This window comes from Cervus elaphus, chromosome 23 (assembly GCF_910594005.1).
Source record: "Cervus elaphus chromosome 23, mCerEla1.1, whole genome shotgun sequence".
Classification (NCBI taxonomy): domain Eukaryota; kingdom Metazoa; phylum Chordata; class Mammalia; order Artiodactyla; family Cervidae; genus Cervus; species Cervus elaphus.
Window position 1 is genome coordinate 51,273,541 of NC_057837.1, and position 136,098 is coordinate 51,409,638.

Here is a 136,098-nt window from a genome sequence, read left to right on the forward strand (position 1 = left end):
CCTCTTTCTCAGGGGTCTGCACAAGTAGTTCCCCTTTTCTGGGACAAATCCCCTCGCCCAGAGAAGGCTGGCTTGGTGCCAGCTGCCTGCTCAGTGGAGGGGCCTTCTGGGCTACACTTCCTGAGTAGAAGCCCAGCATCCCCCAATATCATCCCTCCCACCTATTGTGCCCTTGCAGCAGGCTCAAGACCAAGATTGAAGACAAAGGAGCTTAAGAAACTTAGGGTCGGGGGGGGGACAAGTTAGAGACAGGGTAAGTGTCCTTTAGACTCAGCCTAGGACTCTCAAGTCCCTTCTTCCTGCTCTGGCAAGAAACAGCCTGTTTTCCCATCTGCAGAATGGAGTAAATAATCATGGCAAGGTAGAACTTTAACAAAAAGTGGGAATGACACTTGACATGTTGTGTGAGCACTGTGTGTCTTATAAGTGTCTTAGTTGTACATTTGCAAAGGAGCCCCTACCATCATAGCTCATATTTGGGTTGGTGTGGGGGAGAGTAGTTTGCTGTGGTATTCCAAGGGGATTTCCTGACACATCCAGGTTTCTGGTTCTCCCAGATCGGCCCTTTCCCACTCTTTTACCTTGACCTTGGCACTTCCTAAGTGGTGGAACCTTTGCTGAGTGCTGGGGATAATGAAAGTCATTTCCCTAATAGAGCAGGGAGGCTTCTGGGAAGCATTAATATTTGAAATTGAATTTGAAATTGAGAAATAACAGATTGGGGAGAGCATTCCTGAGCGTAATATTGCAGATGCAAGGACAAGGAAATGTGAACAGCAACTATGGGGGATTTAATTCAGCAAGAGGTGAGGAATGAGGCAGGAGAGGGTCTAGGTCCTAAAGGGCTATGAGACTTTTAAGATTCTGAAGACAATGGTGAGCCACTGACAGTTGTAGGGAACAGACTTGATGACATCATTCTTGCCTTCTTGGTGCAGAATTTAGGAACGGAGGGCTAGTTTAGGAAGGTAGACCCCAGAAGTGCTTAAGAAGCCAGATGAGGGAAACAGGGAGGCTGAATCCAAAATCTTGGCAAGACTTGGGAAGAGGGTATGAGGCCACCTCCCCAGGAGTCTTCCAGCCCCAATCCGGTGACTTGCCTCTGCTGTATTCCACCATTAGGGTCTGCCATAGTCTTATTAAGGGCTCAACAGGATACAATGCTACTTACTCAACTTGCTCAGTGCTTTATTGAACCAAGACCCTTCCAGATGACTCAGCAGAGCCTTCAAGAAGCCCTGCCCATTTCCCAAGATTCAGAATCCAGAGGTGGCTGGCCTTAGTTTAGCTGCTTCCATGACATTTCCTTTTGAATATCTCCAAATCTTAAAGTGTAAAGATATTGTCCACACAGACAGGCACATGTATACTCCTGCTGCAGGCAGTCACGCTCACTGAAATGCTTTCAGTTCAGTGGTTTGTGGACAAGGCATTGTGGGTCTATGGCCATCCATGCATCCACCATCCATCCACACGTCCATTCGTCCAACTGTCCGTCCGTGACGAGACAGTAGCAAGTTCTGACATGGGTTCAGGCCCCAGGGTTCACAGCAGTGAGGGCTAGGTTTCCAGTGGGCTCAGGATGCAGGCCTTAACCCTCACCCAGGGGCCTCCATGGATAATAACATCCCTTTCCGAGCCACAGAAGCCAGGCCCAAGTGGGTTATGAATGTTTGTATCTTTAACAACTGGACAGGGAAAACCTAAACCTTAGCCTGTAACTATCCTGAGATGGAAAAAAAGAGAGATCAAACATACAACTAACACTGAAACAGGAAGGAGGAAGAGCTCATGCCTGTGCTAGAGATGTTCACATGGAGAGACGGGAAGGAGAAAGGGGAGTGTAGCACACATACTTAGGAGTGTGTTAGCACCTGGGACACAGTGCTAATTCCGAGGGTAGCAGTGGCTCCTCCTAGGAGGCTGGAGCTTTCTCTCAGCCACATACATATAAACAAAGCTCTTAGAAAAAAAGAGGCTTTTCCGAATACAGGAAGACAAAGGGTTAACCTAAACAAGGAAGAAAAAAACACCAAAAAGGCTCCTGTTAGACACAAATACTTCCTTTGAGCTAGACTTAATCCAATTTCACTTAGTCAGCAGGCTGGGCTCTCCCGGGGTGAGGGTGGGGGTGTCACTAGGATTTGGAACATGACTGGAGTGAGACAGAGGATCAGGGCTGGTGCAGACAGACAGGACGCCCTCACTGTCTTTTCCCTGGACAGCAGACCCTCAGCCCCGGAGACCACAGGGCGGCTGATGGCCAGGCCGCACAAAGCAAGGAAGGCGGGTGGGACAGTTGCTGGCCCTTCACTGGTCCTGCAGGCGGCTGCAGAGCTCTCGCCGGCTCCGCTCGCCAGCCCAGCTGCGTGTCTTGAGGCGGAAGGTCTTCAGTTCATCCTTGAAGTCCTCATGGTTCATGGGCCGGTAGTCTTGAGGCTCACAGAAGGTCTAGGGCAGGATGGGATGGGGCAATCAACATGGGGTACTGGGCAACTTCAGGGAGGACCCCGTCCTCCCTTATCCGAGGGCTACTGCCTGGTCAACCCTTTTCCCTGTAGCCCAACCCTCCCAGGGAGGCTATGGCCACCCCCATCCGTGGTACCGGGTGCTGTGGGAAGAAGTCCTTGTAGCCGCCTTTGAGGATATACATCTCAGGATAGTAGAGGCTGGGGTAGTCATTGGAGGCTCTGTCTCGTTCCCTGATGAAACGGCACCTGGGACCAGTAGGGATTCGGGGGTGAGAGCAGGGTGTGCAGTGGGATGTATCAGGGGACCTGCTCCCTGCACCCACTCCTCTGGGAACCACAGAAGGCTTGAGTGCAGGAATGTCAGCCACAAGAACACTTTTAGTTCAGTCCGGCTAACTGGGTCCACAAGAGGTTGGGGAAACAGAAAAAAGCAAATCAAAGGGGCTCTGTGTCCTTTGAAGACAGTTACACAATCTCTGTCCGAGACATTTCTTCTGGGCCAGGAAAGTGGAGGCAGAAGGGAGACAAGTGAACCAAGTTCAAGAGGTAAGAGTCAGAAGGTCTGGACAAGGCTTGGTGAGGAGATGGAGAGAGGAAAGAACAATCGAACCCTGGAAGGGTCAGCATCACTGAGGACTGGGACAGGGCCTTTGGATTTTAAGGACACCATTGGAGAGGTAGAATTAGGTTTTGTGGGGATGGCAGCAATGGACAGAGGGAAGATGGGAGGCCTGATGGAAAGGATGAGAGGAGACAGGAGGACGGTGCCATGCACGGGGAAGCAGGGATAAGGTCTGCTCCAAGCTCCAAGGTGAGATAAGAGGCCCAGGTCAAGGAGGGACCAGGGCTGGGCTCGTGCCTCTTGGCCACTGGATGGTTCCAGCACCCGAAAGCCGAAACAGGGAAGGTGAGGAGCAGCACTCGCTGGCTGGGCGGAGCCGGGACTCACATGCGGGGGCCCCGCTCAGATGAAAATTCACAGTGGAAAATGAGGATGACTCTCTTATCCAGGTTGCAGGGTGTGATGGGGCTCTGCAGCAGGAAGGTCTCGGCATCCCGTTCCAGCGGCAGGTTCACAGCCGTCTGCCAGAGAAGCAGAGGTCAGGCCGCAGGTGTGCGCGGCGGACCCTGCCCTGTGCGGTCCCCATCTTTCAGATGAGTGACTCCACCTCTTGAAGGGCAGATCCTACCCCAGGAGAGGGCGCCTCCTCTGGGCAGAGGAAGGACAGAACTGGATGAGTCTTCAGGGCCTCTCCCGTCACCCTGACTCACCTTGATGTGCCCGCCTTCATACTCATAGGGGTATCTGCAGTCGACAATCACAAACTTCTCCACGATGTGGCTGAACTTGCCTGTCAGCAGAGCCACCACCTGCAGGAGGCCGCGGAGGTGGGTCCCAGCGGTTCAGGCTGGCAGGCAGGGGCTGACCCAGCGCTCGTAGCCTGACTCCAGGGGAGGTTAACAAGCAAACAGAAGTCCCAAAGGCACCGAAAAATAGCTCATCCCTGCATACCATTTCTGGTGAGATGTATTTGAGGTCTTGGTGTTTTCCATCCACAGTCTGTAGGAGGAAGGCCTGAAGGGAGGGGGAGAGAGACAGTGACATTGGCAAGAGCAGGAACCTGAGAAAAATGAATTTTTCCTCAAGTCTGAAAGCCAAACTTGCTTGACTTTCCCTTTTTTTAAAAAAATATTTATTTATTTGTTTTATTTGGCTGCATCTGGTCTTAGTTGCATGGAATCTTTGATCTTCACTGCTGCATGTGGGATTTTTTGCAGCACGTGAACTCTTAGTTGCACCATGTGGGATCTAGTTTCCTGACCAGGGATCCAACCTGGGTCCCCTGCATTGGCAGTGTGGAGTCTTAGCCACTGAACCACCAGGGAAGTATCTGCTTTGATTTTCAAATTAAGCTCTGGTTCCCAGAGCAACCAAGAAGTGCCTCTGGGGTCTGATCCCCAGAAAACAACCTTCCAAGGGGAAATGAAGGTGGGGAGCAGAGGATATGAACCCTTCATGCCTCCTGCCCCCATGCTTTGCCAAACAGGCCCCAGGAGGCTCCAAACAAGATGGAAATCTTCTCCAAGGTGGAGATACCATTGATGCCCTGGACAGGTTTGAGAGGAGATCAAAGAGAGCCAGAGAGAGGAGTCTGGGTGAGAATACAGGATAAGATGCAAAGGACAAAATGAGGGGCTTCTGGGAGAGTGGGAGTCACTGAAGTAGTTGCTGCATTCAGGGGCCACATGGTAAGGGACCAAGCCTCCTGAGGATCCCACTGCTGGTACCTTGGAGTAATCCCCGATCAGTTCTCGGTGGTCACTGTCCAGGATATTCTCAATCTCGTCATGACACAGAGACTTTGAGCGGAGAATGCGGGCTTTCTGTGAGGCAAGTGGCAGCCAGGGTCAGGGGTGAGGCTGTCCCCTCAGTGCCCCATCTGGTTAATATCTCCCTTCCTTGCACCCTGCCCCCCTCTACAAATCCAGCTGAGAAGGGCTTACAGGGTGGACTTGGAGGGTGGCAGCCCAGCCCGGGGGGAGGGTACTCACAGGTTCCTCAGCCTCCCGCAGCTCCTCCTCTGGAGGGGTCACGCTCCTTCTCCGCTTGTTCTGTACAGGCAGATCCCGGTCCTGCGGGCGCTCCAGCCTCTTGAGGATGGGCCGGATCACACCGCAGGGCATGGACGGAGAGCGGAAGAGCCGCTGGCACTTGCTGTACATGATGAGGTCCTGGCAGAGGCAGTAGGTCCGGGGTCAGCGTTCCTAGCCCCTGCTTTCCATCCCAGTCTCACTCAGAGGGTAGGGCCCCACCACTCCCAAGTTTTGAGGGGCCTCTCCAGGGGCTCACCTGTTCCTCCTCCTTTTCTGAGGTCTTGACCAGTGGGGCGCTAATGAGGCTCTCCATGCCTGGGGGAACTACATCATTCTCCTGAGGCCAGATCAGCAAGGGTATGGTCACACTCGCAGGCACAGGTCCAACCCCTAAGGCCCCGAGTCCTCCAGGGCAGTTTTCCCAGTTCTCCCAGCAAAACTCCAGGCCAACCGCCCTTGGTGACCCTGCTCACACCTCCACACAGGGCAGCCCCCAGGACCAGGAAACTGCAGGGCCCCACTCGCCGGAGGGACTTGCGTAGATATGAGAAGCATGGCGATGCAGGAAGACCAGTCTTCCCTTTGCCCTGCCCATCCACCCTCCACTGCAGCACCAGCCACTTCCTCTTCTCTGATTGGCCAGAGGTCAGGCTGTGACTCAGTTACCTCCAGTTCTTCTTCTGACATTGAAATGAGGTCATAGTCTTACTGTAGGAGCTCAGAGCTTACCTCTTTCAGGAGATCTCAGGAGGGGAGAGGCAGGGGCCCTGACAAGGCAAGGCTGTTTACCTTTAAGTCAGTCTCCAGGATATCCACGAATCCATCGTCTTCCTCAACAGCCCCTGTGGAGGGGGTCAGAGAAAAGTGGCATCGGGCCAGGGGGATCAGCTCCTCTACTTCCATCTTCCGCTCAGGGGTGAGACACTGCATGGGTGACGAACAGACAGAGGAGACTCAACATGGGGCCCTGAGACAAGTCTCCACCCTAACCTTCTGAGAAATAAGATTCCCACTGCCTCAGGGCTCAGGATCACCCCCAAGTTCCCCAGGCTGCCTTCACAGGCACCTGCCCTGCGTGCATGCCTGCCCTGCATGGGTCAGCTCTCCTGGTATACCATCAGGTCGGGAGCCGAGCTTGGCCTCTGGGCAAAGGCTTCTCTGCGGCTGGCCCACTCCCCAAGAGCACGGGAGTGGCTGGGATGTGTGGGTTTCCCCGGCATCTTGAAGACAAATCCATCCTGTGGGCAATACGGAGGGGGGTGCATGATCAAATGCCAAAAAACACTCCAGTGAGCCCCCCTCTCTCCCTGAAGTGCTTCGACTCTGGCCTTCTGGAAACGCACATTCTCTTTGTCCTCCCCAGAGCCGTGGGCAGCTTGGTCACACGCCTCACTCTTCCTCCAGGTGCCAGACGCTTGGGAGTTGGTGATGTTCCGTAGCACAGGACTGTGGCCCAGAAGCCTCCCCTAGAGAGCCAGGAGGGCAGTAGGTACAGAAGGCTGCATTCCTCAAGTGCCAGCCCAGGCCCTACCTCCTCCCATCCCAGCTCCAACTCCCCCAGCTCCCATAGCCAGACAAGGGACCCCCAACTGCTTCAAGTCCACCCTCTGAGAACCAATCCAGGTCCCTCCTGCCCCCTACAATCCTGGCCAGCAGGCCCAAGTCTCCCAGTGGGCCTCAGAGGACACTCACCGGCAAGGACTGGAAACGTCGGATGGCAAACTGCTCACTGCAGAAGGAAACAAGGACACCTCAGGGCTGGAGAGTCAGGCTGTGATGGAGAATATGCAGGGTGCCCTCCACCACAGAGCCCCGTACATCCTGGGGCCTCTACCACCCACACGGGGCAGGGGAGCCTGTGCAGTGAAGGCCAAAGCACTTACTTTCGAATAACTCGGCTGGCTGCCTGGATGGCCTGTTCAAACCTAGGACAGAGAAGGGTCCCATTCAACCTAGGTCTCCTCACAGCCCATTGCCTATCCCCAGCCTTTGGTCCTCAGTCCACAAGGCCCAGGGGAGCCTTGTGGCCAGGGGAAAGAGGAGGTAGGAAGAATGCAGCACCCATCAGGGCCCAGGTATAGGGGAAGAGGGAGATAAGAGGCAGCCTGGGATTTTAAAAGCTGCCCTAAATGGAAGAGGCCCGAAGAATGGCAGTGACAGAGACAGCTGGGGTAGGTCTCTGGGTAGCTGAGGAGTTACCAAGGCAACGGTCTCACCAGCCTGCCCACAGGCCTTCCACCTGTATGCAAATCACCTCAGCAGGGCCATATGGCTGCCAGGAAAGGCATTCATCCATCCCATGACAGGCCTTGTCCTGAAAATGGGGGTGTCTCCAGGGCCTGGATACCAGCAAGGCAGGGCTTCCCTCCCCTTGTGTGGGATAGTCCTGGCTCCTCCAGGACAGGGGCCTGGTTCAGTGTGCCCCTGGATCAGCCCTGGTCTGCCATGTCAGACCCCCTAGTGACAAATGTTCAAGGTCATAACCTCTCCTCCCTCCTGTGGAATTTTAGGACCCAGCCTCTGTCCCACACCCCTCCCCCCTCCTGCCTTAGAAGAGGCCAGCAGGCAAAGAATTCCAACAGATGTTCTTTCTGAGCCTAGCTATGTTACTAGGGACCACCTGCCAGGCAGGGCTTTTGTGTGTCTATGTGTACACACACACACACACACTTCTTTCTGTGTAACCGTTAAGGCAGGTGCAGTGTTGGTGGTGGGAAACTGAGGGCTAAAGTGTCAAGAGGATGGGCACCCTCCCTGCCCCATCCAGGTGGGGCAGGGTGGCTGTATGCAGCCAACCTGGCACCAGGATGACCAATTTAATTGGCTTGGTTTTCAGTCTGCACCTGGGCCCTAGGGGTAAAGCAGGGACAGCTCTGTGTTATCATCAAAACCCAACCTGCGGTCCCCACACCACCACCCAATGCTCTCCCCATTTCCTGTTTATGAACAAACCTGCAGCCCAGCCCAGTCTGATCAAAGGCAATGGGAGGAAAGAGAGCCACCGCCCTAAACCCAAATCCACAGTCCCTCAGCCCAGGCTGGGGATGCCTGCTGTTCCCAGGAAGGCCTGACAGCTGCTCTCCCTGCTGGGGCCTGAACAGCTGGATGGAACAGCTGTGCTCTGGAAGGTACTACTCATGCCCCACAACCAAGAAGCAGAGAACTGTGTTGAGCAGAGCCCCCCAACTTCTCCACTCTCCTTCACAAAGGGCCTGGTCCAAGGGTTGGCCAGCGGGTGAAATGTCACTGAAACCAGTGGTTAGTGATAGGAGGGCCAAGAGCCAAACCAGCTTGCAGGAACTGTTTTGTTTGGCCTAGAGTAAATTAAAACCTTTGAATTAGTTGGACCATATTTTAAAATTGTGATAATTCACAGGAAAAAAAAAAATGTGTATAGGCAGAAAGGGCACATACAGTCCTGTATTCCCGCAAGAGGCTCCCTGTGGCTACTGTTCCTTCCACCCTGGTCCTGAACCCATTCTAAGCTGCTCCCATGATAGTAGACCCTTCCCTGAGACAAGCAGAAATCCAGTACATGGGAAGGTCAATTAATGCCCCTATATGAGGGTTCAAAGAGGTCTGTCTGCTCTCCAAGCTCCCCTAGTGAGTTTAGGGTGGAACTAAGATTTTTAAGGGCAGGTTCCCCTCCTTGACCATGTGGTCCCTCTTCTCTACTCACGTCTGCTCTGCCATGTTGGGGTCCATAGGGCTGGGAGAGTCCATGCACAGACCTGAGAGACAGAGTGCCTTGGTTTGAAAGTGGTGGCATTTCCTGCACACTTTTCCCTACCATGTCCCAACCCTATTCAGAGAAGGGGGAAAAACCTGTTTTTATCTTAGGTCTTGATACAGGTCCATAGACCCCAAGGGCTGACACATTGCCAAGTTACACAGGGCTCTATCCCCTATTTACTATGGAATCACCTATTACTATGGAAACTATAAAGCCTAAAGTTTAGGCTTTAAACCAAAATTTGGCTAAGCATTTTTCTTGAACTGATTTAAAATAATTTGTTCTAGAAGAGATTACAGCTTTTAATGAAAGTTAAAGCTGAAGGCAAGTGAATGTTATAAAATGACAGACTTTCAGCCTAATTGCCTCCCAGGTTGGGCTGTGGTTTAGGACTTCTGCACCTAGTTTTAAATAGTAAGATCTCACCTCCCTGGGAAGACCCCACCCAGCACCCGCCTTGCTCAGCCAGTCTATGCTGGGTGTGGTATGCCCCACCAGAAGTGAGCAGGGGGAGGCTGCTGGGGTCCCATCAGGTTGTGGTGAGGATGTTAGTCTGATCAGGAGGGAAGTGGGGAGGCTCAGGCAGCCCCCCAAACTCCCCTGGCACCCCTGGGCCTCACCTGCATCAGAAGATTCAGAGGACTCAGACGACAGGGAGGATTCAGACGCCCGACGGGACAGGGATAGGCATGTGAGCAGGTTGCCTACCTGACTCTTTGGGGTCTCGCTGGGAAGGGAGCAGGGACCCAGGGAAGGAGAAAGGTAAATGTGGGGCTCAAGGGCTGGCTGGCCCATGTTCCCACCAACACCGCCAGCCCCCCCCAACCTCTGAAGGGCCCTGCCAGTCACTGCACTGTCCCAGGGAGGTAATGGCATCAAGGATCTACCCTCTCTTCTCAGGCCTTCTACAGAGGCCCTAAGTGTCTTCTCTTTGTTGATTGATTAAAGGTTCTCCTGGGTGCAGGGAATGTGAACCCAGGGCAAGAGCAAGGAGGTGGGTTGGACCATCCTGGGGAATGGTGGGGCAGCAGACAGCCCTAGAGGGCCATCCCCTAAATTCTTCAGGTCCCTGCCCACCCACAAGCCTTTCTGGAGGAATGGCCAAGCCTTTGGTCTTTATTGCTTCAAGGACAACCCAGCCTGGAGCTGCAGACTTGCTCAGGGAACAGGACCAGTGTTTAACCCCTTTACCCCAGGAAAGAACTGAGGATGGAGGGAACAGGACCACCCTCAAATTCCCCCTCCACGCTCAGGATCCCCTGCCTGGGGCAAAATGGTGGAGATTTGAGCCAAGATTAGGGAGGCAGCATGGTGGAGGTGGGGAAGAGGGTCTCCAGAGGCTTGTGGCAGCCAAGAACAAGTCACTTGGAGGGTGTGAGCAGCACAGCTTGGTCCTGAGCCCTGAAGCAGGCTGTGTCTGGGATGCCTCTCCGTTCGGCACCCATGCCGGGTTCCCGACAGGCCTGGGACCAAACCCTAGTGCGGGCCTCCCACCCCACTCCGAGCATCCCTGGGGCCCCCTACCTGCCGAGCCCAGCGAGGTGGTGCATAGTCTGGGTGAGGGTGGTGACCGGCGAGGAAGCGGCCGCGCGCTCCGGAGACCCCAGGAGGCCATGAGCCCCCAGCCGGAGGCCCGGGAGGTGGCCAGGACGCTGGGCGCCACCGCGCATGCCGGCCGGACTGAGAGCCGAGCCTGCCACGAGCTCCGGCTGGGGCAGCTCCATCGAGGTGGGGCGGGCGGGCCTGGCGTAGGGCGACCAACAGACGCCGGGCACAGCTGGCCTGGACGAGGTAGGGAGCCGGCCCGGGGTGGAGGGGAAGGGAGGGAGGAAGAGCAACGGGGCAGGAGCGAGAGAGGAGAGGGAAGTGGGGAGGGTGGGGAAGGGAGGAGGGATACGGGGACAGGCCACCAGCCCAGGAAGCCTCTAGCAGAGGCTGCCACCTCCACCTCCTTATATATTCGAAAAATAACAGCGGCCGCGCCGCCGGACGCCGCCAATGGGGGCGCAGTAAAGAAGAGAGGCGGGACAGAGGGCGGGGCCAGTGTGGTGGAAGGCGCGGAGGCTGGACCACCCCGGCCTATCCCAGTTCCAGGCTTAGGGTCGGGTGGAGAAATCGAGGAATTAACCCTCGCACTCCTTCCCAGCCAAGGTTTAAGGAGCCGGGCTTCTCAAATTCCGATTCTCAGTATGTGGTTTGGAGCTACCAACCCCCCACCCCTAGCGAATAAGGCCTCAGGAGATACAAGAACTTCTTAGAGTAGCCTCAGAGGGACCCCGCCCTTTAACATCACTTACAAGTACCGGCTGGCATCATGAGAGCCTCCATTCCAAGAATCTGCGGAATACAGTTGTGCAATGCGGTCTGTGTTCGCCGTTCCACTTTACCGACAGAGACGATGAGGCGTAGAGAAGTTCATTAACTCGTTCAAGGTCACATGATTGTGCAGATGGTGGAGTGGAGATTCACCCTAGGTACATCTACTCTCCCAGCTTCCCTGACCCCGCGACTGGCAGCTCCTGGGGCGGCCCCCAGAGTAATTCCCACGGGGAGCCCCCAGTGCTGGAGGTGGACCCGCGGTGGGGGCCGACACATAACTAGACAGTGTTTCCGGGGGTCCCCGGTTAGATGTGATCCCAAGCCGCCCAGTTTCTTCCGGCAGCTCCAGAGGAGGCTCTGATTGGTCTAGTCGTGAGTTTTGGCAGTGAGGACAAAGGAGGGTGTCAGCAGTCTCAGAACCCAGTTATGGAATGCCTATTGATGATTTGGCTAACTTGGTGCCAATGTTTAATTGGTGTTTCTTTGATCAGGGAGGCTGAATTTGTCACTAGTTTTAACTGAGCATCTTCTAATTATCTGATCACCTGCCAGTGAGCTTGCTGTCCTTGACTGTGGTGGGAAGGCTGCACTCAAAAGCTAGTGGGGAGTAAGCTGTTTTTGCACCCCATCTTCCCAGGGAAGAGGTGGCCTCCAGCTTATCAGGTCACAGCTCAAGAATGCTGGCACAGTAGCAGGGGGTGGGAGGGGGTGGCAGAAAGGAGGGCCTGGCATTGGGGACTGGGGCAGGCTAGGAGAAACATGGAAGAGGGAATGAGAAGACCCTAGTCCCATCTGAGAGGGATGAGGAGGGTGGGAATGTGACAAAAATAGATCATGAACCCCAGACAAATCTTCAGGACTCTTCCCCAGTTACTATAGTGAATGTGTTGCATATTCTTCCCGAGTTTAGTCTAAACAGTCCTAACCAATAGAAACAATATGGGAGACACATAGGTAATTTAAAATTTTCTAGTAGGCACATTTAAAAAAGTAACAAGAAACAGATGAAACTTTAATATTTTATTTAGCCTAATATATTGTTTTTAATTTCAGCTTGAGAACTTTTTAATATTTTTAGTTATTTATTTGGTTATGCAAGCTCTCAATTGGCGCACTTGGGATCTTGGATCTTTGCTGTGGCATGCAGGATCTTCAGCCATGGCATGTAGGATCCAGGTCCCCAACCAGGGACCAATACTATCACCCCTACACATTGGGAGTGTGGAGTCCCAGCCACAGGGACCACCAGTCAGTCAGTTCAGTCGCTCAGCCATGTCCAACTCTTTGTGACCCCATGGACTGCAGCACGCCAAGCTTCCCTGTCCATCACCATCTCCCAGATCTTGCTCAAACTCATGTCCATTGAGTCAGTGATGCCTTCCAACCATCTCATCCTCTGTCATCCCCTTCTCTGCCTGCCTTCCATCTTTCCCAGCATCAGGGTCTTTTCCAGTGAGTCAGTTCTCATGAGGTGGCCAAAGTATTGGAGCTTCCACTTCAGCATCAGTTTTTCCAATGAATATTCAGGATTGATTTCCTTTAGGATTGACTAGTTTGATCTCCTTGCAGTCCAAGGGACTCTCAAGAGTGTTCTCCAACACCACAGTTCAAAGTCATCAATTCTTCACACTCAGCTTTCCTTATGGTCCAACTCTCACATCCATACATGACTACTGGAAAAACCATAGCTTTGACTAGATGGACCTTTGTCCACAAAGTAATGTCTCTGCTTTTTAATAGGCTCTCAAGGTTTCTCATAGCTTTTCTTTCAAGGAGCAAGCGTCTTTTAATTTCGTGGCTGCAGTCACCATCTGCAGTGATTTTGGAGCCCAAGAAAATAAAGTCTGTCATTGTTTCCATTGTTACTCCATTTATTTGCCATGAAGTGATGGGACTGGATGCCATGATCTTTGTTTTTTGAATGTTGAATGTTAAGTCAGCTTTTTCACTCTCCTCTTTCATTTTCATCAAGAGGCTCTTGATTTGCTCTTCACTTTCTGCCATAAGGGTGATGTCATCTGCATATCTGAGGTTATTGATATTTTTCCTAGCAATCTGGATTACAGCTTGTGCTTCATCCAGCCTGGCATTTTGCATGACGTACTCTGCATATGTTATATAAGCAGGGTGACAATATACAGCCTTGACATACTCCTTTCCAGTTTGGAACCAGTCCATTGTTCCATGTCCAGTTCTAACTGTTGCTTCTTGACCTGCATACAGATTTCTTAGGAGGCAGGTCAGGTGGTCTGGTATTCCCATCTCTTTAAGAATTTTCCACAGTTTATTGTGATCCACACAGTCAAAGGCTTTGGCATAGTCAATAAAGCAGAAGTAGATGTTTTTCTGGAACTCTCTTGCTTTTTCTATGATCCAACAGAAGCTGGCAATTTGATCTTTGGTTCCTCTGTCTTTTCTAAATCCAGCTTGAACATCTGGAAGTTTTCAGTTCATGTACTATTGAAACCTCACTTGAATAATTTTGAGCATTACTTTGCTAGCGACCACCAGGGAAGTCCCTAATGTAATGGGTTTTTAAAGTTATCATATCAACATGTTATCAATATAAAAATTGTTAATGAAATGTTTTACATACTTTTTTTCTGATACTAAGCCTTCAAAGTCCAATGTGCATCTTACACACACAGCACATCTCAATTTGGAACTGCCATATTTCAAGTGCTCAGTAACCTCATGGGCTTAGTGGACAGTGTGTATCTATATATTCAACTGTATGACCATATTTTTATAAATCTACAAATAGTATATAAAACAGTGTTTTATACCTTGCTTTCTTTTATTTGAAGATATATTTACTCAATTTCCTAATGCTGTACATTTGTTAGCTTTTAAATGATGCAACAGATATGCACAGAATGAATTCCTAAAGAGAAACTGCTGGACAGAACAGACTTTATTGAAATCTTCTTTTCCTTTTCCTAAATCTCATTTGCTGAAGCTGACTGAGTTTTTGAAGAACAGGTAGCAGACCATTTGCTTCTCCCGTCTCCCAGTACCTCAAATAGGCCCGAGCCCGAGCTTGGTCTCTCTAACCCCAGTATCCTACCTCTAGAAATTTCTCTTAAGATGATATAAGTACATACAGATGTATGTTTATAATATTGAATAACAATGAAAAATGAAGAGCAAGCTGAGTGTCCTTCAATAGAGGCCTAGGGCAATGAGGGTGGTTCCCCTACACTGTGCAATACATGAAGCATCTAAAGAGAACAGGTATGGGGAGGGGAGGGATGTTTGGCACCTGGCAGGCCGTATAATCCTTGTTGTTCAGTCACTCAGCTATGTCTGACTCGGCGACCCCATGGACTGCTGCATGCTAGGCTTCCCTGTCCTTCACCATCTCACGGAACTCACTGGCATTCATGTCCATGGAGTCGGTGATGCCATCCAACCATCTCATCCTCTGTCATCCCCCTTCTCCTCCTGCCTTCAACCTTTCCCAGCATCAGGTTCTTTTCCAATATGTCAGCTCTTTGCATCAGGAAGCCAAAGTATTGGAGCTTCAGCTTCAGCATCAGCCCTTCCAATGAAAATTCAGGGTTGATTTCCTTTAGGATTGACTGGTTTGATCTCCTTGCAGTCCAAGGGACTCTCAAGAGTTGTCTCCAACACCACTGTTCCAAAGCATCAATTCCTCGGCACTCAGCTTTTTTATAGTCCAACTCTCACATCCATACATGACTACTGGAAAAACCATAGCCTTGACTAGATGGGCCTTTGCAAAATAATGTCTCTGCTTTTTAATATGCTGTCTAGGTTTGTCATAGCTTTTCTTCCAAGGAGCAAGCGTCTTTTAATTTCAAGGCTGCAGTCACCATCCACAGTGATTTTGGAGCCGAAGAAAATAAAGTCTGTCATTGTTTCCACTGTTACCCCATCCATTTGCCATGGAGTGGATGTGACTGGATGCCATATCTTTGTTTTTAGTTTTTTTGAATGTTGAGTGTCAAGCCAGCCTTTTCACTCTCCTCTTTCACCTTCATCAAGAGGCTCTTCAGTTCTTCTTTGCTTTCTGCCATAAGGGTGGTGTCATCTGCATAGCTGAGGTTATTGATATTTCTCCCAGCAATCTTGATTCCAGCCTGTGCTTCATCCAGCCCAGCATTTCACATGATGTACTCTCCGTATAAGTTAAATAAGCAGGGTGACAATATACAGCCGTGATGTACCCCTTTCTCAATTTGGAACCAGTCTGTTGTTCCATGTCCAGTCCTATTGTTTCTTGACCTGCATACAGGTTTCTTAGGAGGAAGGTAAGGTGGTTTGGTATTCCCATTTCTTTAAGAATTTTCCACTGATAATGGAATGATTACCCACTGGGCTTTTGGAAAATGGTCTCTTAAAGAAAGGGTTCCTAGACTAAAAGAATTTTGAATCTCACTGATGCACATATTGACATGAGAAAATATTTATACTATGGGCTGAAATATTATGCCAAGTGTGGTCCCATTAAAAACAATATGCACAGCTAAGTATCCTACAAGGGTATTCTCGGAGTGGTGGAATGAATGGTAATTAAATGGTTTATCCTAAAATTTTTCTGTATTTTAAAATATCTTCCAAAGAACAGGTATAATTTTTAGATTCATTAAAAGAACATGGTGGTACAGTGGATTAGAATCTTCCGGCCAACACAGGGAACACGGGTTCTGGTTCCCTGTCCCAGAAGATTCCACATGCCATGGAGCAACTAAGCCCACACAATACAACTACTGAGCCCCTGTGCCCCAGAGCCCACACTCGGCAACTACTGAAGCTCATGCTCTGCAACAAAAGAAGCCACCACAATTGGAAGCCCATGCACTGCAATGAAGAGTAGACACCACGTGCTGCAACTAGAGAAATCCCACAGGCAGCAACCAAAAATAAACAAATAAAATTTTAAAAAATCAAGAAGTACATAAAAAAGAAGTACTAGGATGTCTCTAGTGGTCCAGTGGTTAAGAATCTGCCTTCCAATGCAGGGGACCAGGGTTCAATCTCCGCTCAGGGAAAGAATATTCCACATGCAGGAACACAATTACTGAGCTCACAGGCCTCAACTCAGAAGTGCACGTGCCTCAGTGAAGACCCAGTGCAGCCAAAAAAGAACGGAAAAGAACATGATCTCCATCTGGCCATTCCTCAAATGATTAAACATGAAGTTACTATGAGAAAAGGAGAAAAGCAAAGCAGAAAAGGAAAGATATACCCATTTGAATGCAGAGTTCCAAAGAATAGCAAGGAGAGATAAGAAAGCCTTCCTCAGCGATCAGTGCAAAGAAATAGAGGAAAACAATAGAATGGGAAAGACTAGAGATCTCTTCAAAAAAATTAGAGACACCAAGGCAACATTTTATGCAAAATGGGCTCCATAAAGGACAGAAATGGTAGGGACCCAACAGAAGCAGAAGATATTAAGAAGAGGTGGCAAGAATACACAGAAGAACTGTACAAAAAAGATCTTCACGACCCAGATAATCACGATGGTGTGATCACTCATCTAGAGCCAGACATCCTGGAATGTGAAGTCAAGTGGGCCTTAGGAAGCATCACTACGAACAAGGCTAGTGGAGGTGATGGAATTCCAGTTGAGCTATTTCAAATCTTAAAAAAAAAAAAAAAATGATGCTGTTAAAGTTCTGTACTCAATACGCCAGCAAATTTGGAAAACTCAGCAGTGGCCACAGGACTGGAAAAGGTCAGTTTTCATTCCAATCCCAAAGAAAGGCAATCCCAAAGAATGCTCTAACTACCATACTATTGCACTCATCTCTCACGCTAAGTAAAGTAAAGTAAAATTCTCCAAGTCAGACTTCAGCAATATGTGAACTGTGAACTTCCAGATGCTCAAGCTTGTTTTAGAAAAAGGAGAGGAACCAGAGATCAAATTGCCAACATCCTATGGACCATCAAAAAAGCAAGAGAGTTCCAGAAAAACATCTACTTCTGCTTTATTGACTATGCCAAAGCCTTTGACTGTGTGGATCACAATGAACTGTGGAAAACTCTTTAAGAGATGGGAATACCAGACCATCTGACCTGCCTCTTTAGAAATCTGTATGCAGGTCAGGAAGCAACAGTTAGAACTGGACATGGAATAACAGACTGGTTCCAAATAGGAAAAGGAGTACGTCAAGGCTGTATATTGTCACCCTGCGTTTTTAACTTATATGCAGAGTACATCATCAGAAACACTGGGCTGGAAGAAGCACAAGCTGGAATCAAGATTGCTGGGAGAAATATCAATAACCTCAGATATGCAGATGACATCACCCTTATGGCAGAAAGTGAAGAAGAACTAAAGAGCCTCTTGATGAAAGTGAAAGAGGAGAGTGAAAAAGTTGGCTTAAAGCTCAACATTCAGAAAACTAAGATCATGGCATCTGGTTGCATCACTTCACGGCAAATAGATGGGGAAACAGTGGAAACAGTGGCTGACTTTATTTTTCTGGGCTCCAAAATCACTGCAGATGGTGACTGCAGCCATGAAATTAAAAGACACTTACTCCTTGGAAGGAAAGTTATGACCAACCTAGACAGCATATTGAAAAGCAGAGACGTTACTTTGCCAACAAAAGTCCGTCTGGTCAAGGCTATGGTTTTTCCAGTAGTCATGCATGGATGTGAGAGTTGGACTATAAAGAAAACTGAGTGCCGAAGAACTGATGCTTTTGAACTGTGGTATTGGAGAAGACTCGTGAGAGTCCCTTGGGCTGCAAGGAGATCCAACCAGTCCATCCTAAAGGAGATCAGTCCTGGGTGTTCATTGGTAAGACTGATGTTGAAGCTGAAACTCTAATACTTTGCCCACCTGATGCGAAGAACTGACTCATTTGAAAAGACCCTGATGCTGGGAAAGATTGAGGGCAGGAGGAGAAGGGGACGACAGAGTATGAGATGGTTGGATAGCATCACCGACTCAGTGGACATGGGTTTGGGTGAACTCCGGGAGTTGGTGATGGACAGGGAGGCCTGGCGTCCTGCGGTTCATGGAGTCACAAAGAATCAGACACAACTGAGCGACTGAACTGAACTACCATGAGATCCAGCAATACCACTCATAGACATATACCCAAGAGAAATGAAAACATATGTCCTTGCAAATAAGTGTTTATAGCAGTTATTTATGGTTGCCAAAAGCTAGAAACAACACAAATGCCCATCAAGCTGACATTTTGATAAGCAAAATGTCATAAATCTCTATAACAGAACATTATTCAGCCATAAAAAAATAATGAAGTCCTAATAGATGCTACATAATGGATGAATCTTGAAACATGAAACTAAGTGAAAGAAGCCAGTCATAAAAGACACATATTATATGATTCTATTCATATGAAATGTTCAGAACAGGGAAATCTATAGATGGAAAGTAAATGAGTGGTTGTTTAGGGCTGGGCAAAGGACAGGGGGTGGATAGGGAGATGATAGCTAAAGAATATGAGCTTCCTTTATAAAGTAACTAAAATGTGCCATCTTTCCTATTTTCCACCTTAGGGAAGTCCACAGTCCACCTTCCTTTCTTTTGGCCCAGGCTGTTCAAAGTTGCCCATCAGGCCTATACCCATTCCTCTTAGCTCATCACTATTCTTTGTGCCTCTCAGCAAACTTTTCATTTTCATTTTCAAGAGCCTGTAGTATTTGCTATTGAATAAAACTTAGAAAATTCAGCAAAGTAGAAAATAAAAAAAAAGCTCAACCACAGTAATTTCACCCAAACATCCATTGATTATAAGCCAGGATGGGTGAGGGGTAGGAGGACATAAGTGCATACGGAAGAACCCTCCAAAACGTCGACTTGGTTTTCTGAGGATTTGTGGGAAGGAGTGCTGGTGGCGCTCGTGGTAAAGAAACCACCTGCCAATGCAGGAGACATAAGAGATGCAGGTTCGATCCCTGGGTCGGGAAGATCCCTGCTATCCACTCCAGTATTCTTGCCTGGAGAATCCCACAGACAGAGGAACCTGGCGAGCTACAGTCCATGGGCTTGCAGAGTCAGACATGACTGAAACAACTGAGCTCGCACATACTCAGCCAGCTGTACCTACATTTACTTCTGCATAGGGACCACAAACCCATTATGGGCCAAGCACTGATCTGATTCTTATGAGAAAAAATCTCCCAAGTTGTCTTCTGGACCTTGTGATTAGAAGGATATTTTTTATGTCTTGAGATGGGAGGAGGGGGGCAGGGAGAGAAACCCTCTCTAAGTAAGACATAACATCCAGAAGCAATAAAGGAAAAAACTGACAGACCTGCCTATTTAAAAAGATTTTTAAAAATTCTCATATCTGAGATTCCTTATTTCTTGCTCAGTGGCTCAGTTGCGAGATTTCTTAGGCTAAGTTAAAGGACAGCAGCAGATTGGGAGAAAGTATTTTCAATACACTAAAAGATTTTATGTTCAGAGCCTATGAATTGCTCCCAAAAGTCAACAAAATGACAAATACAAGAGAAACAAAGGCAAAAGATATGACTAGAAAATTCTCAGGCCTCAGATGGTCAATACACATACGAAAAGAGAAATGCACACTAAAAGAACGGTGAGTTACACCTTTCTTAACTTCTAGAACAGGATACGAGACTGAATTTCCTCCTGCTGGTTTAGCTGTTCCTCCCAAATTTCTTGTTAGCTTTTCTTGAGCCCTTAACCTTGGAGAACCCAGGGCACTGTCTTTGGTCCTCCTTTCTGTTTTGTCCACACCCATTTCCTTGAAGCTCCAGATCCTCACCTGTCCCTCTGGGTCACAGCCTTCCTCTCTGCCTACTCCTCATGGTACTTAAAGATTTAAAAAAAAAAAACACTACAAGTCATTGCTTTAAGAACTTGTCATTTTTATGCATTTGGTGGAGAAAGAGGCTTCAGGGATTTGTATGTATGTATATATGTATGTATGCTTATGTACATACATGACATTATTTCTGTAGGTGCAAACACATACATTTATGGCTAAATGCATGGAACAGCACAGAAAGTGACCCCCTGAGATGTTATCAGTGTTTATATATGGATTGTTGGATTATCATCAAACAGATTTAAAACTATAGTGTTGCTTATAAAAATAACCTAAATGTGTAACAATAGGCTTCACTGATTAGTATTCAACCATAGCTGGGACAATATACAACCATTAAAAAGTTTGCAGTACTTTATCAGTAAGGCAAAATTCTCATCACTTGATGCCAGGTAAAGAAGCATTTAGAAAATTCAGCAGTGGCCACATGACTGAAAAAGATTACTTTTCATTCCAATCCCAAGAAAGGCAATGCCAAAGAATGTTCAAACTACCCCACAATTTCACTCATTTCACATGATAGCAAGGTAATGTTCAAAATCCTTTAAGCTAGGCTTCAACAGTATGTGAACCGACAACTTCCAGATGTACAAGTTGGATTTAGAAAAGGCAGAGGAACTAGAGATCAAATTGCTACCATCTGTTGGATCATAGAAAAAGCAAGAGAATTACAGAAAAACATCTACTTCTGCTTCATTGACTATGCTAAAACCTTTGACTGTGTGATCACAACAAATTGTGGAAAATTCTTAAAGAAGATGGGAATACCAGACCATCTTACCTGCTTCCTGAGAAACCTGTATGCAGGTCAAGTAGCAACAGTTAGAACTGGACATTGAACAATGGACTGGTTCAAAATTGGGAAAGGAGTACGTCAGGGCTGTATATTGTCACCCTGCTTATATAACCTATATGCGGAGTACATCATGAGAAATGCTGTGCTGGATGAAGCACAAGCTGGAATCAAGATTTCTGGGAGAAATATCAATAACCTCAGATATGCAGATGACACTACCCTTATGGCAGAAAGCGAAGAGGAACTAAAGAGGCTCTTGATGAAGGTATAAAAGGAGAGTAAAAAAGCTGGCTTAACACTCAACATTCAAAAAACAAAAATCATGCCATCACTTCATGGCAAATGGATGGGGTAACAATGGAACAGTGACAGACTTTATTTTCTTGGGCTCCAAAATCACTGCAGATGGTGACTGCAGCTGTGAAATTAAGACACTTGCTCCTTGGAAGGAAAGCTATGAAAAATATAAACAGTGTATTAAAAAGCAGAGACAAAGACTCTTTAAGGGTCTTAAAAAAGCAGAGACTTTGCTGACAAAGGTCTGTATAGTCAAAGCTATGGTTTTTTACAGTAGTCATGCACAGATGTGACAGTTGGACCGTAAAGAAGGGTGAGTGCAAAAGAACTGATGCTTTGGTATGGTGGTGTTGGAGAAGACTTTTGAGAGTCCCTTGGACTGCAAGGAGATCAAACCAGTGAATCCTAAAGGAAATCAACCTTGAATATTCATTGGAAGTTAAATGAATGATGCCAAATCTGAAGCTCCAAATCTTTGGCTACCTGATGCAAACAGCTGACTCATTGGAAAAGACCCTGATGCTGGGAAAGACTGAAGGCAGGAGCAGGGGAAGACAGAGGAGGAGGTTGGCTGGCATCACCGACTCGATGGACATAAGTTTGAGCAAACTTGGGGAGACAGTGAAGGACAGTGAAGCCTACTGTGCTGCAGTCCACGCGATCGCAAAGGGCTGAGCGACTCAATGACTGAACAACAAAAAAGCAACAGGAGATGCCAATATATGCCTATACCGTCTGATTCGTTTTATGCGATACATATTTAAAAAGAAAACTACATGCGCCTAGAGATAAGACTGGAAGAAAATGTATCCAACCGTGAGCCGTGCACCTCTCCAGGTGTTGGGATGAAAGGTGCTTTTTTAGTTTCCATTATTTTTCAGTTTCCGGGGGGGAAAAAAATCGGGATATTTCTATCTTAATAAAATCAAAAAGACAAAACACGGTTGTTATTCTTTGAAAGCAGCAAATCTCTGCCCACCCGGCGCAAAGGCCGGGCACACAGCCGCAGCCCTCACTGCTGCCAGAGGGTCACCAGACGCCACAGCGCTGGCCTTTCCGGCAGGCCAAAGCGCCCCCGCGCGGTCTGTCCCGGGCGGCGGGGAGAAGGGTGGGCGCGGAGGGCTGGAGGCGGTGCCGGGCGTCCCCGCGCTTCCCGCGAGATCCCGCTCCCCGCTCCGCCCTGCTCGCCGCGCTCCCGGCTCCCCACTCCCCGCTCCCCACTCCCCGCGCCGCGACACTTCCTGTCTTCAGCTCCCGCGCCGCCCGCCCGCGCCCGCGCCTGCCGCCTGCCGCCCACCGCCCGGCGCCGCGCCCGCCGGCGCCCCCGAAGGTGCCCCCGGCCCGGCCGGGTCGCCGCCCCGCCCGCCGCCCCGCGAGCCGCTTTGTCTCGGGCGGGGCGCGCGGGAGAGGCCGCCAGGTGCCCCCCGCCGCGGGCCCGGCCCCCCGCCCCGGGGTGGCGGCGGTGGCGCCGGGCCCCGGGGCGGGGGGCGCGCCGGGATGGGCCCCAAGCGGCGGCAGCTGACGTTCCGGGAGAAGTCGCGGATCATCCAGGAGGTGGAGGAGAACCCGGACCTGCGCAAGGGCGAGATCGCGCGGCGCTTCAACATCCCACCGTCCACGTTGAGCACCATCCTGAAGAACAAGCGCGCCATCCTGGCGTCGGAGCGCAAGTACGGTGTAGCCTCCACCTGTCGCAAGACCAACAAACTGTCCCCTTACGACAAGCTCGAGGGGCTGCTCATCGCCTGGTTCCAGCAAATCCGCGCCGCTGGCCTGCCGGTCAAGGGCATCATCCTCAAGGAGAAGGCGCTGCGTATAGCCGAGGAGCTGGGCATGGACGACTTCACTGCCTCCAATGGCTGGCTGGACCGCTTCCGCCGGCGCCACGGTGTAGTGTCCTGCAGCGGCGTGGCCCGCGCCAGGTCGCGCAGCTCTGCCCCCCGGCCCCCAGCGGCGCCCGCCAGCCCTCCCGCAGTGCCCTCGGAGGGCAGCGGTGGGGGTACCACGGGCTGGCGCGCTCGGGAGGAGCAGCCACCGTCGGTGGCCGAGGGCTACGCTTCCCAGGACGTGTTCAGCGCCACTGAGACCAGTCTGTGGTACGACTTCCTGCCCGACCAAGCGGCGGGGCTGTGTGGCAGTGATGGACGGGCACGCAGGGCCACCCAGCGCCTGAGTGTCCTGCTGTGTGCCAACGCCGATGGTAGTGAGAAGCTGCCCCCGCTTGTGGCTGGCAAGTCGGCTAAACCCCGTGCAGGCCAAGCTGGCCTGCCCTGTGACTATACCGCCAACTCTAAGGGTGGTGTTACCACCCAGGCTCTGGCCAAGTACCTGAAGGCCCTGGACACCCGCATGGCTGCAGAATCTCGCCGAGTCCTGCTGCTGGCTGGCCGCCTGGCTGCCCAGTCCCTGGATACCTCGGGCCTGCGGCATGTGCAGCTGGCCTTCTTCCCACCAGGCACGGTGCAGCCGCTGGAGCGTGGCGTGGTCCAACAGGTGAAGGGCCACTACCGCCAGGCCATGCTGCTGAAGGCCATGGCAGCGCTAGAGGGCCAGGATCGCTCAGGCCTGCAGCTAGGCCTCATGGAGGCCCTGCACTTCGTGGCTGCGGCTTGGCAGGCTGTGGAACCTTCCCACATAGCTGCCTGCTTTCGTGAGGCTGGCTTTGGGGGTGGCCCTAATGCCACCATCACTACTGCCCTCAAGAGTGAGGGAGAGGAAGAGGAGGAAGAGGAGGAGGAGGAGGAAGAAGAGGAAGAGGAGGGTGAAGGGGAGGAGGAGGAGGAGGAGGATGGTGAGGAAGAGGAGGAAGGGGGGGAAGGAGAGGAGCTCGGTGAGGAAGAGGAGGTAGAAGAGGAGGGTGATGTTGATGACAGTGATGAAGAGGAAGAGGAGGAGGAGGAAGAGAGCTCCTCTGAGGGCTTGGAGGCTGAGGACTGGGCCCAGGGTGTAGTGGAGGCTGGTGGCAGCTTCGGAGGTTATGGTGCCCAGGAGGAGGCCCAGTGCCCTACCCTCCATTTCTTGGAAGGTGAGGAGGACTCTGAGTCAGACAGTGAGGAAGAAGAGGAAGATGATGATGAGGAGGATGAAGATGATGAAGATGATGAGGAGGATGGTGATGAGGTGCCTGTACCCAGCTTCGGGGAAGCCATGGCTTACTTTGCTATGGTCAAGAGGTACCTCACCTCCTTCCCCATCGATGACCGTGTGCAAAGCCACATCCTCCACTTGGAACATGACCTGGTTCATGTGACCAGAAAGAACCATGCCAGGCAGGCAGGAGTTAGGGGTCTTGGACATCAAAGCTGAGCCAGTGAGCTCAGCCATGCCCCCAACCTGGATGTGGCAGCACCAGGGCAGAGGACTCTCTGGGCGACTGCTGTGGATGGAGGCAGAGTGGGGAATCCCACATCCTTTAGTGATATTCTCCTGGCCCTGTGACAGGCCCAGTCACCTCTCTAGGGCCTGGGGCTGGCATCAACCTCACTGCCTGCTTTTTGCCTCTTTTTCAGAATCCTCTTTCCTCCCCAGTTGCCCCTGGGCATGGGGGACTCGGTGGGGAGGATGGGGAGCTGTCCGGTGCTACCACACCGTGCCATCACTGGACTAGGCCACAGTAGCAGCCAGGGATGGACCCTGGAAGCTCCTGGCCAGAGAGTGCCTCTCCCCTCTGCCATCCACACCAGGTCTTTGGTGGGGGGGACCCCAAAGCCATTCTGGGAAGGGCTCCAGAGAAAAGTCCAGCCTAGGACCCCACAAGGCTGGCAGCCCCACATCCCTGTCCCCAGGCCACCTTGAGAAGCACAGTCTAACCACGGGCTCCTAGGCCTGCCTCAGCCTGCTTCCCCACTTCCCAACCCCTTCCTCTGGCCCAGCCCATGTTACTTTGGCCCTTGGTTTTCTTTCAGATTGGAGGTTCTCAAGAGGCCCTCCAGAGGAGTGATAATGGGCACTTCCCTTGTGGGCAGCTGCAGGCCCCATGCCTCTCCTCCCTCTCTGGCAGGGCCCTATCCTGGGCAGGGGGCCTGGGGCTGGGCCCAGAGTCCAGCCATCCAGCTGCTCCTTTCCTAGTCTGAATTCAATAAATCTGTCTGCCCCCCTTTTGTGGGAGTGGACATTTTAACAGCCAAGGGTGCATCCTTCATGGTCTGGGCTTGCGTCTGTCTTGGGGACACTTCTTTCCCGGTTCCTTTTGATCCCTGCTCTGGTGGGACAAATGTTGAGAGAGTGGCTACAGCCCAGGCCCTGACCAGGGTGAGGGGCAACATCTGTATTTAAATGTTGCCTAAAAAAAAAAAAAAAAAAAATGTTGCTAATCTGCCTGCCTCCTAAAGTGCAGGAGACTTAAGAGAGTCGGGTTCGATCCCTGGGTGGAGAAGATCCCCTGGAGGAGGCAATGGCACCCCACTCCAGTATTCTTATCAGGAGAATCCCATGGACAGAGGAGCCTGTCGTGCTACAGTCCATAGGGTCGCAAAGAGGCGGACATGACTGTCAGCACAGGCTTGGGGGAAGGAGGGATCTTCAGTGCACCAATGCCTGGGGGTGGGTTTGAGGAAGCTGGGCCTTGCAATGCTTAGGGGTTAGAAGCTTTGGGTCACTTGGCTAGGATAGGAGGGAGGGAGCCAACAGTCCCTGGAGGGCCAAATTAAGCTAGGTGCCCGGGAACTAGGCTTATCAAGGCCCATTAAAGAAGATCCTTGCAGGAGAGGGGCAGGAGGGCAGAAAGAAAAGAATGTTGGGGGCAGCTCCTGTGGTCCAGGTTGGAGTTGTAGGGGTATCCCTTGTATGGTGCCTTAAGTGGGGAGTCCTCTACGCCTTTCAGTGATTGGCATCTCCAGGCCTGGTGGCTATCCTTGGAAACAGTGGCAGGGTAGAGGTGGAATTGCTGGGGACACATTGCACCCCGAAGAGGTTGAGGATGTTAACCACTCCCTGTGTGATGCCCTCTAGAGGGCCCCCCCCCCCCCAATCCAAAGGTGAGACAGCCTGCTCTGCTGATCCTACCTGCCTTTTCTCTTCTCACCCCTCCCAGGCCCTTCCTCATTGAGGCCCTCAGGCCCCAGTGGTTCCAGTGAGGGGAGGGCCTGAGCTTGAGCAGGCTGGCAGCTCTGGGCCCCAAACCGGTTTTCCCACCTTGTCTGAGGCTGGCACATCACCCCTCTGTTTCCCTGCCCCCACCTCATTGCAGTTCCTCCTCTCTCCACCCTGGAATGTGGGGGCCAGGGGGGGCACTTATCCACATCATCTTTTTAAACAGGAAGGTGGAGGGGCTTTTCCACACTTTCCCTTCCACACCTCTGGCACTCAGGGATTCCTTCCAGGCCTTGAAGGCTTCAGAACTAAGAGCAAAAAGCACCTGGGATTCTCAGCCCCACCTTGGCCCCCGTCTAGTCCCCATCTGAGCTCTGGAGGATGAGACAAAGAAGCCCAGTCTACCCCCTTGCCTGCTCTGGAGTAAATGGGTGGGAGCAGTAGTCTTCTCCCTAGATGCCACTGGCCAATCCAAGTCCCTCGCCTCAAATACCAAGGCAAATGCTTCCATTTGTCTGCTGCCAACAAGAATGCCTCTTGCTCAAACTGAGATCATCTCTTTAATGATAACACCAGTCGACATGAATAGGGCTCTTGCTGTGTGCCAGCCTCTGCTAAACACTAGATGCTCACAAAGCTCCTGTGAGGGGACTTCCTTCCCTGGTGGTCCAGTGGCTAAGACTCTCTGCTCTCAGTGCAGGGGAGCCTGGGTGCGATCCCTGGTCAGGGAACTAGATCCTACAGGCTGCAACTAAGTTTCATGCTGCAACTAAAGATCCTGCTTGCCACAACGAAGATAGAAGATCCCCTGTGCTGCAACTGAGATCCCACACGTCCAAATAAATAAAATATTCTTTAAAAAAGAAACCCGTATGAGGTAGGTAAAACCATGAGAAAACATGTACAGAAAAGTGCCCAAAGCCAAATCACTAGTCTGTGGCAGAAGCAAGCTCTCTTCCCCAGGCTGATCTTGAAGTGTCCCTTTACTAAGACATTCTTAGCTCTGTTTTCCTAAAGGAACTGGTTACTGACTCAGTTTCTAAACTGTAGAATAGCTCTGGGAGATGAATGGTGTAGAAGTGTCTACAGGAGCTGAAGCTCTGGTACTTATAACTAACTCCTGTTCCCCCAGTCCCCAAATACAGATCTGTAAATATCTTTCCCATTCTCCCTATTACTCCTTTGGGACAAATAGATGAGAACCATATCCATTTCATGAAGAAGGAAATAGGGTTAAGGACTTAAATGACCTGCAAAGACACTGGTCTTGAGGTCTGGTGTTCTCCCTGGGAATCTGGGTTACATATTAAATGCCTCACCAGGATTCCACTGGGGATGGGGGTGGGGGGTAAGGGACAGTGGTGTGGAGATGGCTCTATGAGCACAGAGCTTTGAGGAGGGACCTGGCAAGGACTGTCACACAGCCTTCCACAGTCCAGATGTGAAGCAGCTGGTGACTAACAATGGACCCCCAGATAAAGCTGACAAACACTGGGCTGCTGCCTTCACTTGGGACTGATTGCTAAAGGACCCTGAAGGGGATCCTTGTTCTGAAGACACTGATGCAGGGGTTCTGGAGGCCTGGTTGTCTTCGGCAGTTCCCAGAGTGGGCCAGTGTCCGGTCAGCATTTGGCAGAGGTGGTTTCTTGGGAGGCGGGGAAGAGAAACAGCTTTTTCAAAGTGAGGCCTGAAGGGAGGCAGCGGGAGGGGGGAAAACTACAACTCCCAGAAGCCCCTGCTCCCCGGAGAGTCAGTTTCGGTTGCCATGGTTTCAGAAAACAATATGGCCGCTCCCAGCTGGGACGCGAGTCTGGGTTAGAGACGCAGCGGCGGATCTGGGTCGCAGCAGTGGCGAGAGAAGAGGTCTTGAGGGCTCGTGAGGTTGGCCCTGGACGCTATACAGCTGGAACAGGCTGACCTTTCCGAGGGCGCCAATGGCGGGCAGCGTGGATGAGGAAGCACTGCACCAACTGTATCTGTGGGTAGACAACATCCCTCTGTCCCGGCCCAAGCGAAATCTGTCCCGGGACTTCAGTGATGGAGGTGTGTGCTTCAACGTGTGTGAGTGTGTCCGTACGCACGCCTGGGTGTGTCCTGTATGTCTTTGTGTGTCAACGCCTTCTGTCCTGTATGTACGTGTGTACAGGGTCTATGGGAATACATGTCTCTTGGTGCTTGTGTGCTTGTGGCAGAGGAGTTAGGTGTGGGTTAGGGAGAGGGGTGTCCATCTCCTAAGATTTCAATTGCAGAAGTGTGCATCTGTGGGAATGTGAGCATGTGTGTGTCCATATTTATGTATACATGTTCTATCCTTTGTGTGGGGTGTATTGTGTGTGTATGTGTCTATGACTCCTTCCCTGAACTTTAATGACTAAGATGTGTATTTGTGCATCTGCCTGTGTGTGTGCACGCTTATTCCTGTATTCTATATGTCTTGTGGGAGTCTGAGCATGTGTTTGTTCATATGCAAGTTGATATGTTCTGTCCTATATGTAAAAACGGGCGTGTTGTGTGCGTATGTTTCTTTGTGATTGTTTAGGTGTCTGTGTGTTGAAGACGCTCTCCTGGGATTTTAATGACAGAAGTATGCATTTCTCTGTGTGTATATTGATGCATATGTGACACTTTGTGTTTCTGTGTATATGTGTATTGGTAACTGTCTCTTGGGACACTGTGATGGCCCTATGTGTCTGCGTGTGTTTCTACATCTCTGTATCATTGTGTGTTTGTGTGTATTTATGTCAATTCCTATATCTCTTAGATACTCATTCTGTAATAGGGGACTAGAGACCTTAGTTTTCAGATGCCCTGAGTTAATGGCAAAGGGATGAAGCTCCTCTGGAGAATTTGTCTCTGGCTGATCACTGTTCTTGCTCTCTTACCTCCCCTCCATATTATCCTTCCCCTATCCACATCTCTACCTCTTCTGTTGGCCCCACCACTCTGCCACCCCTGATTCTCCCACCCCACCCATTCATTCTCCCTCTTCCTTCTTCCTTACCCATCTCTACACCTTCCATGTCTGCTCCCACCTCCTCTCCCTCAGTCCTGGTAGCAGAGGTCATCAAGTTTTACTTCCCCAAGATGGTGGAGATGCACAATTATGTCCCTGCCAACTCTCTCCAGCAGAAACTGAGCAACTGGGGTCACCTGAACAGGTAACAGAATACCTGGGCACACTAGTGGGATTTCTAGCCCCTAGCCTGGGATCCGAGGAAGGGTTGCCCAGCCCCTCCACCTCCTATGGTCTCCACAGTCCAGGCTGGTGGCTGGGGTGGGAAGGACAATGCAGACAGAATCTATCTGGTAACAAAATCAAGGGACTCTTCTTTGGGGGAGGTGACAAGGATCCTCGAGACATACATGCTCTGGGCTCAGGTTGGGTGCCCTTCCATTCCCCCAGGGCTGTGCACAGAAGGGCTACCACTGCTGCATCTCCTTCCTTCCCCCCACCCCTCACTTCATCCACCCAGGAATCAATCCACCATCCCTATGTCTACCCCCAGGAAGGTGCTGAACAAACTGAACTTCTCTGTACCAGAAGACGTGATGCGCAAGATAGCACAGTGTGCCCCAGGTGTGGTGGAGCTGGTGCTCATTCCACTGAGGCAGCGCCTAGAGGAGCGTCAGAAACGTAGGAAGCAGGGCATCGGCTCCTTACAGGTGCCTGCTCACTCCAGCTTCTTGCACTGTTCTAGGGGAGTTTCCCAGGCAGCAGAAAGCTCTGCCTCAGTGACAAGTTGGGAGAAGGGTGTCTGGCTAAAGGGAGCCCACAGCGGGAGGGATGTCCTTGGGAGTGGGCGGCCCAAGGTCACTGCAGACTCTGGGCGGTTCTTTCAGGAGCTGGCTCCGCAGGATGGCACTGACTACATGGATGTGGGTAAGGTAGCCTTTACTTGCCTTCCCTTCCAGGAAGAGCTTTTCTCCTGTCCTTCCTTCCTGTGGGGGAAGGGGTGGGACTACGGGGAGGGGGAAGACAGGAAAATAGGACTCCTTCAGGGTTATTCCTATACTTGCCTTCTCTCAGGTTTGTCCCAGAAGGCCCGAGGGGAAGGTGCCCCAGACCCCCAGGGACGGGGGCAACTCAGGTAAGGAAGCTGGGAACTCCTGACCTTACCAAGCCTGATATTCTCTCTACCTGGGAGGTCAGGGTGAGGGTTGCATCTGGAAAGATAGGGAAGTCAGGGATGGAGGGATTTCAGGGACAGTGAGAGGGAGGGAAGGCTTGGTCGAGGGACACTGAAAGGGTGATGGTGGGGTCTGAGATCCAAGCCTCAGCTAAGCTGCATCTCACCCCAGGGAGGGCCGACTGCCTGTGCCCCAGCCTCCAGGGTACAGCCAGGCACTGCAGAGCGACCCAAGCTTCGTCCTCCAGATCGCTGAAAAGGAGCAGGAGCTGTTGGCCTCGCAGGAGACCGTGCAGGTGAAGGCGCACTGGGAGGGAGCAGGGGTGGGGGGGGGCCTGGGAAGATGGGCAGGGGGCAGCAGGCCACTGGACTTGACTTCTGTGTGGCTTGGCCTAGGTCTTGCAGATGAAGGTGAGACGCTTGGAGCACTTGCTCCAGCTCAAGAACGTGCGCATAGAAGACCTCTCCCGGAGGCTCCAGCAGGCAGAGCGCAAGCAGCGGTGAGCCTGGGAGACGCCCCCTTATCCGCCAGAGCCCAGACATCGCAACTGACGCACCCACCTCGAAGGGCAGACGAATGGGCGGGCGGAGCCAGCTGCTCCAGTGAGCCTCCTGGGACACAAGCGCCCCCTTGGGGTGTGAGTGAGCATGGGGGGCAGTGGGACAGGAACCCTCCAAGCGGAGCCCAGGAACTGAGCCACTCCTTCCGCTCCATCTGGGTCAGGAGAATGGACCGCTTTCCAGAACCCAGAAGCCACATGCAGAGACCTGGCGTGCACCCCAAAGCAGTGCTTGACACCAGGGACTCTGCCTTGGTGCTCCCGGTGCTGGGCCTTAGGGGGTGGTCCCCCAGCTTGGTCTGCACCCTTAGAACCGGGTCCCCACCCAGCTCTGGTGACAGCAGCGTCTCCATCCAGGCTAGTTCTCTGTACCATGGGTCAAAGGGGAGGCTGTCCGAGACAGCTGACGGGCTTCCTTGCCCCTCCTGGGCACTCACCTGGGACCCAGCTAAAGGCTGGAGAACACAGCAGCTGAAGAGGAAGGGGTGAGGTGTGAGCTCAGCCACAGACTGTGCCTTCCAATTGTCCTCCCCTCCCACAGTGTATGTTGAGAATATTTGGGGGATGTGGAGCTGAGTTGTTCCCATTAAAGTTATGGTGTCCTTCCTGTGCCTGCTTTCTCTTCTCTGAGGGAGGTGAGTTCCTGTCCTCCTTGTGTTATCCCCACCCCTTAAGTGAAAGAGCCTTGTGGGCCCAGGCTGGGTCTCAACTCTTGGGGAGCTGGACCCTGCAGTGGCCACTTCTTGGTAGGAGGATGGTTTTGTGCACTAGGACAGCCTGACTTCTAACTCTTAGAAGTTGAACTCTTAACTAAGTCAGGCCTTAGACTGACCCCCAAACTTACTCTCAGTGTCTTACAGCATTGCCCAAACCCAACCACAAGTCCAGGCTTCAGATTCTTCCCAAATGTAGCCACAGAGTCACCCTCAACCTTGCTTATGGATTCACCCCTAAACGTGTATGACTCCCGACCCTGCCCACAAACTGACCCCAAGTTCTATGGACCAAGACCAAGCTTGACTCCCAACCCTGACCGATACCCTGGCCTTGGTGTGACTTTAACTCTGATCATTACATTCCTAGCAACATTGAACATTTGAATATCCTGGGACCCCACAGTTCTATTCCTAGGCATATATTCAGCATCACTTCAGTTCATTTGCTCAGTCGTATCCGACTCTTTGCGACCCCATGGACTGTAGCACGCCAGGCCTCCCTGTCCATCCATAACTCCTGGAGCTTGCTCAAACTCATGTCCATCAAGTTGGTGATGCCATCCAACCATCTCATCCTCGTCATCCCCTTTTCCTCCTGCCTTCAATCTTTCCCAGCATCAGGGTCTTTTCCAGAGTCAGTCCTTCACACCAGGTGGCCAAAGTATTGGAGCTTCAGCTTCAGCATCAGTCCTCCCAATGAATATTCAGGGTTGATTTCATTTAGGATTAACTGGATTGATCTCCTTGCAGTCCAAGGGACTCTCAAGAGTTTTCTCCAACATATTCAGCATATCCAGGGGAAACTTAAGTTCCTGTGTTTTGTGACTTATGTACTGCGATGTTCATAGCAACACTCCTTGTAATAGCAGAACTGAAAAGAACTCCTATTTATTTTCTTATTACAAAGTTAGTGACTTGAACAGCACATATTTATTACCTCATATTTTCTGTGGGTGAAGAGTCTAGGCATGGCTTAGTTGGATCCTCTGGTTCAGGGCTTCTCACAAGGCTGTGGTCAAAGTGTTGGCCAGAGCTATGGTCTCATCTGAAAACTGGGGAAAGATTGACTTCTGAGTTCACTTGGTTGTCGACAGTTAAGTTCTTTGTGGGCTGATGGACTGAGGGTTTGTTTTTTGCTGGCTATTGACTGGTGGCTGCCCTCATTTCCTTGCCATGTGACCATCTCCAGTATGATAGCTTACTTCATCAAAGCCAGCAAGGGAGTTAATGGAGTCTGTTAGCAAGATGGAAGTTATAATCTTATCTAATGTAATTGCAGAAGTTACATCCATCACATTTGTGGTACTCCATTTATTAAAAGTCATTAGACAGGGACTTCCCTGGTGGTCCAGTGGTTAAGAATCCACCTTGCAATGTAGGGGACTCAATCTCAATCCCTGGTCAGGGAAAGAGCCCACAGGCTGTGGAGCAGCTAAGCCTTCGTGCCACAACTAGAAAGCCCGTACTCTGCAACAAAGATCCTATGGGCTGCAGCTAAGACCCAAGGCAGCAAAATAAATAAATAATTCATGAAGTCCAGCCCACTTTCAAGGGGAGAGGTACACACAGGTGTGAAAACCAAGAGGCAGGGATAACTGGGAGCTATTTTAAAAGCTCGTGACCATGCAGATGAAGGAACAATGAAAGGATAAAATCTAGAATAGTGTTACTTCTGAGAGAAAGCAGACTTATTCTATTGTTGATGGACATCAGGGTGGTTTCCAGTTGGGGGTTATGACAAATGATGCCGCCACGAAGGTTTGTATACATGTCTTTTGATGTGTCACTAAGAGTGGAATTGCTGGGTCACAGGGTTGGCATTTTATCAGCTCTATTAGATACTGCCAAGTAGTTTTCCAATGAGGTTATAACTGTTTAATTTTTATTAAAAAGAATGAAGTCCAGGGAATTCCCTGGCAGCCCAGTGGTTAGGACTCCAGGTTTTCACTGACAAGGGTGCAGCTTCAGCCCCTGCTTGGGGAAACCAAGATCCCGCAAGCTGGGCTGTACAGCCAAAAAAAAAGAAGAAAAAAGGAAAAAAAAATAAAAATAATGAAGTTCAGAAAACCATGTGTTTGAAGCTGGAGTGGATGCTTTACATATGCTCAATCTGTTCTCCTAACCTGGAGTTGCTCATAAATCCTCCCTTGCTGGCTCACCCTATTCTTGGTATACAGGCTGTTGGACTTTGAGGGGGGCATAGCTGGGTACCTTCTACCCTGACTTCCTCCTGGCATGAAGAGTCTCATTTCCTCCTGGAGGCTTTCTGGAACCATCTGCACTTGCACTGTGGCTTTGGGGCCTACCCTGGGAGCCTGTAATATCCCCAGGCAGGGAAAGCTCTGTATTGCAGGACCCCCAACTGGCTAGTTAGCCAGACTGCCCAGTGCCTGGGAGTGTGAGGAATGTTTGGCAGGGACAGGAGATCACAGTTCTTTTTGTCTTTTATCTCCCACCCTAAACTGTAAGTGCCTTTAACTCCAGAGCCTTGCACAGTAACTTGCTTGTCACATACACTTAGTAAATAGTTGTTGAAAGGAGCTGACAATTAAAAGTCCCAAGGGAAAGAAAAGAAAAGAAAAGAAATAATAGTCGTTAGTCTGTATGTCGAGTCCACAGCAGGGATGATTTTGAGAAGTTGACTGAAAAATATAACAGGAAGGCATTAACCTGGTCTTGAAAGGAGGGTAGTTTTGCCTATGAGAGAGCGGGAAGGCCATTCCAGGTGGGAAGGTAGTATAAGGAGGGGATCATAAATTCAGATGTCTACATAGACCCAGAGGTAAAATAAATGTCAGAAAATAGGGACTGGTGAGGACTATGGTAAATTGAGGTGTCAGCCTTTGGTGCCAGGCTAGAATTGAATCTACACTGTTCAATCAATAAGAGGAAGAACAAGCAGAGGAGGAAGAATTAGACTTTTTTTTCCAAGAGTTTAGTTTTCTTTAATTAATTAATTAATGTATGGCTGCACTGGGTCTTCCCTGCTGTGTGTAGGCTTTTAGTTGCCTTGAGCAGGGGCTACTAGTGGTGCAAGGGTTTCTCACTGCAGTGGCTTCTGTTGTTGCGGAGCAGCATGGGCTCTAGGTGTGGGGGCTTCAGTAGTTGCAGCACCCAGGCTCAGCTGCCTTGAGGCATGTGGAATCTTCCCAGACCAGGAGTCAAACTGTGTCCCCTGCATTGGCAGGTGGGTTCTTAACTACTGGACCACCAGGGAAGTCTGAATTAGAATTTTTTAAAGCCCATATGGACTAAACAAAATACATCTATAGCTTACTCTGGGCACATCGTCTGCCACCTTGAAGAATAGACATAGGACTGCAACTGAGGGGGAGACAAGTGGGGCACATGGACTGGTGGAGTTGGATAAAGACAAAGCATCTAGCAAGAGTGGGTGGGCTGAGATCAGAATGTGGAGATCTCCCGATGATCGGTCATCTCAAACACCAGAGTGTTCACGTTTCACCCAAAATGCTGCTAAGAAGTTTGAGGTTTTTCTGGACACTCCCAGAGCACAGAGCACTTTGGAGCAGGGTAGGATTCACTGGAAACGATAGCTCAGGAAGATCTGTCAACAGGGTGTTAACCAGAGACCAGAAGATAAGTTAGGGGTCACAGGGATCCAGCAGAGGGTAGGAGCCTTGGAGGCTCCCCAGACGCAGTGACCGCGGTCTTTCTGAAAAGAAGCTGGCCTTCAGCCGCCCATACCATCTCTCTCCTAGTTATGTTGTTAGAAGGGTTCATTCCCCGCGGGTACTTTAGGGACCCTGTTCCAGCCAGCGAAATGGGGAGGGGGGTGTTGTTTGTTCAAGGACCTGTAGGCGGAGCAATGGCTAGAACCCTTAAAGATCCGAGGGCTACGGTTTCGCTCCGAAGGCTCCGTGCATGTGCGCACCCTGGGACGCAGAGCCAGGCGCATCCTTCTGACACTGCGACTGCCTCCATAGAGACCGAGAGCAGAGGCTGTGGTCCCCGGAGGCGCCTGAAGAGGTTCTCCCAAACCCCACCCCGCGGGGCCTTCTTTGTTCTGGTGCATTTCAGGGCCAGCCGGACGCCAAGGATGTGTCTCAGATCCTCAAGGCAGGGAGATTTCCTCCGAGGCAGGGAGATGAGACGGAAGAGGAAGATGCAGAAACCAGAGATCGCAGAGCGAGAATGAGGGTTCTTCCCCTCCAGGACAGGACCTAGCGATACCCCTATCAACTGCCAGGCGGGCTTGGAAGCCTAGGGGAAAAGGCAACCTTCAGGTGCCCCACCTAGCTCTGAGCCCCACCTTACGGCCGCTGCAGGGGGCGGAACACGAGGGACGCCCCTTCCAAGTTGGGCGGAGACGGAAAGTGCAAACCCCAACGCTGAGAGTGGACGCGCGTTGAGTCCATTCAAAGTTGCTTCTTCTTTCTCTGGCTTCTGAGCGATTCCGGTCGTTGGTTATCGCGAACTCGAGGGCTAACTTCATCGCGAGAACTTCTCGGGCCCTGGGGCGTGGGCTCTCACAGCGCAGCCGCAGGGCCTCCTGACGCAGAGACGCATCGCCCGTTGGCGGTTCTCTGGCGCCCGTTTATTGGTCCGAAGCGCCCTCGCCCCACCTCCCCCGTCGACCAATGGGCGGGGGGAGGGGCGTGCCCTTGCGGCGGGCGGCGGCGGCGCGGGGCTCTCTCATGTTCGGTGTTGAGCCCCGGCTGCTGCCGCGGTCTCCAGAGCTGCCGCCTCAGCCACTGCAGCAGCTGCGGTCGTCCCTGACCGTCGCGGCCTCAGGGTGCTTCCCGCACGGTGAGACTGCTCTTCCTTCTGCCACCTCCCAGTTTCATCCCACTCACAGAGATCCCCTCCCAACCGAGCCACCGTTCTAGGTAGTCGGTGCCTGGGACCCCTCCGGCTGGGGCTGGAGCTGGAGGAAGGCTCCGCTGTCGGGGCCGGGCCAGGGAGGGCTCCTTGGCACCCGAGCTGGGGAGGTTTTAGGTCCCAGGGCCGCAGGTGACCGTTAGGTGGTAGAGTTGAAGTGTTTTCCGCGGGGCGCTGTCGAGGGCACGTGTGACACAGTGAGGGTGGGGGCCTATAGGGTCAGCGCCGTCAGCAACTCCCAGCCCCCTCCCCACCTTTGTCATCGCCTCGCTGCTGTCCTTGGACGAGTAGACTCTGAACCTCGCGTGGCTCGGCACCTTCAGGGAGGAGGACAGTGATGTTGGGGAGTATGGGCTCGCGAAACTACTGCGTCAGCAGAGGTGATGGTGGGACAGAGAGGATTATCTCTGAGGGACAGAGCCGCCGCCTCGCAGCCCAGGAGGGATGTGATTGGGGGTGGAGGGTGGGGCAACGTCCAGATGCATTTGTCTCCTTAGAAGATGAGGATAGGATGGGGATGGAGGGTAGAGAGGATACAGATTCATATACCCAGGCCCCTGATGTCTCTGGGAGCTTGGTGATTTACCACCCCGTTGTCACAGAGCAGGAGGCCTTCCTTTAGGTTCTGGACCAGTGTTTCTTTTAGTGAGCAGGGATCCTGGTGGACTGAGAAGGGAGACATTAAGTTGCTTTCCCTCTCGAATCATGGCTTTGGGAAGTGTGGGTAAGGCGTTTCTCTGCCCAGGAAGCTGAAGCAGGTCAGAGGCAGCTGTTGCCCCCTGGACCTGGCCTCCCCTGGGTGGGGCAGTCAGTCTGGAGGCTAGAGGTGTCTAAGCACCCTCAGGCTAGAGGGATTGTGGGGAGGAGATCCTGGGGAGAGGAAGGCAGCATTTCTTGGGGGAGACAAGAGGATGTGAGATGGTGGGGTCCTTTCCTCAGTTCAGCCCTGCTCCACCCATTTTTGAGAGAGAGACCACCCATACTTACCCTTGCAATTTTGGCCTGCTGGAGGAAGGAGGAAATGGAGTCACATCGAGACTGAGTTGCTGTAAAACTGCCACAACCACTCCTGACCTCCAGCCTTGCCTTTCCAGGCCTTGCTCTAGGTATGCAGGCCCTAGTGAGCTGGGGCTGCTCTCTCGTTGCAGAGCACAGGCTCTAGGCACATAGGCTTCAGTAGTTGTAGCACGAAGGCTCAGTAGTTACTGCTTTCGGGCTCTGTAGAGCGTGGGCTCAGTAGTTGTGCCTCACAGTTGTTCCTCAACAAGTGGGATCTTCTCTGACCAGGAATCAAACCTGTGTCTCCTACATGGGCAGGTGGATTCTTTACCTCTGAGCCACCAGGGAAGCCCCATGCTTGAGCTTTGAGGAACAGCTTCTGTGGGACTGAGTGCTTAAGCCAGGACTGAGCCCAGAATTGGGGTGGGGAAGGTAGGAGATTGTACAGTTCCTGGCTCAGAAAATACTTCAACAGGTTGAGAATGGGACTTGAAGAATGAATGAGAAGCAAGGCCCCAAGAAGCATGTCCCTAACCACAAAGCAGAGGACACGCTGGGGCTGGTCCTGTGATGGTTGGGACTTGGGGGCTGCAGAGAGGTGCTGGGAGCATGCAGCTGTGGGGTATAGGGTAAGAGGGTGGCAGGTCCTGGAGCTCTACTTTGCCATGGACAGACTGCCTTTGGCCTACTCTCCAGCCTTGGACGCCAAGTGTGGGACAGTTTGGAGCAGCAGCTAGCACCCTGTGTGCATAGCAGGAATCTAGGGGGCTGAGAACTCTGAGTTTCTGTGTAACTGTCTGTCTGCCCAGCTGCCATTTCCTTGTTTCTATTCCTTATGCCAGAGGCGCCAGTGAGCCTGGCTGAGCTCTACCCTGGGTAGGATAACCTTGAAGCAGCTAGTCTCTCTAAAGCTGAGAGGGACCTGAGCGGGGAGCTCTCTGTTTCCCATAGAGAAGGTTCTGCCAGTTTCCCTGAGAGAGTATCTGAGAGCTGAAGAAGTCCCCCAAGGCCCTTCTTTCAGCTTCCCAACCCTCCCCATCCCATGACTCTCCATGGTATCACCTCTGGCTGGTATCACCTCTGACAGCTCATTTAAAGAGTGGGTGTCTTTTTTTTTTTTTTTGCTGGAATGAGGGCATTTCCCAGGATACATATTCTTCACATTTTCTTTATAAGTCCTTCTGGTTGAGGGAGGTGGACAGTGAGTTCCCAACAGTCTGCTCTCTGGCAATCCCTGGAGAACTTGCTGGCCTGGGAGTCAGGGAAGGGGGAGGCAGGATGATGGAAGGGAGAGGGAGGCCCCTCAACCTTTGAGCTGTTTTCTGAGAAGGCTAGAGTCTCTGGGGCCTGCCCTAAGGGCCATTCCTGACTGCTCAGGATTGGCCTGAAGTGCTTCTTTGATGCTGAAATTACTGTTGCTTCAGAAAGCAGTCCTTTGGGGGATTTGTTCTGCAAAGGTGGGGGCAGAGTGGGGAGTGCTGTCACAGAGCTTCAGGCACCAGCTGCACCAGACCCACTGAGAAAGAGGCCGTTGCTTATTCCTGTGCTGCAGGTGAGGAAACTGAGGCACTGAGGCATGAAGTAACTGCCATGCAGCCTGAATTTAAACCAGGTCTTTGGGGTTCTGGAGCCCATGCTCTTTACCATGGCCCTGCTGCCTCTTGGGGGCTGAGCTGCTTGGGCCACAATCAAGATTTGGCTGGCACAAGAGGAGGCCTGGGGCTTCAAGGGTGCCTGGTGTTTCTCTTTGGACACAGCTGCTGCAGGAAGAGGCCTGATGCCCTCTTCTCCTGATTTAATGAAGAATTGTGTGTGGCACAGGGTCTGGCTCACAGGGGACAGTGACCAATGAGGCTTTCTGCTGGGAAAGGAGCGTTTCCAGCCTTTTTTGGGCCTTCTCGTTCTCTGTTCTCAGTGCCCAAGGGTTACAAGGCAATGCCTGAGTGCTTGCTCTATACTGAGCTCTGCGCAGTGCAAGAGACACAGGTCCTGCCCTCGCTGGTGGTGGCAGTGGGGAGGTAACAGCCAATTGTGGCCAGGCTAGAAGATGCCTTGTGGGAGGCACCACTCTGAGATGGGGGAAAGGGAATGCCTTCCAGCGCAGGGGTTGCTAAGAGAGCAGGGTGGGGAGCTCTTCTTCTGACAGCCTCTGGGCCCTGATGTGCTACGTCTGCCTAAAGGGCCCACTGAGGCCCATTCCTGGGCTCCGTTTAGTTTGGTCCTTCATTCATTTAACGAATATAAAACTAACACAGCTGCTCCCTGCCAGATGCTGGGCTGGGTGCTAGGAACACAGGGTTTGGCAAAAGCACAGTCGCTGCCCTTGCAAGGTGGCAGACAGAGATATTAAACGATCCTAGAAGTGAGAAAGGGAATTCTTTTTGAAGATTTTCAGGCCTATCCTGGAATGGGAGGGGGTGGGAATGGGTTGTGCTGCCATGAAAAGGGTCCCGAGACTGAGATGTGGATGGGAGAACAGAATTGTTCCAGGCAGATGGCTTGGGTGAAGGCAGGCAGGCAGGCAACAGGCAGTGGACAGGGGAGGAAGACAGGTACAGGACCGTGCATATAAAAGCCCCAGGAGCCTTTGCTCACCAGCCTCTGTTTCATCCAGGCTTCCCAGGAAGTGTCCTGGGAAGGATTGCCATTTCCTACTCCAGGGGATCTTCCCAACCCAGGAATCGAACCCACATTTCCTGAGTCTCCTGCATTGGCAGGTGGATTCTTTACTACTGCACCACCTGAGAAGCCACAAAATTATGATTGTTGTTGTGTAGTCACTGAGTCGTGTCCGACTCTTTTATGACTCCATGGACTGTAGCCCACCAGTTCCTCTGTCCATGAGATTTCCCAGGCAGGAATACTTAAGGGAGTTGCCATTTCCTTCTCCAGAGGATCTTCCTGATCCAGAGATTGAATCTCCACATCTCCCGTGTCTCCTGCATTGCAGGTGGATTCTCTACCGCCGAGCCACCTGGGAAGCCTGGGAAATGGGGTATCTTGTCATTTTTTCCCCTGGCTGTAGAGATGTGGCTGGAACAGCCTCCGCGCAAGGTAGGGGGAAGGCCTGGTCCCCTTGCTCTTGGCTTGTGTTTCACAGGCTCTGAGTCCACAGCTTCGGGGGTGGCTGGAGTGGGTAGGTAGGGCAGGCCACTCTCCAAGGGCCAGACTTTCTGGAGACAGCCTTAGGGGCTGCCCTTCTGGGACTGGCCGAGTGCGGGCCTGCGGCTATTTCTGCATTCCTGAGGCTCTAGGTTTGCCCTTCTCTGTACCTCCTGAGGCTTCCAATGGGGGTGCTTCTCATACCCAAGCTGTTAGCCCTGCCTTTGAGGTGGGGCTTGGGCCTGGGTGGGCTTTTGCATTGGGAAATGGGGAGGGAGGTCAGGCCTGCTCCCAGGGTAGCTCAGCACCCGAGAGGCCTTGAGGTCATGCCCTCCACAGGCCCAGCCCCAACTCTTTGAGGCCACTCCATGGTTTTTCTTCATTCCCTGGACCAGCAGAGGTCATTCAACATCACTCATCTCTAGTGTATGTCTCTGACAAATAAGGATACGTGCATGCATGCGTGCTCAGTCAGTTGTGTCCAACTCTGCAACCCTCTGGACTGTAGTCTGCCAGGCTCCTCTGTCCATGGGATTCTCCAGGCAAGAATACTGGAGTGGGTTGCCATTTCCTCCAGGGGAAATAAGGACATACTTCTCTACATGATCTAATTCCATTATCTCACCTAGCTGATCAACTCTTATTTCTTAATGTCATCTAAGATCCAGTCCTGTTTATTAACATTTTCCACTTATCTCCCAAATTCTTTTTTAGGTAGTTAGAAATCCCCCTCTACATATATTTTTCTTTTTGAAACTGACATGGTGGGAAAAACCAGGTCAGTTGTCCCATAGAGTATCCTGCCTTCTTAGTCTCTTTGTGTATTAATTTAGCACAGCAGTTGGCAAACTTTTACTGTGAAGGGCGAGATAGTAAATATTTTAGACTTTGCAGGCTATGTGGCCTCTGTGGCAACTACTAAGAGTAGTTTTAATGTGTGTGCTCAGTCATGTCCGACTCTTTGCAACCCTGTGGACTGTAGCCTGTCAGACTCCTCTGTCCATGGAGTTTTTTCCCAAGTAAAAATACTGGAGTCAGTTGCCATTTTCTCCTCCAGGAGATCTTCGTGAACCAGGGATTGCTTTAGTGCAAAAGCAATTTTAGGTGGCAGTCCAGTGGTTAGGACTTTCACTGCTAGGCTTTAATCCCTGGGTCAGGGAATTAAGATCCTGCAAGCCGTGAGGGCACAGCAAAACAAAGAAACAAATAAAAGCAATTGTAGACAACATGTAAACAAATGAGTACTTGGTTGTGTGCCAGTAAAACTTTACAAAAAAAACAGGAAACAGTGGCAGCCTGACAGGCTGTAGTTGGCCCATCTCCTATCTAAAGCAACTTCCCTCTTTTATTAAAATTAGGTCACTTGTCTTGCAGAATATCTGGCCTTCTGGGTTTGTCTCCTTGCTTTCTTGTGGAGTCATTTAATTGGTTCTGCTTGCAGGTTAGACATTTGGGGCAGAAGTGCCCCGTCAGCGGTGCTGTGACTTGGTGCTGCTTCACATCAGTAGGCACACTTGTGCCCGGTGTCCCATTCTGAGTGAGAGGAGGCTGACTAGTGCAAGACTGGCTGATGTCACTTTGCTCCATGGCAAACTTGTTCCCTTTAACCTGAGGTCATCTGTCAGTGGTACTTGTGCATCTGTGAGCATCCACGCCTTCCTGGTTTAGCATCCACTGATTAGTGTTGCTTCCAACATTTGTTTTTGGGGGGGGGGGGGTTTGCAGAATTATTTAGCATTCAGTCATTCCTTTGTTAAGAAAAAGCTATCCTTTAACCACCAGGGCAATTTGGCTTCAAGAAAGACCAAGAGACAGACTGAATTAATTCTCTTTAAGATTGCCAGTTTTCAGAGCAGAGAGTTAGGGTGTTGGTATTGTCGGTAGTGACAAATGAGGGTTTGGATTTGTTTTGCTTTCTTCTTTTTTTCATAATCACTGTGAATGCTCTGATTTTATATAGTTCCATCTGTTAACATCAATTGCATAATATTCTCTTTGATGGTGAGATGGTCCCAGCCCAGTGTTTCAGAGCTGTGCTGCTTACACAGGCTTCCTGGGGGTACCTCCCACTGTCTCTGCCCTGAGGCTGCCCTTGGGGAGCTGAACTGGAAGGCCTGCCAATCAAGGCAGAGTCTGAACTGTGAGTTCTGATGGGTGGCAACCCTATCATAGGTGCCTGTTCTGTATATGGCCCTGTTTGAGCACCAGGAGGAAAAGCTCTAAGAACATGTCTTACTCTATAGGCCCCCGTATTTCACCCCCTCGAAGCATACTGTTAATTCTGACCTGGATTGACTTGTGCAGCGAGAATACTGTGACCTCTGGATGTATGATGGTACAACCTGTGTGTCTGGGCTGGGCCAACTCCTGGATCACCAGCACCGGAACTGGCCCCTGGAAAGTGCCAGTGAAGTCCCCTTCTTTTGCTGGCCGCCTCTTCCCACCAGCCTCAGGTCTGCTGGGCACTAGAGTTCTGGGCTGGTGCTTTGACACCCAGAAACTGCAGCTCAGTACATGCTGGCCAGGCTGTGGGTCAGTAGTGTGTCAGGCAACGGTGAGGGCTCTTGGCAAATGTGGAGTGGGTGGAGGAGTAGGGGGCAAAAGCCCCCTCTGCTTAGGGGGTGCAGGTGCCACTTGGGCTACTGAGAGCCACAGGGGTTTGGGTCCTTCCTGAAGGGAAATCTCTGCTCTCCCGCCAGCCACAGGCCCATCAGTGGCCCTGACCCTTGCCCTCCTCTCCGCACCCCCCACTCATCAGGCTCCTGCTGGTGTCCCTGGAACATGGGAGGCTGCTGAGCGTGACCGGTGGTGTCCGGCAGGAGCTGAGTGTCTCACCCTGTGGCAGGGAGGGCGTCCATGGCTGCAGCCAACAAGGGTGAGTGCCTGCCTGGTCTGCTGGGGTTTGTAGAGTCTTCTAGTGCACCCTGGTGGAAAGGGGTATTGTTGCATGTGGGGTCTGCGTTGGCTGTGTGTGTGTGTGTGTGTGTGTGTGTGTGTGTGTGTCTGTCTGTCTGTCTGTCTGTCTGTCTGTCTGTCTGAATGTGAGGTATGAATTATATTACATCAGTAATTACACCAGTGTTTGTGCTGGGGACGCCCAAGCCCTAGCAGGGAACCTTGGTGTGCTGACCTGTGGAGGTGTGTGCCCTCATGGCCCCATGTTCCAGCCTCCCCGTTCCACTGTGGAGGTTGGGAGCACAAGGGGCTTGGTGTGAGCACTGAGGCTCTGAAGTGGGTAGGGCTACAGCAGGTTGTGGAGAGGAATTTGGGTTTCATTCAGAGTCCAGAAGCACTCATAGAAGGTTTTAGGTGAGGTAGGATATGAGGGTTAAATCTGAGAGACTCAGCAGGGAAACATGGAAATGCCAGGTTGACCCCTTGGGCCTCCATTGAGTCTTCATTGTGTGCAAAAACCCAGGCAAGGACTGGCCCAGGCCCCCACCAAGCTCCTAATAATCTGCCTGCCTTAATTCCCTGACTGCCTGGCCTTGGAAAACCTGACCCAGTGAGGGACAGCCGAGGGCCATGTGATGGGTTAAGCGGAGGAAGGAAAGGTGTCTCTGGGAGGGGGCCTGGAGCTCCCCTGGGTGGTTCTTACCTGCCAATAATCAGTAGTGAGGTTTAGAGGACGCTGCAGCCCCTTCTATGAGGGCTGAGTGTGGTTTTTGACCCTCTGTTTCTCCCACCCCCAGCCAGGTCCCATGGAGCCCAAGCCCCTTCCTGTCTCTGCCCTTCTCCCTCTCAAGGGGGTCAGCAGGAGGGACAAGCAGACCTAGAAGAGAAGGCCTGAGAGATGGGGAGCTTGGAAACGTGAAGGAGAGCACAGGGCAGGGTATCCTGAGCACCGGGGCTGAGTCCCGCACTGCCTGGGGTTTGGTCAGAGTCAGGACTCTCTTCCCTGTCAGCCCCATTCCCTCTAAGTGAAGAGTCATATTAGCTAATCCCTAAATCCCCCCATACCTTCTCTCAGGGTGTGCATTTTCTATGGGAGGACTAAGCAGGCAGGGGCAGATGGGAGTCTCAAACCTTATGATCTCCATTGTCCAGTAGGATATGGCCTAGCTCAGCAGTGGATGCTGACTGATATGAAGGGGCAGTCACGGGGCAGGGCAGCGACGCGGTGGAGTAGTTTCCTGGGGCTCAAGAAGGCAACAGCCCCTGGAGCCCACTCCCACTTTTTGTAGGCAACAAGTCCAGAGTCCGGAGTATCCGCTTCGCAACAAGCCATGATGCAGAAAGCTCCCAGAGTCATGTCCACTTTGATGAGAAGCTGCATGACTCTGTGGTCATGGTCACCCAGGAGAGCGACAGCAGCTTTCTGGTCAAGGTATGTGCATACCTCTCCCCCTTATAATCATCAGCCATATTCCCTCTACCTTCTCCCTGGCCCTGCCCAGATTCCTGGGCCTGTTCCATTTCCTCTAAGCTGGCTTCATCTTTGTCCTTCCCTGGGCCTTGGTTTCCCCATCTGTAAAATCGAAAGTGTGAGACTGTGACGAGATGAGTGCACTTAGGATGTTACTTGAATGGGAGTGGTGCTGCTGTTACCATCAGCATCTCCCCAGCCATTGCAATTGGAAGGCAGGTGTCCAAGCTTTGGTGTCACAGGCCTGGGTTCAGTTCTGGGCCTCCTATTTTGGCTCTGTGACCTTGGGCAGGTCAGCTCGGTTTTCCTTCTCTGAAGTAGAGACAATTGACACCCCAAAGAGCTGGAAATGGAAGGGTGTATGTATGTGAGGCTAATTATATTGATAACACGGTATGACTTTATTTACTCTGCTTTGCCAAACTTCTGGCTGATTTAAGCTCTTTGTGGTAGTATTTATCACCCCCATGATTTTCCCTTCTCCCTCTCTTCTAGTGTCCATACCTCCTACACCCTTGGCTCCTCCAACTGCTGGGACACTGTTAGATCCCACATCCATTTGGGAGGGGCAGGAGGAATTCTTTGGAGGGGATGGATTGGAGGGAAACAGGGAGTGAGGCCTTAAGGTTGGACAGTACACCAGGGCTCCTGTGTTGAGCCGTGGAAGGCATGGAGGTGAGCATGGTGGTTGGCATCTGATCTATTGAGACCACCCTGAGGAGGGGCCCAGAGTCATAGCCATTTCTGCCCAAGTCTAAAACCCTTGCTCTTTCTCCAAGAGCTGATAGTTTCCCCAAGGGAGCAAACAGAATGAACCCAAACTTTCAAAAATAGCTCCCTGCTTCCCATTGCAAAATCTATTCATGTCCATGGTAGAGAAAATTTGGAAGATAGAGAAAACTATAAAGAAATTTAAAAGTATCTACAATGATACTATCCAGAAATAACTATGGTTAATATTTTGATGTGTGTTATTCCAGTTTCCTTTCTAGCTTTCTTTCCAAAAATGAAAAGCTGGTATACTAGTGTACATACTGTTTTTTGCTTGCTTCTGTTGTGATCCATCTTCTGTTTGTTTCAGTAAATAATTTTCCATGAGATTTTACAACTGCCTGATATTCCACTATATCTGTCATCATTGATTTAGCTGGTTCCCTGTCCCTGGTGTTACAGTTGTTTCTATTTTGCACTGTTATAAATAGGGCAGTGATGGTTTTGTTTTGTTTTTTTACATCTGAGTATTTCCCCAGGGAAATACTGCAAGTGGTGCAGCTGGATCACAGGGTCACCATTGGCAGGTACAGCCAGAAAGCCCTCTTGAGAGGTGTGCCCTCTTTTAGCAGAGTGTGGGAGCCATAGGGACTGAGCTTTATCCTGCAGTGACATCATACTGATCCTATTGAAAGGCTAAATGCTCCCCCAAAGGACAGGGCCATCTATTTCCTGAAACTGAGCAGGAGAGCGTGTGCCCTGTGAGCTGTGGATAACAGCACACACATTGCCCCTTCTGGACTGGCAGTCCAGTCAGCCTGCCTGCCCGACAGCTACCCTGGCCTGTGACCTGTCACACAACTGAGTTTCTGAGGATGGCAAAGCTGTGTGTATGAACAACAGAAATTGCCCAGGCTGTGAATCAGGGCTGTTAGACACAGTGAGCCTTTGAATGGGCAGGCATCCATGTTCATGTGCCAGCAGGGCAGGCTGGATTCCAGGTTCCATGACTGGTGCCAGCCTTGTGGGCCAGCTCTGGGCTGACAAAGCTCATCTAGTGTCTGTTTTTATGATTCTGACCCACCCTCCATCTTGTGCTATCTATGTTGGCTGGTGGCCCCACCGTGAGTGACTAGAGGACCAGTGTCCCTGGGCACATGCTGATAGTGGTGGGGGCAAGTGGATAGCCTGTCGTGGGGTTTTGAGCCTTCCCTGTGGCCAGTGGCTGGTGCCTTGCTGTGTGGCAGGAGTAGCCAAGAGGTCCAGGGAGGACTATAGCTTGACCACGCTGTGGCCTTCAGCCAGTCATTTCCTGGCTTCTATTTTATCATCTACAAAATGGGCCACCAAGGAACTTCAGGGCCCATGAGACAGATATGGGCCAAGTGATGGGGTGGGGTCCTTGGAGAAAGGGCCTGGAGCTGCCAGGCCACGGGTGTGGACCAGCTAGAATGATGGAGGGAGTCAGAATCCCCTGGGATTGTCAAGGAAGCAAGTGGAGGGCCCACAGGACCATCAGTGGTGCACCCTGGTGGACCCAGGGGGAGACTGAGAGTGAAGGCGCCTCCGTCCCCTGCCCCGCCCTGCTGCAGGTTGGATTCCTGAAGATCCTGCACAGGTATGAGATCACCTTCACCCTACCCCCAGTGCACAGGCTGAGCAAGGACGTCCGAGACGCACCTGTCCCCAGCCTGCACCTCAAGCTCCTCAGCGTCATGCCCATCCCAGAAGGTGCGTCCCCTGCTTGGGGTGCTGAAAGCTTGCCCTCCTCCAGCAGAGCCTGGGTGTGAGTAGGAGTGACAGCATGGGTACTTCCTTCCCCCGCATCGAGGGCTGATGAGTAGCTCAGAAACCAGGAGACATGATGCCTCTTTATGGGCCTGCTGTGTGGCAGCTTGGCAGGTTCCATGCCCCAGCCCTCACTCCTGGACAGAAGTCCACGGGCTCACACAATTGACGTGTGTCTGCTCACTGCCTGATGGTTACTTCAGGGGGATGGTGGGAGCTACTGAGGAACTGCTCTGGGCCTTTAGCCCTTCCTTTGCCAGGGGAAACCTACTGGAACCTCAGGAACTTTGGGCAGCTACCTCCCAGCACCCACCAGACCTGAAGCTGCTTTTCCATACCCTGCCACCTTCAGCACCCCTCCTCCCAAAGGCTAGGGAATCAGTTTCCCCATTTACAGAAACCCCAGCTTCAGTTTCATGTCCCCCCTACCTCCACTTCATGACTTTGCCCTTAAGTGGGTTGAGCAAGCCTCCTCAGGTCTTTGCCTCTTGCCACCTGATCTGCTCAATCCCTGCCCTGCTCCTCCCTCTCTCCCCCGTCACCCTCGCTCCCTGCCTGTGTTTTTGGGGAATCCCACCTCTTGCAAGCCTGAGTTTGACTTCTGGCCTACATGTAGAGCTCATTGAAGAATGGCCAAGTTCCAGGGGCCTGTGTACACAGCCCTGGGGGCAGAGGTGGGGGGAGTTTGGGCCATCCTTGCTCCTCTAGAGGTCTTGGTGGTGGGTGGGGACCCATGAGTGCTGGGGGGCAGGAGGCCACAGAGGTGCTGATCGCCCCGGGCAGGTTACAGCGTCAAGTGTGAGTACTCAGCGCACAAGGAGGGCGTCCTCAAGGAGGAGATGCTGCTAGCCTGTGAAGGTGGCACCGATACCTGCGTGCGCGTGATGGTGCAGGCGCGCGTCATGGGTGAGAGCTTGAGCCCGGGTCTGGCTAGAGGAGGGAGGCACCAGCTTGGCCTCAAGGAGTTCCCACCCTCCTTAAGTCTGAAAAAGGGATCCTTGTTTTGGCCCATTCCCAGCCTCCTTGGTGGGTGCCTTTCTCCTCATCCTCTAGCAGAGCTGGGAGGGAAGGTAGAGGAGTCCCCTTGGAGTAGGTGGGGCCAGGGTCCAACCTGGCATACTGACTTGTCACCTGTCTTGCAGACCGACACCACGGCACACCCATGCTGCTAGATGGTGTCAAGTGCGTGGGTGCTGAGCTAGAATACGACTCAGAGCACAGTGACTGGCACGGCTTCGACTGAGGCCCTCGGCCCCACCTGCCTCGGGGCCCCTCAGCCTTAAACCCAACCTCATCTCCCCAAATGCTGCGTGACGGTGTGGCTTCCTCACCCTTCCCCAGGGTGGGTGTGGAGGTGGAGGGTCCAAGGGCCTCTAAGCTAGAGCCTTGCCCACGCCTCTCACCTCATTTGTGCCACCTCCCTGCCTCTCCAACATCTTCTTCTCCTACTTTCTCCTGTGTGCCTCAGCCTCCTGCTGGAAGAAATGGATTGAGCCCCCAAGGAGGCTGTCTGAGGAGGGCCAGGCGAGGGCCTGGGGTGGGTCGTACCCACCCCCACCCTAAGCCATAAGGGCTCTAGTCTGAGCCTAGGAGAGGAGGGAGCTGGCTCTGTGGTAGAGCTGCCCCTATTACTACTGCTGCTGTCTCGCTTTAGCCACCTCTCCTGTCTACTCCCTTTTTTCCACTGCTCTCCATGGTGAGGAGAGAGATGCAGTCCCCAATCCCTACCCCCTAGGTCTGTGTTGTTTTTAAATGACTGGTTGGGATAAAATCCTGAAGAAATAAAACTTCCAGTGGATACCAGAGGCCAGCAGGGTTTTTGTTCTCCAGGGCCCTGAGAATGCCCAGTCCTTGCAGATGGGCCACTTACTCTCTTTGGAAGCAGAGTTTCTTTGTGGTATTATAGCACCTAACCCCAAAAGAGGTATGTGCAGGTGGTGGCATTTTCCGCCTGCCAAGAAAACAAAGCCTGCACGGGGAGGGGCCTTCCACCCAGGTCACAGAGGGGTCTTGTGGAGTGGGGTGTTGTTTGGGGGGCTTGATGGGAGACAGCAGCACTCCTTTCTAGTCATTTCCCAGCTCCATGCACAGCTGAAAACCTGCCTTTGTAGAACCCAGCCCCCTTCCACTACTCCACTATTGGAGTCCCCCTTGTGAGATACCAGGAGGCCATCGTTTCACCTTGAGCTTTATTGTCACCTTAGGGCTCTCAGGCAGGTGGGACTGCTGCATGTCACGGGAGGGCAGGTACACTAAATTGATGTCAGAGCTGGGACCAGTGCTCTTTCTGTCCTCCCTACTCTCCTCCCTCTCTGTGACCTGAGAGTATGTGGATCATTCCCAGGCTGCCCCTGGGGCCTTCTCAGATACAAAGGAAAGCCCCCCTCAGCATGTTATCCCACACCCCCCTCGCCTGTACCCTTCTCATAGCCTGCTACTGCCCTTTCTAAAATTAACATTCATACTTGGGTGGTCAGCACCACACCCAGGAAGGTAGGTCCTGCTACTTCTGTCCCTCTCCTGTCAGCTTCAGTCCTTGTCCTGCCTGGCTCCCTATGCAGGCTGAGCCAGTCAGAGCACTCTGCCCTTCGGCTCCAGACCCTGCACAACCTCCTCCCTCTTGCTGCCCTCCTGCAGCTGTACCCCCAACCTCACCCCCCACTCCCACCCTGGCCCCTAGTTCAGACCAAGGGTCAAGCCTTCTGATGCAGTCTGCTTTCAGGACCACGTGCTCCCTGTGGGGATGCCTTTGCAAACCTTTTAAGTCTCCTTGACCTCAGTCCTTGGAAGTGCCCTTCAGCCTTTCCGTCAGAGGACTGACGCCCAATCCCAAAGCCTGAGTTTCTGGATGTGTCCCCACCCATCCCTCCTGCGACCTCATCTCCCAGGGCAGGATGGCGGGAAACAGGGTGGACTTATCTGCCCCAGCCCTGGGCCAAAAGTTTTGTTGGGTCGAGGGGGTGCTGGCACTGCGCCCTCAATTGGAAAGAAAGTCGATGGCGGCGCGCACGGAGCGATTGGTGCTGACATCGACGGCGGTGACCTTAATCTCAGTGTCGCCAAACTGCATGGCAGCGCGGATCTCGCGGCGGCCGGGGGGCATTCCGGCGGCGTCGGGGCCTCCCTCGGCTGGCTCAAGCTCCAGGCTGAGCGCGCCACACTTGCGCACTCCTGGGTCGGTGATAAAGCGCGCGTCCTCCGCGGCGCAGCAGTATAGGTTGATGAGCACTCGCCGCTGTCCTGGGCGCGCTGGGCAGTAGCTGCGCCGCACCTCCTCGCCCAGGGCCACCGACTGTTCGGCGGCCACGAAGCGCTCAAAAACGTCGGTGCACCAGCGGCGACCGTCACGAACCAGCAGCTTGTCAGGCGGGTGAACACCAGCCACGAAGCGGTTGAGCACGCCCACGCCGTAAGTGAGCGGCGATCTACGCACCCGAACCACTCCCGGCGCCTGCCCAAAAAGCACTGCGCCTTTGAGGATGGTGAGGGCTACGTCGTGCGGAACCACCACACGCAGGCCGCGGGCGCCCAGAGCTGCCTGCACCGCGTGCTGCAGCATAGCCGACTCGGCGAAGCCGCCCACCAGGAACAGCAGTTTGGCACCCTGCACCTCAGGGCGCTCCAGCAGTGCTTCTGCGGGACGGGTGGGAGGGGGTAAGGAAGACGGACGGGGCGTGGGCCCCTGAGGCTACCGCTGCGCAGCCACTGGCTCTTCCCTTCTGCCCTCCTGTATCCCTGGGGCAACGAGAAACTAGCCATTTCACTATAAAACCTTAGCCTGGTTTGGATGAAGAAAAACACAGAGCACTTTCATGAGGGACTCTGCCATCCTCATGGCCTCTGCTTCCTCAACACTATCTGGCTTTCCCACTACACTGTGGATGCCTTGAGTAAGGGTGTGAATTTACATGTATTAAATGCCTACTGCATGCAAGACATTGTACTTACTCTCTAGATACTTAAACTTATTTAAATCACTGTGTTAACAGTTTGGGGGAGACCTAATACTACTTGCGGAGTCAGCCACTTAGAGTTACTTTAACCTGGCAAGACTACACATTGTCCTATTAATCCCCACGGCACTACATCCTTCAGGTATTCCTGATGATTCTGGGTCTCAATCCAGTGTATGGATTTGGGGAGGTTTCCAGGTACTACTAGGGGGAAATACTCTCGCATGTGGGTGTGTATGCTAAGGTGAATGAATGACCCAAGCTCACCTATGTGCTGGATGATCCCGCTGACGGTGGGCTGAAAGAGTTCATTCATGGCCTCACAAGACATCCTGAGCATCCCATGTGAGGACCACTTCACGAAGTTCACGCTGTAGATGGTGAAGGAGGCACAGGCCCATGGGTCAGGGCCCAGGTCCTACTTCTATTCCAGGCCGAAGTACCTGGGCACATTCTGTATTGTGCCAACCACACTTGCAGGGGTTTTAGACTCAGGTCTGTTCCAGGTCCAGACATGAGGTCCCAGGAGAGGAGTCTCCTTTTACCTCAAGCAGAGGAACACAGACCAATTGGCTGGCAGGTCCAGACATGAGGTCCCAGGAGAGGAGTCTCCTTTTACCTCAAGCAGAGGAACACAGACCAGTTGGCTGGCAGGTGTGTGTGAGTACATATGGCTGTAGGGAAAAGTAGATAGGTAGGTAGGGGTGTGTGTGTGGCTGGCAGGTGTGTGTGAGTACGTATGGCTGTAGGGAAAAGTAGATAGGGGTGTGTGTGTGTGTGTGTGTGTGTGTGTGTGTGTGGCTGGCAGGTGTGTGTGAGTTCGTATGGCTGTAGGGAAAAGTAGATAGGTAGGTAGGGGTGTGTGTGTGTGTGTGTGTGTGTGGCTGGCAGGTGTGTGTGAGTTCGTATGGCTGTAGGGAAAAGTAGATAGGGGTGTGTGTGTGTGTGTTTGTGTGTGTGTGGCTGGCAGGTGTGTGTGAGTACGTATGGCTGTAGGGAAAAGTAGATAGGTAGGGGGGTGTGTGTGTGTGTGTGTGTTTGTGTGTGTGTGGCTGGCAGGTGTGTGTGAGTACGTATGGCTGTAGGGAAAAGTAGATAGGTAGGGTGTGTGTGTGTGTGTGTGTGTGTGTGTGTGTGTGTGTGTGTGTCTTTTCCCTGGGGTGGGTGTGGGTGTGGGTGTGTGTGTGGCTTTTCCCTGGGGGCTCAGGATCCTCTTGCCTCAGTTTGGGCTGCAGATTTCAGCTGGGGTACTCATGCTCCTCCCCCTGCCTCCACCTGGGCTGGCATGACTTGTGCCTGGGCCAGATCAAGTGGATCCCCTACTGCCTTCCCCTGTAGGGGCGGTCCCCACACTCACCTGCTCTTGCGCAGGGCCGTCTCCACGTTGTGGCCTCCCTGCTTACGGTAGAAGTCAATGAAGGAGAACGGTAGGGAGATGTTGAGCGCCCCTGTACGGTGTGGGCCTGCAGTGCGTTTGCGGGCCTCAAAGGCTATAGTCAGATCCACCCAGGCTGCTGGACGTTGCCTTTTGAAGGTGGTGATGAAGTCCTCACCGAAGATGCGGCCCAGCAGCTGCTCGAAAGCCAGGTCCACGCCCACCGCGCCACAGGGCCCGCCTAGCATCCAGCAGATGAGGAAGAGGGCAACAGTGCTCATTCCACTGCCAGGAGGTGTTGGCAGGGCAAGGGCGCTCTGGGTACCAAGGGCGCGGCCTGGCTACTCACCAGACGCCTTGTAGAGCTCCTTGAGGGTGCCATGGGGCTGTTCCAGCTGGTGCACCGTCAGGTCCACTGTGCCTCCCCCACAGTCTGCCACCACATAGCGATCTCCTGTGGGGGCGAGCACGAGCACACACTTGTGGCCGTTTAGCTCTAGACCCTCTGGAGACTCAACCAGCCTTCAGCCCTATCTGCAGGGCTGTGGGGGTTACGGTTGAAAGGGGCTTCAGGTCACCGGGTAGGGGCACAAGGTGTGAGGGAAAATGGCTCCAGGGTTCTGCAACTCCATCTGCAGAGAATCCTCTGGAGGAATGGGGGTTAGTGGCATGGCTGTGAGTGGGGGTGGGAGTGCAGGTGATGGTGAGGGGGACTACCAGCTTAGGTATAGCTATGGAGTTGGAAGGGGCAGGGTTCCTAGAGGATAGAGCTGACTTCAGGAATGTTTTCCCACCTTCAGTAGCTGGTATCCCGCAGGGCCCAAGGAATATCCCTCCATCTCCCCTCCCTCCCCCACCTGCTTGCATATCGGCCCACAGCTCTCCAACACCCGACTCCACCAGGAATGTCCGGCTGTGGCGGGATCTTCGAAGCTGCTCTCGGGCTGAGTGTTGAGGGACAGCAGGACAGTGAGGTCAGGAGGCTGCCTTAATATAGAGGGGCTCAGGCCACGGCAAAATCAGAATTAGGAAGGTCTAGACACGACTGAGCGACTTTACTTTCACTTTTCACTTTCATGCATTGGAGAAGGAAATGGCAGCCCACTCCAGTGTTCTTGCCTGGAGAATCCCAGGGACGGCGGAGCCTGATGGGCTGCTGTCTATGGGGTCGCACAGAGTCGGGCACGACTGAAGCGATTTAGCAGCAGCAGCAGCAGAGGAACTTGGGAGGAGGGGAGATCCTGAGACCTGTCCCTATCATAGAAGGTTGACTACAGAAGTCTCAGCGCTTAGTCCTGGCAGCAGGAGCCTGGGGCTGGTGGGGGTGGGGGGACAGCTGGCATGCCAGGATGGGAGGGAAAACTGATTCAGTAGCTGTTGACGGGAAAGCTGAAGACCTCCACCTTCAGCTCAGAATACCTTTGTCAGTAACCCCAGCACCTCTTCCTAGGGTAGGCTGTCACCACCCCTAGCCCCACCCCCACCCCTACTCCCCATCTCAGATTCAGGGTTGGACTGAGTCTTACAATCCTCAGACAGTGCTACTCTAGGGCACGGTATAGTCTTCAGTGCCTGCCTCCAAGGCCACCACTAGGCAGCACCCCTGGGGTTGGCTCACCCTGACGGAAGCTGGAGTCGATGGAGCGGCGCTCGCCCAGGCACCCTCTGCCTGGAGCTCGGCTACTCAGATCCACGAGCTGGTGCAGACGCAGCTTGCGGCAGTAGACAGAGGCAGCCTCAGGCTCCAGGGCGATGAGTAATTGCTCTGCATCCTCTCTCGACACTAGTCCAGCCTGATGGTGGTTGGCAGGGTTGGGGAGCATCATGGACCAGGCATCACACTGGAATGGCACCTCAGGGCAGGCAACCAGGGCTTGTGGGGCTCCTATCTCCTCCCCATTATAGTGCACTCACGCTAGGCCTCTCAAGGCCCTTCCATGTTGCACAGATTTGGAGTTGTCTCAGAGCCACCCTATGACCAGGCTTGGGGTGGGAGGGATGGCTGTGGCCAAGGATGCCATGGGGTTGCCCAGCAGGGAGGGACCTTAGACTGAGTGAAAACCTAGAGCACCTGGGATCTGCCCCAGACTGCCCAAGGTGGCCCTGGGCTGCAGGAAGGTCCCCTTCACAAGTCCTGGGTTAGCAGCTGACCACTGGCTGAGGGGGTTAGTGGAGACTCCAGTACAGTGTATTAGGGGGTATAATGGCCAGAGCATCAATCAGAGGGGATGGTGGGGGAGTCCCCTTTAGCTCACTGAACGCCCTTTCTTCACTGGTAATGGACAGTGGCCATGGGCTTCCCCACTGTCTTGAGAACTTTGTTCCCAAGGAATGTGATATAGGAGAAAAGACACTTTAGCAGTGAAATTTCAGGCACCAAGGCAAGCGAGCTAGGGGGGAAAAAACACTTTCTGTTACTTCCTGCATCAGGACAGGGGATCCCCATAGGAAGTACTTTATGGTTTCGTGGGGTTCCTCAGATTCTGACCAGGTTGGGGGATGGGCTAGGTGGGTATCAAGACTTCCTGCCCAGGGCCAGCCCTTTCTGAACTGACAGCCAGGGAACAGTGTGGGAGGAGGCAGGGTGGGTAAACCAGCAGGGGGCTACTGGGGTGGGGGCATTTGTTCTGGCTGGGCACGGCCATGCTTTCACTCTGGTCTCTGAAAGGGGGATGGATGCCCACTGGCCTTGGGGTTAGCGCCTTCCAGAGACAAGTGAGGGCACCTGCGGATTTGACACCTAGGAAAAGGTATGTTTCTGGGGGGTTGGGGGTTCTGGAATTCCTGAGATTGCTTTTGGAAATCCTCGGGTGTCCCCCCCAGGCCCCACTTTCAGGGGCAGGATCAAACAATGAGTCCCCCTCCAACCTTCTCATCTCCACTGGGGGCAGGGGGGGGTGCCTGAGCTGCAGTCCCCCTTTCTCCAGAACTTTGGGCCTCTCTTATGGTAGGAAGATCAGCAAACATTGGCCCAAATCACCTCCCTTCATAGTTTTATAGTCTTATTTCCTCTGCTCAAGAACTTAAAATGGTTGGGGCTGTGGTAAAAATACTGATGCTGGCTAAAGTGATGTTCCTGGTGTCCTGCCCAGCTACTGTGAGTGTTGCCCATCAGCTCCCCATTGCCCCTTCTCTGGAGAACTGCCTTCAACTGAATGGGAACTACCTCACTTGGGGGGGCTTAACCCAACCAGTTACCAGTGACAGACTGATAAGGATGGACCAAAAGCCACCCCTCTTGCCTCCCTGTGGCTAACACTAGGGTACATTCTCCCTCCAGAGCTCTCCATGGGATCAGGCTGAGGCTAGACTCCAGATGAGACCCATCCCTGTTCACCTGTTTCTCCTGTCCTGCTTTCCTCACTCCCCTTTCACCTGAGAGTCCTTCAATACACCACATGCACAAGAATTTCCATCTTGGACTCTGCTTCTAGGAAACCTGCATTAAGACACTGGTTAAGCTGGCCTGGGCTGTCCCTTGTCCCTCAGCTCTCTGTTCCTACAGGCCCACCCCCTCTCTTGGTGGCAACAACCCTCCAAAATGCCCAGCAGGGTGCGGTTGGCAGTCTTTACACGATGGCTCTGTGGTCCCAAGGGTGGTGTATGAATGAGGGTATGGCGCCATGCCCGGGGCCCAACACCCACAACTCTGCCGGCATGTTCTCACCAGGTAGGCAGCCTCCCGCATGAACTGCTTGGCTGGTTGTTTCCAGATGGCAGGTACGGTCAACACCCAGCGCACAGTGTCCTTCTCCAGCAGTGATGGGCACTGCTCCCTCAGCTCCTGGAGCAGGATGGGGCAGTGAAGGGAAGGGCTGGCTTGGTCTGAGGGGAGTGTCCTTACAGGAGCTGGAGGAGCTAATCAGGCCTGAGGAAGAACTTCCCAGCTGACTTGGGAGAATCTTAACACCCCCTTTCCCACCACCACCACCACCTCCCCAACACCTGATGCAGGGCTACCAGATAGGAAGGCAGAGGACTGGGGAAGATGACCCCTGTCTTCTGACAGTGGCTATTCAGTGGATGGGCTGAGGGGAAAGGATGGACCTGGGGGTTGTCCACCCCAGTAAGCAGAGAGGGTCACAGCGCACCTGAAGGGCATGCTCCTTGAAGAAGCGCAAGGCATGAGCGAACACCTCCAGGGCAGGCATTTTCTTTCCGTTTACTGCTTCTAGCTGGGTCTTCAAAGTGAGATCCTGGCAGGGACACAGGGCAGCTCTGTAGGAGGCCACAGCTCTCCATTTCCTGACAACCTCTTATATTTAACCCCATTTCCTGTGCTCCCCTCTTTGGTACTGTCCCACTCTGGCTCTAATCTCACGGCAGTTCTTCTCCCCAGCCCTTCTCCTTACCCTTTCACACCTCATGGTCATGCCTCCATCCCTTCTGTTCAAACTCCGCCTCCAGGCCCCCCTCACCTTTTAGCTTTGCCAACCCTCCATGAGGTCTCCCTCCCTGCTTTCCCTCCTAGCCCTGCCTTCCTGGCTGGAGCTGGGCCCTGAGCCGGAATGTGACTCACGGTGGTACTGTGGATCTTCATCTTGAACTTTTCGAAGTAGAGCCAGTCACGAGCCTCCTCAGGGTCCAGATCATGGTAGTAATCGCGGGCTGTATAGCCAAAGCTGTGAAAGGCACCCTCTGGGGTCAGCAGCAGGCAGGTAGGGGTCTTCTGGTGGGCCACACCTGGGTCCCCACCTTCCCATTTCCTGTGGAGGCAGAAGGCTGTCAGTGTGGTCAGCACTAATCGTCCCTTCATGGGGTTGGGTGCTGGCTCTGGGACCAGCTGTGTGACTTCAGGCAGCTCACTTGGCTTCCCCAGGCTCCATATGTAAAACGGGAATGATAACGGTACCTACCTTTTAGGGTTCTTGTGAATATGGTGCTTGGCATCCACTTAAATCTCCATAAATGTTGCTCATGGGATCATCTCTATCCATGGAGCCATGGGTCCCATCCGACATCCTCAGCTTCTGCTCCCTCCCATGAAGTACACCATTTGATTTCACCTCCCTGTCCTTTTAACAAGTAGCAGCAGGCCATCATCCATCTGCCTTGTCTGGCCTTCTGATGTGTCTCTCCAGGACCCTGGCAGAGGCCTTCTCCAAGCCAGCTGGATGCCCTCCTCTAGGCCATCTTCCACATAGCTAAGCTCTATGATCATTCCTGTCTGGCCCACCTCAGCAGCTACACCCCAGCTGACTGCACCTTCAACAGGCCCCCAAAACCTGAGATTCCAAACTTCCCTGTATGCAGTCATAATCTGGACCTCCACAACTCACTGCCCAGGTCATTGGCCTGGTAAATCCTTCCTCCCCTTCCTCTGCCTTTTCTGATGCCCTGACTTCTCTAGGCCAAGCTCACCATTGCATCCATTGGGGAAAGGAACTAAGAATCCAGGGAGAAGGAAGAGCATGTGCAAGTTTATAGAGGTGTCAAAGAGTGGGGAGAACTAGCTATAAGTTGACTCAAAGCAGCAATGTTAAGATCAACTAAGGAGTATCAAATGTCATACCAGAATTCTGTCTTGGTGGGTTTTAAGGGAGTGAAGAAGCATGACCACATTTGCCTTTAGAAATGTCTCTGGTCCCCATGTAGCAACAGAGTGGAGGAGAGGGAGGGTGGAGAAGAGAAACCAGGGAGGATATTGCAGCCATTCAAGTGAGAGAGGGTGGGGCTGAACTCGGGTGCGAGTGGTGGAGAGAAGTAGATGGGTATTACAGAGATATTAGGGAGATAGAAATGATGGGGCTTGGTGGCTAGTGGGAGTGGGAAGGGCTTGGGAGGAGGCCAGGATGTCCCCCAGTCACTCCTGTGACTAATCTCTCCACAGTATCCCTTCACGTGTCCTCAGCCCTAGCAACAGGCCCAGAGTGGCCTCAGCTGTGTGTGCTGGCTGACAAGCTGGGATGCCATTCAGCAACTAGAGAGCTCTAAGGTCTTAGGGCCTTTGTGGCCTCACATGGATGTGGAGGGAGCAGAGAAAGGGGAAGGACAGTCCACATTCATGCAGGTCAAGTCCCCTGTATCTTTGGGGCAGTGACCCTTGGCTGTCTTTCCATATAGCCTCCCAGGCCCTGGTGAAGCCTGCTGACCCTCCATCCCAGTCTGAGTTGGGAGCTTTGGCATCTTCCACCTACAGGCTACAGTCTCACTAAGATACATTCAAAGGATCAGGGTCTTGAGGCCTGAAGGAAGGTATCAAACAAATGTTTTGTTCAAACAAAACTCAACAAAATTCATCAGAATGGATTTTTTCAAACAGCTTTTTCATGACAACTGTGTGACTTGTTAATTCAGCTAACCTCTCTAGTCCTTCATTTCCTTGTATTTCATTTGAGATGTTGAACCTAGGACTGCCTCTAGGAACCTACCACATAGAAATTCCAGCACAAGTTTCCAAGGAAGAGTATTCACTGCAACACTTTTTGTAATGAAAAAACTTAGAAGGAAAAACTTCCTCGAAACTATCAATAGAAGAATGAATAAATTATGATACATCCGAACTGTGGAATACTGTGCAACAATGAAAAGAAAATGGTGGCTCTCTCCATATTCACATGAGACATCTACAAAATAGTGCTGAAAGCTTAAAGCAAGTTGTATGTTTTATTTTAAAACCACATATTTGTGCATACATGTGTATCCCTATGACTAGCCCAGAAAAAATAATAAAAAATTGAAAATAAAAAGTGAAGCCCAACATTTTCTTGCAGAGGTCAAAGAATTGCCCCAACTGGGGCTGAGGGCCCAGACCTGGGTCCCATCCTCCAAACTTTTGCCCCAGTAGGGAGCCCAGACTAGGGCTGGAAAGCTTCTCTGAGAAGACCCCTTAGTGACAGTACTTCTCCTTAGTGACAGTACTTCTGGGACTAGGTCTCTCCCAGGGTGCAGGACTACCCCCACCCAATCTCCCAGTCCAGCCACTCTCACCTCATCATGTGGATGGCCTCAGGGTCACTGGCAAAGCTGAAGGCATAGCCACTGGATGTGGTGCCAAAGTCGATAGCCACGACCACAGAGAAGGGGGCCTGCTGAGGGCCTCGGGCCTCGGGCTTCTGCAAGTGCAAGACCTAGTCAGGGAGCGGCCAGAGGGCTAGGCTGGCTGTACGTGGAAGTCCTTCCCACCCCTGGCTGTGGTCCAGACCAGCCCTGGCCCACCCACACAGACCTCCTGCCTGATTTCTCTCCCCTCCTAAGCTCCAGGCTGAGCCCTTGAGTTGCTAACTGCTCAGAAAGCCCAAGGCCTCGCAGGTAGCCCCGTGAAGTTTTGAGCTCAAGTTCCTACTTCCCTGCCCTTCTGCCTGGGCTGCCTTAGTCCCAGCCCCATCTTTCATCATTTCCAGCCTGGGCCCAGCTGGAAGCAGTTTTGCTGCTCTGAGCAGCTTCATAGCACATGGACCTGTGTATATGAGACCCTCCTGCTCTTTGTGGCCACAGTGAAATAGCCTGACTCTGTCCAGTTTTGTGGCAGAGAAGAGAACCCCATGCGTGTGCCCCAGAGTGGTCCTTACCTTCTCCCAGGCTAGGACTGGGCTCCCTGAGAACAAGGGGGTCCCCAGGTTGGATCACTAGGGTGAGGCCACCCTGGGTAGGGTGACTTAGGGAATTTGGGGGTGATGGTTATGTCTTAGATATTTCAAGCTAGCAGTTACCAAACTATTTTTTAGCCATGTGTCTCCTCTTCCCTAGATGTATCTTTTAATAAGGTGGGGCTGTGGTTGACAGGAGGGGAAGCAAGTCTGGGAGGCCCAGTGCTCTGAGGACCTACAAAACTAGTTGCTCAAGAAGTACACCTGCCAAGGCAGGCTAGTTGCAAAGGTTCCTGGATGTCATCCTGGAGGGGGTTCATCTCAGTAAAACTGTCACTCCTATAGTCCAAGGTCACCTAAGGCTAACCCATCTGGGGAGAACATGAGTCTATAGGGGCAGGAGGCATGGTGGTATTCCCAGCCCAGACTTGCGAGCTCTTCTAGACACCAGTGCAACCCTCCCCACCACCCATGCCCCCCACCACCCCAAGCCCTGCCTTAGGCTTACTGGAGACTGTGAGGGTGTGAGAGGGGCAATGCCACAGCTTTCCTGGGTTCTTGGGGAGGCAGGTGGGCTGGGCACTGGAGACCGCTGTGGGCTGGAGCCTGAAAAGAGAGGACAGATCATTCTAGTACAATCAGGGTAAGGGGCTGCTGGCTAGGTCCTGGGTGTGGGGGTTCTCCATCAGTCACTGCCGGGCCAAGGTGAGTGGTACCCTGCTGGGGAAGAAGGACTAGGGAGGGAAGGTAGGAAGGACAGGACTGAGGTGGGGGTGGGGGATACCTGGGCTCAGGGCCCGTTATCAGTTAGAGGTGACCTATTCCTGAAGGATGACTCATACTTCACCTAGGACTCACTGCCTTCTTCAGCACCCGTCAGACACCGCGGGGAAGGGGAGGGATAGAGAAGCATTGTGGGGGGTGGGCAGGACTGAGTCCAAAGATAGAACGGCAGGAGAGAGGGGCAGGTAAGCTCCTGGGTGAGGATGGAGAAACCAGAAGAGGTGGGGGAACTACAGACCTGTGTGGGAGGTGGAGCAGCCCCTCTCCCCGTTAAGTTCAGCCTCATGTTCTCATCAGGACCTGGGGGAATTGCCTCTCCTACCAACCCTCTGCCCCCAAGGGTCATGGACAGGCCCAGCCCTGCGCTGAGCAGCCCTGAGCGGAGACGTGTTTAACCACAGGAGGAGGGCAGATTCCAAGCTCCCCTCCCCCACAACAGGCACAGACCTGAACCTTTGGTGGGAGGAAGCAGTGCAGCCCCCAGAAGGCAGCTGGCTGGGAGGCTCAGGCAGTTCAGGAGGCAGGAGGGCCTGCCTGGCTGGACATCCCCCAGGTATGGGCTGGTGGCCCAACACCACCACACCGGCCTTTGCTGAGGCCCCTGTGCAGAGCACTGGGGCTGCCTGAGATCTGTGTTGGGAACAGGGGGCTGGCCAGGGAGATTGGTGGGGTCTGGCATTTAGACACTGGCAAATCAAACAGGCCTGTCTAGCTTTAGGCTGAGCCAGGGCTGGGGCCTCTACTCCCTCAGCCACAGCCATGGGGCCCTGACAGGTCCCAGGCCACCCTGGCCTTGGGGTACCCTGGGAACATATGTGAGGGGCGGCGCATGAAGGGGACTCTAGGAAGTGCCTGCACAGGGCTGGCATCTGTCTTGCAGTGCTGGAGGGGCAAGGACACAGTGGTCACACTTCCAGAGGCCCTTTTTCTTAGCCGACCGGTGCAGGCTTGGGCCAAGCTGCTGTGGCTTGAGCCTGGGAAGGGAGGCAGGAAGGAAGGCCCAGCCCACCAGGTCTTTGTGAGTGGACTTCCTGAGGCGTGTCTGTCCTGCCGCCTGGCCTCCCTCCCCTGCACAAAACCCAGAGCCTGCTCCCAGACCAGGCCAGACGTGCATGCACAGAGTTCTGTGCAGATATACACACACTCTCACTTGAGACCTGCCCTTAGGCAGACAGGGCAGGGACACACACTCACATATACTACACACACACCCTGCACAAAACACATGCACACCCATATAGCCCTGTGCACACAGGCCTGCCCTGCATACACATACTTGTAGATACTCGGGGGTCCCATGAACAGGCTTGCAGTGTGCACACACACACACACACACACTCACATACATAGTCCTGTTGCACTAACCCGCCCCGTGCACACACACTCACAGAATGGCTCTCAGGAGCCTCTGCTGAGAGAGGCACGTGGACAGACTAGGGGTTGGTCTGAGTGCTGGGGTGACAGGGACAGTGGGCCTAGATGGAGGTGAGGGGGCAGGTCTTACCAATGTACAGCCCCTGTAGGTCCATCTCCGGGACAGCCAGCATCTTTGCAGGCCCTGTAGCTGTGAACAAGAATGGACAAGCAGAATGGCATTTATTTATTCCTTTGTTCCCTTACTGAATAATTATTTATTTACTTTCAGCTGGAGTTCTTTGAAGCAAGTCCCAGACATCATGTTGCTTGACCTATAAATTCTTTAACTTATCTCTCCAACAGATACGGATTTTTAAAAAGACATTGCCACAACACCACTATCATGTCCAATAAAATCAGTAGTAATTCCTTAATCCAGTGCTCAATCCCACAGTCCTAGCTTGTCTCAAAAATGTTTTTTTTTTTTTTGGCTGCACCACCTGGCTTGCAGAATTTTAGTTCCCCGAGCAGAGACTGAACCAGGGCCTGCTGCAGTGGAAGCACGGAGTCCTAACCACTGGACTGAAGGGAAGTCCCTCAGAAATGTCTTTTTTTTACCAGTTGCTTTGTTGGAACCAGGATGCTCCTAAGTGTTTTCAGGTGCCCACTCTGCCAGATGCTGTGGGACATCAGTGACCCAGAGACACACTGTTCCTATCCTGGGGGCCCATAGCCTGGTGGAGAAATCATTCATAATCAGATAATCATGTACCTGAATCTGAGATTACAAATGGTGCTGTGACGGATACAAGCAGGGCAGAAAGGGTAGCATGGCAAAGCTGGAGAGAGGGGTTGGGCTAGGCTTACCATGCAGGCAGATCCTGGTGGACTCAATTTTAGATCTGGTTTTATATGAAGGACAAGGGCAAATCCTGAAGGGTTTGAAGTGGCAAAGTGGAGACAGGCACATGACTAAATCTGTTTTAAAAATCCCCCCTGGCTGCATGGAAGTATGGACTGCAACAAGACAACATGAAAACTGGGGCCAATAGTGCTCCAGGCAGCAGATGATGACTGCGTGTCTTGAGACATAAATGCACACATTTAAGTTAGAAGTTAAAATCAACAAGCCTGACAGAAGTTGGCTGGATTGGACATGGGAGATTAAGAAAAAGAAGGTGTTCTTCTTGGACTGACTGGTCCGAGCAAGCAGATGGAAAATACTGCAGCAGGGCAACCTGGCAGGGGGAAAGGGGCAGTGTTCCGGGTGCAGTTTTTGAAACTGCTAAGAAAACAGACCAAGGAGTCAGGTGACATATGACCTAGAGGTCAGGGAGAATTCCGAGGTGGAGATTTGTGTTTGGAGTCATTGTCACAGGAGGTTTGGCAGAGTAGCGTGGGGGAAGGGAAGGGAGGAGAAGCTCTGAATAAAGGTTGCCAGGAGGAAGGTTGAGCCAGGGAGACAAGGATGCCTGCTATGGTTTCATGAAGACCTTGATAAGAGAAGGCCACAAAGCTAGATCCTTCAGAGATTTTTAGCTGAGACTGGAAACACCAGATTTAATGTTTTAAAGGCCCAGGGCATTTTGGTGGAATGAAGGAGTGGGGTGGGAGTCTGGTAGGCAAGGAGGGAGCAGAGGATGAGAGAACAGCTAGCACTTCCCGCTAGTGCAGCTGCGATCAGGAGGTGATGTGCGTATTACCTGGAAGAAAATAAAGCTTGAGGAAGGGAGGACAGGATTTTATTTTCTAAGATGAGAGGAACTTGAGCTTCGGTCCGCCAGCTCCCAAGAGCTGATTCTGTGCATCTCTTCTCAATGTTGCATTTACTGACATCACTTTGATAGCTTGAAATCAGCCATGGTGATTACACCATACAAGCTGGCAAACTGCAAAATGGGTTTTTCTCCCTCTTGGGGAGAGGACTGAAAAACATTTACCAACAAAGGCTGAATCAAGGCCACAGGAGAGATGATGGCAGCCGTATTTATAAGTTGTTTCGATTCATCAGCAAAAACATTGAACCTTTCTTCCAGCCAGGTTCTACAGCTAAGTGCTGGGGAAACACTGCTCAATGAATGGATTTTCTCAACCAAGGATATTGTATTTGGTGCAGAAACAATCTAGAATAACCAAGAAAAAAAGACTCAGGGGTTGTCATTCTAAGCTGATTCCTTGTCCAAACTATTGTCTATAATTACCCCAGCTCTTATCTCTGATACTCAGCAACGGCCTATTAGGCACCTTAAGGACACCGGGCTGGAGTGCATCCTGTTGCCTCTCCATGCCTCAGTGCCCTTTCCTGTAAAACACATCAGGCAGGGGCTTGTGAGGGTCAAGTCCAAGGACGAAAGGCAGTTGATAAAAAGGCAGATGTGAGCAGTGTTCTTTCTGTTCATAATATGGATTCTAAAGTTTCTCTTGTCAGAATTTTTGGTCTTATTGAGACTTTTATTCTAGTCATTCTGAGTTCTTTAGAGAGGGAGGGAGGCCCTGAATCAATTTGTGTTAAAAAAGGAGGATCCTGCTGATTCTCTGAGAGGTGGAGGCAGAAGCAGGTGGCACCCACACAAGCATGCATCCATGCCCCATATTTCTTTGGGACATCCTTACCACGCATACACACCCATTTACCAGAAACATTTAGGGAGAATGCTGATCATGGGACTCAGGACAACCTCCACTCCCAAACACTACATCTGGGCAGGGTCTGCAGCTGGAAATGGGGGGAGGTAGAACCCTGCCCCAGGGGTCCACTAATTTCAGACTGGTGATGCTTATGGGTTTGAGAATAATTGAATGGGGCAGTTTGGTTTACACAGAAAGTAACCATTTCCTGGCTACCAGAGCAGGCTAAACTCTGGCCCCAGCCTGACCCCTGCCCTACGCACAGACAGACACTTAATCCCACCTCTGGTCTGTCCCTTAACCTCACCCACACCCCTTGGCCTCATAATGACCTCTGATTTTCAGCTTTACCCTGACCCAATAAGCCTGACTGGGGACTAGGACAGGGTGTGGCTGAGTATGGAGTTGAAACCGGAGATTCCCATCCCACAGTGTTCCCCAGACTACAAAAGCCTAGGACTTTTTGTCCAATGGAGAAAAATCTCCAAGGATCTTTTCCTCAGTTGGGTGTGATGAGGCTGGGTCCTTATGTCCCTTCCCATCCCCCACCAGAACACTTGGACATGTGGTGTTGCTGGAGTCCAGGGCACCACGCATCCCATCTTCTGCCCATGAAGGCAAAGAGCCCACCCAACTTTACAGCTCACCTCCATACCCCCACAGGCCTTTCCCCTGCACCCTGCCTCTCCTATCCACTGCTCTCTCTCATCATCCTGCCATTCAGCAAAGAAAGAGAAGCCACAGGCATTTTTCCCAAACCAGAGACTGAACCGACCTGGGCCCAAGGGACAGATCAGAAATGGCACCCAAAGGGCTGCCCCCGTCTGTCTCTGGAGAGGCGCCCTCAAGGCGAGGGACCAGAGGGAGGCTGTGGGGTGAGGAAGCTGCCTTCTCCTGGGCTGGGGCAGGGAGCGACAGAAAAGGCCTCCTGCATCCCCTCCCAGTCCTCCGCTTTTCTTTCCATACATCCTGCCCCACCCCCCTGGGTCCCCATCAAGGGAGCAGCCAGTTCACAAACAACCTCTGTCCCACACAGCCTGGGGCCTAAGCCCCTCCCACCCTCTCCTGCTGTCCATCACCTCTCTTACCTTTGGGGGATCCAGGGCTGCCTTCACTCTCACAGGGAGTCCATATTTTAGAGCTTCCTCCCTCCCAGCCTCTCTCCCCGACACAAGCTAGCTTTGCCTCCTGGCTCCACCGCCCCCACAGGGAGCCCAGACCCCACTCCACCTGGACTCACAGATAGAAACCAGAGGTCCCTGTTCATGAGGCCAGCGCACAGTCTGGCACTGTGGTACCCCAGCCACTCTTGAACTTTTGAGACCAGGGGCCCTAGGAACTCCCCCTGCAGGCGCCCCCAAAGTGCACACATATTGAACCCCGGGGTCTCCACCTTCTGGCCGAAGCACCGTGTCCCTCCACAAACTTGCTCCCCTGGAGCAGCCCCCAGCCCCACAGCAGACGCCCAGACATAGAAGTCTCTCGAGCCCCCCTCTGTCCCTCCGATCCCCACCCTCACCAGTGTGGGGTCCCAAAGCCCGGATTGGGAGCCGTCCGTCGCTGCCCCAGTTGCCTTCCTGAACCCCAGAGCCCTTCTGGAGACAGGGGCTTGCAGCTCTGTCCCAGTCCCGTTCTCCAGGGTCAGGAAGTTTGTGGTGGGGGTCTCAGCCGCCAGCCCGCGATGAAACCGCAAATCTTGGCGCCCTTCTCTCTAAGAGCCCAGCAGCGCCCTGCCCAGAACTCACCTCTGCCCTCCCGACAGCTCGCCCTCTGTCCAGACGCCTGGAAGCTGGGCCCGCAGCCGGTGGGGTGGCCTTGCCCTGCCGCGGCGGCCACAGCCCTCGACGTGCGCCCAGCCCCGGCCCGCTCTCCGCCCTGCAACGCCCCGACCCCTCTCCCTTCCCCTCCCCCTCCCCCGGGCCGGATGGCCGCGCCGCCGCGCCGCCGGGTGGGCCAGCGCTCCAGCCCAGATGTGCGAGGTCGGGGCGGGGCCGGCAGCGCGGGCCTCCGCCGAGGGGCCCCGCCCGGCTCAGTCCACAGCCCCTCCCTGCGCCCCTCCTGCGCCTCCCACTTCCCAGCCACCCGGGGGGCCGCGAGGGAAGAAGGTTGAGGAGGCGAGGTAGAGGGTAGAAGAGAGGAATTTCAGAACCACCCCCTAGGCCTCCTGCAGCCGGGCTGCTCACGGGCCCTCTGCCCACCTCAAGGCTACCATGGGCCAGCTAGAAAGCCCACCTGCCTAGAGGGAGGGCCCTGCCACAGACCCTCAGGGCCCCTTCACCCAGACACCTACCCCCGCACCACATTCCCACCAAGATCCCTAGTTTGGTCTCCAAGGATCAGAGAAAAGAAGCCAATCTGAGGGTAAGGACAGGCCTTCCAGCCCAGACTGGGCCCTCGGTCTGTCCTTGCTGAAGTCTGGGGCAGGGAGGGAAGCGATCTCACAGTCTGGGTCCCCCCTCCTAGCAAAGGGAGCACTCAGAACTCATTCTGCTTCGACAAGGAGCACGTAGCCCCTTTCCTGTGAGGGCTCCTGGCCTTCTTTCTAACCTAGCCTTCTGTCCCAGCTCATGCTTTGGTGAGGATCTGGGGACCTGGCCTCCAAATAGAAGATTGACAGAGTGGAGATCTGGGTTGCTAGGCCCTTCTAAGGCTGCTAACCTCCCATGCCCCACCCCCCACACCTCCTGGTTCTGGTAGGACCTGGGCCTGACCCATTTCCTTCTGCCCAATGTGTCCCCACAGAGGCTGAGGCTAGCCTGGGTGGAATAGGGCCAAGGGTTGCTTCTTAGCTTGTCTCTCTGTGCTAGGGGGGCCGGCCTCTTGTTTGTTCCCTCAGCCCCCTCCTCGAAGAAGGCTCCCATAGTTCTCTAGGCATCAGTTGCCACCACCCCCCACCCCCCCTCAAACCTTGACATGGCCTATTTTCCCTCCCTGGAATACTTTCTTTCCTCCTCTCTGTCCATCTAAAAGGCTCCTCAGCTAAGATGTCATCTCTTCTAATCTTTTGGCCCTTATTGTCAGGGCCACTGCTCTAGAGGGCTCCCTGCAATGAGGTTGGGGGTGAGGGGCTTGCAGCACCAAAGTTTCTGATGTTAGCACTGGGTCAGTAAGCCAGCAAGGTATTCAATCGGCAGCCTCCACTGGCTGCTCCAAATGTGTCTATAAGAGTGTGTGTATCTGTTGGTGTGTCTCTGTGTGTGTGTCTCTGTGTGTGTGTGTGTCTTTGTGTGTCTGTGAGTGTGTATATATATATATATGTTTGTGTCCGTATGTGAGTATGTCTCTTGGGATGTCTGTGTGACTGTGTCTGTGCCTGTGTGTCTGTATGTATTATATATGGGCATGTCTGTGTCTTACATCTTTTGGTGTATGTATTTGTCTGTTTGTGAGTGTGTGACAAGTATGTGATGGGGGCTGGCAGGCCTTCATCTCATTGCAGAGACTGAGAAAAGCCAGGGAGGGTTGAAGTGCAGCTGTGCATTAAGGGAAGGGGCAAAGGGTCTAGCCCCTTAAACACAACCTGCTTCTTGTTTTTCTTGTTCATCCACCCTCACCCCCAGCTTCACAGGCTGGCTCATTCCTGAGGGCCATGGCAGCAGGCTTTGAGCAGGAGTGAAGAATCATGGGTGGGGGTCCTTAGCTCCTGGTGCCCTTCTGTTTAGGAGCCTTCTGTTCCCCACTATTTTAGGCCCCCTCAGGTGTTGCAGTCCCACCCTTGGGCAGCTTCCAGTCAGACACAAGAGGACAGCAAACAATCCCAGTGAATCCTTGCCCACTGGGAGATTCAATTCAATTCAATTGCCACCAGAAGATTTGGGCCAAGACAGGCATCGATGAGGGTCCCACAGAGCCCCCAAGGGACCTCTCTGAGCCCTTGCATTCCCTCTCTCCCCTCCAGTGCCATGGAGGTGCACCCAGTGACCTCACTGGCTTCCTGCTCCTCCCTGGTGGGGGAGGAGGGGGGGCAGGATCCGCTCAGGAGTAGCCTCTCTCCAGGCCTTGCCTCCCTCCTCTGGCCTGCACTCGAGATCTCCCTCTCTCCATTCTGTTCCCAGCCCTGCCCCTCCACTTCATCTCTTTCTTGCAACTGCAGGAGACTTTCAAAAGTGCAAATCTGATTCCACTGCTTCACTGATCCTACACCGTCCCTTACCTACAGGAGAAGAGCCAGTGATCCAAGGCTTGGACTGCCGTTGGCTGACCTCTCAAGCTCCCCTTTCCAGCCCTAAAGTCCAACCCCATCTGCTGCCCTTCAAGCCCAGCTTGCCTTCTCTGCTTCTAAACCTGGGCCAGCCCCCAGCCTGCTGCGCTCGGCAGGCAGCACCCTTCCTCACTTGGGCTCTTTGGGAAAAACTGGCCCCTGGGGAATTTTTGTGGGTGATATGTCTGCTCAAAGAGCCCCCAGCTGTGGCCACACCGATCTCAGGTGGCCTTGACCTGCAATGGCTTGGAGCAGGGCTTAGGTTCCCAGCGAGAGATTGGGCTGGGTTGCGGCAGTGAAAGCACCAGTTCCTAGCCACTAGGTCAGTGGCCAGTGACAAGGGCCCTGGCCCTTAGGCTTTGCAGAAAAGAATTCCCACAAAGACAGAAAGTAACAAAGCAAATAAAGTATTTATTAAGAGAAAAAAGAGTACAGTGCGTGTGGATAGGTACACGGGCAGACTTAAAGGGAGAGTCCCTGAGCTGTGCCCTTGTGATAGTTTGAACTACTTTTATGGGGTATTTCTTCCCAGTTCCCTTTGGCCAATCATGTTGATTTACCTGATTCACAGTCCATATCTGGGATATCTCAGGATCCTCCCATGTGTGCCCACTCATCTCTTAGCCTAGATGGATTTTACTGAAAAGACGTATGGTAGCCTGGCATTAGCTAGCATCATTCTACCTTGGACCTCCAAGGAGCTTTTCTGTGTATGTATGGTCGAGAAGGTCTCCTGACTTTGAGAATTAGAAATATGTGGTCTAGGCTGGACCCAGTGAAGTGAAACTCGTTCAGTCACATCTGACTCTTTGCAAACCCATGGACTTAGCCCTCTAGGCTCCTCTATCCATGGAAATCTCCAGGCAAGAATACTGGAGTGGGTAGCCATTCTCTTCTCCAGGGGATCTTCCCAACCCAGGAACTGAACCCAGAGTCTCCTGCATTGCAGGCAGATTCTTTACCGTCCGAGCCACCACAGAGAGGGCCCAAGCAGGGGCCAGTCTCCTCCCTTAATTGTCCTTTGGACTTTCAGTCAATAGGGAATGAATCTCCAATTGCTTTACCCTGGCGGGTGGCCCATCTACCTTCTGCCTCAATACCAAGTGGTTTTTAGGAAAACTCTCTGGGTTTGGAAGACAAAAGCACGGCTCCTCTTGTCTGGTGTCTGACTTGCACACCAGCAGGCAGTTTTAGGGCAGAGGGCATGTCTGCCTGTCCTTAGGACATGTCATTCCCCACCTAAGCTTATGTGTACTGAGCGGCTGTGGGGGGAACTGTCTCTCCTCCCTTTTGCCAGAGTCTGGCTGCTTGCTCCACCCCAGAGCTTGGGGCAGGCAGACACATCACAGACACACCACACACACATGCACACACAGCACATACCACATATACCAGGGGGAAGGAAGGTGTTCCTGCCTTGGGAGGAAAAGGTGGGCAGAGGTTGTTTTTTTTTCCCTCTCATCAGTACCCTGTTAACTGCACCTCATGGAGTGCTGGTGCTACCTGCTGTTTATGCTGCCACAACACCCTTGGTGAGGAAGGACTCTCCATCTTCATTTTACAGAGGAGAAAGCTGAGGCTTAGAGAAAACAGGACATTGTCCAATTCAGACCCCTGTCGATTCAGGGCACAGATTGATTCAGTGGGCTGTCTCAGAGTTTGTGTTCTTGCCAATGCCACATGTTGCAAGAGACTGATGAAGGAAAGATGGTATCTGGGCACACGGAGTCAGGCTTCCTGAATAGTTGTCCAGTCCTGCCTGCCCCTCCCTGGGGATGGAAGGTGGGTGGCTCCTGGGACAGAGGCCTCTGGAGTGTTCCTCTACAAGATTCCTGAGGTGTGAGCTTCCTTCCAGGAATGACTGTGCCTGCCCCACCCAGCTGGATTTCCTCTCTGTGGCCCACTGCCTCCATCTGCATCATTTCCCTTTTTGGAAATGGGAGCGTGGGAGGCCCAGTGTGTGCCTATCAGTCCTGATGGTGCCCAGCCTCTGCTGTTCATGGGCAGCTGGCACTTTCTCCTACATAAAAAGAGAGCCCTGGGGTTCTCCCTTCGTGCTGAGCTGCCCTAATACCCTGCCCTAAATGACCCCCAAAGCACCAGAATTGGCCCGGTCTCCCAGAACTCTGCACTGACACGGCTCAACTCGCAGTCCCTTCTCCAGTGTGATGTCATTAGGGCTCCAAACGGGGACCTTGGAAAGACTTATTGGAGGTGGTCTGTGTCCTGAAAGATGACTGAGAGAGTTCTTGATGTGGAAAAGCAGGAAGGGCCTTCCAAGGGGAGGAAGCTGCAAACAAAAGCATGGAGGATGGAGTGAGCAGGAGGCAGAAGGGGATCAACAGATTCAGCACTGGATGGGGCTGGTGTGTGTGTCCATGGTGCTTTCAAGTACAGAGAAACCTCCCTTGTCTCCTTTCCCAGCAGGCACCCTTGTTCTTTGCTCAGGAACCTCAACCCCGCTTGCTCCACTTGGACATCTTCTGTTTGGGATCTTTGACCACTGGGAGTTCAGCTTCATTGCACAACCCTTTCTCTGCTCACCCTTTCACTTTCCTTGAGTGACACCTCCCCTTGTCAACCCCTGTCCCATAGAATAGCCTTTCTGCTAGAGTATAGGGGTACAGAAAAGGACCGAGACTCTAAGGGAAGAAAAGATGTTGAGGGAGAGATAATACTTTCATTTCAGCCCTGTCAAGTTGGAAGGAATGCCATAGACAGTGCTGGATGCCCTTGCCCTATTACTTAGTCTCCTTTTCTTCATAAGAGAATCTTCTTTGTTCAGCCATGCGCATGCCCCAGCATTAAGAATAGATCTCCCAGCCTTTCTTGCTGCTAGATGTGCCCTTGTGACTGAGTTTTTACTATTGAGATAAACACAGACATGTTCCATGGCACCTTGCAGCCTTTAAACATTGCTGTTGACTCCCCACTGTCCATGTTCCTTATCCTGCTTTTCTCCATCTTGCCTGGAAGGTTGATGGGATGATGGAGGTCTAACCATCATGTTGGACTGTAAGGTTGAGAGTCACACCCCAGTGATAGCAGAGAACAACTGGCAAAGAGACTGGCACTCTTTGAGAGTAGGTAGGCCCATGTAGGCTGTGCCCATCCAAGGCTGTGTACTTGCAAATGTTTAAATGTGAAAGAAGGAAACTCTTTTGTTTAGGACCTTGTATTTTCAATCTATAGAGCTGGACTATAAAGAAAGCTGAGCGCCGAAGAATTGATGCTTTTGAACTGTGGTGTTGGAGAAGACTCTTGAGAGTCCCTTGGACTGCAAGGAGATCCAACCAGTCCATCCTAAAGGAGATCAGTCCTGGGTGTTCATTGGAAGGACTGGTGCTGAATCTGAAGCTCCAATACTTTGGCCACCTGATGTGAAGAACTGACTCATTGGAAAAGACCCTGATGCTGGGAGAGATTGAAGGCAGGAGGAGAAGGGGATGACAGAGGATGAGGTGGCTGGATGGCATCACCAACTTGATGGACATGAGTTTGAGCAAGTTCCAGGAGTTGGTGATGGACAGGGAGGCCTGGCGTGCTGCAGTCCATGGGGTAGCAAAGAGTCAGACTTGACTGAGCGACTGAACTTAACTGATTTTCAATCTCTGTTACTCATAGCAAAATGTAATCCTATCTGATTTGACCCTAAGGAAAAATGTTAACTAGGCAGTGGATAATGGATCTGGAGCACAAGCAGAGTTTGGAGTTGAGGGTAGGACTTTGGCAGTCATTCTCATGGAGATGTGAATTGAAGCCACCAGCGTGATGAGATCACCCAGGCAGAAGTATGCTGTGTGGAAGAGCCAAGAGGCCTTCCCAGAAGGCAGTCCGCCCCCTTCTTGCCCAGAATGACTATCCTGGCTCTGCTGCTCAGTTTCAGCCACCCTCTTCCAACACAGATGTCATTGCATGAGGAGGGTTCTGCCACCTCAGCAGATTTCTTGGCTTTTATGATGCAGAATCTGGATGGCAGGAGGCTGGGGGAAGACAAGAAGTGTATGAACTAGGATTAGGGGAAATTGTTTTGAAGAGTTTTGGGAGAGATACTTTAAGAGCAGCTGTGGTGTGTATGGCAAAGTGGATTGGAGAAGGAAAAAAAGAGGTTTTATAATGTGTTGTTGTGAAAACCCCTTTTGTGGTGTTTAAGAAAACACGCAACTTGAAATGTGTTGAAATTACTTTTTGGTTGCTAGACTGGACCTCATCTGTCACAGCATCACCTGAGACTGTTCCACTTGGATGACGGTTTGAGAAGCGCCACCCACGTAATAGAAGTCCATTAAAGCGGTGTAAGTAAAGGAGAAGCTCACGTCACAGACACAGAGGTTTGTATACTATAGAATCTGGGAGCAGAGGGTGCAGCTGGGCTCCACAAGGGGCTGAAACAAGGAACTGGAAATAAGCCAGCAGCAGAGAGCTATCACCCTGGCCACTTTCCTCCTTCTGCTGCTCCCTGTATATCTGCTAAATTCTTCCTTTGCAGCAGACTGTCTTTTTAAACAATTTAGTAGATTTCATTTTCAAACCCAGTTTTAGATTCATAAAGATACTGATCAGATAGTAGGTAGTTTCCATCTATCCCCTCTCTCACACAGTTTCCTCTATTACTAAAATCTTGGATTAGTGTGATATATTTGTTATAGTTCATAGTTTACATTAAATTTCACTCTTTATGTTGTGCATCTGTGAGTTTTGCCAAACACATAATATCACATATTCACCATTACAGTTTCATACAGAGTAATTTCACTGCCCTAAAAATTCCTGGTACTTTACCTATTCTTCTGCTGAACACCTGGTGACCACTGATCTTTTTTTTTTTTTCCCATTTATTTTTATTAGTTGGAGGCTAATTACTTTACAATATTGTAGTGTTTTTTGCCATTCATTGACATGAATCAGCCAAGGATTTACATGTGTTCCCCATCCCGATCCCCCCTCCCTGATCTTTTTACTATCTATAGTTTTGCCTCTTTCAGAATGTCAAATAGTAGGAATCATACAACATGTAGCCTTTTCAGTTTGGCTTCTTCCACTTAGTAATATGTATTTAAGATTCCTTCATGTCTTTTCATGGATTGACAGCTCATTTCTTTTTTGTACTGAATAATGTTATTCCATTTTACGTATATAACACAGTTTATTTATCCATTCACCCACTGAAGGACGGCTTGGTTGCTTTCAGGGTTTGGCAATTATAAATAAAGCGTCTATAAACATTTGTGTACTCGGGTTTGTGTAGGCATAAGTTTTCAACTTAATTGGGGATATATCTAGAAGTGTGACTATAGATCATATGGTAAGACTATGTTTAGCTTTGTAAGAAACCACCAAACTATATTCCAAAGTGGCTGTACCGTTTTTGCATTCCCACCAGCAGTGTGTGGGAGTTGTTGTTGCTCCACATCTTTGTCAGCATTTGGTGTTGTCAGTGTTCTGGATTTTCACCATTCTAATAGTTGTGTAGTGGTATCTCATTGTTGTTTTAATTTGCAATACCACACATGTTGTTTTAATTGCAATATCACAATGACACGTGATGTTCGGCATCTTTTCATACGCTTATTTGCCATCTATGTCTTCTTTGGTGAAGTATCTGTTCAGATGTTTTGCCCATTTTTATTTATTCATTTTTTATTTTTATTTTTGGGGCTATGCCTCACAGCACACGGGGTCTTAGTTCCCCGGCCAGGGATCAAACCCAGGCCACCTGCAGTGGGAGCCCGAAGTCTTAACCATTGGACCACCAGAGAATTCCCTGCGTATTTCTAAATGGAGTTGTTTGACTTCTTCCTTTTTTTAAAAGGATTTATTTATGATTTTTGTGTTTTGGGTTGTGGTGGGTCTTTGTTGCTGAATGCGGACTTTCTCTAGTTGCGATGTGTGGGCTTCTCATTGTGGTGGTTTCTCTTGTTGCAGAGCACAGGCTCTAGGCACACGAGCTTCAGTAGTTGCAGTACATGAGCTCAGTAGTTGTGGCTCACAGACTCCTGAGCACTGGCTCAGTAGATGTGGAGCACTGGCTTAGTTGCTCCGGGGCATATAGTTCATCCCAGACACCCAGGGAGCTACAGGTGTTTCCTGTATTGCAAAGCAGATTCTTCACCAAAGGGCCCCCAGGGAAGCTGTTTGATTTCTTATTGTTGAGTTTTAAGAGTTCTTTTTATATTTTAAATACAATCTTTTATCAGATATGTTTTGCAAACATATCTGATAAAGCATATCTATATCTGTGCTTATCTTTTCATTCTCTCAATGGATTGCCTTTTCTTTATGTCTTTTTTCCTCCATGCATATGATCATTCCACAGCTCCTGAATTTATTTGCCTTCAATTCAGCTACAGGCAGATGCCAAATAGTGTCTCTAGTCCCAGTTCCAGATTTTTGATAGAGACTCTTTGGTGAAGTGGAAAATTAATTATGGCTGGATGGTATGGTGACTTTAAGGTAGCTGGAAGGGGATCTGAGAAATGTAAGTTTAGTTTTCTAGCCTTTCCTCTGCAGTACAGGAAAATAAACCAGAAGGAGGTGGGAGGGGAGTGGGAACCCTCCATGTAAATACAGGAAATAGAGCCTGGTGGGTGTTTGGCAGGCTGCTGCTATGGTGTAGTAATTGTAGGTAAAGAAACTCATCCAATATGGAAGGAGACAAATCGAACAGCAAAATTTCCCACAATCAGTTCCAATCCTCAGAACTTTTTCCATTTTTAGATATTCCAGAGTTTTAACATCATAGTTTTAAATAGTATGCTTTACCTTGGTTTCTCAATTTAGTAACTCAGAGAACACCTAATAATGCCTCATCATTAAAGCAAGAATTTAAATCACACTATCTCTCATCTCTCCATGTCTACTTTCTCAATTGTGTTAGCTATATTATTACTGCAATCTTATTTTTTGTGTTATTCAAGTTTTAAATACCCTGGGTTTAAAGCTTAGTTCCTTTCTCATCAACTTCAGACAGAATTTCTTGAGCCCTAACCTCTAAGCCATCTGCCATCTTCCTTCCCCACCTCCTTCTAATTTCTAGTGGTTTTGTCTTTGCATTCCCATGGTCAAAGTTTATAATACTTCTATTCTGTATTATAATTATAGTTAAATCTTCCACTCTTTATCTTTAAATTGAAAACCAACCAATTTTATGATTATGTAAGCGTTATTTACTGCAGAATTAAGTAATAAGATAACTCTGCTGAGAAGGAAATATATTGCCATTTCCTCCACCCTGTGCTGCTTGAGGCAGAATATTTGCTGCCTCAAATGTTAAGGTTAAGCAATTTCTCTTTTGTTACACTCCACTAATTGCTCAAAATCATGCCTCAGATGTGTTTGCTTCATATTTTATTCCTGGAATAGATTTTGTTGTTTCTGTTTTTCTAATTGCCTTTTTTCTCCCCTCTCTCTCTCTTTTTCTGAGAGAAGAAACAGATGTTGTCTCCATTACGTTACCACGAATTCCACTTGCCATAATCACTGTCCCATGCCAGATCCTTCGTCTGTGTAGTGAGATGTGGTAGCTGTTGTTGAGTTTATCCAGCATTCCATTCACCTCTCCTTTCTTTTGGTGAACTGCTGCTCCCCACTCCAATGGTATGATCTGGAGTTTTTTCCCCAACTGCAGTACTTTCAAGGGTGGGCTGTACCCAATGCCTGGCAGTTTACCTTTATGGTGACTGATGAGGGTTGAACACACAACTGATGTGAGAATAACTGGAGTCCAATGGGACTTGATCAGTGGCTATTGAGAATGAGAGGCACTCACCCCTTTAGCTTCAGGTAAGGCTTGACCCACGAACTTTAATGATGTCATCAAGGACCCAGAGTCACTATATATCTTTCTTCTGCTCTCAGTGTTTGCGTCATTCCCTGGCTCCTCATGGTGGTCTGCCAGGAGCAACGTGTTTATCTCATGTAGCAAATGTGGGGGTTGGGGGGTCAATCTCATCCAATTCACAGAACTTGAGAATATAGGTGGAAAATCAGTATTTTTTTTTATCAAAAAGAGAATGAATTCATTTTGTACACTCAAACCACAGATGTTCACACTCTTTTGATTGAATTTCTTTTTTTTTTTTTTTTGAATTTCTTTTTATTTCAGTGATTCTAGCTTAAATTTCTAGCTTAAATTAAAGCAAGTATTATTTCTTGCTTTATTTTCACAGCTTCCCCTTTTTGGTTTATAAATGTAATAGCATTAGAATCTTTTTATAAATTTTCTTCTGTTCCTTATCTATTTCCTCTGGGATCAGTTTTTCACCTTTTATTTAATTTATTAAAGAGGCAGAACAGTTGAATGATTCAAAGTATGATGCAAGAAACAGGCTGACTGGATTCAGATTCTCTCTCTCTGCCCTTTACTAGCTAGGTAAGCCTCAGCCAAGTTATGTTGCCTTTTTGTGACTCAATTTCCCAGAAAGTGGATAATAATAGCACCTAACTCAGAGATTGTTACATGGGTTGCAGGCATGCATACTAAGTTGATTCAGTCCTGTCCGACTCTTTGCGACCCTATGGACTGTAGCCCGCCAGGCTCCTCTGTCCATGGGATTCTCCAGGCAAGAATACTGGAGTGGGTTGTCATGCTCACCTCCAGCGAATCTTCCCAACCCAGGCCAGGGATCGAACCTGTTTCTCTTACATCTCCATCGGCGGGTTCTTTACCACTGGCGCCGCCTGGGAAGACTCCTTACATGCATACTGAATGTAAAATGCTTAGACCATGTACAGGTCCACAATAAGCCCTGAAAAGGTATTTACTGTTCTCTTCTTTATCTCTCTCTGTTTTTTTTCCCCCATCATCTCCTTTCACTAAGAATAATGACAAGGAAACAAGAATTCTTCTTCCAGTCAAATACACTTCTGCTCCCTCTTATTGATATTTTTATGACAACTGCCAGGTAGTACAGGATACATTCAGTTGGTTCCACCCAGATGTGTGTCCATCTTATGATCATTCTAATGATCCATTTGCAAGTTCATTAAGATGGATGTATGTGTAGATAAGTATAGTGGATACATATATTTATATATGGCCCATATCTGGACAAGGGTTTGGGATGGTACAAGACCTTAAAATTATACATCCTCAAAATGGGCTCTTCGCCCAGTGCTATTCTTTGTTAATCCTTCTCCTTTTGTTGGTTTTTCTCAGTTGTTTGGTAATACTTGGTAATACAGTTCATCCTTATGACTGAAGGGCAGGGCTGATCGGTATTGGCATTGATGTAGGGTATTTCCCCTGCTCTGGTGCGTAAGCAGTGGGCAGGGCAATGGGGAGTGATCCATGTGCCACTCACCATCCCTTTAAGGGGTGAAGTCTCCCATGGTGGGTCCACTCCTGCCTCTGTGCCTGATTGGTCCTTTGGGGCAGCTTTTTCTCAGGAAGGTTTTGACTATACTTTCCTCTGCCCCCATCTGCGCCTTATTGCAATCTACCCTTCTATCTTCCAGAAGTAAATAAAAATCCCTGGACAGTTGAGGCCCCACCTCCAGCCATCAGTCCTCAGGCCTTTGGTGGCTTTGCTTCCTTTTCTCTTTCCTCACTGTGCTTTTGATGGTATTTGAGGGACTAGGAGTGGTAGGGACATGTTCTCAGCCCACCATCTTGAACTGGAAGTTGGTGTAGTGATTTAAATGTTTCTGACTCCATCCAACTCTGCACATATGGGGTCCTTTGGGGCCTGCAGTTGTTCACACTGGATGTCCAGACCCTGCTCAGGAAGGAAAAAGGGAGAGATAACCTGGGTCTTCTAATTTTCTTGCAAAGCCTCCAAGCCAGTCTCTCAGACCTGGGGGCTGTTTGGGGAAGGAAGGTGGCCCTTCAGTTTCGCTAAGAACTCCGGAGACTTCAAACTCTCAGGGAACAGAAGTGAGTGAGTACAAGGTGCATGTACTGGGGAGGAGAGCCAGAGGGACAGACAATAGGCTTGGAGGGGTGCTTAAAAGGGTGAAAATCCAGGGTGTATGATTAGACTGGAAGTCATCTTTGGGGGAGCGGAGCACCGCCTTCAGTCACTCCCACTCTGCACTCACAGAGCTCTTCCGACAGTCCAGGCCCTGTCAGAAGCTTTTCATACAAGCTCTTGGGAGGCTCCAGGTTCTAAGAGGTTTGACTGACTTCTCCATGATTGCATAGCTGGTGAAGGATATGTTATGGATTTGAACTCAGATCCATACAGGGCCCGGGATCCTAACTACTGGGTTACATGACTGCCACCTGCCCCAAAGCTGACCAGAGCAAGGTCTGGAGGAGCTCTCATGGGTCACTTGGGGTGAGCTGTCCACACCTCAGATGTTGCAGTTGGGTCTCAAAGGAGAAAAGCAAGGAAGCAGAGAGCTCTGGCGCCCTCTGGGGGAAATAGGAGGCTCTGCAGAGTTGCAGCAGTGGAGGTGGTCAGAGGCCTAGGCCTGAGATCCAATTAGGTCCAAGAAATAAATGATTGAATTAGGGCAGTAATTAGCCTCCAACTAATAAAAATAAATGAAAAAAAAAAAGAATTAGGGCACTGATTGTTCTGTATGAAAGCAGGACTTTACCTCCCCAACTCCTTAGTAAACAGTCCCCAATATTTACCTGGGCACATCATCTACAGGAATAAAGACATAAGGCTATGTGTCTAATTTCTGGCTAGTGCAACATAAGCAGAAATGAAGTGCACAATATAAGGAATTAACTTTAAATGAAGGGGCATGACCTGCCTTGTTCCTTCCTCCATCCTACTTTCTGGAATACAGATATAATGACGAGCTCAAGCAGCCATTTTGAACCAAGAGTGAAAACAACCCACTGAAGAGGGCAGAGTGAAAAATAAGAGGGGGTCTAATTTCAGAATGATCATGCAGTTGCCCTATCAGCCTTGGATGCCAACACTTTACTTGAAGGAGAGGGAAATACACTTCTATTTTATTTAAATTACTGTTACTTTCCATTTTCTGTACTTTTAGCCAAGCTTTTTTCTTTTCACTTAAAAAATTAAGCTTGTTCATGCCAGAACAAAAGTAAAATGCATTATCAAAATTTTACTAAGCCTGAACCATAAGCCATGAAATAAATTCACTTAATAGCCATTTGTTTATGAATAAATGGATTTTTTGAATAGGATTTAATTTCATATTCAAGATGTTATATCTCAAGTATTGCCACTAAAAAAATACTGTTTAGTGTCTTTGCTCACGTTCTTTCCCAATTCTGGTGTGTTCTATTGTTTTAGAATCTACCATTCTTAGGATAGTCTGTGATGTGATATGTTTAATTATGAAGTGGAATTTTTAAGATTACTTTATGTCTTTTCATGGCTTGAGAGATAATTCATTTCTCCAAAGAAAATTCCATGGTCTGAATGTGCTACAGTTTATTTATCCATTCATCTACTGAAGGATATTCTGGTTGCCACTAACTTTGGGCATTTATGAATAACACTACTACAGAAATCTGTGTGCAGGTTTCAGTTCAGCTCTATAAATGCCAAGGGGCACAGTTGCTGGATTGTATGGTAAGAGTATGCTTTGTTTTATAAGAAACTGCCAAACTGTCTTCCAAAATGGCTGTGGTAGGGACAGTTTTGCATTCCCACCAGTAACAAATGAGAATTCTGTTGCTCCATATCTTTACCAGTACCTGGTGTTGTCAGTGTCCTGGATTTTGGCCATTTTAATAGGTACGTAGTGGTGTCTCTTTTTGGCTTTTCATACTGTTCGTGGGGTTCTTGAGACAAGAATACTGATGTGGTTTGTCATTCCCTCCTCCAGTGGACCACATTTTGTCAGAACTCTCCACTATGACTGTCCATCTTGGGTGGTCCTACACGGCATGGCTCATAGCTACACTGAGTTATGCAAGTCCTTTCACCACGACAAGGCTGTGATCCATAAAGGGGTGCTGCAGTCCATGGTATCTCAAAAAAGCAGACACAACTAAACTACTCAGCAACAACAACAAAGCCTTTGACTGTGTGGATCACAACGAACTGTGGAAAATTCTTAAGAGCTGGGAATACCAGATTACCTTAACTCTCTCCTGAAAAATGTGTATGCAGGTCAAGAAGCAACAGTTAGAACCAGATACGAAACAACTGACTAGTTCACAATTGGGAAAGGAGTACAAGGCTTTATATTGTCACTCAGCTTATTTAACTTCTGTGCAGAGTACATCATGCAAAATGCCAGGCTGGATGAATCACAAGCTGGAATCAAGATTGCTGGGAGAAATATCAATAACCTCAGATATGCAGATGATACCACACGAATGGCAGAAAGTGAAGCGGAACTAAAGAGCCTCTTGATGAGGGTAAAAGAGGAGAGTGAAAAATCTGGCTTAAAATCAACATTCAAAAAACAAAGACTGTGGCATCCAGTCCCATCACTTCATGGGAAATCAAAGGGGGAAAAGTGCAAACTGTGAGAGATTTTATTTTCTTGGGCTCTAAAATCACTGCAGATGGTGACTGCAACCGTGAAATTAAAAGACGCTTGCTCCTTGGAAGGAGAGCTATGACAAACCTAGACAGCATGTTAAAAAGCAGAGGCAGCACTTTGCGGACAAATGTCCATCTAGTCAAAACTAAGATTTTTCCAGTAGTCATGTACGGACATGAGAGTTGGACCATAAAAAAGGCTAAGTGTCAAAGAATTGATGCTTTTGAATTGTGATGCTGGAGAAGACTCTTGAGAGGCTCTTGGACTGCAAGGAGTTCAAACCAGTCAATCTTAAAGAAATCAACCCTAAGTGTTCATTGGAAGGACTAATGCTGAAGCTCCAATACTTTGGCCACCTGATGTGAAGAGTCAATTCATTGGAAAAGATCCTAATGCTGGGAAAGATTGAGGGCAGGAAGAGAGGGGGGCAATGGAGAATGAGATGGTTGGATAGCATCACCGACTCAATGGACCTAAGTGTGAGCAAACTCTGGGAGACAGTGAAGGACAGGGAAACCTGGCATGCTCCGGTCCATGGGGTGCAAAGAGTCAGACACGACTTAGTGATAGAACAGAACAGTGGTATCTCATTGTGGGAGTTTTTTGTTTGTTAATTTGTTTGTTTTTGGTGGAGACACATGGTCTGGGGGGATCTCAGTTTCCTGACCAGGGATTGAACCCTAGCCCTTGGCAGTGAAAGTGCAAAGTCCTAACCAGTGGACCACCAGGGAAGTCCCATCATACTTGCTTTAATTTGCATTGCTCTGATGACATTGATGTGGAGCATCTTTTCATATGCTTATTTTCCATCTGTATATCTCTTTGTTAGTTGCCCAGTTGTGTCTGGCTTTTTGCAACTCCATGGACTGTAGCCCTCCAAGGTCCTCTGTCCACAGAATTCTTAAGGCAAGAATACTGGAGTGGGTAGCCATTCCCTTCTCTGGGGGATCTTCCCAACCCAGGGATGGAACCCAGGACTCCTGCATCACAGGAAGATTTTTTTACCATTAGCGCCACCTGGGAAGCCCATATATCTCTTCAGTAGTAGTAGTGTTAGTTGCTCAGTCGTGTCCGACCCTTTGTGACCCCATGGACTGTAGTCCACCAGGCTCCTCTGTCCATGGGATTCTCCAGGCAAGAATACTGGAGTGGGTTGCAATTCTCTTCTCCAGGGGATCTTCCCGAGCCAGGAATCTAACCCAGGTCTCCTGAATTGCAGGCAGATTCTTTACCATCTGAGCTACAGGGAAGCCCTTTATACAAAGAGAAATATATCTCTTTGGTGAGGTCTTATTTTTTTATACAAAGAGAAATTTTTCTCTTTGGTGAGGTCTTATTTTTCTGTAGCCAAAAACTTTTATCTTGGACAAATACCCCACATCCCCATGTCTTGATTCTCACATCTGGAATGAGACTAATAGTGCCTACCTCACAAAGTGTTTGTGAAAGTTAAAAATATGTGTAACAGTGAGACCTATTGAGAAATTACCAAAGAATTTTTTATTTTAAAATTTGTTTTGGCAACTATGGACTTGGAAAACACAGGAAGGTCATGTTCTGTGACCAGGCAAAGCAGACAAGTCTTTGTTCTCCTTACCCTAAGGAAAGGTAATCTGTGCTATTGAGATTTAGGCTTTGTATCAGTTTACCCTTGTAGCTAACCGCACAACCACAGAATTCTCAGTGGATTCCAGCAATAAATACATAGATCTGACAGGTTGGCTGAGGTCTGACTGACTGGATGCATGGCCTGTGGGTTTGGTTCAGGTCTGTTCCACATATCTCTTATCCTCTTTGTCCCCGCAGGTTAGCTGGAGTTTCTGCTTGGCAATGGCAGAAATCTAAGACAGCAAGGCCAACTATGCAAGTACACTTCATTACTATGTTTGTGTTGTGTTCACTCACATCTATCGGCTAGAGTAAGTTACATGGCTAAGTCCAAAATCAAGGGGTGGAGGAGAATGCTTTACCCACCATGGTGCTGTGGGGTAGATATGTGTAGTCTAGAGTCGACTGAGGGATTGGGGCTGATAAGCCACACTCACACAGGCCTAGAGTTAGGGGGTCTCTGGGCCCACAAGTCTTACGTTGGTGTTGGAGAAGGAGGCAAAGAGATTGCTTCAAAAAATGTCAAAACAGGAAATGAACAGGACTTACCTGGTGGTCCAGTGGTTAAGACTCCAAGCCACCAAATCAGGGGGCCCAGGTTTAATCCTTGGTCAGGAAGCTAGATTCCACATGCTGCAACAAAGATCAAAGACCCCACCCACTAAGACAAATAAATAGATACATTTTTTTAAAGGTGTACACAAGGGCTACAAGAAGGACAGAGCAATAGAGTTCAGTCTCTCTGGACCTGAGGATTTCGGGGTAGAATGTCAGGAGACATCTGTTTTGGGCCACTGAGACCTGAGATCCTGGGTCCCTCCTGATTCAAGGTTTCAATGTCGCTTTTGATCTGCATGTGTGGGTTTGCCCACAGGGTATAAACAGCCTGATCTGGCTGGGCTCCCCACCACTACAGATAGGCTAGGGCTGAGCTGAATTACATTTGAGTTGTGAAACAAAGAAATGTATTGTCACTTGTATCCAAGATTGTTTGGAGCAATTAATATCTGCCCTATACCCTAAGTGCCTGACACATGAAGTGAAGTGAAGTGAAAGTCACTTGGTCATGTCTGACTCGTTGCAACCCCATAGACTGCAGCTGGCCAGGCTTCTCTGTCCATGGGATTCTCCAGGCAAGAGTACTGGAGTGGGTAGCCGTTCCCTTCTCCAGGGGATCTTCCCAACCCAGGTCTCCCGCATTACAGGCAGATTCTTCACCGTCTAAGTCAACAGGGAAGCCTGAAAATATTGGAATGGGTATCCCATTCCTTCTGTAGCAGATCTTCTCAACCCAGGAACCAAATCAGGGTCTCCTGCATGGCAGGCGGGTTCATTACCAGCTTAGCTACCAGGGAAGCCCTGGCACATAGTGGATCCTCAATAAAACGGGCTCTGTTATCATGCATGACAGCATCACAACCATGGCAAGATCTTTCCTCTTCTGCTTTAGCAGGGGTGGGGGTGCTGCTGAAATCCCGTGGGGACACATGGGGGGAGGGACAGTGGGGAAAGGAAGAGGGATTAGAAATACTCTTCTAGCTTGAGACTGGGGCCTGTGCGTCCCTCACATCTAGAGCCTGCTTCTCAGAGGGTTGTCTCCAGAATAGCCAGGTGCAAGGGGGTACTGGGAAGGTCCCAAAGGACTTGGAAAATCAACACCTTGGTCTGGGTGCCTTGTCACGCTCCCCTACCCCAGGACAGACTTGTCTCCTCTGTTGTCAGGAGGAAAACAGTGTGCAGAACGCTCCCTTCCTCCTCTCTCAGATTCCCTAAACAGGCCAAGTGGTCCCCAAAGAGAGGAGTATGGCTGTGGCTGGTGACCAGGACCCCTAAGTTCCCACTTTGCCTGAGAGGAAGCCCCCTCTCACACAAAAAGGCCCAAGGTTCCACATCTGCTTGCTCAAGTCCCAGAGTCGCAGGCCTTGCTGGGGTCTTCCCCTGCCTGAGAGGTCTTTCCGGTCGTGATGTTGTGCAAGACTGGTCTTCCTCCCCGATTAGCTTCCAGGGCAGGCAGTGGAGCTGAGGCTTTGGGAAAAGAGGAAGCAACCCCGAGCTGGGTCTCCTCTCCTGGAGAGACAGCAGCTCTTTGAGCTCCTGGCCCTCCCCCATGTCCTCCTTACCTGTGGTTCACCAGCTCTGCAGCCCTGTCCCTCTGTGGAGCAGGTACTCCCATCCCTGGGCCTAGAGGACGAGCTGAGGCTTGGGAGCAGGGCTGTATTGGGATTTGGGGGAGGACACCTGGGTGTCCAAGCCCAAGACAAAGATACGCTCATAACCCAAAGGCTTGCACAACACCAAAGTTTCCCCAACTCATATCCCAACCCCCATCTAACCCTGATTCCTGCCCCGCCCAGCCTTGGTACTTATTCCACCCCTACCTCACCCTCCATTGCATCCCATCCCCAACCATTTAGTAACCATCATCTCCATCCAGCCCCAGGCCTGACCAGCACCCTCACCCAACCCCATCACTCTCACCTCCATGCCAAGACTAATTCCATTCCAAAACTCAGCCTAACCATCACTTTCACCCCAAACCAGCTGCCGCCCAACCCTCACCTTCCCCTCAGTTTTCTTCATTCATTACCACTTCATTCATCTGAGTGAAGGCCCCCCTGCACCATCCAGCATAGCTTGATGGAATGGGCATTCAGGCTAAGGGCATTTACAGCCAGATTAAGGAAAGAAATGTGACACATCTACTACCCATTTCAAAGCTGATAGACCTCATTTATGGATAATGTGGTTTTCCGAGTTAAATGGCCTATGTTTGGGACTTTCCATTATTATGAAGACAATGTATTCCCGGAATCGCCCATCTGAACCTGCTTTCTGACCTGTTGAGCAGAGCACTGAAACTGGCTTGGTCACCCTCTTTCCCTCCTTCTCCAGCTTGAATAAGGAAGTTGGGAGAAGCTCTGGTACTGGGAAATAGAAACTGAATCCTGAACCCACGCACAGCTGCCTACAATGAAACTGCCTTTGTCCTTTCTTCCCCAGGCCAAACTTGGCCTCTGGGATCAGAAATCAGGGACTTGTGGCCCTAGTCGCCCTCCCAGATGTCCTGGGACACTTGGTCTCATACTTACCCACTCATTTGAGCAAACATGGGTGTCCCCCATGTGCCATACACCCCAACCCAGTGCTGTGTAGTGTCTATCAGTTCAGAGGAGTGGGACTTTAAACCCTGTCTTCAGAGGGTCCAAGGCTTGGAGATTCTAGGATGAACCCTGGAGCTGTGCTCTCCCAAATGGTCATTGCCTGAGGGCTACAGTGCTTCCTGTCCCCAGTATAGCCACCCCCTTCCCAGGAGCAGCAATCATCCGTCTACCATCAGGAGGTGCTAGGTGCCCACCAGGACACCCCACCCAACCCGAGCCCTAGGGACACCTCCCTGTCAACACCAGGCTTTTAACTGGGACAAGGAGCTCCCTTCCTGGGGCTCTTCATGCCCCTTCTTTTTTTCCAGGAAAGTTCTCTGCGCTGAGGCTGGTCTTTGGGGTAGAACAAGCTGAACCAATAAGCTGGACTCTGGTGGGACTGACCCCTTGGTTATTGGGACTGGGCTAAGTATAGGTGACATCTACAGGAAATGACTTTGGGTGGTTCTAGAAAGGGTCCTCTCAAAAACCCCTGCTCCATTCTGGGGTCAGTGTGTCTAAAATCCCACCATTTATCCTGAAGCTTCAGCATTCCTCTTTCCAGGGCCCCAAATGGGAGCAGCAGGGGAGCTGGGGACAATATGAACATTGGTGGTGTCCCAGCTGTAGAGGAGCTGACCCTGATGCTCAGTGTGGCCCTGGGCCCCCGGGGCTTCCAGGACACTGCACCCAGGTCATGGGGCCCAGCCTGGGCCAGCACGAGCCAAGGACCAGGTGGGGAGGGTGTGGGTACATCTTCCAGGGAGAGGAGCAGGACTAGGACTGCCCAAAAGACTGAGGACAGGCCACTGGGCCTCAGCAATGACCAGACCTGCCTGCAGGAGCGGCCTAGCCAGGGGCCTCAGTCTCCTGAGGAACAGGGCTCTGCCTGTTCTTCCCACAGTTTTGCCTTTGTTGTGCTCCCTCTAAGGACATCCCTCCTCTCTTCACACTTGGCTAGTCATCCTCACAGGCAACGCAGCGCCTCTCCAGGCTCTGTTCAGCCTCTCCCCAGGAGTGCCCTCTGGTAGCCACCAGAATCAGCTGGGCCCCATCCCTGAGACAGATGGACTTGGGACCGGAAGATATCATGAGTTTCCTGTCCCTACTTCCAGGTTCCCCAGGCCCTTCCCCTCACTCTGCAGGGTCAGCATTTAGGGCCAAGGAAGATTGCAAAGTTGACAATATGGGTTTTGTATGTGTATGTGGTAAAGTTTACTGTTTTAACTATTTTTTAAGTATTCGATTCGATGGCATTAAGTATGTTCATACTACTGTGTAACCATCATTACTATCTATTTCCGGAAGTTTTCCATCATCCAAAATAGAGACTCTGTACCTATTAAACATTAACTCCTCCATCCCTCCTCTTTCCAGGCCCTGGTAACTTCTATTCTACTTTCTATGAATTTGCCTATTCTACGTATCTCATACAAGTGGATTCATATAATATTTGCCCTTTTGTGCTTGGCTTATTTCATGTAACATGTTTTCAAGTTTTGCCCATGTATGTAACATGTGTCAGAATTTCATTCCTTCCTATGGCTGAATACTGTTCTGTTGTGTGGATATATCACATTCATCTGTTGATGGACACTTGGGTTGCTTCTACTTTTTGGCTATTATGAGTAATGCTGCTGGGAACATGTGTGCAAATATCTGTTTAAGGCCCTATTTTTTATTCTTTTGGGTTTATACCTAGCAGTGAAGTTGCTGGATCATATAGTAATCTATGTCTGACTTTTTGAGGAAACACAAAACTTTCCAAAGGGGCTGCACCATTTCACATTTCTACCAATGGTACACGAGTCTTCCAATTTCTCCACAGCCCCGTCAACATTTGTTATTTTCTGGTCTTGTTTGTTTGTTTACAGTGTGAAGTGGTAGCTCACTGTGGTTTTGATTTGCCTTTCCCTAATGAGGGGCTTCCCTGGTGGTTCAGAGGGTAAATTGTCTGCCTGCATTGCGGGAAACTCGGGTTCGATTCCGGGTCAGGAAGATCCCCTGGAGAAGGAAATAGCAACCCACTCCAGTACTCTTGCCAGGAAAATCCCATGGACGGAGAAGCCTGGTAGGCTACAGTCCTTGGGGTCTCAAAGAGTCAGACACGACTGAGCGACTTCACTTTCTTTCACTTTCAATGACTACTGATGTTGAGTATCTTCTGATGGGCTTGTTGACCATTTGTATATCATCTTTGGAGAAATGTCTATACAAGCTTGCAGCACATTTTTTCAAATTTAGGTTATTTGGGGGGGGGTTGTTTTTAAATTATAGGAGTTCTTTATATATTCCAGATGTTAATCCCTTATCAGCTATATGATTTGCAGGTATTTTTCTCCCATTCTTTGGGTTGAGTTTTCACTCTCTGGATAGTATCCTTTGATGCAAAAAACATTTTTCATTTTGATCGAGTTCAATTTATCTATTTTTTCTTTTGTTGCTTTGTTTTTGGTGTCATGCTTAAGAAATCATTGCCTGCTACTAGGTCATGAAGATTTTCACCTGTTTTCTTCTAACAGTTTTATGATTCCAGAGGCACTCTGTGGTGAAGGGCCTGCCTTCCTGCGCATGGCATACAGTAGGCATATATCTCTTGTTTGTCAGCTATATGTCACGCGGGGTTCTTGTGTCCCCTGTCATACCAGACTTGCCCTGCCATGAACTCTAAACCCTCAAGGACCACACTCTTCTCTTTCCCACTGCTGCAGGGGGCGAGGGGCTCTGCACTGGGGCAGGACACATGTCCTCAGCCCCAAATCCTGAGAAATGGGTGCTCACAGCTAAAAAGAACAAGGTAAATACAGAAATGGCTCTAGGGTGGCTAGAGACCCCAAAGGGAAAGTTTCAGCTAGAAGCCACTTTGAAGACTGAATAAGATTTCGACAGGCAAAGATCATTTGTGGTGAGGCCAGAGCTGGATAGCTGGAGAGCTTGTGGGCAGACACGACCAGCCCCAGGGTGGGAACTGATCGCAGGGGAACAGTAAATGGGGGCAGAACTGGCAGTAGGAAAGGAAGGCCTTTCGGGGATGTAGGGGAGCCACATTTCATAGGCAATGGGGACCCATAGTAGGTTTTTGAGCAAGGGAGGACTCTTGAAGTCTACAGTTTTCTAAGTGCTCAAACTCCATTATGGTCTACAACTGGTAAGACTGGTGGTCGGGAGACAAATCTCAAGTAAGAAACCATCATTTTTGCTGGATGCCTTGGAGTAAGTCATTGTGCCTCTCTGACCTCCCGTTGCTGGTGACTTGGGCAGCAGGGACGGGGCAAGGAAGTGGGGGAAATAGAGAAACAGCTGTTCATCTTTGAAGAGGCTGGGAAAGCAGAACTTAGGGTGGGGCCAAGCGACAGACAGAGGATTTTCTGGGGCCACAAAGTGAAGGCATTCCTGGACACAGCGTGAGCTGGGAACATGGGCTTCTGGATCCCAGCTGGCAGCTGCCCTGCCCTCTCACTGGGTCAGCCAGCATAGTGTGTGGGGAAACAGGACTGGCATCCCAGCAGGCTCTGAGACCGAGGTTCCCTAGGAGACCCCTGTGTGCCAAGCACAGTGCTCACCCACCTCACAGGCAACAGAACCAGCGTGAGAACCTGCTATGGACTTCTTGCTCCAGCTCCTCCTCCTGGCCTTACCCATCCCAGCAGGTAAGCTTTGCTGGCCTTTTCCTTCTCACAGGGCCTGGCCTCGGCGAGTCCAGCCTCTGTTGGCCTGGGCAGACTGAACTGTGTCTGGTCACAGGTTTAGCTGCTGAGGTTGAAGGAGGGCATGAGGAGGCAGTGACAGGGAACAGGGACCCTCTCTGAGGTGCCCAGAGGGGTTGCATTGCTGGGGGCAGGACAGGATTTGAGAGTGCGTCTGGAACACCTTCTGGGGGGCAGAGCATGACCCCAGGCCTGCATTACACTCTTTCTTGTCCTACCTCACCCTCAGACCTGACCTCGTGGGGCGTCTCCAGTCCCGACACCGTGCAGGGTATGAAGGGGTCCTGCCTCGTCATCCCTTGCACCTTCAGCTTCCCTGCCAGTGTGAATGTGCCCCACGGCATCACAACCATCTGGTACTATGACTACTCTGGCAAACGGCAGGTAGTGAGTCACTCTACAAACCCCGAGCTGGTGCAGGCCCGCTTCCAAGGCCGCGCCCAGCTGGTGGGGGATCCTGAGCTCAGAGTGTGCAACCTGCTACTGAAGGACCTGCAGCTCGAGGACTCGGGCTCCTACAACTTCCGCTTCGAGATCAGCGAGGGCAACCGCTGGGTAGATGTCAAAGGCTCTGCAGTCACCGTGACAGGTGAGAGCAGGGTCACCAGCCGGAAGGGGCTCCAGGCTGCTCCTGGCCCCACTGGCTCACAGCCCCAGCCCTGGTCCTAAACCCAAACCCAAACCCAGCCCCAATCTTGGCTGCAGTTCCAGCCCAGCCCTGTGCCCCCTGGCATTTGCCCCCAGTGAACCCCTGGCTTTCTCCTTCCCCTTGAAGTCCTGTGCCCCGGGCTGAGGTCTCCAGGGCAGGAGGTCTCAGGTACGGTGAAGGGGAGCCCCCAGCCTCCTGTCTTTGTCCTCAGAGGAGCTCATCATGCCCACCATTGCCTCTCCGGCTGAGCTGCGTGAGGGCATGGAGGTGGACTTCAACTGCTCCACTCCCTACGCGTGCCTGCAGGAGCCAGTCACCCTGCGGTGGCAAGGCCAGGACCCTGCCCGCTCCACCACCTCCACACTCCAGAAGCTTGAGCCCACGGGCATCCACCACCTGGTGACCCTCCACATGGCCTTGTCCTGGCAGGACCATGGCCGCACCCTGAGCTGCCAGCTCTCGGCAGCCAACCGTAGGACTCAACACGAGATTCACCTCCAAGTGCAGTGTGAGTGAGCGTGGTGGGCGGGCTGGGTAGCACATCCTTGTTACTGAGCTCACACACATCTGTGGTTCCCCAGTGGAAACCATCCCTTTCGGGCCTGTAGGAGTAGCCAGGCTGTGCTTGGACCTCCAGGGTGGAGCAGGTGGAGACTGCTAAGCCCCAAGAGGAGTATTGAAAGGCTCCCTCCACTTCCAGTCCCTGAAGCTAGGCTGGGCAGGGAAGGGGCGACTCAGCCAGAGAACTGGGGGTTGGGCAGTAGAGGCCCTGGGATTTAGACCAGCTCTGGAGGAGGAGGAGGAAGCCAGGGTTCATCCCTTTCCTGCCTCTCACACTCCATGACCAGGGGACCACTTGGGTATGGCAAAGAGACAGTGGGAGGAATTCCAAGTTTTCACTTGATTATGCGTCTTCCCATCACAGTAAAGATGGGCAGGCTGTTCTAGAACAACTGCCGTACATAGGCATCAGGCTGCTGGCTTCACCATAGACTAGATGAGCAAACTTTGGGCAAGTTACTTGCCTCTCAGAGCCTCTGTTTTCTCACCACCTCTCTGTAGTGGAGGTAATGATAAATACATTTTATCTCACAGGATTGTTATGAAATTTAAAAGCATGCAAAAATATTAGTTTCTATTATTTTCATAGTTACATAGATTAAGGACTTGAAAATACTAGCTTTTTTTTTTTTTTTTTTTTTTCCACACTGCATGGCTTGCTTTGGTGGGAGGAAAAGGGGACGGCAGAGGATTGGATGGTTGGATGGCATCACCGACTCAGTAGACATGAGTTTGAGTAAACTCCAGGAGTTTGTGATGGACAGAGGCCTGGCATGCTGCAGTCCACGGAGTCGCAAAGAGTCAGACACGACTGAGCGACTGAACTGAACTGGACTGAACTGCATGGCTTGTGAGATTTCAGTTCCCTGACTAGGGACTGAACCCGGGTCACAGCAGTGAAGGCCCAGAGTCCTAACTACTAGGCAATCAGGGAACTCCTGAAAATATTAGCTTTTATTAGCATAGTTACATAGAGAGAGGCTTTAGAACAAGATTTAAAGAAATGCAGTTTCTTTGTATCATTGGCATCTCCCAACAAATGAGTTAACCATTCTCAGAGAGAATTTGACTCTGCCTTTAGCCCTTGCATTAGGTGGTTTGTCCTTTGCCAGCAGCTGCCACAAGCTGCTATAGCAAGCAATGTGCCCATGGCCCTCAGATAGAAGAGAGGGCAATGGACGTGTCGTGGGGCAGAAAGCCACTGAAGGCAGTGTAGGCTGGATGCTATGCCAAGCATCACGGTATCAAGCCGTCAGTAGAGAAGGACAGGAGCAGGCTTCCTCACAATATGCGGCCAGTGCCTGCCCTGGACAGGGGACTAATGGGAGTTCCAGTTTATCTGGGTGGGCTTCCTTAGGGCAGAGTGTTGAAAGGGGAGTGGAAAAATGCCCCTGCCTTCCCTGGGCACCATACTCGACAACCCCTGTCATGCCTTGCAGATGCCCCCAAGGGTGTGGAAATCCTCCTCAGCCCCTCGGGGCGGAACATCCTTCCAGGGGATCTGGTCACACTCACCTGCCAGGTGAGCAGCAGCCACCCTCAGGTCAGTTCCGTGCAGTGGGTCAAGGATGGGACGCACCTCAAAAACCGGAGTCGTGTACTACAGTTGCCCCGGGCAGCCTGGGCTGATGCTGGCGTCTACACCTGTGAAGTTGGGAATGGCGTGGGCTCTTCGGTCTCACCTCCTGTCAGCCTCCACATCTTCAGTGAGTCCTGGGTGAGCCTGGGTCTTGACCAGAAGGTAGGGAGGCATCCAGGCCATGGGGGCTGAGGGAAATGAGGCCAAGGTGCCTCCTGGGATGCCTGTGTGGAGTTCCAGCTTAGCTTCTGACAGGTGAAAACCTCCCTGGGAGTGAACAGGGCAAAGAGATGCATCGTCAGTCCAGGAGGCTCCTCCTCAGAGGGGTGTGGCGTACAGCGTACAGAGGTTTAGGCTGCAACCCTGAGAGGTGGGGCCTGGAAGTCACCCGAATATCCCTCAGGGAGCTCTCTGCTGCCCCCACAGTGGCTGAGGTCCAGGTGAGCCCAGCAGGCTCGATTCTGGAGAACCAGACTGTGACCCTGACCTGCAACACGCCGAAAGAAGCGCCCAGGGATCTGCGCTACACATGGTACAAAAACCACGACCTGATGAAGGACACCCACAGTCACATCCTCCAGCTGCACTCAGTCACCAGGGCCGATACAGGCTTCTACTTCTGTGAGGTGCAGAATGCCCAGGGCAGAGAGCGCTCTGACCCAGTCAGCGTGGTGGTCCGCCGTAAGTGGTGGGGACGAGGGCCCTGGAGCTGGGAGCCAGGCCAAAGATTAGAGCCCCTGCAGGAGGGCTGGGGTCCTGGGCCAGGGTGCCCTTGAGCTCACATCTGGGCAAGGCTTTGAATTCCCCAGGCCTCAGTGTCCTATTTTAAACAACTTTTTATTTTGAAATAAGTTCAAATGTAAAAGTTGCAAGAAAAATACAGAGAATTATCATATACTTTTAACCTCGATTCCCATTTTTTAACATTTGATTTTCTTTCTAACAATATATTATACATGTGTGTATATATGTACTCACATACATATATGTATGCGTATACAGAAGCACATATATGTGTGCACAGTTGCACACATTTTCTCTACATATGCACTCTATTCACATGTGTATATACATATGCCCTCTATATGTATACATGAACACATAATCTATCTATCCATTTATATTCCTCAGGCATAATGGCCCTTTACTCCTTAATTTCTCAGCATGTATTTCCTAGGGTCATTCTCATGTATAACCACAGTACAACAATTGTATGTAGTCAAGAAACTTAACATTCATACAAGATCATTATCTAATTTACAAACCATGTTTAAATTTTACCAGCTGGCCCAATAATGTCCGTTATGGTAATTTTTTTTCTGGTTTAGGATTCAATTCAGGATCTTGCTTTGCATTAAGTTATCAAGTCTCTTTATTCTTCTTTCTTCAGTCTTTCCTTGTCTTCCTTGACATTGAACCCTGACGAGCACAGGTCAGTTGTTTTGTGATATTCTCACCTTGCATTGGTCTGAATGGAGCAGACCAAGCCCACGCACCTGGGCAGGGATACCACGGACATGATTCTGTGTCTGTCTCCCTGTGTCACCTCAGGAGGCATGTGGGGTCAGCCTGTCTCATTGCTGGGGGTGTGGACTTGGATCATTTGGTGCAGTGCTGTCCTCTGCCAGGTTTCTTTACCAGTTTTCCCACCATTAAAGTGGAGTCTCTGGATCCCCACTCTCAGGGTAACTGCAAGGATTGACTAGGAAGACAGAATGATTTGCCCAGTCTGGGTACAAATAGGAGTTGCTGGGGTCACTAACTTTTCCCAGGGCATCATAGGACAAAGTAGGTGCAGGGGTCAGAGGCTATAAGAGGAAATCCAGGAATGCCCCTGTTGAGGGTAACAGGCCTGCGCCTCATCTCCATACAGATCCACCCCTCACCCCACACCTAACTGCCTTCCTGGAGACGCAAGAAGGACTGGTGGGCATCCTCCAGTGCTCTGTGGTCAGCGAGCCCCTGGCTACTCTGGTGTTGTCACATGAGGGCCTCATCCTTGCCTCGACTTCCGGAGAGGGTGACCAAAGTCCACGCTTCAGTGTCTACTCTGCCCCAAACTCCCTGCGTCTGGAGATTCAAGACCTGGGGCCAACTGACAGTGGGGAGTACACGTGCTCAGCCACCAGTTCCCTTGGGAATTCATCCTCCACCCTGGACTTCCATGCCAATGGTAAGATGGTCCCACTGGGGCTGGTAGAAGGAGCCTGAGGAGGAGGCCTGCTCTGGCCTCTTCCTCCTGAGAACCGAGAGGGCTCAACTGAGGGCCTGACCTAGCTGGCTAGAAAAAAAATCACATCAAAGATCTGAGCTATAAGGTCATCCCAGTCTCAGAGTTTCCTATAAGTCAAAGCAAAATGGGAAACATGGCGGATTGAGTTATTCCTTTTGTATCCATTTTGACTCTGAACTTACAGGGTTTTTCAATGCACATTCATTTGTTTTTTATTTACTGAACATTTGGGGGCAGACTGTGGTAGGAGTCAGATGCAGAAGCCCAAATAGAGAGGCTGAGTCTTGGTGCACATGTTGCCCTTCCCTCCTTCTGAGGCAGGCATAGCTAATCGATCAAGCCAGGTATTTGACGTAGGCCTAGGATCTGGCCCAGAATCCTGCTCAACCATGCTGCAGCCAGCTACCAATAGATCTGAATTGGCACTCAAGGTCAAACCCTTCTGATCATCAAGAGATTCACAGAGCTGATACTATGATGCTCAGAACTCCTGATAATTGAGTTGGGAGAAGCCCAGGAGGGCTTCCTGCGGTGGATGGCATGGAGCCGCAGACATGCAGGGGAGCTGAGCTTTCTTCTCTCCTTCTCCCACTAGTGGCCCGCCTCCTCATCAGCCCGGCAGCAGAAGTGGCAGAAGGGCAGGCGGTAACACTTAGCTGTAGGAGCAGCCTGAGCTCAATGCCTGACACCCGCTTCTCCTGGTACCGGAACGGGGCCCTGCTTCTCGAAGGGCCCAGCAGCAGCCTTCTGCTCCCTGTGGTCTCCAGCACTGACGCCGGCTCATACCACTGTCGGGCCCAGGATGGCCATGGCACCAGCGGGCTGTCCTCACCTGCTGTCCTCACTGTCCTCTGTGAGTAGCCTTCCCGCCGGCCCCTGCCTGCTGTGGGAAGATCAGCCACCAGAGCCCATCAGCCCCCTCCTCCAGGCCCTCCTGACTCTGTCCTGCCCTGAGTCCAGATGGAAGACAGCCGCGAACCTGGGCACCATGGACCTGACCACCTTAGCTGAAATATGGAGACCGAGTCTAGGGCATCCCATTTCCCCATCCCAGTCCCATCAGAGCTCTGCCTCTAGCCTCAGACCCATCGTGGACACCATGTCCAAGCTTTATCCTCTGGGGCTGGGCCCTGGGACACCCTACTCCTATATATATAGACACGTCTCATAGGCTGCACCCTCACAGGTGCAGACACAAAGGCAGAGCCTCCCCGCACAGGGCCTGCATCGTGTCAAGGGTGGATGCTCCTGAGAGGCTGAGTAACATTCAGGACACACTCAGCTTCCAGCACACCTTCCCTAACATGTGCAGGACACAGGTCCAGGGACTGTCAGGAAGAGCGGTCACCTCTTGGGGGTTTTCTAGTGTTCAGTGTGAGATCACCTAGGAGTCTTGGTCCCACTCTTCAGAAACTTCTAGGAGGAGGGCAATTTAGGCATTATCTGTTCTCCTCGGAGCTGGCTTGGAGATCAGACATAAGAGACAGGCAGGGTCTTAGGGGAGGGGGTGTGAAGAGAGGACACAAATCGTAAGACACACAGGGATTGCTCTGTAGGTACCCTGCCCAGGAGCACATGGCGGTTATGCAAGGTGGCTGCTAGCCCCTACAGTTCTAGCTCTGTCTAAGCAAGAAAAAGGCCCTCCTTCCTCTGGGAAGACTCAGTCCAGTGCTAAGGCATAGTTGAGCACACGGGCATGGGCTGAGGTCCTGCCACCCCCGTCCAGTGGTCCTTGTATAATGCACAGTCTGCACAGCTGTTTGTGGCAGCTCCGGGTTCATGCCTTTGCTCAGCGTGTTCTGGGAGCCTAGCTAGCTTTGACTGCACCCCTGGGAGCCTGGCAGAGGCTGTGGGATAGTGCCCATACTCTTCTCTCTCCAGATGCCCCACGCCGACCCACGTTCACTGCCCAGCTGGACCCTGACACCGCCGGAGCCGGTCAGCGAGGCCTCCTCTTGTGTCGTGTGGACAGCGACCCCCCGGCCCAGCTGCGGCTGCTCCACAGGGGTCGCGTGGTGGCCTCTGCCCTGCCATCAGGGGTCAGCTGTGGCGCCTGCGGGAGCTGCTCCCCACGCACAAAGGTTACCAGAGCCCCCAACCTGCTGCGGGTAGAGATCGAAGACCCGGTGCTGGAGGACGAAGGCATGTACATCTGCGAGGCCAGCAACGTCCTGGGCAACGCCTCTGCCTCAGCGAACTTCAATGCCCAGGGTGAGGCAGGACAGGGAGCAGGTCGCTTGGGGTCAGGGGCTGGTGCTTGGGACCCTATTCATTTGCAACCCCCAGCTCTGAGGAGGGTCAGTTGGGCGAAACCACCTCCTGTCAGCAGAGGGAGTTCGGTTTGCTCCCCTTGCCCCGTGGGCACCCAGAGGGGCTCCTTCCCACCTGCTCCAGACGGGGAGGCAGGACCACTCACCCCGGGGACTGGGGGGAAGCCGTCAGGGTTGAGGCCTGTCTCAGTAAGCCTGTGCTGCCTGCTCTCCAGCCACCGTCCTGGTCGTCACACCGTCACACACGCTGCAGGAGGGCACCGGAGCCAACCTGACTTGCAGGGTGAGCCGGGAAGCTGGCGGCCCTGCCAACTTCACCTGGCTCCGGGATGGGGCCCTGTGGGCCCAGGGCCCCCTAGAGACCCTGACGCTGCTGCCTGTGGCCAGAACAGATGCCGCCCTGTATGCCTGCCGCATCCTCACCGAGGCCGGTGCCCAGCTCTCCACCCCTGTGGTCCTGCGAGTGCTCTGTGGGTGATAGGCAAGGGGATTTGGGCCCTTGGAGGGTGGAGGAGGTGGTCTGGGGGAAACAAGGCTGAGGTTGGGTTTGAGGAGGCAAGAACATGGCTTGGGTGTGGGCACGTGTAGGCCTGGACTACGTGTCTGGAGGAGGACAGCCTGGCAGCTGAAAAGTGGTGAGCTGGGCAGGGGCTGGCCTGAGCTCCCCACTGTCTCTACAGACCCCCCAGACCCTCCAAAGCTGTCTGCTCTCCTGGATGTGGACCAGGGCCACACGGCTGTGTTTGTCTGCAGTGTGGACAGTCGCCCTCCCGCCCAGCTGGCTCTGTTCCATGGCGAGCACCTCTTGGCCACCAGCCCGGGGTCCCAGCTTCCATCCCGTGGCCGCCTCCAGGCCAAAAACACTGCCAACTTCCTGCAGCTAGAGGTCCAAGACTTGAGCCTTAAGGACTCTGGCAGCTACCGCTGTGAGGCCAACAATACCCTGGGATCAGCTAACACTTCCCTTGTCTTCCAGGTCCGAGGTGAGTGTCCTCTGTAGCTGTGGTGCATCCAAATGTCCTGGGGACCACTCTGCATATGTATATAGAGATGTGTAATATATGGGCTTACCAGGTGTTGCTAGTGGTGAAGAATCCCCGTGCCAATGCAAGAGATGCAAGAGATACAGGTTTGATCCCTGGGCTGGGAAGATCCTCTGGAGGAGGAAATGGCAACCCACTCCAGTATTCTTGCCTAGAGAATCCTATGGACAGAGGAGCATGGCAGGCTACAGACCATGGGGTCGCAGAGTTGGACACAACTGAAGCGACTTAGCACGCACATGGAATATGTAATGTATGTGTTAAGTCACTCAGTCATGTCGGACTCTTTGTGACCCTAAAGACTGTAGCCCACCAGGCTCCTCAGTCCATGAGGTTCTCCAGGCAAGAATACTGGAGTGGGTTGCCATTTCCTCCTCCAGAGGATCTTCCCGACGCAGGGAATGAACCTACATCTTTTATGTCTCCTGCATTGGCAGGAGGGTTTTTTGTTTATTTATTTATTTATTTTTCGGCAGGAGGGTTCTTTACCACTAGTGCCACTTGGGAAGCCCCATATAATGATCACATTTGTATATACATTGTTGGTTGCTGTTCACTTGCTAAGTTGTGTCTGACTACACACACATATATATATGAATATATCCATATTCTTCATTTATCTCTCTGTATATATTCTTCTGTAATAATCCTGCCTAAGTGAATAAGCCAGAAAAAAACAAAGTTAATACCAATAATGCTGGAAAAAAAAAAACACTTTTTTTTTCCTCCCACAGTGACAAACATCAATTTTTGAACATTTTCCCTGGGACTTGGTTCTGTATATCCTATTTATCATACCCTTTTCACAGGCGAAGAAATTGAGAAATTTAGGGGCTTGCTCATGGTCACATGACCGGGAGGGGACCCTGCTAGCTCTGGATGAATTCAGTGCTGGTCTATGGCACAGTCTGAGCTCTCAGTCACCACTCTAGCTGTCCCTCCTTTTTACTCCCCCACCCTGATCTCTTCCTGCCTCAAACCTGGGGGGATCCAGGGACAGCCCTTTGCCTGGTCTTCTGTTCCTGGGCTCTCATTACTTGGAAGTTGGGTGCAGAGATGGGCTAGAGAGAGCTGCTAATTTCCCCTTCCAAGCTGTTGGTCACCATGCTGAGGTCAGCTCATGATCAGTACCGTGGTCCTTGGTTGGACCTAAATCCCTACCATTTCTGTGCTTTATGGGGTCAAAACAACATCTGTCAAGAGCTAACACGTGCAGGTGCTATGCATGGCACTAGGGTTGTACCCAGGTGAGGCTCACCCTGTGGTAGGTGAGATATGACTGACAAAGCAAAACCATAACTCAAGGTGCTGGGCAGTGAACGCCAGGTCAGAACCAGGGCAAGGGAGTTGGGCGCAGGAGAGAAAGAGGCATGAAGCTGCAGTGGGGCCCTCAGCAGTGGTCTGGTGGGTGAGCAGTGGCTCTGGCACATGGGGTTGGGGTCTTGCTGTCCTCATGTGTCCACAAACGCAGTCCCAGCTGCGGAGGGGTGTGGTGGAAGGCCCTCACCTGCTCTTGGTTTCTCCCTGCAGGAGCCTGGGTCCGGGTGTCACCATCGCCTGAGCTCCGGGAGGGCCAGGCTGTGGTCCTGAGCTGCCAAGTACCCACAGGGGTCCTGGAGGGGACCTCATACCGTTGGTATCGAGATGGCCAGCCCCTCCAGGAGTCCACCTCAGCCAAAATCCATTTTGCAGCCATAACTTTGAGCCAAGCTGGGGCCTACCATTGCCAAGCCCAGGCTCCTGGCTCAGCCACCACGAACCTGGCGGCCCCGGTCAGCCTCCATGTGTCTTGTAAGCACTTTGATCCCATTCACGTTTCTTGGGGAAGGAGGGAGCCAAGCGCATGACTGGGGAAGGGGATATTGAGCCCCTGGTCCTGGACTCTACTTCCGAGAGAGTCCTAGATGAGGGACCACCTGGTCAGACCCTGACCATTGTCTGCCTTGTGTAGATGCCCCTCGCCAGGCCACACTCACTACCCTCATGGACACAGGCCCTGGGCGACTGGGCCTCCTCCTGTGCCGTGTGAAGAGTGACCCTCCAGCCCAGTTACGACTGCTTCACGGGGACCGCCTTGTGACCTCTACCCTGCAAGGAGTTGGGGAGCTTGTGGCCAGCTCTCCCCGGCTACAGGTGGCGGTGACCCCCAACACACTGCGCCTGGAGATTCGCAATGCAGTGCTGGAGGATGAAGGCGTCTATACCTGTGAGGCCACCAATGCCCTGGGCCAGGCCTCGGCCTCAGCCACCTTTGATGCCCAAGGTCAGTATGGGGGTGTGAGTGGGTAGCTCTTTTAAGAGACGAGGAGGTTGGAGAGGGTTCTGGAAGCCTGAGACACAGGCAGGAGGGCTGAACATCGGACAGTCTGCATTCCCACTCTTCTTGAGGGCAGCAGTCTCCAAACTTGGTTTTCATTGAAGAACATTTTTTAAAAACAGAATTTTACATGGATGCCCAGGGGACAAAATTAATCAGACAGGGGTCACTCAAGGAGAAACCACAGCAGGGCTTTTGAGGCCTGGGTTCTCCCAGGTGGTCCTCCAACAGGGTCAGGGAGGGCTCAGGGCACTCCAGGGAGAGCTCTGCTGGGGACCACCTGACAGGTGATGAGCTGTTGCCCAAGCTCCATCTCTGAGCCTCACTTACAGGTGGGTCACCTGTGCCTCCCAGAGGCTGAGAGGCTGCCCACCCTACAGGCGGCTTGCTTGACACAGCCTTCATATTCCCTGATGTCCCTGTGCCCTCTTCTGTCTCCAGCTGTGAGTGTGCAGGTGTGGCCCAAAGCCACCGTGCAGGAGGGGCAGCTGGTGAACATGACCTGCCTTGTGTGGACCACTCACGTGACCCAGCCCACCTACACGTGGTACAAAGATGGGCAGCAGCTCCCAGATACTGCCCACTCCATCGCCCTCCCCAGTGTCACGGTCGTGGATGCCACCTCCTACAGATGTGGTGTGTTGGTCCCTGGCCAGACACTCCGTCTCTCTAGGCCCGTCACCCTGGATGTCCTCTGTGAGTCTGGTTGGAGGCAGGGTGGAGCTTAGGAAGGAATAACAGCTTGCGGGGATCAGGGCACGGCCGAGTCCCATAGTCATCTACCCCAGGAGCTCAGTACCCAGCTGTACCTAGTACTGGCCAAGGAGCATTAGAGTTGGGGGGGCATGGGGGCAGAGGAGCAGTGCCCCAGGTTGGGCAAGTGGAGGCTGTTGGGGACAGGGAGCCAAAGCCTTCCTGTTTTGAATACCACCTGCAAACTGGCCTCCTTACCACTGTGTGCGCTGAACTCCTCTGCCTTTCTGCATCTCAGACGCACCCCGCAGCCTGCGCCTGACCTATCTCCTGGAGAGCCGTGGCGGGCAGCTTGCCCTGGTGCTGTGCACCGTGGACAGCCGCCCACCTGCCCAGCTGGTCCTCAGCCATGCTGGCCGCCTCCTGGCCTCCTCGACCTCAGCCTCCGTCCCCAACACCCTGCAGCTGGAGCTGTGGGAGCCCGGGCCCAGCGACGAGGGTCTCTACAGCTGCTCGGCCCACAGTCCTCTGGGTCAGGTCAACACATCCCTAGAGCTGCGGCTAGAGGGTGAGGCAGGGCCTAGCCAGGGGTGGGATCAGCTACGGTGTCTCGCTGGACCCAGCTGACCCTGTCTTCTTGGTACAGGTGTGCAAGTGACCCTGGCTCCGTCCGCCGCTGTGCCCGAGGGGGCCCCTGTCACAGTGAGCTGTGAAGACCCTGCTGCCCGCCCACCTGCCCTCTACGCCTGGTACCACAACAGCCGTTGGCTGCAGGAGGGGCCAGAGGCCTCTCTCTCCTTCCCGGTGGTTACACGGGCTCATGCAGGAGCCTATACCTGTCAGGTCCGGGATGCCCAGGGTACACGCAGCTCCCGGCCCACAGCACTACATGTCCTCTGTAAGCAAGGGTCCTTGCCTGGGGGTGCCCAGGGTGCGTGGAGGGCGCTTCTGGGCCCTAGTCCGGGTGGGCACAAGGCTGCACAGGACTGAACCTGGGAATGGACACTTGGGGAAAGACACAGGGGATGAGGGAAGATTCCTCAGGGTCCTCTGAGCCCTGCCTGGAGGAATCTGCCCACAGGATTCCTGAGAAGCTGTCACTCCCCAGAAGTTTCCATTTTCCCAGAGGCTTCAGCCTCAACAATGCCAGGCAGGTGGGCAATGGCTAGCACAGGGTTTTCAAGCAAGACCCTCAACTCCGCCCTGCTCCACAATTCAGATGCCCCCCGGGACGCTGCTGTGTCCTCCTTCTGGGACTCAAGGACCAGCCCCATGGCTGTGGTACAGTGCACCGTGGACAGTGAACCACCTGCCGAGCTGGCCCTGGCCCGCAATGGCAAAGTTCTGGCCACCAGCAACAGCATCCATGGCTTGGCAGTGGAGACGGGCCATGTCCAGGTGGCCCGCAATGCCCTGCGGCTGCGAGTGCAAGCTGTGCCCTCAGGAGACGAGGACACCTACGTCTGCACAGCTCGCAACTTGCTGGGCTCGGTCAGCACCACCATGGGGCAGCTGCAGGCAGGTGAGCTGGCCAGGAGGCAGGAGGGGCGCCGTTGCTGTGGGGTCTGAGTCTGTCTGAGGGGTGGGGCTCCCACCAGAAGAAGCTGGCTGGCCTGACCTGATGGAGAGGAACAGTGCCCACTGGTGGGGGGTTGCTCAGCCTGAGGGGTAGAAACAGCCTGGCTTTTGGAGAGCTCCCTACAAGAGAGGTGGGTGGAGGCATGGCAACATCTCAAGGGGAGCATGGGTGGAGGGGAGACATAACCTTGCCCTCAGAGAGCCCAGACTGTGGGTGGGAGCACAGACCTGCCCTGGGGAAACTGGGAATGGGAGGACAGGTCCAATCTTACCTTCGGGGAGCTCAGTTTGAGGGACAAGGTGCAGACCCATCCTTGGGGAGTTCAATCTGAGCCTCATCCATCAAAAAGCCTGAATTGATGAGAGAGGGAGGCACCGCTTTGCCCCAGAAGTCCCCAGGGCAAGGAGGAGAGGTAACCTTGTTCGCAGTCTGATGGGGGAGACACAGTCCCACCTTTGGAGATCCAGATCCCATATTATGCACAGAGGACAAGCCAGAGGCTGCAGCTCCCACAGGTCTACAGACCCCAACCACGTCTGGTCCTGCAGGTGTGCATGTGGTGGCCGAGCCAGGGCTAGATGTGCCTGAGGGCACAGCACTGAACTTGAGTTGTCACCTCCCTGGTGGCCCTGGGCTCATGGGCAACTCCACCTTCACTTGGTTCTGGAATGGCCGGCAGCTACACACGGAGCCTGTACCCACCCTCGCCTTCACCCACGTGGCCCGCAACCAAGCTGGAATGTACCACTGCCAGGCTGAGCTCCCCATTGGGGCCACCGCCTCTGCTCCAGTTACCCTCCGGGTGCTCTGTGAGTGTCACATCCTTCACATCCTCTCCCTGCCTCAGTCTCCCCACATCTCACATGCCCGTTTCAGGTCTTCCTCCTCTTCTGTCTGCAAACACCAAAGACTTCACAGCAATGGAGTCCTGGGTCAGAGGATTCCCACTGACTGGTGTGTGATCCTGTGCCTCTCTGCCTTGGTTTCCTTATCTGTAAAATGTCAGTCCCCTCTCCTTGTGAGGGGTCCAGGAGGTAAAGCACGCAGAGTGCCTGGCACAAAGTAAGCCCTCATCAACCTCAGCCCCCTATTTTATTCCTTGAAAGGGCCCCACACTGTATTAGTCAGCTATTGCTGTGTAACAAGCTACCCCAAAACCTAGTGCTTAAAACGACAGCCAATTTTATTTGCTCACAAGTCTATGGGCCAGAAATTTGGGCTGGGCTAGCAGTTCTGCTGGTCTTACATCATGTGGCTGCTGTTATTTCACCTTCTTGGCTGGCAAATGGAGTGGGCTGTCGGTTGGGCCTCATGTGTCCAGCAGGCCGGCCTGGGCTTCCACATGGTTGTTTTCCAAGGAGAGCAGAAGCTGCAAGGCCCATTGAGGTCTAGCCCTGAAGTCACACAAAGTCACTTCTGCCTTCAAAGGCAACCACAGATTGAAAGAGTGAGGAAACAAGCTCTACCTCTTAATGGAAGGAGCAGCAGTCACCTTGCATGGGATACAAGGAGGGGAGGAACTGTGTAGTTGTTTCTGCAGTCACCACACTCCCTGTCTTCCTACAGATCCCCCCGAGACACCCACGATGACGGTTTTTGTGGAGCCTGAGGGTGGCATCCAAGGCATTCTGGACTGCCGAGTAGACAGTGAGCCCCTGGCCAGCCTGACCCTCCACCTCGGCAGTCGGCTGGTGGCCTCTAGCCAGTCCAAGGTTGCTCCTGCCAAGCCACACATCCATGTCTCAGTCACCCCCAACGCCTTGAGGGTGGTCATAGAGGAGCTGAGGCCCAGTGACCAGGGGGATTATGTGTGCTCCGCCTCTAATGCCCTGGGCTCTGCCTCTGCGGCCGCCTACTTTGGAACCAGAGGTGAGAGCTCCCACCCTATCTCCTAGGCCATTCTGCACAAAGGCCCAGTTCTCAGGTCCAGAGGCTTCCTTCTGAGGTCTTTCCCGAATTCCTTCTGCTTGTCTAGTCTAGACTGATTGCTTGAAACTCCTTGGCATGGGGAAATTTCCAAGAGAAATTAGAACTTAAAATAAGTTTCATCTTGGGGGAGTCAGTTTGGGAGGGAGGATCAGAAGCCTGGAGCCACAGCCACCCCCTAAGCCTCACCTCATGTTACAGCCCTGCACCGCCTGCAGCTGTTCCAGCAGCTCCTCTGGGTCCTGGGGCTGCTGGCTGGCCTTCTCTTCCTACTGCTGGGCCTGGGGGCCTGCTACACCTGGAGGTGGGTCTGGAGCTAGAAGGTGAGCAGAGTAACCTCATCCTTCCCCCATGTCCCTCCCACCAAATTCACAAGCTCCATACTTTCTAGCCTGTCCCTCTCCTTCCCCTTGCTCCAAATTTGGGAAGCCCGTCTAAAATTGTCTCTAAATCTATCTTTCTATAGTTTTCTTCTTTCCTTGTCTCTGCTCTCTCACTGCTGAAGAAAGGACTGGAGAGGAAGAAAGATCAAGTAGCCTACTCTCCCCAAATCTCCCCCACAATCTGTGTAGGGAGCAGGGTGTAAGCTTACGGGTGGGGGGATGGAACGGGGGCAGGTGGGGGAGGAGAGAGGCTCTCTGAGTCCACTCTTGTCCTTGCAGAAGGAGGCAATTTCATAAGCTGAGAGAATGTGAAAACTCAGTGGAGATGACTTCTCAGAAGGAAACCATGCAGGTATCCATTCACCATGTGGGCACATGCAGACGCAGTACTTGGCTAACCAGCACTGTGGGGCTAGCACCGAGAGATTATTCTCATTTATAGGACAGTGCTTGGGGCTGGGGGAGATTGGAGAGAGAGCAGAGACCCAGCACCCTCTGGGAAGACAGTGGGAGCCATATTCTGAGTAGGGCAGAGCAGTCACGGGCTTGCTGCATGGCTGCCTGAATAACTGGAGCAGCATTCTGAACTGAGCAGCATCGCCTTTACTTCCAGGACACATCTTGCAACACAGGACCCCACCTGGGTTTTAGGGTCTCTCTTCCTCACTCCTGATTCTGCCCATCACCTGAGCAGGGGTGAAAGTCTGTTTCCCCTCCCCCGTGGTGTGTCCCCTTCTGTAGATAATCCATTTGGCGGGCCAGGGCTCCCAGGCACATTTCAGCCATGCACACTCTCCGATCCCCTAGGGACCCATACCCAGGGCTGGGGACTTGGAGGACTGCCCTCCAGAGCTAGAGGTCAGGTGATGACTGCTCCCAGAGTCCTCCAGTGACCAGTTTTCCTGGTGGGAAGCTCATTGATCCTGATGCAGCCACATCTTAGACCTTATGCTGGGCTCTGCCCCTGAGCTGACCTGTGGCATTTCCTGCCTTTAGGAGGAGGAAGTCACCAGAATCTGTGATGACCCGGGCCCTGTGAACAATGCGGCGTTGGGTCCTGACTCCCTCTGAAAACATCTCTGTGGCATCTGACTTTCTATGACCTGGCTTCAACCACCAAGAAAAAGGGGTGGTGAGAGGTGGTGGTGAACTTCAATCTACCCACATGGGTGTTGACCCTGGGCAACTCTGAAGAGAAATGAATTGATCACATTGTCTATTTCTCTTTCTCTCTTCTCTGGATCTCATTTCTCTATTTATCTTCCAATGCACTACCTCTTCACATCTTCCTCCAAGCTCACCTTGGATTTCTGGGATGGATTAGAATATAAGAGCTTTCTATATCATTACAAGCCGGTCAAGGCACCCTATAGTGACTAGAATATAAGCTAGGCTGCTCTAAAAAGACCAAATACAGTAACTTCAACATGAAAGAATTTGATTTTTCTCTCTCATACTAGTCTGGGTATGTTATGGTGGTTTAAGATGTTGGAGCTCTGGATTCTTCTCTTTTGTTTTTCTCCATCCCTAAAATGTTGCTTTTGATTGTGAAGTTCACAATGATCCCATTGTGCTCATACTCCTTCCAGCAAGAAGAGGGAAGAGTGGAAGTGAAATGAAAGGCACACTCATTCCCATTGTGGATACAATCCAGAAGTTCTGGCTGGAATTTGGTCATATAGCTACTCCAAGCTGCAAGGGATTTTGGGAAATGTAGTTTTTATTATATTTCCAAAGGACTCCCAGCTATGGACTCATCCCTGAGACTTTGAGAACATTGATGACAATGCTGCCAGCAGGCCATATTCTGTCTCAGTGCCCATCTACTGAAGGCCAGGTTATGTCCCTGTCCTTTCTGGTCATGAGTCCTGGGGGAGGTAGCGCCTCTCACACATTAAGACTGAGAAAGTCAAGAAGGATTCGTGGTCCCTAGGGAGAGGGAATGCCAGGCAGTCGAGTTGCCAAACAGGCATCTTGTGCCAGGCCTAGCCCTTGAAAGAAGAGGTGCCCCCATTTACAATCCCCACCCCCAAAGAGTGTGGGGAGCAGAAATGGTATCAGCATCCTTGTTTCTGCTCCAAGTGCATTCCTGTCCACAATCAAGTGAGCTCACATCCTCTTCCTGGAAGTGTGTGCACCAGGGCCTTCTAAGACAAACAAGGGTCACTAAGAAAGAATAACATGCCCCTAGGGAAGTCAGTGCCTGAGGGGAACCAGTTCTCAGGTGGGCTAGTGACAGATGACAGATGACAGATTATCCTGGTGGCAGATGGTGGGAGGAGCACAGAGCTCATCACTCTGGGATTTGAGATGACAAATGTGAAGGGAAGTGGGAAGTTGGCATAGAAGGTAACATGTTGGGAAGAGATTGGAGGCCAGGTGAGCTTCATGCAGCCGTAGATGGACTCTTCTGGTTCCAGGTCGCATTCTTATTAGTGCCCAATTGCCAGGCTCTTCCTGGAGCCTATCAAGCACATCCAATAAACATCCATCCTGTGACATAACTGGAATGAATCTTTTTCTTGAAAGCCAACTGCTGGACTGGAACACAGAGGATTAGAATGTAAGTGGTGTTTATTCTGGAAGACTGCCTGCTGAAGGCAGCAGTGGGTGCAAAGTACATAACATTTACCACAAACTACCTTCAGTTCAGTTCAGTTCAGTCGCTCAGTCGTGTCCGACTCTTTGTGACCCCATGAATTGCAGCACATCAGGACTCCCTGTCCATCACCAACTCCCGGAGTCTACACAAACCCATATCCATCGAGTTGCTGATGCCATCCAGCCATCTCCCCTTCTCCTGATGCCATCCTCCATCGTCCCCTTCTCCTCCTGCCCCCAATCCTTCCCAGCATTAGGGTCTTTTCCAATGAGTCAACTCTTCACATAAGGTGGCCAAAGTATTGGAGTTTCAGCTTCAGCATCAGTCCTTCCAATGAACACCCAGGACTGATCTCCTTTAGGATGGACTGATTGGATCCCCTTGCAGTCCAAGGGACTCTCAGGAGTCTTCTCCAACACCACAGTTCAAAAGCATCAATTCTTTGGCGCTCAGCTTTCTTCACTGTCCAACTCTCACATCCATACATGACTACTGGAAAAACCTTAGCCTTGACTAGACGGACCTTTGTTGGCAAAGTAATGTCTCTGCTTTTTAATATGCTATCTAGGTTGGTCATAACTTTACTTCCAAGGAGTAAGCGTCTTTTAATTTCATGGCTGCAGTCATCATCTGCAGTGATTTTGGAGCCCCCAAAAATAAAGTCAGCCACTGTTTCCACTGTTTCCCCATCTATTTGCCATGAAGTGATGGGACCAGATGCCATGATCTTAGTTTTCTGAATGTTGAGCTTTAAGCTAACTTTTTCACTCTCCTCTTTCACTTTCATCAAGAAGCTTTTTAGTTCCTCTTCACTTTCTGCCATAAGGGTGGTGTCGTCTGCATATCTGAGGTTATTGATATTTCTCCCAGCAATCTTGATTCCAGCTTGTGCTTCTACCAGCACAGCATTTCTCATGATGTACTCTGCATATTAGTTAAATAAGCAGGGTGACAATATACAGCCTTGACATACTCCTTTTCCTATCTGGAACCAGTCTGTTGTTCCATGTCCAGTTCTAACTGTTGCTTCCTGACCTGCATACGGATTTCTCAAGTGACAGGTCAGATGGTCTGGTATTACCATCTCTTTCAGAATTTTCCATAGTTCATTGTGATCCACACAGTCAAAGGCTTTGGCATAGTCAATAAAGCAGAAATAGATTTTTTTCCGGAACTCTCTTGCTTTTTCTCTGATCCAGCGGATGTTGGCAATTTGATCTCTGGTTCCTCTGCCTTTTCTAAAGCCAGCTTGAACGTCTGGAAGTTCACAGTTCACGTATTGCTGAAGCCTGGCTTGGAGAATTTTGAGCATTACTTTACTAGCATGTGAGATGAGTGCAATTGTGCAGTAGTTTGAACATTCTTTGGCATTGCTTTTCTTTGGGATTGGAATGAAAACTGACCTTTTCCAGTCCTGTGGCCACTGCTGAGTTTTCCAAATTTGCTGGCATATTGAGTGCAGCACTTTCACAGCATTATCTTTCAGGATTTGAAATAGCTCAACTGGAATTCCATCACCTCCACTAGCTTTGTTCATAGCAATGCTTTCTAAGGCCCACTTGACTTCACATTCCAGGATGTCTGGCTCTAAGTGAGTGATCACACCATCATGATTATGTGCGCTGTGAAGATCTTTTTTGCACAGTTCTTCTGTGTATTCCTGCCACCTCTTAATATCTTCTGCTTCTGTTAGGTCCATACCATTTCTGTCCTTTATGGAGCCCATGTTTGCATGAAATGTTCCCTTGGTATCTCTAATTTTCTTGAAGAGATCTCTAGTCTTTCCCATTCTGTTGTTTTCTTCTATTTCTTTGCATCGATCACTGAGGAAGGCTTTTTAATCTCTCCTTGCTATTCTTTGGAACTCTGCATTCAGATGGGAATATCTTTCCTTTTCTCCTTTGCTTTTCACTTCTCTTCTTTTCACAGCTATTTGTAAGGCCTCCTCAGACAACCATTTTGCCTTTTTGTATTTCTTTTCCATGGGGATGGTCTTAATCCCTGTCTCCTGTACAATGTCACAAATGTCTGTCCATAGTTCATCAGGCACTCTGTCTATCAGATCTAGTCCCTTAAATCTATTTCTCACTTCCACTGTATAATCATAAGGGATTTGATTTAGGTCATACCTGAATGGTCTAGTGGTTATCCTTACTTTCTTCAGTTTAAGTCTGAATTTGGCAATAAAGAGTTCATGATCTGAGCCCCAGTCAGCTCCCGGTCTTGTTTTTGCTGACTGTATAGAGCTTCTACATCTTTGGCTGCAAAGAATATAATCAATCTGGTTTCGGTGTTGACCATCTGGTGATGTCCATGTGTAGAGTCTTCTCTTGTGTTGTTGGAAGAGGGTGTTTGCTATGACCAGTGCGTTCTGTTGGCAAAACTCTACTAGCCTTTGCCCTGATTCATTCTGTACTCCCAGGCCAAATTTGCCCATTATTCCAGGTGTTTCCTGACTTCCTACTTTTGCATTCTAGTCCCCTATAATGAAAAGGGCATCTTTTTTGGGTGTTAGTTCTAAAAGGTCTTGTAGGTCTTCATAGAACTGTTCAACTTCAGCTTCTTCAGCATTACTGGTTGGGGCATAGGCTTGGATTACCATGACATTGAATGGTTTGCCTTGGAAACAAACAGAGATCATTCTGTCATTTTTGAGATTGCATCCAAGTACTGCATTTAGGACTCTTTTGTTGACCATGATGGCTACTCCATTTCTTCTAAGGGATTCCTGCCCACAGTAGTAGATATAATGGTCATCTGAGTTAAATTCACCCATTCCAGTCCATCTTAGTTCACTGATTCCTAGAATGTCAACATTCACTCTTGCCATCTCCTGTTTGACCACTTCCAATTTGCCTTGATTCATGAACTTAACATTCCAGGTTCCTATGTAATATTGCTCTTTACAGCATCAGACCTTGCTTCTATCACCAGTCACACCCACAACTGGGAATTGTTTTGCCTTGGCTCCATCCCTTCATTCTTTCTGGAGTTATTTCTCTACTGATCTCCAGTAGCATATTGGGCACCTATCGACCTGGGAGTTCATCTTTCAGTGTCCTATCTTTTTGCCTTTTCATACTGTTCATGGGGTTCTCAAGGACAAAGTACCTTACACTCAAGCAATTCATACCTCTTCCTGCTCCTTGAGGCTCTGGGCACTGCTCACCTCTGCTCGCATGACCAGCACTGTGCCCGGCATGCTGTGGGCAAGCACTTGGTAAGGGGTGTTTTTTCTACATTTGCTATTAAGTGGAAACTGTGGGTTAAAATCAGATGGGACAGAGAAAGAGCAAGCCAAATGCAACCGAATATTCCCTGGTGGCTCAGGTAAAGAATCTGCGTGCAATGCAGGAGACTTGGGTTCGAGAAGGGAATGGCAACCCACTCCAGTATTCTTGCCTGGAGAATTCCATGGACAGAGGAGCCTGGTGGGCTGCAGTCCACGGGGTCTCACAGAGTGTGACACAGCTGAGCGTGCACTCACCTCGCCAGGAAGAGAGGGTGAGGGGAGGACCACGAGCAGCCACAGAAAGGATGGCTACTGGGGGATTTGGGAACATTTGACCTGGGGTCTTCATCTGCTTCTGTGCACCTTCAAGCGGGTTTAGGTCCACCAGGGATTGGAAGGTTCTCAGAGATGTTAGTAGTTGTGTCTACCCCTGGTTGTCTGAGCCTCCTCAAGACTTTTGAAATAACGTTTAATTCAACTGTAGCACACATAGAAAAGTGCACACATTTTAAGTGTACAGCTCAATGACTTTTCACAAAGTGAATATACCCATGCAACCAGCTCCCAGAGTCTCCTTTGTGTCCCTCCCCCAGTCGAAGCCCCCAAAGCTAACTAGAAGCAGACACCCCTCTTTTCTCCCGTTCAGGAAGGATTTGGGGAAGAGGTTTCCCAAGATAATGTGGACCCTGAGAGAGGGCAAATCAAGAAGTTACAAGTCCTTATCCACAGGGAGAGGGGTTGATGCCTCTCTAGCCTGTCTACACTGGAGCACCCAGCATAACCAAAGCGATCTATGTTTGTACTAGATCTGGTTCCCCAAGACAAGGTTTCATGTGCAAGTGACCTATTAAGGATATGTTCCCAGGGGATACCAGGAAAGGGGTGGAAGAAGCAGGACAGGGAAGGGGAGGAAGTTAAGGACACACACAGCATTTTTCCATAATGTTTCAAAACTAAGAACCACCCAAAGGTCCAGCAACAGTAGTGTCAATGAAGAAAACATGTGGTTATAGTCCACAATTGAATGCTACTCAGCAGTGAGTATAATTGAGCTGAAGTCATACACCCCAGGCTGGATACATCTCACAAATTAGGGGAAATGTTTTCAATTCATACTCCAGACAAAGAGTTCATCTCCCCTATATAGAGAGTTCCTTCAAGTTGTTAAGAGAAAGACCTCAATAGAAAAATGAGCTGGAGATATGAATAGGCAATTCAGGGAAAAAGACATACAAACTGTTCTTAAATGTGTGAATAAATATTCAACCTGACTCATAAGCCAAAATGGAAATGAAGACTCCATTTTCACTTGCAGACTAGCAAATATCATATCAATAAAGTCTTTTTTTTTTTTTAATTAGTTGGAGGCTAATTACTTCACAACATTTCAGTGGGTTTTGTCATACATTGATATGAATCAGCCATAGATTTACACGTATTCCCCATTCCGATCCCCCCTCCCACCTCCCTCTCCACCGGATTCCTCTGGGTCTTCCCAGTGCACCAGGCCCGAGCACTTGTCTCATGCATCCCACCTGGGCTGATGATCGGTTTCACCGTAGATAGTATACATGCTGTTCTTTTGAAACATCCCACCCTCACCTTCTCCCACAGAGTCCAAAAGTCTGTTCTGTACATCTGTGTCTCTTTTTCTGTTTTGCATATAGGGTTATCATTACCATCTTTCTGAATTCCATATATATGTGTTAGCATGCTGTAATGTTCTTTATCTTTCTGGCTTACTTCACTCTGTATAATGGGCTCCAGTTTCATCCATCTCATTAGAACTGATTCAAATGAATTCTTTTTAATGGCTGAGTAATATTCCATGCTGTATATGTACCACAGCTTCCTTATCCATTCATCTGCTGATGGGCATCTAGGTTGTTTCCATGTCCTGGCTATTATAAACAGTGCTGCAATGAACATTGGGGTGCACGTGTCTCTTTCAGATCTGGTTTCCTCAGTGTGTATGCCCAGAAGTGGGATTGCTGGGTCATATGGCAGTTCTATTTCCAGTTTTTTAAAAAATCTCCACACTGTTCTCCATAGTGGCTGTACTAGTTTGCATTCCCACCAACAGTGTAAGAGGGTTCCCTTTTCTCCACACCCTCTGCAGCATTTATTGCTTGTAGACTTTTGGATAGCAGCCATCCTGACTGGCGTGTAATGGTACCTCATTGTGGTTTTGATTTGCATTTCTATGATAATGAGTGATGTTAAGCATCTTTTCATGTGTTTGTTAGCCATCTGTATGTCTTCTTTGGAGAAATGTCTGTTTAGTTCTTTGGCCCATTTTTTGATTGAATCATTTATTTTTCTGGAATTGAGCTTCAGGAGTTGCTTGTATATTTTTGAGATTAATCCTTTGTCTGTTTCTTCATTTGCTATTATTTTCTCCCAATCTGAGGGCTGTCTTTTCACCTTACTTATAGTTTCTTTTGTAGTGCAAAAGCTTTTAAGTTTCATTAGGTCCCATTTGTTTAGTTTTGCTTTTATTTCCAATATTCTGGGAGGTGGGTCATAGAGGATCTTGCTGTGATTTAAGTTGGAGAGTGTTTTGCCTATGTTCTCCTCTAGGAGTTTTATAGTGTCTGGTCTTACATTTAGATCTTTAATCCATTTTGAGTTTATTTTTGTGTATGGTGTTAGAAAGTATTCTAGTTTCATTCTTTTACAAGTGGTTGACCAGTTTTCCCAGCACCACTTGTTAAAGAGGTTGTCTTTTTTCCATTGTATATCCTTGCCTCCTTTGTCAAAGATAAGGTGTCCATAGGTTCGTGGATTTATCCCTGGGCTTTCTATTCTGTTCCATTGATCTATATTTCTGTCTTTGTGCCAGTACCATACTGTCTTGATGACTGTGGCTTTGTAGTAGAGTCTGAAGTCAGGCAGGTTGATTCCTCCAGTTCCAGACAAAGATGCCACAAAAAAAGAAAACTACAGGCCAATATCACTGATGAACATAGATGCAAAAATCCTCAATAAAGTCTTGATAACTGTGTTGGGAAAGCTGTAGGAAAGTGAGCACCCCAGATGCAATTGTAAACTGGAACAAGTCGGAGGGCAGCTTAACTCTATCTGCCCAAATCACAAGAGCACATATCTTTTGACCCAGAAATCCTGCTTGTAGGAAATCATATCACAAATGAATTTGTGCATGAAACTATCCATTACAGCATTGTTTGTACGAGCAAAGTGTTTGGAAACCATTTATATGCTCAAGGGGAGACTATGAATAAAAGACATCGTTTAACTATTAAAACTGATGAAGATTTTCGCCATTAGAATGGCTAAAATTTTAAAGGCTGACCAACACTGAAATGTTGGTGAGGATATAAAAAACTCTGACACATTGCTGGTGGGACTGTAAAATGGTACAGGTACTTTGGAAAATAGCTTCTTTAAAAAATTAAACATGCCTTTTACTGTATGACCTTGCAGTTCTACTTCTAGGTATTTACAGATGAGAAATGAAAACACATTCATGTAAAGACTTACACAGTAGTTTGTGGCAGCTGTATTTAGAAGAATCCAAACTGGAAAAGAAACCCAAATGCCTAACTGGAGAATAGAGAAACCGCGCTTCCCTCATACCACCCAACATGCTCAGTACTACAAAAGAGCAAATTACTGCTACCCAAAACAATGTAAATGAATCTCAGACACAGAGATGGGAGGAAACCAGACACAAAGACTATGTGTTTTGTGATTCTACTTGTATGAGGTTCTAGAATAAGCACATTTTATCTACAGATAGAAAGTTTACCAGTGGTTGCTTGGGGTTAGGAACAGGGGAGAGACTGACTGGGAAGTCAGTCAGTCAGTTCAGTCACTCAGTCATGACTCTTTGTGACCCCATAGACTGCAGCACACCAGGTTTCCCTGTCCATCACCAACTCGCGTAGTTTACCCAAACTCATGTCCATCGAGTCAGTGATGCCATCCAACCATCTCATCCTCTGTCATCCCCTTCTCCTCCCGCCTTCAATCTTTCCCAGCATCAGGGTCTTTTCAAATGGGTCAGTTCTTTGCATCAGATGGACAAAGAATTGGAGTTTCAGCTTTAGCATCAGTCCTTCCAATGAACACTCGGGGCTGATTTCCTTTAGGATGGACTGGTTGGATCTCCTTGCTGTCCAAGGGACTTTCAAGAGTCTTCTCCAACACTATAGTTCAAGAGCATCAATTCTTCGGTGCTCAGCTTTCTTTATAGTCCAAATCTCACATCCATATATGACTACTAGAAAAACCATAGCCATGACTAGATGGGCGTTTGTTGGCAAAGTAATGTCTCTGCTTTTTATTTATTTATTTTTATTGTTTTACGCAATCAGTATTCATTTATTTATTTTTTTAATATATTTTTTCTTTTTTCCATTTATTTTTATTAGTTGGAGGCTAATTACTTTACAGTATTGTAGTGGTTTTTGCCATACATTGACGTGAATCAGCCATGGATTTACCTGTGTTCCCCATCCCGATCTCCCCTCCTGCCTCCCTCTCCATCCCATCCCTCTGGGTCTTCCCAGTGCACCAGCCCTGAGCACTTGTGCCATGCATCCAACCTGGGCTGGTGATCTGTTTCACCCTTGATAGTATACTTGTTTCAATGCTGTTCTTTCAGAACATCCCACCCTCGCCTTCTCCCACAGAGTCTAAAAGTCTGTTCTGTACATCTGTGTTTCTTTCTATTTTGCATATAGGGTTCTTGCTACCATCTTTTAAAATTCCATATATATGCATTAGGATACTGTATTGGTCTTTATCTTTCTGGCTTACTTCACTCTGTATAATGGGCTCCAGTTTCATCTGTCTTATTAGAACTAACTCAAATGAGATCTTTTTAACGGCTGAGTAATATTCCATTGTATATACGTACCACAGCTTCCTTATCCATTCATCTGCTGATGGGCATCTAGGTTGTTTCCATGTCCTGGCTATTATAAACAGTGCTGCAATGAACATTGGGGTGCACGTGTCTCTTTCAGATCTGGTTTCCTCAGTGTGTATGCCCAGAAGTGGGATTGCTGGGTCATATGGCAGTTCTATTTCCAGTTTTTTAAAAAATCTCCACACTGTTCTCCATAGTGGCTGTACTAGTTTGCATTCCCACCAACAGTGTAAGAGGGTTCCCTTTTCTCCACACCCTCTCCAGCATTTATTGCTTGTAGACTTTTGAATAGTAGCCATTCTGACTGGCGTGTAATGGTATCTCATTGTGGTTTTGATTTGCATTTCTCTGATAATGAGTGATGTTGAGCATCTTTTCATGTGTTTGTTAGCCATCTGTATGTCTTCTTTGGAGAAATGTCTGTTTAGATCTTTGGCCCATTTTTTGATTGAATCATTTATTTTTCTGGAATTGAGCTTCAGGAGTTGCTTGTATATTTTTGAGATTAGTCCTTTGTTTCTTCATTTGCCATTATTTTCTCCCATTCTGAAGGTTGTCTTTTCACCTTGCTTAGAGTTTCCTTTGTTGTGCAAAAGCTTTTAAGTTTCATTAGGTCCCATTTGTTTATTTTTGCTTTTATTTCCAATATTCTGGGAGGTGGGTCATAGAGGATCTTGCTGTGATTTAAGTTGGAGAGTGTTTTGCCTATGTTTTCCTCTAGGAGTTTTATAGTTTCTCGTCTTACATTTAGATCTTTAATCCATTTTGAGTTTATTTTTGTGTATCTGCTTTTTAATACAATGTCTAAGGTTGGTCATAACTTTTCTTCCAAGGAGTAAGCCTCTTTTAATTTCATGGCTGCAGTCATCATCTGCAGTGATTTTGGAGCCCCCCAAAATAAAGTCTGTCACTGTTTCCACTGTTTCCCCATCTATTTGCCATGAAGTGATGGGACCAGATGCCATGATCTTAGTTTTCTGAATGTTGAGCTTTAAGCCAACTTTTTTACTTTCCTCTTTCACTTTCATCAAGAGGCTCTTTAGTTCCTCTTGGCTTTCTGCCATAAGGGTGGTGTCATCTGCATATCTGAGGTTATTTACTGGGGGAAGAGGCACAGGGAAATTACTTGGGGGTGATGGAACTGTTTTATCTAGACTGTGGAAGTGATGACACAGGTGTATAAAGTTATCAAAACTCATCTAATTGTACACTTAAAATAAGTGCATTTTTATTGTGTGTAATAACGTTAATTTTAAAATCCAAAGTAATAATAATAGAATAGTAGTAATAATCATAAGAATAGTGTTGATGTGGACTTCCCTGGTGGTCCAGTTCCTAAGACTCCCCACTTCCACTGCAGGGGGCACGGGGGTTCCATCCCTGGTCAGGAACTAAGATCCCACGTGCTGCCGCAGTATGGCCGCTCCCCGCTCCTCCCGCAAAAAAAAAAAAAAGAAAAAAAAATAGTGTTAATGAGATCTTTGATAAGAAGGATCTTCAAGGCATATTAACTGAGGGGGGGGGAAGGTGCAAAAAATGTTTAAAAAGAGGGGGAAAAATGTTTGTATTGTCTTGGACACACAGTAAAATAATCAAAAAACCTATACAAGAAGGTAATAACAGCTTTCTGTTGGAGGGATGTGGTCTGAGCGGATGCGCTGTTCCCTGTAGTTCCCACCATACTTCTTGATGTTTGAATCAGGCCAGCATATGTTACCCTCCCCACCACAACTCTTACTAACTGAATTTTGAATTCTCAAAAACAATCCATTTGCTTAGAAGGTAACATTCCTCACTATCAGAACACATGCTGCTCGCTATCCAGATTTATTACTCAGTAAACAAACTTTTTAAAACAAGAACCAAATGTTAACGAGGCCCAAAGGATCTCCCCCACGTGGGAGTCTACGGCTTTGTGCCATTCTTCGCGCCCTGCCCGCCTGCCCCCATCTGCCACCACCAGGGACAAAGGGCTGCCCCACTCTCCGCCCGCCTGTCCTGCTGCCTTGTCTGTGCCGGGCGGGAACCCTGGGCCGGGGGCCTCCACTAGTCCAGCCTCCACCCGCGCGCCTCGGCGGGCAGGGGCTGGGGTCCCTGTGGCACAGAGGTTAGCTTGGGGCCGTGGCCGCAGCTGCCTGTCGCGGTCACCCGGGCCACTCTGGGCAGGACTGGTGGCAAGGTGAGGACTAAGGTCTGCTCCGAAAGACCGCGGAGGAGGGCGCTACTCGAGCAGACCAGGGCAGCCACAGGTGGCCCCTAGCACTGTCTCTGCTTCCCCGCTCGGGTTCTCAAAAACCCTTCTTGGGGGTCCCTGCCCCATCTCACTTCCTATCCCCACGAGTAGCGGGCCCTCTGAGACCTAAGCTGTGGGCCGGCTCGGCAGGGTCTCGCAAGCGGGGACCGCACAGATTCCCGCCCCCGGCCCTTCGAGCTCTAGGGGGATGGATCTGGCTCCCCGAGCGCACACGCCGCCGGCCTGGGGTCAGAACGGATGGGCGGCGATGGTGGCAGGGGCAGGCGGGGCTCCGCGCGGGGTCCCGCGAGGAGGGGGTGCGAGCGGGAGGGCCGGCTGTATAGGGCGTGGGTCGGCGGCGATCCAGCCGGGGTGGAGCCGGGAGCCGGGAGCCGCAGCGACGACGCTGGGCGCTCAGAGCTATGCGTCCGGGGTCTCGGGGAGCTCGAGGGTCGCCCACGTTGGGGCTGCTGCTGCTACTGGGACTACCGTGGCCGGTGTGGGGGACCGGGGAGTTCCAAGGTGAGTGAGAAGTGCCCCCCAGGGTCAGGGGAGGCACTGTCGGGATGGAGGTTCAGAAATCCCCGGGAATCCCGCGGGCCAGGACAGGCCCTGGGGAGGGTTTGGGAAAGTCTCCGTAGGAAATGCCCAGGGACTGTCAACTGTAGTTAGGCTGACATCTCGCCCCCAGATGCCCTGTGCCAATGGTTAAGCAGAGTGGCAGGGCCCCTTCCCCTCTGAGCACCCCCAAGCTCCTCTGGATTCTCTGCTCTGGCCCCATCTGCCAGTGTGAAGGTCCCTGGACCTCCATTTCCTAGGGTTCAGTGGTGCTCGGTCCTCCAGGAAGCCCCAGACCACTGGTGCCCTGGAGTCCCTGCTGTGGCCTCACACTAAGGGACTAGCTGTGGCCTCCACACTCCTGCATCATCCCACGTTCACTGCCTCATCCCCGGCTCTGGGACAGTGTGTATATTGTTTATACTGTTGCCTTGTTTGGTTAGATAGCAACTGCTTCAAACAGAAGGTGCCTGATAGCAGGGCCCTGAGGGAAGCCTCTAGCTCTGTCTCTTCTTAGAGTGACCCCTCCAAACTCTCTGTGAGATGGGGTTGACAAAAATCTCTCCTGCACATCAAGTGCCTGACCAGGGGGCAAGAAGGGGACGGCAGCCTTAGGTTCCAGAGCACTGTGCAGGGGGTAGGGGTGTCACAGTGAGGGGCACAGGGCTAGGATCCTGCTGTGTTCTGGGATGTGCGTGGGGAGGGACAACAGCCCTCAGGCCTTTGGGGATGGTCCACAGGCATTCCAGTGCTCCTGCTTTAGCCTGAGGTCTGGGGACGATGAAGGAACCCCTGGGAGGAATGAAGAGGGGCTCTGTGCTCCCCACCACCACACTGACTCCTCTGTTTCCACTCCCATCCACCTAGTCACTACAGTTCCGTCTCTGCCTCCTTGCCCGCATCAAGGTACCAAGGGCCAGTGTGTGTGCGCAGGGCCAGGAGAGAACCCCCAACCCACACTCACATGTGCACCCCTTCCCCTCTCCCCCTTGGGAAGCCCAGGGCCAGCTGGATCTAGTTAAATCCTCTCTGGCCTGAGACCCCACCATGGCTTCCCTCATGCACTCAGACCCCTCCCTGCACTAGCCCTTCAGCCTCCATTCCAAGGTCCTGCACCTCCCTACCCCCACCCCCATCTCCTTAAGGGCAACTGCTGACCCACTCAAGGAGGACTTGGCAGAGGGAGACTTCCTGGAGCTGCTGCTATCCCAGGTCTCTGATGATGGGGTCTAGAGGAGGAGATGGAGAAGGAGAAAGGAGTTGAGGTGGTCTGGCAGGAGCTGAGCCTCTTCCACAGGCAGCCATCTCAGCCTGGTCGGCACTGGGGACAGGGCTGGGGTGGGTTTGGGGAGCGGTCAGTTCTGGGAGCTAGGCTTCCCCAGGGACTGAGTGCCACAGGGGCGGGAAGGTTGCCTGCAAGTTCTGGGCAGCCTAAGGTCTGATTCCTTCAGGGCGGGTGTGGGTGTGGTGAGAGTTTCTGGGGCCCACTAGGGGGGACTGGGAGCATTCCAGGGGAGCATTCCAGGCGCCTTCTGAGTAATGCTTGGCTCCTCGAGCCCCCTTAAGCATTCCCAGCCTGGGAGCACTCAGGCTCTGACTCCCAAACAACCCCCCCACCCCCTACTCACAAAGGGGGCTTCTGGGCCAGGGTCCCCGGAAGCCCTGCTCCTAGCACAAAGCCCCAGGGGAAGCTCTGGGCAACATCTGGTTGTTGTTTTTCTCAGATGGTGGCAGAGAAACAGGCATCCTCTCTTCACAGATCTCTCACCCTAAAAGCATTAGCTGCCCCATCTAAAAATACCCAAAGCTGCCTCCCATTTCCTTTACCCTCTGTTTTGGGGGCCGTGGTCTCTTCCTTGTGATCTTTGATCCCCGTTTTCCCCTCCCAAGGTCATTAGAGTTCCCGAGTCCCCCAGCTGAGTTGTTCTTCCCAGACTCCTCTCTCTTCTGCCTTCCTCGCAGCTCCTGGGTTCCAAGGATGCCCTATGGATAGTCACCCTTCTCTGGGCTAAACCTTTGAGTATTGAAGATGAAGTGTCCTGTTCCTGCCTGCTGACATCCTCTAACTCTATCCCTGTGTTGTCTCCAACTTCCCTCTGTCCCTCTGGTCCCTCTTACCTTCTGCTCTGTCCTCACCCCAGGAAACACCCTTGGAAAGCCAGTCATTCTGCACTGGAGCCTAGATGGACGACCCCAGCACACGGTCACCCTGGAGGAACCGGTCAGTACCAGGCCATCCCTTCCCGTGTAGAGGCCCAGAGTCTCTCGGCCCCTTTGCCCCTCCCCAGATTTCAGCATGGCAGTTTTGCTAGGGTCCCTAGATTTCCAGAGTCCTTTAGTCCCCTCCCCAAAGGTTTGGCAGGTGGGGGTGGGAGACATCTAGATGGAGAGAGGTTGCACATATGGAAGTCATTTTCCAGTTTCCTCTCCCCCACCTCCTCCCTAACCCTCTCTTTCCAGTATTATTCAGGCTGCCCCCATCCCATCAGGCAGAGGTGTAGCCGGAGTTCGTGGGGCCTAAAGTTTTTCAGGGACATTTTTAAGAAAGCACCAAAATATCTTCTTTTTGCAAAGTGACACTGGATGCACTGCTGTCCTCGCCAGGACCCTGTCATTTAGGGGCCTGAAACTTCAACCTTACTGACTCATGCAGGGTCTACTTCTGCCCTTAGATGCAAGCCCACCCTGTTTTGTTTCTTATGGATGCTCTACCCCAGTCTCCTCCCAACAGCCATCCATCACACACTTCCAGAATAACCTTGTCCCCCTCCGTATGTGCCATGGAGCCCAACATCCTTTGTGTGCCCATTTCACAGAGGGGCAGACTGAAGCCCAAAAAACTTGCAGAAACTGCTCAAGGTCACGCAGCTCTTTAATCCATAAGCCTGAGGCCTGCTAAGGTCTGAAAAACTTCAAACCATTGGTCAATGTCCCCCACGCCTTGAGGGGCCTATTCATCCTGAATTATCAGGAAAGAGAGGACAACCCACTGTCCAAGCCTGCAAGGAAGAAGGCAGAAGAGCACTGCCATGAAGGCCAGGGCATCCCCAGGGCCAGCACCGCTCAATCGAGGGCCCTCCCTGGGTCCCCCAGACCCTCAGGGCCTCAATTCAAGTGGTCAGCATGGTGCTGGCCTTAGATCTGAAGCTGTTCCTCACATGTTGGGGCTACCCTGACTGTAGACCTCCTTCTGGGCCTGGCCTGGGTTGTGACCAAACAGGAGGGGAATGCCAGAGGGGCTTTGCTTTTCCCACTGTCTCTGTCCCTGAGAAGCCTGCCAAGATGAGGACAGCAGACAGCGTGGCAGGGAGTCGTGTCCTTGAGGCAGGCAACACCTCCATTTCAGGTTGGAGATGGAGTGCATGATGAGCGGTAGGGTCACCGGAGGGGAGAAATGAGGACAGCAGGGGCCGCAGAGAACAGAAGGAGGGATGGGAGGGGGGCAAGGGGATACTTCCCATCTGGACTGCCTCCTTTCCCTAGTGCAGACCTTTCTCCAATAAAACAAGTGGCATTCCGGCCACATGAGCTCATGCTTGGGGCGTGGGGGTGGGGGTGGGGGGGCTTTAGGCTGGGGGAAGGGACCATTTGCTCCCCACCTGCAGAGGAAGGGCCCCCCCAACAAGACTCAGCCTCTTGGCCTGAGGCCCAGGACAGTGCATTGTGGGATAAGAGGGAAGGGCCAGCCAGGGTGAAGGCCAGCATTCCAAAGACACAGCCGCTCTTCAGGAGGCTCCCAGCTCGCTCCAACTCTGGGCCCCCAGCCAAGCTGAGTGGACAAAGAGGGGCAGATGGGGTACTCCCACAGGGTGGAAGCCGCAAAGAAGGTAGGGGGAAGGAGAGATGGGCAGGCTGGCTCCAGCTCCCCCTCCTGACATCCAGCCGAGAAGAAAGCCAGTGTTCTCTTGGCCTGGGTTGTGGGTCAGGGTTTACTTTTCAGGCTCAGGGAAGCAGGTGTGAGGTGAGCCTACTGGGGGTGTAGGAAAATTTGGTGGTGGGGGGAGGAGTTTGTCAGCATTGGAGGTGGAGGTACTAAGTCTGAATCCTACAGGGAGTGAAAGGAGAGGTTGTGAGGAGGCCCAAGCCGTGGCTCCCCCACTCCCCAGCATCAACATCTTCAGGATGGCGCTGTCTTCCTTGTGTGGAGGGAGCCTTCTGGGCATGAAAGAGGAGGGAAGGCCAGAAGAGCCCAGGGCCCTCAGGCAAGGAATGGCATCTTTCCGAAACCCTTCATCTCTCCAGGGAGGATGCGGAGTGAACCTAGAACGCTCTATCAAATGGCTGCTGTTAGAACAGACATTCTAAGTTTGGGAACATCTTTGCATGTTCGCAACCCGCACCCACCCACACCCACCACGGCGAGTGGAGGTCTTCTGCTCCGTGCTCTCCCCGTGAACTCCCTTGTCAGCTACCTCTATATTCCTCCTGCTCCCTGGCAGGCAGAGGACCTGGATGCCCACCCTCTCAGCCCGATACTCCTTCTTGCCCAGGTCCCAAACCTAGAAGTGAGGCTGGTGGCCTTGGAGGCTGAAGGTCAGGAACTCCTGCTAGAGCTGGAGAAGAATCAGTGAGTACCAGGTTGGGGAAAGAGCTGGGAGCCAAGAACTACCCCTCTCTCTGGGGAAGGATCACTGCTGGGGGCAGGGACTGATGGGATCCCCAGAGGGAGGCTGGATGGGGTGAGAGCCCAGAGGAGGAGGTACAGGTGACAGGGAGAGTCAGTGCTGGCCCACGACTGGCTCCCTCGAGACTGAAATGGGTTATTGAGGCTGGATTCTCTGTGGGGCATATCTCTTATCCCAGCCCCAAAAACGTCTTGTCAGCTTCCTGCCATGAATGAGTGAGCATCACCTGCTGGGTGCTCATAGGGTGTGCTGAGTCAAAAGAGAATCCAAGATGGATTCCAAGAATGGGCAGGTGGTCCAGAAGGCAGGAATGCCAGGCACAAAAGTACAGTGGCTACAAAGGTCAAGGCACATTCAGGGGGTAGCAATTCGTCTGGCTTGCCTGGGGAGTCTCCTTCTATAGGGAAGGGAGCAAAGAGAAACAAATTTGGGGAGTCCTGGTAGAACCAGATCACAGAAGGCCATCTTGGTGCTGAGTATCCAGGATAGTGCAAACCCAAAGATTTTGAGCTGCTGAATGAACAAGCAGAGCTGGGCTGGGTGAAGTGAGTGTCTAAGATGGAGAGTGGGTTCTTGAAACCATCTAGATTGTGTTATCAACATCTCTCATTTATCAAGGGCTTGTTTCATCACAGGCACTGTTCTGAGCACCCTTCATACACATTTTTTATTTGCCCCCATGCACTGAGAACAAACTCAGTTTCCCCCATGCCTAACTATAGTTTCTCTGGGGTTCAATATCCCCATGTGTTAAAAGAGGTGATCACATCACCTCATCCCTAGGTTTGAGTGTGTGGGTAGAGTTGGGGAGCAAAGCTGGAGGAGGGGGGAAGAATGGAGAGTGGAGAAGCAGGCATCACAAGCCTTTGGGGGAAGTTTTGGGGTAAAGAGGTCAAGGTGGAGAGGGATGAAGGATTTTCTTCAAAGAGAAATTGACTTGTGGTTGATCCATCTTGGTGGGAAGGATGCTGGTGAGGTGAAGCCTGAAGATGAAATCATTACTTGAGTGGGGTCTGGAGAAGGAGAGGAGGAGGATCCCTGCTCACATGGGCGGGATCTGCAGGTGTGATTTCTGTTTTCTCTGGAAATAGGGGGTGAGCCTCAGTGAAAGACAGCTGGGGAGATATGTAGGACCTGGGAGCCTGAGGAGATTTTAAGGAACTTTGAGTGGGAGGAGGTGCCCCAGAGCAAGGGTCTCCAACCTCTAGGATCTAATGCCTGATGATCTAAGGTGGAGCTGATGTAATAATAGAATTAAATAGTAGAAATAAAGCTGATGTAATAATAGAAATAAATAGAAATAGAATAATGTAAATAATAGAAATAGAATAAATAGAAATAATAGAAATACAATAAATGTAATGCACTTGAATCATCCCCACACCATCCCACCCCTACCAACCCCACCTCATCCCCATCCATGGAAGAATTGTCCTCCATGAAACTGGTCCCTGGTGCCAAAAATGGTGGGGACTTCTGGACTAGAGGTTTGTCCAGATATCCAACAAGGATAGGCAGCAGCCAGGGCCACCTAAGGAGTTCACACTTCTTGGCTCCAAGGTCCACCTTCTTGGCAGTGTTTCCTGACTGTCCTCCTGCCCGATCTCTCTAATACCCCTGACCTGTGGATCCAGCTGCCTGCCACAGGTCCCAAGAGAACCACAAACTTTCCCCTGTTCCTGCTCCTCCCTGGTGCTCCCCACACTCCCATTTCCACATCTAAGCAATTACCAAGACTCCTTCCTGACCTTCACCTTGCTCCCTCTTGCCCAAGATTTTTCAGAGCTAAGCAATGCACAGTCACTCCTTTCCTTTCTCTAAGAGACACCTTGAAAGTGAAAGTCGCTCAGCGTTGTCTGACTCTTCCGGACCCCATGGCCTATACAGTCCATGGAATTCTTGAGGCCAGAATACTGGAGTGGGTAGGCTTTCCCTTCTCCAGGGGATCTTCCCAACCCAGGGATCAAACCCAGGTCTCCCACATGATGGGCAGATTCTTTACCAACTGAGCTATGAGGGAAGCCCATATAATGACACACCTTGGCTGCTTCTTCAGTGCTAGCCCTGTGCCTCACTCATCAGTTCAGTCGCTCAGTCATGTCTGACTCTGCCACCCCATGGACTGCAGCACGCCAGGCCTCCCTGTCCATTACCAACTCCCAGAGTTTACTCAAATTCATGCCAATTGAGTCGGTGATGCCATCCAACCATCTCATCCTCTTCTCCCACCTTCAATCTTTCCCAGCATCAGGGGCTTTTCAAATGAGTCAGTTCTTCGCATCAGGTGGCCAAAATATTGTAGTTTCAGCTTCAGCATCAGTCCTTCCAATGAATATTCAAGACTGATTTCCTTTAGGATGGACTGGCTGAATCTCCTTGGGACTCTCAAGAGTCTTTTCCAACACCACAGTTCAAAATCATCAAAAGACATTACATTACTTTGCCTCACTCATAGAGCTACTCAATTAGCATTTAAGGAGGAAGACCAGAGGGGGAGGCAGGGCTGGATTAGGTAATTTCTGCAACACCCCCTCCCAGCAGGCTGCTGGCCCCAGGATACACAGAAACCCACTACAGCCCAGATGGGCGGCCAGTAGTGCTGTTCCCCAACCACAAGGTGAGATGCTTCCAAGGGCCCTGAGGACAGGGTGACAAGTGCTGGGGATGCACCCCTGAGGGCCTCTCCACCGTTTCCCCCTTCTCCTCCTGTTCTAAGGAGAAGCTGGAGCTAGTCCCGCACCACGCTTTCTTTCTTGCCCCTCCACTTCAGCCCTGGCTGAGATTTGGGGCTGGTCCTTTGCTCTCCAGGATCACTGCCACTACCATGGGCATGTGAGGGGCTTCCCGGACTCCTGGGTGGTCCTCAGCATCTGCTCTGGGATGAGGTGAGGAGTTCTGGGGGAGGAGGCTGGGCCTGGGGCTAGGGAAAGATGTCCCCTGACTGCCCTCCCCTGCACCCCTTTGCACCCTAGGGGCCTGATCACACTCAGCAGCAATGCCAGCTATTACGTGCATCCCTGGCCAGCTGGGGACTCCAAGGACCTCTTGACCCATAGGATCTTCCGGGTGGAGCAGATGTTCAGCACGAAAGGAGCCTGTGGCCACGGGGACCCAAGGGACAAAAGGGACATGACCAGCCTTTCGTGTGCCACCCAGATCAGGGTCAGGGGCATGGGCAGGGGTGGGAATGGAGTATCCAAAGCCCTTTAAAATCAGAAGAGACAGGAACAGTGCAGCCCCAACTTAGGGCGTCCTGTCCTGATATTTTTATTTGGGAAGCTGAAGGAACAAATTCTAGCAAAAATATTTTAGAGTTAACTTTGTGCTCTCTGAGAACTGGGGTTGGTGGTCAGGGTTCAAGCCCAGCAGCCTGCCACTCAGGATCACCATTGCCACCCCCCACCCACCCCCACCCAGGAGAGGCGGGAGTCCTTCCAAAGTCCGAGGTACCTGGAGCTGTACATGGTGGCGGACCACACCCTGGTGAGAGAAGCCCCAAGGGGGTTGGAGAGCCTGGCTGGGGTCAGTTCAGCCTGTCGTCTCACCGCAGCCGCATCTCTGCCTCTCTAGTTTTTGACTCAGCACCGGAACTTGAACCACGTCAAGCAGCGTCTTCTGGAGGTGGCCAATTATGTGGATCAGGTTGGGTCGGCAGGGAGAGAGCCCTTCTGGGGGTGACTGCGACGGGGCAGACTTGGAGATACGGAGAGGGAACGGAGGGGAGACAAGAGGGGTGCTCCCATGGAGGAGCCCAGGCACCAAGGCAGTGATCCGCTTCAGCCTGCTCCCCTGCTCCCGCAGATTCTCAGGACTTTGGACATTCAGGTGGTGCTGACCGGCCTGGAAGTGTGGACCGAGCAGGACCAGAGCCGCGTCACGCCAGACGCGAACGCCACGCTCTGGGCCTTCCTGCAGTGGCGCCGGGGGCTGTGGGCGCGGCGGCCACACGACTCCGCTCAGCTGCTCACGTGGGTGCCACCTACCCCCACGCGGTCCCGGCTGGGCGGCGCGGACTCCCGGCCCGCCCGGTCATGCCGCGCTCCGCTCTCAGGGGCCAAGCTTTCCGCGGCGCCACAGTGGGCCTGGCGCCCGTCGAGGGCATGTGCCTCGCGGAGAGCTCTGGAGGCGTGACCACCGTGAGCATCACCTGGTACTGAAGCGGGAGGAGAGGTGCCGGGGGGTGGTCCTCGCAGCCCGCGGTGACCGTAGCCACGTCCTCCCAGGACCACTCGGAGTTCTCCATGGGTGCTGCGGCCACCATGGCCCACGAGATAGGCCACAGCCTCGGCCTCAGCCACGACCCCCACGGCTGCTGCGCGGAGGCAGCGGTGGAGCAGGGCGGCTGCGTGATGGCGGCGGCTACTGGGTATCCGCGCGGGGCCGTGGTGCGGGGGTGCGGGGATGCGGGGGATGCGGGGGCGGGGCTGCCGGGCGGGACCTGGGCCTTCCCCTGCTGACTCTCTGTGGGAGAAATGGTTATCCCTGTTTCTTCTGTGAAATCGGGATGATGGTAACAGTTCCCGCCCTAAAGCAGGCAAAGTGGGTTCCCGTGATGTGATAAATTCTTTTCGGAACAACCTTTCGAGGTGACTCCAACCTCGGGAAGAGTGGCGCTGGGTCGGGATTTGACCTTGGGTCCTGGGCTGCTTGCTCCTGGCGTCACACCCTCCTGCCTCGCGCTCGCTGTGTGACTTTGCGCGAGTTACTTACCCTCTCTGGGTTCTGCCTCTAGAGAATTCGAGCTGTCTGTCGCGCAGGCGGTGTCTGCGCATCTACCGGCTGCTTGGTCAAGCACCAGTGTGCTGGAGGGTGGGGGGGGATTGGAGACACGCAGGGGTTGGCGGGGGTGGTCCCCGCACGCCCGACGCCCTCCCCCGCCCGTAGGCACCCGTTCCCGCGCGTGTTTAGCGCCTGCAGCCGCCGCCAGCTGCGCGCCTTCTTCCGAAAGGGAGGGGGCGCTTGCCTCTCCAACGCGCCGGACTCCGGGCTCCTGGTGCCGCAGGCGCGCTGCGGGAACGGCTTTGTAGAAAAGGGCGAGGAGTGCGATTGCGACGCCGGCCAGGTGGGGTCCGCAAGACCAGCCCGGGGGACCAAACTGGCTCCCGCCCGCCCCTCCCCGGAGGTCTGGGCGCTGCAGCCTCACCTGGTCTCTCCTCGCCTTCCCGGCTCCAGGAGTGCCCCGGCTCCTGCTGCCTTGCCCACAACTGCTCGCTGCGTGCGGGGGCCCAGTGCACCCACGGCGGCTGCTGCGCACACTGCCTGGTGAGGGTATGGGAGGCTCCGGGGTGAGGGTGGGGGGCCCTTGGGGGCCGGCCTGTTGGCCTTGGCTAATTGGCGCCCTCGGGTTCCCTTGTGGGTGCTGGCACTGCTCAGTGCATGGGTTCTCCTGAACTTCCCCACCGGGCTCTCCCGTGTCCGACTGGCGCTCTAGAAGTGAATCTCTGTTCGTTTTCTCTCTATGCCTCGCCACCTTCCCTTCACCCGGGTCACCTGCGTAGCTGAAGCCGGCGGGCACGCCATGCCGCCCGGCTGCGGGCGACTGTGACCTCCCTGAATTCTGCACCGGAGCCTCCCCTTATTGCCCGCCGGACGTTTACCTACTGGACGGCTCGCCCTGCGCCAGAGGCCGCGGCTACTGCCGGGACGGCGCGTGTCCCACGCTGGAGCAGCAGTGCCAGCAGCTCTGGGGGCCTGGTGAGCCCAGGAGCGCGCTCCGCAGTTTGCGCTGCTTGGTGCTCTAGGGGAGGTGTGCGGGGGCGGGGGGGCAGGGAAACTGAGGCAGAAGGGGCGTGGCTCCAGGCTGGGCTGTCCCCAGTCCGGCCCCTGCTTCCTCAGGCTCGCGTCCAGCCCCGGAGGCTTGCTTCCAGGTCGTGAACTCCGCGGGAGACGCCCAGGGGAACTGCGGCCCGCAGGGAGACGGCAGCTTCGTACCCTGTGCGCAGAGGTGGGGAGCGGAGGGAAGGGAAGCTGGGGAAGAGGGTATGGAGAAACACCACGCGGTTTGACCACCTCCGCTTCTCCCTAGGGATGCGCAGTGTGGGAAACTGCAGTGCCAGGGCGGGGAGCAGAGCCCACTGGTGCCACACGCGGTTCCGGTGGACTCCACCGTACACCTGGGCAGCCGCGAGGTGACTTGCAGGGGGGCTTCCGTGCAGCCCGGTGCCCAGCTAGACCTGCCTGACTTGGGCCTGGTAGAGGCAGGCACCCAGTGTGGACCTAGAATGGTGAGCCCTGCCCACCCAAGCCCTCGCTGCCACTTGAGTCCCATGGGTCAAAGCCTCACTGCCCCTCACTGCCCAGTGCCCTCACTGCCCACAGGTGTGCCAGGAAAGGCGCTGCCAGAACACCACCTTCCGAGAGCTGGAGCTCTGCCTGATGACCTGCCACGGTCGTGGGGTGAGTGGCCCGAAAGGTGTGTGGGGGTTGACCCTGGGAGTCCGCAATCTCATGGGACCCTCCTTTTCTCTCTTCCTCTGCAGGTTTGCAATAGTAACCGTAATTGTCACTGTGCTCCAGGCTGGGCTCCGCCTTCCTGTGACAAGCCAGGGTTGGGCGGTAGTGTGGACAGCGGTCCTGTGCGCCCTCAAAGTGCGCCCACGGGTGTAGGGGGGAGGGAGGGCAGGTGGGGAGGAGCCACGTGGCGCACTCAGGACTCAGACTACCCTCTCCTCCGCAGACCGGGACACCTTCACGCTGGCGGTGATCCTTAGCTCTGTGCTCCCTCTGCTGCCCGGGGCTGGCCTGGCCTGGTGCTGCTGCCGGCAGCCAGGACTCTGTCTCCAACAACGCTTCTGGGGCTCAAGGAGGGACCTCATGTGCAGGGGGTAGGCACTGAGCTCTAAGCTTCTGCTCCGCAGAGTTCTGCTGGACCTGGCGTAGCTAGGGTGGGGTCTGTTGCCCTCAGGGGCAGAGAGGCAGGCAGAAGCAATGGGAAGAAGCCTTGAGCAGAAGGCCCCAGTGGTCTTCCAGTGAAGCCAAAGGTGTAGGTCCATACAGGGCTCCCACGGCCCCCATTACTGTGCTTCAGCACCCCTTTTCCAGTACCCCCTTGTCTCCTGTTTCTCCCACCAAGAGGCTGCTTTATCCTTGGCTTTACCCTGTTTTTCCACCAGCTCATAGTGCAACTCCTGCTCCACTGTGCTCTTCAAGGCCTCTCCAGTTTCTCTCTCATGAACTTTCAGCCCTCGACATTTCCTCTGCCTAAATCTCTGCAGTTACCACCTTCAAGTTCCCAAATGCTGGGGCCAACACACCTTTACTTTCCTTGTCACTGGGCAGCTATGGTGCTGGCTGCCTTGTGCCAAGGACCTGCCCCTAACACAGAGCTCCATGACCTGGGGTGAGGACCACATGATACCAAGTATTGTCAGTCTAGGGCTGCCTCCTCACTGGGTGCGGGGCAAGGCAGGCCCCCTTTGACCACATCTGACACAGCCTGGCCTTGGGAACTTTCTGGGCAAAATGAGGGACAGGGCATGGTTTGGACTGGAGATGGGAATACAGGGCATCCCAAACAGGAGCAGGGCACAGCTGAAAGGGCCTTGACACAAAGAGTGTTGATTGTGGGTCTGTGAGCAGAGGATCAAGGTGGTCAGAGCTTGGTGGGTCATTACTGGGGGCTTACAGGAGGCAGCGACTACATGTCATCACCAGGTAAAGTATTGAGACTGTTGTTTCAAAGAGATATCAGAGGAAGTGGTAAGGCCCTGGAAGATGAGGTGTGAGCAGCTGAGCATAACTCAGAGTCTTCGAGGGCAGCAGAGCCACCCAAGAGCAAGGAGCACAGACACGGGTACCACTGGGAGAGGAAGTCCATCCCTCTTTGGGACCTGAGTGACATCAACAGCTGGAAGATGTTGGGGTGTGCCAGAGTTTGGGAAAAATGTCAGGGTTGGAGAGAGAAAGTGTCCAAGGCCCTGGGAAGCATAAGTCTCTAGGGTTCCCCTCAGGAGGGAGCAGGAAGGGAGCTGGAGAGAGTCACCTGGGTGTAAGCCTCTACCACAGGGAAGCAGCCCCAGGGTGCCATGCTAATGGTCGCTATCTCAGTCTCCTGGTCTCTAACCCACTGCCCAGATCCAAAGATGGCCCACGCAGAGGCCACCTTCTGGGCAGCACCCACCCAATGGAGTTGGGCCTGACATCCCCTCGAGAGCCCCAGCCCTTGGGTGAGTGAGGCACAGTAGGAGATGGGGAGGGAAGGGAAGGGATGGGCTCTTGTCTTCTCTTTCCAGCCAGGCCCCTCCTCTCCACCTAGCACCCAATCACCTTGAGCCCTGTGCCCCACCCTGCACCAGGGACTCTTGCCACCTTTGTTCACAGCACTCTTCCCCCACCTGTTGCTTCCCAGACCTTGAGAACTCTGCTAGAACCCAACAGCCACCTTGAGAAGCCTGTTCCTCATAGCCCTGCTTGTATCCCTAAGGTAGATGGGGCCCTCCCCCTCCCGTAGTTCATTTATCCTCCTCTAGCTCCTCATCTCACAGTCCCTGACTCAGAGGTTTTTGAACTTGTACATTATGGAAATGAGACAGACGTTGTGGAGAAGCTGTTGTCTGAGGCCAGTCGCTGGAGGTCCTGGGGTGGGAGGAAGCAGTTCTACGGTTTTCCCTGAGGGAGGAGAAAGGGTCCCAGCCCTTCCCTGGAACCTCCACTTCATTCTCAGCAGGTAGAGTCCAAAAGCCAAGATCCTGTCTCCGGTGAAGTGACTCCTGACATGAGAAGACTTAAGGACAGGTGGCTACTGACTGCCACTCCAAGGAACTCGGACCCTCAGGGGAAGAGCCAGCAACTCAGCTGACTTCTTGCACCTTCAGGCAGCTTTGAAATTTCTTCCCTGAATTACTGCCATACCACCTACTCCAAGACACTGGAACCTCATCAGAATTTGCACAGTGCTGTCCCCAGTCCTCAGGGCTGTGGGATCCTCTTAGAGTACACCTTCCAGCGTAAGCAAGAATCCATCCACCCAGGAGTGAAGGCCATGTAGTCACTGACCTCCTGTCACTAGGGGGCGCTGGGTCAGGCTGGGCACCCAGAGAGGCCTCTGTCCCAGGAGTCTGGTGTTGGTGTGCAGTCCCCCAGTCGCCTCCGACTCTTTGCGACCCCATGGACTGCAGCACCCTGGCCTCCCTGGCCCTCACCACCTCCTGGAGTTTGCCTAAGTTCATGTCCATTGCATTGGTGATGCCATCCAGTCATGTTATCCTCTGATGCCCTCTTCTCCTGCCCTTGATCTTTCCCAGCATCAGGGACTTTTCCAATGAGTCATCTGTTCCCATCAGATGACCAAAATACTAGAGCTTCAGCTTCAGCATCAGTGCTTCCAGTGAATATTCAGGATTGATCTCCCTTAAGATTGACTTGTTTGATCTCTTTGCAGTCCAAGGGTCTCTCAGGAGTTTTCTCCAACACCACAGTTTGAAGGCATCAGTTCTTTGGCAGTCTGCCTTTTTTATGGTCCAGCTCTCACAACCATATGTGACCACTGGGAAGACCATAGTGCTGACTATACAGACCTTTGTCAGCAGAGTAATGTCTCCGCTTTTCAACACACTGTCTAGGTTTGTCATAGCTTTCCTGCCAAGAAGCAATCATCTTTCCGATTTCATGGCTGCAGTCACTGTTCAGTTCAGTACAGTGCAGTTTAGTTCAGTCACCTGAATGGAACTGTATAAAAGGAGTCTGTTACTCATACTTTATTCAGACCTAGCTCTTAGGAGGACAGTGACTGCTGGGCCAGAAGCCTGGACTCCAGGGGCCCTGTATTTCAGACTGAATCCACTTCCCTGGAACCTGACCCCTGCAAAACAAACAAAATCCTTGGGACTTCCCTTTCTGCGTCCTGTTCTCTCTTGTCCTTCAGATGCATCCTCCGCCCCACCCCATTCCTAGTCCTCAGGTGAGATTTTAGAGGAGCACGGGGCTGCTGCAGTCCCCTCACTTTGGATGTTAATCAACCCCTCCTCCACTCCATGGGAGGGAACAAACGAAGCCATTTTGGAGAGGACTTCAAAGAAGTCAGATTGCCCTTGACCCTCTGTGAGTCTTCTCTGTCTGTAAATTCAATACCATGGGACTCCCTGAGGGTGACAAAGGGTGGTGTCTGGATGACAGCCAGGCCCCAGAAGTACTGGGCATAGGATGGTGTTACCTTGCTTGAATGATCCCTTGGCTCCACCTCTCCTGCCTTCCATGGACACTCTTAGCAGCCATTTACTCTCTCCCCTTGCTTCATGCAAGAGTTGCTTAGTGACCTTCTTTATCAGCTAGATATTGCTATATAACAAAACCACCTCAAAACTTAGTAGCTTAAAACAATAACCAATTCTGTGAGTTGGCAAATTAGGTTGAACTCAGCTGCTGGTTTGATTGGTTTCAACTCACCTCACTTAAACATTTGCAGTCAACTGTTGGCCACTGCTTTTGGGGTTGGCTGGCTTTTGGGTAGGGAGATGGGGAGAGTGGGCTCTGTGTCTCTCATTTCTCTAAGAGGCTAGCCCAGGCCTGTTCACAAACAGCTGGGGAGGGTTCTAAGAGAGCAGAACTCGGATTAGAGTGCAACAAGGGAGGCACTTACCTTGAGCACGAAAAAAGTAATCAAGATAAATAATATTTTAATGTAATATTTTGTAAAGATCAAAATTAGCACAAAGTCTATGATGAGCAAAATAACAAAATTTTAAGACAGGATCAGTTACCATACCAAGACTTTTAGGAAACTGAAACAAACAAACAAATCTGTAGTTGTGATCTTGAGACAAGTACCTTACTTACTTCATCCTGCAGAAGAAGCTTGCCAGGCTTCCTGAGAGTCCATGACAGGCACGTTTTACTTCCATAACATTCTGTTGGTCCAAGCAAGTCATAGGATTCCAGGGGTTGGGAGGTAAACTCCACCTTTACTCCAGGGAGGAGCAGCAAAATCACATTTCAGAAGATGTGAAGAATTGGAAAATGTTTGCAATCACTTGCTGGCAGCAGAGTTGCAGCCTCAAGGCTCAGGCCTTGTTTTCACTCTACCAGTTAAAGGCGCTGAATGAGAGTGTTTGCTAAAGCCCCCTCCTAGGTTCTCTGTGGGATTCTGATTCATAGAGATGACAGAAAAACGACACACAGAGGTTAGTGCCATTGAAAGAAGTTTTTATCTCTTACAGTTCCCTCGAGAAAGGGGGGCGCCCACTGAGCAGAGTCAGATAGGGAAGCACCCAGTTTGTAAAGAAAGACTGAGGAACTGCCAGATTGGAAGAAACTAAGGCAACACTGACCACTAAGTGCATTGTGGGATTCTGGATGGGATCTTGAAACAGACAAAGGACATAAGTGGGAAGACTGGGGAAATGCAAAGGGATTTACAGTTAAGTGTCTTGTACCAACATTAATTTCCTTGTTTTAATAATTGTACTACGGTCAGGTAAGATGGTGATATTAGGGGAAACTGGGTGAAGGATATAAAGGGAGCACTAGCATTTTTGCAGTGTTGTAACTTTTCTGTAAGTCTAAATACCAGCTAATAAAAAGTTAAAGATAAAATTATAAAAGGAGAAAAATTATGTTGTTTCATAAATTTAATAGTTTAGTATGGGAGAGACAAGGTCAAGTGGCTCCCAGATCTATCTGAAGGTGCTGCCTGGGTGGGGACTCAGTGAGGGCGGGAATCATTCCCAATGCAAAGGCTCCTCCCACCAGAGGAATAGTCAGCATAGACACCTAGGTTTCCATCACTGCGGCCCAGGGGTGCTGGGAAGGAGGCACCTGTCTGACAGGGGCTCTGTCTCCAGTCGTTTGCTCCTGTTTGCTGCCCAGCATGGCCAGCTGCTCGGTAACCACACTGCTGTTGCTACTGCTTCTAGGTGAGTGGCTGCCTCCCCCCAGACCTCTGAACCTTAGCTTCTCCGTCCCGGATCCTCCTTAATCCTCAAGAAAAAGGTGGGCGCACAAGAAGGTGATTCTAGGAAAAGCCAAAATGCAGGAAGAAGCACCAGTGTTCCACCTGTGCTCGAGGTTTGAGGACACACAAACAGCACCCTGCCTCCAGCTTTTGGGTCCCATGGAGCCATGGCCTCCCAAATCTCGCCTTGGTAACTTTGCCCCAGGAACTTTCTTTTTCCTATTGCCTGCCCTCCCACCTCTATTACCCTTCTCCCAGGCCCAGCCCTCCACCTTCAGTCTTGCAACTTCACACTGATTCCTTGCCTTGCATCCTCAATGTCTCCATGCCATGCATCTGCTGTTCCAACCACCTGGACTATCCCTCCCCAACTTGGGGCATCATGGAGGGAGGGGGTCACTTTACCAGGTGGTGTAGGGCGGGGAGACTGGAGAAGGTGAGGGAGACCTTGGAGCTGAGATGTGCTATTTTGAGGGGTGCTCCTGGTGGAGGGAAACAGGTAAGCAAAGAACAGAAATGGCACCAAGACCACAGGAGACACTAGGAGCTGATGTGTGTGGCCGAGGCCTGGGGATGTGAAGGCTTGGCTGGGAGAGAAGGGCAATGTGTGTCTGCTGCTCTGAAGTCCTGGAAGGAAGGGAAGGAGCTTGGAGTGGGGGAGAGGAGAGAGAAAAGAAAGACCAATGCCAGAGGGGGCCCTGCTCCCAGATCGGAGGTAGGAAATACCCCACTACACACACACACACACACTCGGAAAGAAATGGGTGCTGAGCCAGGCTGGGAAACTTCCCTCAGACTTTGGGGCCCAAAGGCTTCTCATCTGAGGAAGGCTCCTGGAAGCAGAGAGAACCGAGGGGCAGGGTAGCCTGGTTTTGATGCTCTA

General features: G+C 51.5%; 8 protein-coding genes across 28 annotated transcripts in view; 6 read left to right on the plus strand and 2 right to left on the minus strand.

Moving 5' to 3' along the window:
- Window positions 1-1,171: 1,171 nt before the first annotated feature.
- Window positions 1,172-11,413, minus strand: CDC25B (cell division cycle 25B). Of its 4 annotated transcripts, XM_043884147.1 has the most exons (16): window positions 10,324-11,006; window positions 9,420-9,526; window positions 8,746-8,797; window positions 6,950-6,991; window positions 6,759-6,795; window positions 6,410-6,532; window positions 6,182-6,304; window positions 5,856-5,990; window positions 5,323-5,403; window positions 5,025-5,204; window positions 4,761-4,856; window positions 3,985-4,047; window positions 3,744-3,842; window positions 3,421-3,554; window positions 2,606-2,717; window positions 1,172-2,451 (listed from the first exon to the last, which is right to left on the minus strand). In XM_043884147.1, exons 1-16 carry the CDS (start codon window positions 10,521-10,523, stop codon window positions 2,311-2,313), a joined length of 1,725 nt encoding a protein of 574 aa, XP_043740082.1. In that variant the 5' UTR covers window positions 10,524-11,006; the 3' UTR covers window positions 1,172-2,310. The 4 variants fall into 4 exon arrangements, with proteins under 4 accessions (XP_043740082.1, XP_043740085.1, XP_043740084.1 ...); XM_043884150.1 differs by lacking the exons at window positions 9,420-9,526; window positions 10,324-11,006 and adding an exon at window positions 11,097-11,413; XM_043884149.1 differs by lacking the exon at window positions 9,420-9,526 and having other exon boundaries at window positions 10,324-11,001.
- Window positions 11,414-22,223: 10,810 nt separating this feature from the next.
- Window positions 22,224-25,136, plus strand: CENPB (centromere protein B). Its single transcript, XM_043883862.1, has one exon. The coding sequence runs from the start codon at window positions 22,507-22,509 to the stop codon at window positions 24,313-24,315; it is 1,809 nt and encodes a 602-aa protein (XP_043739797.1). The 5' UTR covers window positions 22,224-22,506; the 3' UTR covers window positions 24,316-25,136.
- Window positions 25,137-26,923: 1,787 nt separating this feature from the next.
- Window positions 26,924-31,332, plus strand: SPEF1 (sperm flagellar 1). The gene is made up of 7 exons (XM_043883863.1): window positions 26,924-28,083; window positions 29,087-29,198; window positions 29,547-29,703; window positions 29,881-29,920; window positions 30,068-30,128; window positions 30,340-30,463; window positions 30,564-31,332. Exons 1-7 carry the CDS (start codon window positions 27,975-27,977, stop codon window positions 30,669-30,671), a joined length of 711 nt encoding a protein of 236 aa, XP_043739798.1. The 5' UTR covers window positions 26,924-27,974; the 3' UTR covers window positions 30,672-31,332.
- Window positions 31,333-36,045: 4,713 nt separating this feature from the next.
- C23H20orf27 (chromosome 23 C20orf27 homolog) lies at window positions 36,046-49,056 on the plus strand. Of its 3 annotated transcripts, none has more exons than XM_043883280.1 (6): window positions 36,046-36,213; window positions 43,086-43,261; window positions 44,571-44,713; window positions 47,056-47,194; window positions 48,035-48,157; window positions 48,394-49,056. In XM_043883280.1, the coding sequence occupies exons 2-6, from the start codon at window positions 43,243-43,245 to the stop codon at window positions 48,492-48,494; spliced, it is 525 nt and encodes a 174-aa protein (XP_043739215.1). In that variant the 5' UTR covers window positions 36,046-36,213; window positions 43,086-43,242; the 3' UTR covers window positions 48,495-49,056. The 3 variants fall into 3 exon arrangements, with proteins under 3 accessions (XP_043739215.1, XP_043739216.1, XP_043739214.1); XM_043883281.1 differs by having other exon boundaries at window positions 43,092-43,261; XM_043883279.1 differs by having other exon boundaries at window positions 43,145-43,261.
- A 367-nt stretch (window positions 49,057-49,423) lies between these two features.
- On the minus strand, window positions 49,424-66,839 carry HSPA12B (heat shock protein family A (Hsp70) member 12B). Of its 2 annotated transcripts, none has more exons than XM_043883277.1 (13): window positions 66,621-66,839; window positions 62,396-62,455; window positions 60,617-60,714; window positions 59,510-59,634; window positions 57,099-57,285; window positions 56,671-56,775; window positions 56,247-56,363; window positions 54,198-54,432; window positions 53,437-53,523; window positions 52,929-53,033; window positions 52,562-52,820; window positions 51,472-51,575; window positions 49,424-50,884 (listed from the first exon to the last, which is right to left on the minus strand). In XM_043883277.1, exons 2-13 carry the CDS (start codon window positions 62,436-62,438, stop codon window positions 50,229-50,231), a joined length of 2,121 nt encoding a protein of 706 aa, XP_043739212.1. In that variant the 5' UTR covers window positions 62,439-62,455; window positions 66,621-66,839; the 3' UTR covers window positions 49,424-50,228. The 2 variants fall into 2 exon arrangements, with proteins under 2 accessions (XP_043739212.1, XP_043739213.1); XM_043883278.1 differs by having other exon boundaries at window positions 54,198-54,372; window positions 66,621-66,838.
- A 22,542-nt stretch (window positions 66,840-89,381) lies between these two features.
- Window positions 89,382-106,620, plus strand: SIGLEC1 (sialic acid binding Ig like lectin 1). Its single transcript, XM_043884679.1, has 21 exons — window positions 89,382-89,894; window positions 90,181-90,540; window positions 90,812-91,108; window positions 92,601-92,867; window positions 93,167-93,421; window positions 94,614-94,913; window positions 95,569-95,826; window positions 96,855-97,184; window positions 97,459-97,713; window positions 97,924-98,226; window positions 99,817-100,077; window positions 100,238-100,549; window positions 101,045-101,299; window positions 101,595-101,864; window positions 101,943-102,194; window positions 102,516-102,818; window positions 103,424-103,684; window positions 104,442-104,744; window positions 105,003-105,105; window positions 105,464-105,536; window positions 106,181-106,620. Exons 1-21 carry the CDS (start codon window positions 89,846-89,848, stop codon window positions 106,253-106,255), a joined length of 5,142 nt encoding a protein of 1,713 aa, XP_043740614.1. The 5' UTR covers window positions 89,382-89,845; the 3' UTR covers window positions 106,256-106,620.
- Window positions 106,621-118,396: 11,776 nt separating this feature from the next.
- On the plus strand, window positions 118,397-132,538 carry ADAM33 (ADAM metallopeptidase domain 33). Of its 11 annotated transcripts, none has more exons than XM_043884309.1 (21): window positions 118,399-118,667; window positions 120,845-120,924; window positions 123,194-123,270; window positions 125,870-125,945; window positions 126,137-126,213; window positions 126,301-126,490; window positions 126,746-126,811; window positions 126,899-126,970; window positions 127,130-127,296; window positions 127,380-127,464; window positions 127,552-127,694; window positions 128,213-128,390; window positions 128,501-128,596; window positions 128,827-129,022; window positions 129,164-129,272; window positions 129,354-129,552; window positions 129,629-129,724; window positions 129,808-129,916; window positions 130,005-130,152; window positions 131,402-131,493; window positions 131,676-131,728. In XM_043884309.1, exons 1-21 carry the CDS (start codon window positions 118,568-118,570, stop codon window positions 131,711-131,713), a joined length of 2,394 nt encoding a protein of 797 aa, XP_043740244.1. In that variant the 5' UTR covers window positions 118,399-118,567; the 3' UTR covers window positions 131,714-131,728. The 11 variants fall into 11 exon arrangements, 10 of the variants coding, with proteins under 10 accessions (XP_043740251.1, XP_043740244.1, XP_043740242.1 ...); XM_043884307.1 differs by having other exon boundaries at window positions 118,401-118,667; window positions 125,867-125,945; XM_043884308.1 differs by lacking the exon at window positions 131,676-131,728 and adding an exon at window positions 131,994-132,538 and having other exon boundaries at window positions 118,402-118,667; window positions 125,867-125,945.
- A 2,531-nt stretch (window positions 132,539-135,069) lies between these two features.
- The window catches only part of GFRA4 (GDNF family receptor alpha 4), a 4,987-nt gene continuing 3,958 nt past the window's right edge, over window positions 135,070-136,098 (plus strand). For 3 of the 5 annotated variants that reach the window (XM_043884503.1, XM_043884505.1, XM_043884506.1), the window contains exon 1: window positions 135,216-135,405. In XM_043884503.1, the coding sequence (XP_043740438.1) occupies window positions 135,291-135,405 (115 nt within the window). In that variant the 5' untranslated portion in view covers window positions 135,216-135,290. Of the gene's footprint in view, window positions 135,178-135,215; window positions 135,406-136,098 lie in introns of those variants that run through there. The other 2 variants (XM_043884504.1, XM_043884507.1) reach the window with 1 other exon arrangement.

What these genes read in the sequence shown, in the direction of transcription:
- SPEF1 (XM_043883863.1), top strand. Translation starts at nt 27,975, where the DNA reads ATGGCGGGCAGCGTGGATGAGGAAGCACTGCACCAACTGTATCTGTGG. An exon ending in AACTGGGGTCACCTGAACAG is followed by an intron (nt 29,199 to 29,546) that starts GTAACAGAATAC and finishes GTCTACCCCCAG; the next exon opens with GAAGGTGCTGAACAAACTGA. An exon ending in CACTGACTACATGGATGTGG is followed by an intron (nt 29,921 to 30,067) that starts GTAAGGTAGCCT and finishes GCCTTCTCTCAG; the next exon opens with GTTTGTCCCAGAAGGCCCGA.
- CDC25B (XM_043884147.1), bottom strand. Translation starts at nt 10,523, where the DNA reads ATGGAGCTGCCCCAGCCGGAGCTCGTGGCAGGCTCGGCTCTCAGTCCG. An exon ending in GACGTTTCCAGTCCTTGCCG is followed by an intron (nt 6,533 to 6,758) that starts GTGAGTGTCCTC and finishes CTGGCTCTCTAG; the next exon opens with GGGAGGCTTCTGGGCCACAG. An exon ending in TGCGGGAGGCTGAGGAACCT is followed by an intron (nt 4,857 to 5,024) that starts GTGAGTACCCTC and finishes CTTGCCTCACAG; the next exon opens with AAAGCCCGCATTCTCCGCTC.
- CENPB (XM_043883862.1), top strand. Translation starts at nt 22,507, where the DNA reads ATGGGCCCCAAGCGGCGGCAGCTGACGTTCCGGGAGAAGTCGCGGATC.
- ADAM33 (XM_043884307.1), top strand. Translation starts at nt 118,568, where the DNA reads ATGCGTCCGGGGTCTCGGGGAGCTCGAGGGTCGCCCACGTTGGGGCTG. An exon ending in TGCTGTTCCCCAACCACAAG is followed by an intron (nt 125,946 to 126,136) that starts GTGAGATGCTTC and finishes TTTGCTCTCCAG; the next exon opens with GATCACTGCCACTACCATGG. An exon ending in TTCGTACCCTGTGCGCAGAG is followed by an intron (nt 129,273 to 129,353) that starts GTGGGGAGCGGA and finishes GCTTCTCCCTAG; the next exon opens with GGATGCGCAGTGTGGGAAAC.
- C23H20orf27 (XM_043883280.1), top strand. An exon ending in ACAGCAGCTTTCTGGTCAAG is followed by an intron (nt 44,714 to 47,055) that starts GTATGTGCATAC and finishes GCCCTGCTGCAG; the next exon opens with GTTGGATTCCTGAAGATCCT. An exon ending in GGTGCAGGCGCGCGTCATGG is followed by an intron (nt 48,158 to 48,393) that starts GTGAGAGCTTGA and finishes CCTGTCTTGCAG; the next exon opens with ACCGACACCACGGCACACCC.
- SIGLEC1 (XM_043884679.1), top strand. Translation starts at nt 89,846, where the DNA reads ATGGACTTCTTGCTCCAGCTCCTCCTCCTGGCCTTACCCATCCCAGCA. An exon ending in TGTCAGCCTCCACATCTTCA is followed by an intron (nt 92,868 to 93,166) that starts GTGAGTCCTGGG and finishes CTGCCCCCACAG; the next exon opens with TGGCTGAGGTCCAGGTGAGC. An exon ending in TGTGGTCCTGCGAGTGCTCT is followed by an intron (nt 97,714 to 97,923) that starts GTGGGTGATAGG and finishes CTGTCTCTACAG; the next exon opens with ACCCCCCAGACCCTCCAAAG.
- HSPA12B (XM_043883277.1), bottom strand. Translation starts at nt 62,438, where the DNA reads ATGCTGGCTGTCCCGGAGATGGACCTACAGGGGCTGTACATTG. An exon ending in TGCGGGAGGCTGCCTACCTG is followed by an intron (nt 54,433 to 56,246) that starts GTGAGAACATGC and finishes GCCTGCCCTGAG; the next exon opens with GTGCCATTCCAGTGTGATGC. An exon ending in GTGGGCCGATATGCAAGCAG is followed by an intron (nt 53,034 to 53,436) that starts GTGGGGGAGGGA and finishes TCGCCCCCACAG; the next exon opens with GAGATCGCTATGTGGTGGCA.